The sequence below is a fragment of the Pelobates fuscus genome, chromosome 3 (assembly GCF_036172605.1).
Source record: "Pelobates fuscus isolate aPelFus1 chromosome 3, aPelFus1.pri, whole genome shotgun sequence".
Taxonomy (NCBI): domain Eukaryota; kingdom Metazoa; phylum Chordata; class Amphibia; order Anura; family Pelobatidae; genus Pelobates; species Pelobates fuscus.
In genome coordinates, this window is record NC_086319.1 from 389,965,345 (window position 1) to 390,109,523 (window position 144,179).

General features: G+C 43.1%; 5 protein-coding genes across 6 annotated transcripts; 1 reads left to right on the forward strand and 4 right to left on the reverse strand.

Moving 5' to 3' along the window:
- Window positions 1–4,008: 4,008 nt before the first annotated feature.
- On the forward strand, window positions 4,009–20,245 carry TRAPPC14 (trafficking protein particle complex subunit 14). Its single transcript, XM_063449666.1, has 11 exons — window positions 4,009–4,459; window positions 6,002–6,097; window positions 6,585–6,714; window positions 10,034–10,120; window positions 10,204–10,324; window positions 11,060–11,207; window positions 11,624–11,706; window positions 13,772–13,941; window positions 14,106–14,260; window positions 15,437–15,633; window positions 18,179–20,245. Exons 1-11 carry the CDS (start codon window positions 4,049–4,051, stop codon window positions 18,330–18,332), a joined length of 1,752 nt encoding a protein of 583 aa, XP_063305736.1. The 5' UTR covers window positions 4,009–4,048; the 3' UTR covers window positions 18,333–20,245.
- Window positions 20,246–30,107: 9,862 nt separating this feature from the next.
- On the reverse strand, window positions 30,108–34,911 carry LAMTOR4 (late endosomal/lysosomal adaptor, MAPK and MTOR activator 4). 2 transcript variants are annotated; one of them, XM_063445993.1, is made up of 4 exons: window positions 34,850–34,911; window positions 33,823–33,903; window positions 32,622–32,733; window positions 30,108–31,197 (listed from the first exon to the last, which is right to left on the reverse strand). In XM_063445993.1, the coding sequence occupies exons 1-4, from the start codon at window positions 34,850–34,852 to the stop codon at window positions 31,100–31,102; spliced, it is 294 nt and encodes a 97-aa protein (XP_063302063.1). In that variant the 5' UTR covers window positions 34,853–34,911; the 3' UTR covers window positions 30,108–31,099. The 2 variants fall into 2 exon arrangements, with proteins under 2 accessions (XP_063302063.1, XP_063302062.1); XM_063445992.1 differs by having other exon boundaries at window positions 34,844–34,876.
- Window positions 34,912–44,655: 9,744 nt separating this feature from the next.
- On the reverse strand, window positions 44,656–52,250 carry LOC134601494 (transmembrane protein 272-like). The gene is made up of 5 exons (XM_063445994.1): window positions 52,192–52,250; window positions 49,693–49,802; window positions 48,764–48,814; window positions 45,902–46,099; window positions 44,656–44,993 (listed from the first exon to the last, which is right to left on the reverse strand). Exons 2-5 carry the CDS (start codon window positions 49,766–49,768, stop codon window positions 44,791–44,793), a joined length of 528 nt encoding a protein of 175 aa, XP_063302064.1. The 5' UTR covers window positions 49,769–49,802; window positions 52,192–52,250; the 3' UTR covers window positions 44,656–44,790.
- An 18,709-nt stretch (window positions 52,251–70,959) lies between these two features.
- LOC134601495 (transmembrane 4 L6 family member 5-like) lies at window positions 70,960–85,381 on the reverse strand. The gene is made up of 4 exons (XM_063445996.1): window positions 84,841–85,381; window positions 78,120–78,185; window positions 72,548–72,711; window positions 70,960–71,154 (listed from the first exon to the last, which is right to left on the reverse strand). Exons 1-4 carry the CDS (start codon window positions 85,021–85,023, stop codon window positions 70,962–70,964), a joined length of 606 nt encoding a protein of 201 aa, XP_063302066.1. The 5' UTR covers window positions 85,024–85,381; the 3' UTR covers window positions 70,960–70,961.
- A 23,999-nt stretch (window positions 85,382–109,380) lies between these two features.
- Window positions 109,381–119,091, reverse strand: LOC134601496 (transmembrane 4 L6 family member 5-like). Its single transcript, XM_063445997.1, has 5 exons — window positions 118,871–119,091; window positions 118,399–118,464; window positions 117,287–117,483; window positions 110,283–110,492; window positions 109,381–109,418 (listed from the first exon to the last, which is right to left on the reverse strand). The coding sequence occupies exons 1-5, from the start codon at window positions 119,051–119,053 to the stop codon at window positions 109,406–109,408; spliced, it is 669 nt and encodes a 222-aa protein (XP_063302067.1). The 5' UTR covers window positions 119,054–119,091; the 3' UTR covers window positions 109,381–109,405.
- Between the last annotated feature and the right edge of the window lie 25,088 nt (window positions 119,092–144,179).

The following is a 144,179-nucleotide window of genomic DNA, read 5'->3' on the forward strand; positions in this document are numbered from 1 at the left end:
TGGATCTGTATGTATGTCAGTGAGTCTGTGTATCTGTATGTGTGTGTGTGTGTGTATGTCAGTGTGTCTGTATGTGTGTATATCTGTATGTCTGTCAGTGTGTGTGTGTGTGTATCTGTATGTCTGCCAGTGTGTGTCTGTATCTGTATGTCAGTGTGTGTGTGTCTGTATGTCTGTCAGTGTGTGTGTGTGTGTGTGTATCTGTATGTATGTCAGTGTGTCTGTGTGTATCTGTATGTCAGTGTGTGTGTGTGTGTGTATCTGTATGTATGTCAGTGTGTCTGTGTGTATCTGTATGTCAGTGTGTGTGTGTGTGTATCTGTATGTCTGTCAGTGTGTGTGTGTCTCTATGTCTGCCTGTCAGTGTGTGTATATGTAGGTATGTTTGTCAGTGTGTCTGTCTGTGTGTGTATCTGTATGTCTGTCAGTGTGTATCTGTTAGGTCAGTGTGTGTATGTCTGTGTGTGTGTGTGTGTATCTGTATGTCTGTCAGTTTGTGTATTGTCTGTATGTATGTCTGTCAGTGTGTGAATCTGTATGTATGTCAATGTGTATGTGTGTATCTGTATGCCTGTCTGGCAGTGTGTCTGTGTATCTGTATGTCTGTCAGTGTGTGTGTGTGTGTGTATCTGTCTGTCTGTGTGTGTCTGTATGTCTGTCTGTCAGTGTGTGTGTCTGTATGTCTGTCAGTGTGTGTGTGTATCTGTATGTATGTCAGTGTGTCTGTGTGCGTGTGTGTGTATCAGTATGTCTGTCAGTGTGTGTGTCTGTATGTCTGTCAGTGTGTGTGTATCTGTAGGTCTGTTTGTCAGTCTGTCTGTCAGTGTGTGTCTGTATGTCTGTGTGTCAGTGTGTGTGTGTGTATATGTATGTATGTCAGTGTGTATGTGTGTGTGTGTGTGTGTATCTGTATGTCTGTCAGTGTGTGTGTATATGTAGGTCTGTTTGTCAGTGTGTCTGTCTGTGTGTGTATCTGTATGTCTGTCAGTGTGTCTGTGTGTGTATCTGTTAGGTTAGTGTGTGTATGTCTGTGTGTGTATCTGTATGTCTTTCAGTGTGTGTATCTGTCTGTATGTATGTCTGTCAGTGTGTGTGTGTGTGTATCTGTATGTATGTCAGTGTGTCTGTGTGTGTGTGTGTGTATCTGTATGTGTGTGTGTGTGTATATGTCAGTGTGTCTGTGTGTGTGTGTGTGTGTATCTGTAAGCATGTCAGTGTGTGTGTGTGTGTGTGTGTGTGTGTATCTGTATGTCTGTCAGGGCGTGTGTGTATCTGTATGTCTGTCAGTGTGTGTCTGTATCTGTATGTCTGTCAGTGTGTGTGTGTGTGTCTGTATGTCTGTCAGTGTGTGTGTGTATCTGTATGTATGTCAGTGTGTCTGTGTGTGTGTGTGTGTGTATCTGTATGTGTGTGTGTGTATGTCAGTGTGTTTGTGTATCTGTAAGTATGTCAGTGTGTGTGTGTGTGTATCTGTATGTCTGTCAGGGTGTGTGTGTATCTGTATGTCTGTCTGTGTGTGTCTGTATCTGTATGTCTGTCAGTGTGTGTGTGTGTGTGTGTCTGTATGTCTGTCAGTGTGTGCGTGTGTGTATCTGTATGTATGTCAGTGTGTCTGTATCTGTCTGTCAGTGTGTGTGTATCTGTATGTCTGTCAGTGTGTGTGTGTCTGTATGTCTGTCAGTGTGTGTGTGTGTGTATGTAGGTCTGTTTGTCAGTGTGTCTGTCTGTGTGTGTATCTGTATGTCTGTCAGTGTGTGTATTTGTTAGGTCAGTGTGTGTATGTCTGTGTGTGTGTGTATCTGTATGTCTGTCAGTGTCTGTATGTCTGTGTGTGTGTGTGTGTATCTGTATGTCTGTCAGTGTGTGTATTTGTCTGTATGTATGTCTGTCAGTGTGTGAATCTGTATGTATGTCAATATGTCTGTGTGTATCTGTATGTCTGTCAGTGTGTGTGTATCTGTATGTCTGTCAGTGTGTGTGTGTGTGTGTGTGTGTATCTGTATGTCTGTCAGTGTGTGTGTGTGTGTGTGTCTGTATGTATGTCAGTGTGTCTGTGTGTGTGTACCTGTATGTCTGTCAGTGTGTCTGTGTGTGTGTGTATCTGTATGTCTGTCAGTGTGTGTGTGTGTGTGTCTGTATGTATGTCAGTGTGTGTGTGTATCTGTCTGTCTGTCAGTGTGTGTGTCTGTATGTCTGTCAGTGTGTCTGTGTGTGTGTATCTGTATGTATGTCAGTGTGTCTCTGTGTGTGTCTGTATCTGTATGTCTGTCTGTGTATCTATATGTCAGTGTGTCTGTGTGTGTATCTGGCTGTCTGTCAGTGTGTGTGTGTGTGTGTGTATCAGTATGTCCCCCCTGTCCCACCCGAGCCAGCTATTCTGTCCCACAGCAGCCTATGACTGCCCTCGCTCAGGATGCAGACAGCACGCTGTGTTCTCCGGTGGCTAGGTTACAAGCTCAGTGCTGCTGTCCGCGTTCTCCAGTTGTAGGTCTGTTTGTCAGTGTGTCTGTCTGTGTGTGTATCTGTATGTCTGTCAGTGTGTCTGTGTGTGTATCTGTTAGGTCAGTATGTCTGTGTGTGTGTGTATCTGTATGTCTGTCAGTGTGTGTGTGTATCTGTATGTCTGTCTGTCAGTGTGTGTGTGTTTGTGTATCTGTATGTCTGTCAGTGTGTGTGTATCTGTATGTCTGTCTGTCAGTGTGTGCGTATCTGTATGTCTGTCAGTGTGTGTGTATGTGAATCTGTATGTCTGTCAGTGTGTGTGTCTGTATGTCTGTCAGTGTGTGTGTATCTGTATGTCTGTCTGTCAGAGTGTGTGTGTATCTGTATGTATGTCTGTCAGTGTGTGTATCTGTATGTCTGTCTGTGTGTGTATCTGTATGTCTGTCGGTGTGTCTGTGTGTGTATCTGTTAGGTCAGTGTGTGTGTGTGTGTATCTGTATGTATATCTGCCAGTGTGTGTATCTGTATGTCTGTCAGTGTGTGCATCTGTCTGTATGTATGTCTGTCAGTGTGTGTATATGTGTATCTGTATGTCTGTCAGCGTGTGTGTGTGTGTGTGTCTGTCGGTGTGTGTGTGTATCTGTATGTATGTCAGTGAGTCTGTGTATCTGTGTGTGTGTATGTCAGTGTGTCTGTGTGTATCTGTATGTCTGTCAGTGTGTGTGTGTATCTGTATGTCTGTCAGTGTGTGTGTGTGTGTGTATCTGTATGTCTGTCAGTGTGTGTCTGTATCTGTATGTCAGTGTGTGTGTGTGTATATGTATGTATGTCACTGTGTCTGTGTGTGTGTGTCTGTATGTCAGTGTGTGTGTGTGTGTGTGTGTATCTGTATGTCTGTCAGTGTGTGTCTGTATCTGTATGTCAGTGTGTGTGTGTGTATATGTATGTATGTCACTGTGTCTGTGTGTGTGTGTCTGTATGTCAGTGTGTGTGTGTGTGTGTGTGTGTGTGTGTGTGTGTGTGTGTGTGTATCTGTATGTCTGTCAGTGTGTGTGTGTATCTGTATGTCTGTCAGTGTGTGTGTATCTGTATGTCTGTCAGTGTGTGTGTGTGTGTGTGTATCTGTATGTCTGTCAGTGTGTTTGTGTATCTGTATGTATGTCAGTGTGTGTGTGTATCTGTCTGTCTGTCAGTGTGTGTGTCTGTATGTCTGTCAGTGTGTCTGTGTGTGTGTATCTGTATGTATGTCAGTGTGTCTCTGTGTGTGTCTGTATCTGTATGTCTGTCTGTGTATCTATATGTCAGTGTGTCTGTGTGTGTATCTGTATGTCTGTCAGTCAGTGTGTGTGTATCTGGCTGGCTGTCAGTGTGTGTGTGTATCAGTATGTCCCCCCTGTCCCACCCGAGCCAGCTATTCTGTCCCACAGCAGCCTATGACTGCCCTCGCTCAGGATGCAGACAGCACGCTGTGTTCTCCCGTTGCTAGGTTACAAGCTCAGTGCTGCTGTCCGCGTTCTCCCGTTGCTAGGTGACGTTTGATCGCTCGGCGCTCCCCTGTCCGATCGTGTTCTCGCGCTCGGCTGCTCATGCCTGCCGCTCTCCCATCATGGAGTCGCAGTGCGATTACTCCATGATCTTCCCGGCCTGCCCGCTCCTGCCGTCAGACCTGCCCGCCCGGTACCGCTCCCTGCCCCGCCGCAACCACCTCTACCTGGGCGAGACCCTGCGCTTCCTGCTGGTCCTGCGGCTGCGGGGCTCCGGGGAGGCCGCGCAGGACAGGGCGGGGTCTGAGGCCTGCACTCCGGGGGAGAAATCTCAGGAAAGCCCGCGGTCTGAGGCCTGCTCCTGGGCCCCGCTGGCCGCCTCGCTCTCCGCCCTGGCCAGTGTGTGTCCGGGGGAGGAGGGGCTGGAGGAGGAGGAGGAGGAGGAGGAGGGGGAGAGCGGCGGGGGGTACCGGGGGTGCAGGGCCATCCTCAGCCAACAGCAACCGGGGGCCCCGGGAGCAGCAGGATCCGGGGTGAGTATAGCAATAGCAATATAATAACCCTGATTATACCGTGACCCCCCCCCCCCTCTAATAGTGTGCCCAGCCCCTCCTATAGTGTGCCCTGCCCCCCCCATAGTGTGCCCCCCTTAGCTGTCAGTGTGCTTTGCCCCCCTCCTCTAGCTGTCAGTGTGCTTTGCCCCCCTCCTCTAGCTGTCAGTGTGCCCTGCCCCCCCTCCTCTAGCTGTCAGTGTGCCCTGCCCCCCCTCCTCTAGCTGTCAGTGTGCCCTGCCCCCCCTCCTCTAGCTGTCAGTGTGCCCTGCCCCCCCTCCTCTAGCTGTCAGTGTGCCCTGCCCCCCTCCCCTAGCTGTCAGTGTGCCCTGCCCCCCCTCCCCTAGCTGTCAGTGTGCCCTGCCCCCCCTCCCCTAGCTGTCAGTGTGCCCTGCCCCCCCTCCCCTAGCTGTCAGTGTGCCCTGCCCCCCCTCCCTAGCTGTCAGTGTGCCCTGCCCCCCCTCCCTAGCTGTCAGTGTGCCCTGCCCCCCCTCCCCTAGCTGTCAGTGTGCCCTGCCCCCCCTCCTCTAGCTGTCAGTGTGCCCTGCCCCCCCTCCCCTAGCTGTCAGTGGGCCCTGCCCCCCCTCCCCTAGCTGTCAGTGTGCCCTGCCCCCCCCTCCCCTAGCTGTCAGTGTGCCCTGCCCCCCCTCCCCTAGCTGTCAGTGTGCCCTGCCCCCTCCCCTAGCTGTCAGTGTGCCCTGCCCCCTCCCCTAGCTGTCAGTGTGCCCTGCCCCCTCCCCTAGCTGTCAGTGTGCCCTGCCCCCTCCCCTAGCTGTCAGTGTGCCCTGCCCCCTCCCCTAGCTGTCAGAGTGCCCTGCCCCCTCCCCTAGCTGTCAGTGTGCCCTGCCCCCTCCCCTAGCTGTCAGTGTGCCCTGTCCTCCTCCCCCCAGCTGTCAGTGTGCCCTGCCCCCCTCCCCCCAGCTGTCAGTGTGCCCTGCCCCCTCCCCCCAGCTGTCAGTGTGCCCTGCCCCCCTCCCCCCTGCTGTCAGTGTGCCCTGCCCCCCTCCCCCAGCTGTCAGTGTGCCCTGCCCCCTCCCCCAAGCTGTCAGTGTGCCCTTCCCTCCACATTTGTCTGTATGCCCTTCCCCCCTTCCCCCACAGCTATCAGTGTGCCCTGCCCCCTCCCCCCAGCTGTCAGTGTGCCCTGCCCCCCTCCCCCAGCTGTCTGTGTGCCCTCCCCCCAGCTGTCAGTGTGCCCTGCCCCCTCCCCCCCAGCTGTCAGTGTGCCCTCCCCCCCAGCTGTCAGTGTGCCCTGCCCCCCTCCCCCCCAGCTGTCAGTGTGCCCTGCCCCCTCCCCCCAAGCTGTCATTGTGCCCTGCCCCCTCCCCCCCAACCTGTCAGTGTGCCCTCCCCCTCCCCCCTAGTTTCAGTGTGTCCCTCTCCTCCCCTCACTGTCAGTGCACCCTGTCCCCTTACTCCAAGATGTCACTACCATTCTAAATCAAAATGTATTCAGTTTTGGTGATAATTAAGGGAAATTATATTTTCTACTGAATTGTGCCCCTTGATCTTTCTCCCCAACAGACTCCTGTAACAGACCCTGTAGTCTCTTGCGATGAGGTCATATTTCCATTGTCTGTCTCTTTGGATCGCCTCCCACCTGGGACAGTCAAAGCCAAGGTCAGCCCAGCAATACACTAACTTGAAAATGAACTTTCACATCAACAGAAATGACAGCTCCTTGTCTGTTCACCCGGTAAACACAATTTCAGTGTTTTACTAGGGTGAATAACTCAAAAAGGGTTAAAAAAATAAAAATTACCCCCGCTGTGCTTCTCTGTTCAGCGACTTTGCTACCCCTTAATACATTAGGTGCGCATGTGTGTGCTTGGCCATCTAATACATAAATGCCATACGCGCATGCTCGCCATTTGCATGCAAGCGCTAACTAACACGGCAAAGCTTGTAATCGTCAAGGTCTACTTTTGGACACCCCAGCTCTTGGATGTATGAACTATGCAGTGTGTTGAAAGTAATAGTGTTGCAAAATATAGGCCATTATAGAGGAGTTGCATTCTCCAAATCTGCTATTTTGGTCGTCTTGCTACTTAGTTGCCAATGTACTTTTTAATATAAACAACCCATTGTATCTCCTTCTGCCTCTCAGATAATTGTAACCGTTTGGAAGAGGGACACAGAGCTGTCCCGCGTGAAAGCACTTGGTTATCGATCTCTCTTACTGAATTGCACTCCAGGCCAGATTTTCAGAGAGGAGCAAGGAACCTTCAAAGCTCAAGGTGACCAACCCATACCTTGTTGTTTGTTCATTTTTCTCTTGAACTTTTTACACTCTTCTCTCCCTCCTATAGCCATGTAAGGAGCAGCTCTCACATTTGATATAAGAGTATGCCTATATGAATCCAGCCCAGTAAAATGGTGCTTATTTGTTGTTCACATTCTTATGTATAGTTTGACAAATGCACCTAGTTTTGATGTCACAGCTGTCTTCAAATTAACTTAGTTTCTCTGTGAGTGTCCAGTAAAATTTATTAAATTGTTAGTGAACTTGTTTTGAGTATGGGTTACCAAGTTGCCACATTGAGTGCCATTGAATTTTACATTTTTCCAGCAGTCTTCAAGTGTGACCCACAAATGAAGAACCACTAAAGGCACCCAGACAACTTAATTTCTGTATGGTGGTGTTGGTGCAGTTGTCCTGTAGTTTGAACCCATTAATGTAAAACATTGCTGTTTTGTAGAAACATCAATGTTTATATTGAAGGGTTTAAAAGGACACTATAGTCACCAGAACAACTACAGCTTATTGTATTTGTTCTGGTGAGTCTAATCATTCCCTTTAGGCATTTTGCTGTAAACACTGTCTATTCAGAAAAAATGCAGTGTTTACATTACAGCCTAGTGATAACTCCACTGGCCACTCCTTAGATGGGTACTAGAGGTACTTCCTTTTAGTGTCTCCACCCTCTGCATGCAGACACTGAACTTTCCTCATAGAGATGCATTGCTTAAATGCATCTCTATGAGGAGATGCTGATTGGCCAGGGCTGTGTTTGAATCATGCTGGCTCTGCCCCTGATCTGCCTCCTTAACAGTCTCTGCATATCCCATGGGAAAGCATTGTTATTGGCTCACGTAATCACTTCTGATGATGTCAGCCAAGCTGGCAGATCAGGGGCAGAGGCAGCAGCTGCAGACTTGAATATTTAGGGAGGTGAGGGAACTATGTGGTGGTTTTAACACTATAGGGTCAGGAATAGATATTTGTGTTCCTGATCCTATAGTGATCCTTTAATACACTTCTAATGGCTATCTTCCAGTTGGCCACTAGAGGTGCTTCCACGTCGAGAACTGTTTCAAAGTTGGTCCACACATGCATTTTGCCTCACATGCATGTCTTGTCCCCAGTGCTTCTCCTTGAGACGCATTGATTGGATGAGAACGTGGAAGAGTAGGGCTCAAAATTTCAAATCCTAAATCACTAGAAAGGACTAAAGGTTTCTTGCTGCTGCGGTGCTCCTATTTCTACTTGATCTCTAGGAATGATCAGATTAGCAGTTCCAGCAGCTGCCGTCCTGTAACATGACCCTTGATCTAAACGTTAATCACAGTGAAGTTAGGTGGGAAATTAATTTTAAATAATCACTTACCTCTTATCCTTTTCTGGGTGTTCTTGCACATCTACGTATATATTTGTCAGCCTGTTTGGGGGTATACGGGAGCTTGCCGTATTTTAGGTACTCCTTGTATACTGCATAAGTTGGTAGCTGATGACCAGATTTCTACCATCTCATGACTACCTGTGCTCTGCTCTGTTGTTTACTGCTATGCCTGCTGACTGCAAACTTCAGCAATGCTGGCACTGCTAATAAGCTGTTAATAAGCTACAGCATTCAAACATTTATCACAGGCAAGGCTGAAATTGCACTCACCGTAGGCTAGTATGTGAGTAGACATTTCAAACTCTGCCTTTTGTATTGGACTAACAAACCAACATGCTTTCTTTATCAGGTCGAAATAACCGTACTGCAGAGCTTGATAAAAGGAAGATCTCAGAAACACTCAATGTTCTAACGTTATTAGTCTAATAAAAATGTCTTGCAAAGTACAGCGATACTACAATATATATATATGTATATATACACACAAAAGTAATAGCTGAGTTTAAGTTCTGGATTTACAAAACACTCTTATCGCACATGTGACAGCTCTGTTTCATTTTCCTTTGTGGTTTCTAATCGCACATCCTCTCACAACCATTTTTTGCTATCTTCCTCTCTTGCCATTATTAACACACGCCCTCATGTTGCATTAATGATCAGCAAAGTGCAGTAATGCTTTCTTGGCTAGTAGAATGTGAATTGTATATCTCTCTATCTGTGATCCTAGAGTAATGGCATAGGTTCAATGCCTAATCTGCCTCAATCACATTTTACCATTTCTATCATTATTTTCTCTCTCGTTCTAACCATCCGTTCCTCACTGTTTGGTAACTAGTTAGAGGGCAATGTGAAGAAGTACTGTTCCGATGAACACAGTAAAGGAACTGAAGACTGCATAGGAATGTATGTTGTGTTTATATAGTGCTAGTCTAGTGGACAAATGAAGGAAATCAGAGGTTTTATACTGCACATACTAGAAAGGACAATCGCTTGTTTTTGCCATCGCAATCTATATTTCTTAGTAGAACCCATGTATTTCTGTTCTTGGTGAACCGAAATGGTAAGTAGATTGTCAGCCTGTTAGTAATGTGAGCTGCACGTCTAGACATAAAGAATCATATATCAAATATTCTATCTTTAAAGGAACACTCCACTGCCCAAATACAAAATAAACAAAATTCACTGTTTAGTAGGTATACCCCAAATGAAAACATGCATGCATTTAGTTATGTATATTTTTTTTATTGGGGATATATCTAAAAACTGCTGTTCTATTGAAATTGCACTTTTTGCAAAATGAAAAAAAGAGGACGCACTCTTCACACGTAAAGCTTTTCAGCAAGCTAAATTTGTGTAGGGGTCTGGAGTGACCCTTTAAGTCAATCAGCATCAATAAGTTACAAATTAAAATTAAGCACATGCAAAATAATATTAAAAAGACATACCAGTACTTGCTGGATTGACTGGAACCTTGATGTGCCTGTTGGTGCACTTGGACCCCTGACCATTTGCATGAAATGTTCGCACACCTCCATTCAAACACAATAGCTGCCTAGATGTAGCTTTAAGGGTGTACAGACAGATCCACATCCATCCATTATGTGCTTCAAAGTTTTGCTGCTCATACGATGTAAAAGTTATTCCCTCCAGGCAAATTCTGTCTCTGATATTGCTCTTCTTTTTTCCCTGTAATGTTTCCTTTTTGAATTCCCTCTCTGCTCTTATAATTTCACCCATTGCATACACTCTTTATGCCAGTTTTTTTTCTATCCACAATATCACTTTATGTGCCTCATACTTTTTCTCCAACTTTCTCTCTTTGAAGACATGTCATCACCTACTCCCACCCTTGTAATGCTCTGTAATGTATCTCTATTTCTGTGTCTTCTCGTTTCTCTCTCCTCCATAACACATCTTATCTGATATTTTCTCTTAGTGAGCACCCTGCTGACCGTGCTCCCACCTCCCACCCTCAGGTGCCGTCAGATAAATGTGTCTGGGAAACACCTCACTGCCCTAAAAGGTGAGATAGCAGAGAGGCAAGCAACCTCCCCCTCATTTGTAACACTGATAGGGGCCATCCTCACCTTGTGTCTCTCCCCTCAGTGCTGAATACTTCCTCCCAGGATGACCTCTGTATCAGAGATGTGCGGATCCTGCCCAACTTCAACGCCAGTTACCTCCCGGTCATGCCAGATGGTTCAGTACTGCTGGTGGACAATGTCTGGTGAGGAAAGGGTATTGTCTGTAGCTAATGTCTTGTATGAAAGAAATAGAGATGATGATGATGATAAAGCACTCTGACTTGTACAATCAGTAAGAATGTACCTTCTACCCAAGCTACATGTTGTAGTAAACTAATCTCTTAACACATGGTTAGTTTTAGGAATATAATTTCCATTCTCTTTATGGAAAATACATGGCACATCATGAGTTAAATTAATTCACTTTGTTTATTCATAATGTGGCAGGACAGCCTGACATATGATAACCATAAAAACATGAAAAACATTCATAAAGCAAAACATTTTTTTTTTTTTTTTTACTGTTCCAATATACTAGTATCCAGAGGAGACAGAGCTCCCTCTTTGATGTATCTTATTTTGTGAACTTATTTTCCATTGTTCCATACACCGTTGTTTATTTAGAAAGTAGCAAACAACCTTTTTTTTTTCTTTACAGAGGTGTACCAATACAGATTGGTTAAGATATCTCTCTGAAAAGTCCTAGCATCCATTTATAACAAATCGATTGAGTGAGCACTCAGTTCAGAAAACATTAGAATCTGTTGTTATCCGGCTAGCATACAAAGTTACATTGAGTGTGTGGATAGAAAGTATACTGAAATTACAAGAGGCCCAATAAAACGTGTTATTACAGTGAAATACCCAACATAAGGCATAGTGTAGTGCGTACCGATAAGTGGAAACTGAGATGTTGTGTCTTTCTTCTAAATCCCTAGTCATCAGTCGGGAGATGTAAGCATGGCTTCCTTTCTGCGCCTTCACAGTGGCTCCTCTCACCTTCCCAGCATGCTCTGCTCCCTGGAGGAGCATAACTTTCTATTCCAACTGCAGGCCGGAGAGCGCCCCCCTGAGGATGCAAAGGAGGTGCATGGGACAAGTTTAACCTATTCTTTCCTTGTCCATTCTCTCTCCATTCCTAGTGCTGCTTTCCCAAACCCTAACGCCTCCTGTCTCAACTTTAACCCACTATTCCTATCTGTCATTTCTCCTACAGAGTTATTCACTGAAATGGGAATTTCAAATGTCAGGACAAGATAACCAAACTGAAACCATAGCTGACGATTTTGTCGTAATATTTGAAATTTCCTGACACTTCATTCAATAACTCTATTAATGTCTCATTTTGTAACCTGTTCTTCTTATACTAACTTTTCTTTCAATCCCTTCTGTTCTCTCTATTTCTCTATCTCCCTACTCTCGCCTTGGTATCCTACTCCCCCAGCTTCCCTTTATTTTTATTATTCTTCTTAACATTATTCTTATATCTCTTCTCCCCTCAGGGTTTGGAGGTCCCCCTTGTTGCCATTATTCACTGGTCTACCCCCAAACTTCCTTTCACAGCCGGTATTTACACCCATTACAAGTAAGTCAATAGAGGTTTGGGAAATGTATGTGTGCACTTGGTTTTCAGCTGTCCGTGCTACCTGTGTGTCTGGATCCAGTCTGATTATATGGTTCAACACGATGTGCCTTGATTTCAGTGTGTGCTTACTTATTAAGACGTTATCAGTCTAGCTTCTGCTTCTATAAAGAGCGCCTGCCCTCTGTATGTGGTTTAATAAAGAGAACTAGGAGATTAACTAATACATGGTTGGGGTTTATTTAAAGGGACACTCCAGGCACCCAGACCGCTTCTGTCGATTGGATTGGTATGGGTGCCAACTCCCACGACCCTTAACCCTGAGAGTGTAATTATTGCAGTTCTTATAAACTGCAATAATTACCTTGCAGGGTTAAGTCCTCCTCTAGAGGGACTTCCGTGTTCTTAGAACATGAAAAGTGTTTTAAACGACGCTGGAAGTCCTCACACTATGCATGATGACCTCCAGCGTCACCAACCCCCATAGGAAAGCATTGAATAAGGCTTTCTTATGGGGAGGACTAATGCCGCATTAGGTCTCCCCCGTCGACGTAGTGTGGGCGGAGTCTGACCCAGCACTGAGGGACATCGGCACTGGATCCAGGTAAGTCACTGAAGGGGTTTTAACCCCTTCAGCAACATGGGATGGGGGTGGGAGGGAGAAGGGGGCACTGCAGGGTCCTGCAGTGCCAGGAAAACGGATATATTTTCCTGGCACTGGAAAGTCCCTTTAATTATTTGTATGCTTTCAAAAAAGAGAAAATTAAATTTTTATATTTATTTTTAGGTCTGCAAGTTTAGATAAATCAATGGAATGTAGATCTGGAGTAATCATCGTTTATATTGAAACTATTATCAGTGCATATTACCCAGCTATTATCCTAAATGCAGAGTGTAATCTGTGACTGCTTGAACATTACTTTAGTTGTAGTTTGTAGAACAGCTTGAGAGCTACATGCTGCATACCAACAATCATTAGACATTTAATCAGTCTAAAAATGCAGTCATTATTTTACACTGAAATAACAATGCCTTCAGTACCATTCGATGTCAAAATGTGAATCTTTGGGGGAAAGAAAGGGAGTTGGAGAGAATGTTTGAATTTATTTAAGATTTTGTTGAGAATCATTTGCAATAGTTTAGTTATAGGACTTAAATTATATTTATATATCAACAGTAATTTGTTTGCTTATGGGCTGTTGAATATTATTTTTTCAAGCATTTGCACCACGCCGTGCAGATTGCATTGGACCTGAAAGGCATTCTCTGACCCTTTTGATGTAGGATAGGATGCAGAGCAGAATTCGACGTTAAAAGTAATGGAATGGGGACATATTGTATTAGGTGTCTGAGTCTCATACTTGTCTGTACATGCCCTGTATGATTGCCATGGGGCCTTAGCTGAATGCTTGAAATTTTTGTAACACGGTTAGATTTTAGTTCATGTAACCTGCATGGGGGAGGTGTTCCTTTAAACTCTAAATTAGTCACGGCCTTGCTTTTATGGAATCTAACATTGAATATATATACTATGCTAGGTATATTGCTAGAAAATGTATGGGAAACATTTTATATTTATTATAGAATGTTAGACTGTATACTGTATAGAGGTACACATTTCATTACCACCAAATGCTGAATGATGTGTGAGGGGTGGAAGTTCACGCCGGCCCTGGTTATCAAACAAAGTTCAAGGTGATGTATTTAATCTAGATGTTTGCAGGCGATTTCACTAGCTGCATTCAGATTAACTTTAACAAACTTGACCTCCACAAATTGCCACAAATAAAAGAGCATTTACAAAGGCATAAATCACGGATTCAGACTACATTACACCATGTTACGGTTGTAGTCTGTACAGTAGTAATTTTCATTAAGATCAAGATTTAACGAAATGTGTTGGTTATGCAAGGTCTCGCCCCGTTCTTGTCCGTAGAATGGAGTATGTATTGTTCTGCAGACATTGGCCCAACATGTTCTTTTAAAAACTTATGAAGGTAATTATGTTTTGGTGACTGGCCATTAAATTAGTGTTACAGGTTTGAAGACATTTCAATGTTGATTTCAGACTCCCAAGTATTCGCCTGGAGAGGCCGCGTTTTGTGATGACTGCTCGCTGTGATTCCCCTGTACAAACGCACACACCGTTCCGTGTTACCTACACTCTACTCAATGACCTTCAGGACTTCTTGGCAGTTCGACTCGTGTGGACACCTGAAACCAATACAGCTGTCAGCGGTGAGTGCAGGTGGAAATCAAGGGTGATAACATGGGAGAGGGGAGAAATTAACTGAAAGTGAAGGCCGCAATGGGCAAAACCTATTGCTTTCTAGAGAATGGGCAAAAGCCGCAATGGGCAAAACTTATTGCTTTCTAGTTATTGTCCCTATGTGTGTTTTCAGGTAGATGCTTGTCGGAGGAGGATCGGCGCGTGACACAAGCAGCGCAGGAAGCTGTGGTGTGTTACACTCCTATTAACAGCCTGGGATTCTGCCGCAAGGGAAGCTCAGTGACTATTGGTGTCACTTTCATGGCTCTGCGAGCCGGACTTTTTGAGGTGAGGACTAGGAAGGTGTGTAACGATAAGTGTGTGAGCTAAGGGATTAAGGAAGGGAAGGGGGGCATATGAATTGTATATTATAGCATATATTTCAAAATTAAGCAGGTTGAAGTCCCCTACCTAGATATCATAGCTGTATGTTTTGTTTGATGTTGTTAAATGTAAAAGTATGTTAACCTGTTCTGTGCGAATGCCATAATGTGCTTCAAAGCTTTAAAGGGACCTGTCACTCAGTAAACAAACAGGATTCTGTTTACTTATCACCCATGTTTATAGGCACCAAACCTGCAGTTTTGGTGTATAGATCATGCACTGCAGTCTCACTGCTCAATTCTCTGCCATTTAGGAGTTCCTTAATTTTGTTTAACCCCTTAAGGACACATGACATGTCATGATTCCCTTTTATTCCAGAAGTTTGGTCCTTAAGGGGTTAAACAGTTCTAGTCACGCCTCCCTTCATGTTACTTGCACAGCCTTCCTAAACACTTCCCGTAAAGTAAGATCTGTCGGATTAATTTAGAAGGTCTTACCTCCTGCTCTGTTAATAGCTTGCTAGACCCTGCAGGAGCCTCCCATGTATGATTACAATTCAATTTGCAGAGCATGAGATGATAACTTTTAAAGTAAGGTTACATCTAATCAATAATGAAAACATTGTTTTATGCAGGCTGTGTCAGTCACAGTCAGTTGAGGTGTGGCTAGGGCTGCATGGTCAGAAACAAAAGTGATTTAACTCCCAAATGGCAGAGAATTGAGCAGTGAGACTGCAGGGGCATGATCTATACACCAAAACTGCTTCATTAAGCTAAAGTTGTATTGATGCTTATACTATCCCTTTAACAAATATGTATTTTCGAGGTGTGAAAATGAAATTAACTGTGGAAATCCACACCCCTTAATCCTGCAACTGGGTACCTCCATTAGCTCCCTGTCAGTCATTGCTATAAGCATTTTCCTTTGTACCTGATAGTCAGCATAGGGAAATGATTAACGTCACCACTGGATTGTGGTGTAATAAGCTAAATCATCGATCATTATCTGATATCTCTACTAAAAAGTTTGATCACCAAATGAAAAAGATTAGCACAAGTTATAAATGATTTTCTATGAAGAAGTGATGTCCCCCCTTTTAGAAATCGCAAAAGTCACTCATTTTTGTCTCTAATCCTCCAGCTAAGTCAGCATATGAAATTAAAGCTCCAGTTTACAGCCAGTGTGTCCCAGGCTCCTCCAGACGCACGCCCTGTATCCCGGCGGAGCAGCCCAAGCAGCCCAGCACTCAGGGACCTGGAAAGGCAGCAACAAGGGGGCGCGCTGGGAAGGTCGCAGTCCTTCTCCCACCAACAGCCGCCACGTGGCCAGCTCATAAGGTGAGAAAATGACCTAATCTGATGTTCCTAACCACCTGTAGATATAGACCTGTACTTCACAGTATTAAGAGCACATCAGCTATATTTGGCTTGAGTTGATTTATATACAGAAAAAAAAAAAAATGTGCCTCTCAAAACATAAAAACACCTATTGAAATAAAACATCAACAAGGTAACACACAGGATCATAGGGTGGCTCAATGTCACTCTCCAGATGTTTAGATATCCAGTAATATTCAGCCTGCTTGTAGGGATGCCGGAGTTAACGATTACGCTCATATGAAGATATGGCATCATATTAGTAGATGACAAATGTAGTTGATACCTGGACTAGCCTTTTAGCGGAAGTTGCACTGACTGTTCTAAAGAGTATAGTAATATTTAAAATAGAAAGAGTAGTAGGTACTTAGAATAGCCTTCCAGTGGATGTCAAAAAGGCCGGCACAGTTGTGTGTGACGGAAATCTCGTACTACGACTGAGTACATCTGCCAGGTCCTCTTCCTAGCTGCTTTCAGGGACCCTGGCATGCGCCAGCCCCAGTCACCAAGGCTTGAGTGGGGTCACTGAGAGCTCCTTCAATCATGGACTAAGCTGCAGCTCTCTCCTTCCAGGCAGGTATTGTGCCATCTGCCCTTGCCTCTTCAGCACATCTCCCAAGCAGATATCAATACCGCTGACTACACCGTGACCAGCTACTGCTTTTTCAAAGGTACTTGTGGCTTTCAGGCCTAGCTCTTATTAACACCAGCTAAGTTTAACCCCTTAAGGACCAAACTTCTGGAATAAAAGGGAATCATGACATGTCACGTGTCCTTAAGGGGTTAAAGACCACATTGCTGGGATCCCTGAATAAACTAACTAGGACACACATATATCCAAATTGATGTTACGAACTATACTTTAATTTGAAAAGGATTAGCCTTTGCCACTTGTCCTCAAGCATGTGATGGAAACCATAAAATTATAAACAAACAAACAAACATAACTTGAAAAATAAATAACATCACACTACATTAAATATATAATACATTCACAACTTTCCAAACTACGGGGAAAAAAAGATTACACAGATGCAACTAGTCCGTTTTTTTCCCACTTATCTAATTTGCATATTGTGACAATACAAAAAAATGCACTTTCCAGTTTCACCAACAGAGGATAATGTAGCGTCATCGCAAGTCTGAAAAAAAATCCTCTTTTAAAACAAGGGTCTTGCAACAGTGGCAAACCCAAATCCGGGAGGAAAGCAGTCTGAATGGCCCCTGTGTACCTGCCTCCCCAAAACAGTACCCCATTCCAGGCAAATGCCAATAGTTGGGGGGAAGGAGGCTGACCTGCAGTCCTCTCCAAGTACCAAGGTAACAGAGGATTCCAACCTTAGATATGCCGGATGAAATCTACATAGCCTAACTGTAGGAGACCTAAGTGCAGAGGGTTTGTGCTAAAGTGTTTATGATGCTAGAAAGGTTTAAAATACTTTTAGCTCTGGGAACAAAACATAATGTACCAAAAAAAAAAACGTCACTGCCAGTGCAGAGTGACAACTGTGGAAAATGGACAATGTTTATCTAAGAACGTTGTCTCTCATGAATGTTCCATTCAGAATGATGTGCTGACAATGAAAATAGCGTGTGGTCACCATGGGGGAGGTGTTTGCTTGGGGCAGTGTTCTCAAGCAGGGCCAGTCAGGCAGGGATGGGGCATTATATTACTGTAATGCCCACAGATGCAGCAAGATGGAAACAAGGTAAGTAGTTATTGAATTTTTAGAATTAGTTGTAAAATATATTATCGGTGTCTTAGATAAATGATATATTCATTTTTGGAGGTGCAGTTAAAGTGAGTACCGTAGCCAGTACAGCCGGCTGTAGTGATTATGGTGCCAGGAGACGCGTGAGGCTGTACCCTTTTGCTAATGGTTTGACACATACCGGAGTCCGCTTTGCAGGTTTTCAGATCATTCCTTGGCTGAGAGCTGTCAGCTGAAAACCGCACACCATTAACAAAGCTAAAGTGGAATGCAAACTTCTTAATTTGCTATATAGAAGAGAGTGAAAGCAGTGTGGGAACTAGCTAAGTGTCATATTCACAGATCATTTGACCTCAATATTGATACAAATATTGCACCAGACGGTCACCATAGTACATATCAGCAAGATGCTAGGGAGTGGGCTTGCTCTGTTGATGTGTTGTATAAATATATAGGTGTCTATTAGAAGTTAATAGTAGCTGGGGTGCATGCAGTGTTACATTAACTTACATTGCTCCCTGAAGATTTTGTGATGCTGGCATTCTGATATGTGGTTTGAAATTGTGTGTTGTATGATGTCCATTGCATGGATGTGTTCTATACTCCAAAAAGGTTACTGAAGTTCAAGGTGATGGCCAAACAAGAAGTAATGTATTTTTGGTATAGGTCCAACAATGGTAAGCCTCAATCAGAGCAGATGGTTGGGAACTGGTGGGAGTCATACGACAATCAGTCTGGTTAGATAACCATTTAACTTTGTTTCCCCTGATGCCTTCTCTGTCTCCTAAATTCAGGACTGGCAGTGTGATGGAGCGTCGTGCTATCACTCCACCTGTGGGATCACCACTTGGTCGTCCACTGTACCTGCCGCCAGAACGTGCTGCCCTTTCCCTGGATAAAATCGCAAAGCGCCAGTGCAAAGTGCTGGTGGTGAATCTGGTTCAGTGATGAAGTGGACCTTACACAAACTGCCATTGAAGGTGCAGAGAGAAGAGGGCTCACTAAGAACATGGAACAGAAGGCACAGCTCCGAGCGTGGGCTGACTGGGAGAGGGACCAGACAGACTGTGACTACACTCCTCCGACAAAGACATGTAGTCCAGTTAAAGCGGTACTTATTCAGATTGGCCACTCTAGAATTAAAGGAATTTAGGGAAAAAAAGTTTGTCAATGTGGTGAGATCACCAATCCAGGGTGGCCAAACGGTAGATGTCTAGCTGTTCTGATGCCTTATAATGCAAAGCATAATGGGTGATGTGGTTTTACAACAGCTAGAACTCTACATATTGGCTATTCCTTTGTTAAGCTAACCCATGATAAAGGGAGGAGGACAGGACGTATGCATTTGATACCTCATCTCTCTCCTACTTTCAGGATTTTATTATGTTTACATATTTTATTTACTTTGGTTTTTTTTAATGAAACATTTCAAATAGACCAGTACTGCAAGCCAAAAAAGGCCAACCCAAACACCTCTCTTTTCTGTACAGAATTCTAGTATTACCCAAAATGAGTTCCACAAAATATGTTTGGGAAGAAGAGAGGAGGTGTGAAACTCATACTACTGACCAGAATTTATTAACTAGGCTATAGAAGATGTTCATAGGGATAATTAACCTAAGAACTCTAAACTTAAAATCTACTGGAACACACGGTACAATTTGTACTATGATATACACTGGAGACCAAAGCAATATAATTAAAAGACAAAGATTGTCCAGAATGGCAGCCACATGACTGACTGCGACCAAAAGGAATATCCACCTGCACAGCGTTAAATCACAATGTATTGTCCCTAGACTCGATTTTTGCTGATGTCCTCTCGCTAGGGGAGGAAAGCTATGCATGTGTACGAACAAGTGGTCAAAGCACAAATTTACAGCCACGTGGGCTGACAGGACGGGATACGCTCCAAGGTTTTTTCTTTTTTCTGCATTAATGCAGATTGACACAATGTGGTCAAATAGCCAAATATTTTCCAAAATAGTGCCACATGGGCACAGATTAACTGTAACTGCTGAATGGGTTTATCAGTGGTGGGTAAACTTTTACAATATACAGATCTAGTTTTCCAATAATATTGAGCCAGGATTGTGAGACAAGTAGTCCACAAGAGTTCTAGACCTAAACGGTAACCCTTACTGTGTTTGAGTCCCTCGTAGACAATTTTACCTAATAACAGTGGTATTATATGGGAGTTTGATGGATATGCCCCTTAGGCCCTGCAATCAGCTGCCTTTGCCCTGATGTTTAGGAGGAATGGGTGGCAATTCGCTTAATCTGCTCCCACTCTATTTGTAGGGATGCTAAATGAAAGAGGGGGACAAGTTTAGGCCACCAAACAAACCAATATGTTTAAATAAAGAAAGTGAGTGACATGTTTATTGTGTTTTATAGCAAGTCCCATGAATGGATTATATCGGCCGTCTGTACGTTTGGATGAGCTAAATGCTTGTCAGACAACTGCAGCAAAATTCACTGGGGCTACATCAGGGTCTGCCTCGTCTTGTGTAAACTGACTGCACAACAGGACGCTTGCTTGTAGTTTAAATGCTTTGTTTCTGGCTGTCACTGGAAGATCCTGAGCTGAGACTTGAAAAACTGCACGTATTGTATTATTTGCCAATATATGGGGAGATCCCAGACCTGCACTTATCAGCCCAATATACCTGCCAATACTTGAGTGCTTTCTGTGTCCCTACAAACCACAGATACTGGATTTTAAGATTTCGTTTTGTTTATGTCATTGAATGTTTTTTTTTGTTTTTATTTTTGTTGTCCATCGCACTTTATGTTTTATTAAATGCGTCTAATTTATTTTGAACAAAAAACTGGAAAATATAAAATGCATTTTGAAGGGAGCAGTCGTCTGGTTTCATTTCATTACAAACTTGCACATACTGAATTCTGTTGAATCTTGTATTTTGTTATTGGTTGTTTGAAAAATGACTGATTAACCAAAATCGTTTTTGTACAGCCCAGGATCACAATGTAACATTGTGTGCTACTGGCAACCACAAATGAGTAAATGCACAGCCTGCACTGCATACAGGACTTTATTAAATGGCACTTTGAAATATACAAGCAGATCTTGTTGTAGTAGGACACTTTTTAAAAGGTGTTGTGCTACCTGAAAGTACATTTATAACTTCTAAAAGATACACCTTTAGTATAAGCCCTGCGCTGTACTTCCTCAGAGAATTAACTTTGAACATCATTACACACTTAGAACCATCAGTAAACGGTTGTGCTGCCATAGCAACAAAAATGTGTAATGTAAACAGGTTAATGTATAACTATGTCCTGAATTATGGATCTGTTGTGAAGATGCTCAGAGTGGGAGATACGGTAGAAGGAAGTCAAACAGAAATGATAAAATAACTGCAAAGTATAGCCCAACACTACCAAGCTGGAAAAACTGTTGAGTTTAAGAATTTTCATTTTAAGCTAATTGTGGGTTAACGTTTTAAAGGGACACTCCAGACCCATTAAAGAACTTAAGCTTACTGAAAAGCCTTATGGGTGAAGAGTGTTTCCTATATTTTCCGCTGTGGAAAAAGTGCAGATTTCAATAGAAATTGACACTTTCATAAATTATACGTTACATCCCTCTGGCTTTTCAAGCAAACAACAGGTCCTCTTTGGTTTGCTTATTTGTACTGAACTCAGAGGCAGTAATTGCCCACAGAACCTGCCTTGCCAAGACCTCTTATTGAGCTGCATTGGGAAGTCTGTGATTGGATAGCCACTGACATTTTGGGCGGGATTAGAAGAGGAGGGCTTGCAAAGGCAGCAGACAAGAGGACTGCAGCTTTTGCAAGTTGTTTGGATATATATATCCAATGGGGAAAAAATGCATAATTAAATGCATGTATGTTTTCATTTGGGTTATATCTACTAAACAGTGATTTTTATTTATTTTGTATTTGGGTAGTGGAGTGTCCCTTTAAATTGTTTTTAATTCATGGTTTACTTAAGAAGTCACCTGAACATCAACAGAGTTCTCAGACTCACATTTTTTGGCATATTGAAAGGCCCATCAGAGATTTGAGCCTATTACCATGTATTTTACTACTTAACAGATTACATCTAGAAAATGTACTAATTTCTGTGTCACTTGAACTTATAGTAGCACTAATAAAGTCCCTATATCTCAATCCACCTCAAGATACAGTGGGGCAATCTCAACGCTGCAAAGATCACAACAAAACATATTTCTGATGTGACATGCAAGTTATAACATTTAAACTTGCCTGAAATAAATAACTGCAAATGTGAATTCCTGTTTTATTAAATCAAACATAACTCTTGAACCCACTGGCCTACCATCTTCCAATTTGGTACCGTTTAAAGGGACACTCCAGAACCCTAAAGCACTTCAATTTGTTGACATGCTTCATGTCTGCTCTTTTTTTCATTTTACAAAAAGTCCACGTTTCAACAGAAATTGGCACTTTTATAAACAAATTTAGTTACATTCCCCTGGCTGTTAGAGAACTGGTCATGTTACTTCCTGGTTGTTTAGCTCAATGGAGATAAACTCTAGAAGCAGGTAGATGCTCAGAGCATGTCTTACAATGACTTCTCATTGAGCTGCACTGTGAAGTCTGTGATTGGACAGCCACAGAATGTCTGTGCTGAGGACGAAAGACAGAGCTTGCAAACGCAGCAGAAGAAAGATCTGCAATGGAACCTGCAAATGATAAACTTAACTTAAAGGTACGCTTTCGGCATCCAGACCACTTCGGGGTAGAGTGTCCCTGCCCCCCTTAGTCTGGCAATGTAAAACATTGCAGTTGTACAGAAACTGCAATGTTTACATTGCAGTATTAGTGACCGCCACTAGAGGAGCTTTCTGGAGCTTCACACGATTTGATTCCATGAAACAATGCTTGACGTCCTCATGCTCTGCATGAGAACTTCCAGCATCAGAGAAAACCCCATAGTAAAGCATTGCAGCAATTCCTTATAGGGGAGGGCCTCAAACAACCCCCCATCAAATAATGTCACAAGAGGTGGACCGTGATCCAGCGCAGAGGGACTTTGGCGCTGAAATCTGGTAAGTAAATAAATGGTGTTATTTAACCCTTCACTATGCTGAGGAACATGTTAATGTCTGGAATACATCTTTGTATTCCTAACACTAAGGAGTTAAATTAAGCTCTTCAAAGAGCGCAAAAAATGTCCATCTATACATTGTGCTAGCGAATGTATAGATTTAAAAAACAAACAAAAAAAAAAGGTTTATTTTTCCTCTTATCTGACTCAAAGTAAAGGAATTGAGAGCAGAAGAGACCTCCCATAGGAAGTCCCTCTGCTCTCAACCCATAGCCGGCACTGATATGATTGGCTAGGGAATATAGGAACAGATTGATGTGATGTCACTCCGTGCAGACAGAGGCAGCGCGTTGATGTCACCGAGGAAGATTGCCTTGCTTTGGAAAGTGTCCCTAAGCAGGATATATCAAGGAAGACTGCGGGAGGAGCACAGGTGACCTGGAAGTGGGTTTTACATTAGTGTAACACCCACCACTAATGAGATTGCGGCAGAGGACCAGGTTTGCTGTGAAAGTTCCCCTTTAAAATTGGCAAGTGCTATGTCATCTGCTAGCGCTCTTCAAGACATCTCCAAAGACACCTGCATCACTTGTATAGTGGGTTACTGAACTATTGAATGTTAAAGGAATGCTATAGGGTCAGGAACACAAACATGTATTCCTATGCCTAGTGTTAAAACCATCTAGCCCCCCTAAATATTGTAAAATCTTATCTTTATTCCAGTCTGCTGCTGGTCCTGCCCCTGATGATCTCACTTGGCTGACATCATCGTAAGTGGAGATCAGAGGCAATCACAATGCTTTCATATAGGAAAACATTGGATTTGCTGAGACGGTCAAGGAGGCAGATCAGGGCAGAACCAGCACAAGCCAACAGGACAGGAAAAAAATCAATTAATCTGGACCAGACTGGGGTATAAAAGGCCCCTCATCCTTCCATCCCACAGTCTTTTTTCCTGTCCTTTCAGGACAAACAGGATATTTTATTTTTGGGCCACCTTCCCATGTGTACCACGGGCCTCCAGATGAAGTTCAGCCTCTCTTCATCTGAAGAACTCAGTAAACAGCCTGCACAGGCAGGACTAACTGAGTTTAGTACAGATTAGCATCTGTACTATTATGGGAGAACTTATACATAAAGTTCTATATTATGATGTGGGGTCGGCTGTTGCCTTAAAAATTCCCCTTATGGCATCAAACCCCCCTGATCTGAGGGCAGAGATTTTGGAAAAGCTAGGGTGAGTCTGTGTCTTAAAATGTTACAGACGAATTGTGAAGTCAATATTTATTTATGTGGGTTATCTTTCTATTAATTTGCCTGCCAGCTCTTTGTTGTAGTCCTTACCTGTGTCAGTCTTCTTCTTCTGTGTCATTCTGGCGTGCAGAGGCAGAGTTTCTTCCGATCCTGGCTCTTCTGTGTTCGGAATTCCGGCGCATGCGCAGTAACGGCGGCGTCCGGCGGGCAATCTGCGCATGCGCGAACTAGTTCGCGCTTAAAAGGTATATCGCGCCAAAAATTAAAAATTCTAATTTTCATTCGGAATTGATTCTATCTTCTTACCTGGTCATCTGGTGATAAGGAAAGCTGCCTTTTACTTCCAGATTCTGTTTTAAAGGTAAATTTCCTATTCAATCTTGTAAAAAATGTTTTTTTTTGTTTAGTTTTTTTCTCTCTTCTTTCTTTTTCTTAAATCTTTCAGTATTAAGTAAATTTTATTATTCTAGATGGCTTCTCCCTCTGCCTCAAGATCTCGCTCTAGAAGACATAGGTGAGCCGCATATGTTCTTTTTAATTTATTATAAGGGGGGAAAAGAGTGCCATGACAGGCCTATAATATATTGTATATTGGCCTCTATTTCAGCCCAGAAAAATCTCAAGAGAATTCTCCCAGAAAATATAGAGAGAAATCGAATAGATGTGCAAACTGCAACCAAGTGGCTCCTCCTGGGAATAATTTGTGCAGAGTTTGCCTGGCGGAAGCAGCGAATGAATGGGATAAGAAAAGTTCCCCACAGGCTGACTTAAAGAAATGGATATCAGAAGCAATTGCAGAAGGCTTCAAATCCTCAAGTAAGATGACTATTTCTAAGTGTCCCAGAGTGGAAAGTTATGTAGAATCGGAGGAAGAATCTGATATGATGGAAGAATATTCAGAGGAAGAAGATGATGAGAGTGACTCAAAATCCCTGGACTCCAGGTCTGTGGATAAATTGGTTTATGTTATCAGAGAAACCTTAAGAATTCCTGAAGAGAGCAGGGAAAGGAAGGAGTCTGACAGATATTTTGAAGATCTGAAGTCTAACAGACCCACTTTTCCAGTTCATTCGGCTATCAAGGAGGTCATACATGAAGAATGGAATAGACCTGAGAGAAAGGTTACTTTAAAAAGTAAAACTCCCAGATTATATCCGTATGCTCCTGAGGACTGCAAATCATGGATTTCTGTTCCTAAAATTGATGCAGCAGTCATTCATATGGCGAAAAGAACGACTCTTCCCATAGACTCCATGGCATATTTAAGAGAGCCAATGGAAAAGCGATTGGACGCTAACCTTATCAAGGCATACCTGGCCCTGGGATCAGCATTACATCCAGCTATTGCCCTAACCACCTTGTGCAGAGCTCTTAAAATATGGATTGATAATCTAGAAGAGGATATTACTAGAGGAGTCCGTAGAGAACACCTGATGGACGGCCTTAAAGATTTAAAACTAGCCACAGAATTCTGTTCTGAAGCTTCCCTGGATGTTACCAAGATGGCAGCAAAAAGTATGGCGCTGTCTGTAGCCTCTAGGAGAGCATTATGGCTTCACTCTTGGGGTGCAGATTACACCTCTAAAGCTTCTCTATGTGCGCTCCCTTTTCAAGGTGACCTGCTGTTTGGCAAAATCCTGGAAGATGCAATCCATAAAGCAGCCGATGGGAGAAAGGCTTTTCTTCCACAAGGGAAAAGAAGATTTAGTGCTTCTTACTGGGAGGATAAAAAATTCAGAGATCGATCCTTTCGAGATAGCAGAGCTTCTAGACCCGGAAGAGAATATTCCAGGAATTCTAACTGGAGAAGCTATCAGTCTACTACATTAAAACCGGTTAGAGGAAGAGGATCTAGACCAGCAAATAAAAACTTCTGAACTTTTGCTGGCCCAGCCAGATGTTATAGGAGGCAGACTTCGCTTCTTTTATCCGGTTTGGGACAAAAGTATTCAAGATACTTGGGTTCTTTCTATCCTTATGTAAGGATACAAGATAGAATTCAAATAATTATCTGCTCAAAACACCTTTATCCGTTCAAGAGTTGCAAAAGGAAGAAAAGAAGTTGCTCTGAACGACATTATTTCTCAACTTCTGCAGAACCAGGTCATAGAGAAAGTACCTTACGGAGAACGTTACAGAGGCCACTATTCTACGATATTTTTGGCCCCAAAACCTCAGGGGAAATGGCGTCTAATTCTGGACCTAAAAGGTCTGAATACATATTTGATTCCAAGAACGTTCAAGATGGAGTCTATTACCACGATCCTGCCCAATATAAAGACAGGGAACTGGATGACTTCTATCGATCTCAAAGACGCCTACTATCAGATTCCTATTCACATCAGTCATCGCCGGTTTCTGAGGTTTTGGATTTCGGGGAATCACTACCAGTTCAAGGGACTTCCCTTCGGCTTAAGTTTGGCCCCCCAGAACGTTCTCAAAGATTCAAATTTCACTTGTGGCCTTTATAAGGACAAAGAACATCGAGCTTTATCATTATCTGGACGATTTTCTGATCATAGGTCCATCCAGTCAGATAGTGAATCTCCACACGTCTATAACCATCAAATACCTTCAAGAACATGGTTGGCTGATAAATCCCAAAAAGAGTTCATTGGTGCCTTCTCAGAGGATGATATTCCTGGGAGAAAATATCGACTCAGTGAATGGCCTGGTATCGCTGTCTACAGAAAGGAAAGAACGAATTGTGAAGAAAATCAGAAGCCTGCGTCAGAAATCCTACATCTCAGCAAAAGACTTTATGAGCCTATTAGGGTCTCTTACTTCCTCGATAGGCCTAGTGAAATGGGCCCAGTGGAGGATGCGACCTATTCAGAGGCAGTTTCTCTTACAGTTCAAGGCAAAAACCGGCAATTTGGATCATAAGATTTGTTTACTCCCGCGGTTTTCGAAAGATCTATATTGGTGGACAAAAGAAGAAAACCTCTTTCGTGGCTTTCCCCTGGAAGAACCGGCTTGGATGACTATAACAACAGATGCCAGCCTCCTGGGATGGGGAGCACACTTGATCAACTCATGGATTCAAGGAACATGGTCATGGAAGGAGTCAAAACTTCATTCAAATTTGAGAGAAATGAGAGCGGTTCTCAGGGCATTAAATGGGTTCCGTCCTCTCTTGAGGGATGCCTGGGTGAAAATACATACAGACAACAGAGCAGTGGAATCTTACACAAATCATCAGGGAGGCACTTGAAGCTATTCTCTTCTGATGGAATTGTCTCCAATAATGAGGTTTGCGCAACTCCATTTACAAGGCTTGAAAGCGGTTTATCTTCCAGGGCCAGAAAATGTATTGGCAGACTATCTCAGCAGAACAAGGATTCTCCAAGGAGAATGGAAACTGCACCCAGATTTATTTCACTTGATCACCCTACGGTGGGGAGTACCTCAGATCGATCTGATGGCATCATACAACAATACTCAGGTAAAAAAGTTTTACTCTCTACATGCGGATCATCGAGCAGAAGGACAGGATGCCCTGTCTCTTCCATGGAAATTCGATCTGGGGTACGCATTCCTCCCATACCAATGATTTACCGACTGCTGAGAAAGATATGGAAGGAAGGTCTCAAGGTCATTGCCATCCTCCCAAATTGGCCTCGCAGACCTTGGTTTCCCCTCCTGAACAAAATGAGCCTGGAACCTCCTTGGCCTCTTCCTCACAGACCAGACATCTTGACTCAGGGACCGGCTGTTCATCCCAACCCCAGCCAGCTGAAATTGGGGGCATGGCTCTTGAAAAGGAGAGACTACTAGCTCAAGGGATCTCAGAAGCTGTTGTGAATACTCTCCTTAAATCCAGAAAAGTATCAACTTCATCTTGCTACCATAAAATATGGGAAGTTTTTCGTTCCTGGTCTCAAGATAATAATGTAGATTTTCTTCAACCATCTAACGTCAACATTCTAAATTTTCTTCATACAGGTCTGGAGAAGGGGCTGAGTCTTAGTACTCTGAAAGTCCAATCATCGGCTTTATCTGCTCTCTGCAACAAATCATGGGCATCAGATCCTCTAATTGCTAGATTATTTAAAGCAACCATCCGTATAAGACCTCCAAATAGGAATTACTCTCCTCTGTGGAATTTACCGATGGTACTGGAGGTATTGTCTGAAAACCCATTTGCTCCATTAGATGAGCTGGGTATTGTCTTACTAACATATAAGACCTTGTTTCTGGTGGCTATAACTACTGCAAAACGCATGTCTGAAGTTCATGCATTTTCCTGCGATGAAAATCACTTTCAGGTGTTCCACGATAGGGTGATCTTGAGACCTAGACAAGAGTTTCTGCCGAAAGTAGTCTCGAATTTCCACATCTTACAGGAAATTGTTATTCCTTCGTTGTATCCATCTCCTTCTACTCCAGAGGAAGTGAAACTTCATCAATTGGATGTCAGACAGTGCCTACTCAAGTACATAGAGGTTTCTCATCAATTTCGGAAGTCTCAACAGCTGTTTGTTCTTCCGATAGGTCCCAGAAGAGGGGAGGCAGCCTCTACTTCCACTTTGAGACGTTGGATCTCCAATACTATAATCAAGGCTTATCAGTTAAAAGACCTTGCTCCTCCTACTAAGATCAAATCACACTCTACAAGGGCTTTAGTAACATCATGGGCAAATTGGGCAGAAGTTCCATCTGACGACATCTGTAAGGCAGCTACGTGGTCTTCTCCTCTAACTTTCATCAAACACTACAAACTGGATTTGGCATCTTCCTCTACGGCTTTTGGTAGAGGCGTTCTGTCCTCTGTTGAATCTAACTAAATTAAACTTTTTCAGCATTATCTGGTTTGGAGTATTTGTTATTTATGATTTTCCCACCCTATGGTGAAGCTTGGGTATTACCCATAAGTGATGCTGCCATGATTAGCCAGGAATACAGAAAATGTTATCATACTTACCGTAATTTTCTTTTCCTGGCTATTATTAATGGCAGCATCAGCAACCCCCCTTAAGATTATTTTAAGCTTTGGAACTCGACTGTGGGATGGTAGGAGGAGGGACTTTTTATACCCCAGTCTGGTCCAGATTAATTGATTTTTTCCTATCCTGTTCCTGATTGGGGCGGAGCTACCCATAAGTGATGCTGCCATGAATAATAGCCAGGAAAAGAACATTACGGTAAGTATGATAACATTTTCTGTATTAGTTGTTCTGGTGACTATAGTGTCCCTTTCGGATGGTGGGGAAGAAAAAAATGGAAGTTAAATTTTGCACCCCTATAAATTTTACATAAAATTATAGATCTGCAATGTTGCATAGACTCCTACCTTAGGTGGCCCTTTCAGTATGTAAAATTAGAAATATATATATATATATAAAATAAAGAATGTTACCATTTCTTATTTCTTCAAACTACAAGGGTTTTGAGCTACTTTGTGTGGCTTTAGGTGCCAATCTGTTGGGTACCAACAGCTGGTGATATGCTTAGAGAGTTCAAAAGAAAAAAAAAAAAAGTAGAGAGTCCTTAAAACAGTGAACTTGTGTTAATGGGTTTTACTTTCTAAAATGAGAATTTTCCTGGAAGTTTTGATCAATGATTTGCAAACATTTTGTCAGTTTCCTGTTGGTGAAATTTTGAGGAGTCTTATGTTAAAGCCCACCTGTGTGTTTGCCCACGTTTTAAACTTTATCACCACCAATTTAGCTAGCATAGTCAATAACTGGACACACAAGCCTTGGCATAGATCTATCAAAAGATCTATGATTGAACTGAATGTACAGTGCTTCCTCTTACAAGGATTAAATGGACACTATAATCACCAGAATAACTGCAGCTTATTGAATTTGTTCTGGTGAGTAGAATCATTACCTTCAGGCTTTTTGCTGTAAACACTGTCTTTTCAGAGAAAATGCAGTGTTTACATCACAGCCTAGTGATAACTTCTCTGGCCACTCCTCGTATGACTGTTAGAGATCCTTCCTGGGTCATGGCTGCCTAAAATGCATCCAAACATTCAGTGTCTCCATCCTCTGCATGCAGACACTGAACTTTCCTCATAGAGATTCATTGATTCAATTCATCTCTATGGGGAGATGCTGATTGGCCAGGGCTGTGTTTGAATTGTGCTGGCTGTGCCCCTGATCTGCCTCCTTCACAGTCTCAGCCAATCCCATGGGGAAGCAAAGTGATTGGCTCAGAACAACACTTCTGATGTCAGCAGGCAGCTTGCTGTTCTGAGGCAAACAGGGACAAATCCAGCAGCTTCAGGCTTGAATACAAGTAAGATTATACTATATTTAGGGAGGCAAGAGGGGGCCAGTGAGACCAGATGGTGGTTTTAACACTATAGGGTCAGAAATAGAGGTTTGTGTTCCTGACCCTATAGTGCGCTTTTAAATATAAATTTTGCTACTATGTAGGCACTAATGAAGCAGAATAGTTACATCCAGTGTTCCAAATATTTTTAATGTCCTTGTTATATACACTGCAATATTCACAAATTAAATCAGAGGAGGAACAGGCTACAGATTACAACCCCTACAATGCTCAGTCAATTAGAACTATCACGGGTCATCTGCGGCAGTACAATATACAGTAATCTCCATTACATACAGAAGTGGATTGTCCAATTAGCATGGGTCACTGGCAGGTACATTTAGTCAGTCATGTATTCTGTACACAGTCAAAATATAAAAAAAAAAAAAAAAAAACACACACATACAAGTATGCAAGTTAAAACACAGTCATGTCAATGAGTGATTTAACGATACTGCCCTATTTTTTTTTTTATAGGTTATAGTATTTTATAGACAGCAAAGACTTGTCTGTGTTTATTATTCAAGTAAAGCTTAAAAGGTGAATACACGCAGTTTTACTGGTTACCTATTTGAAGTTTTTTTTTTTGTGTTTTTTTTTTTTAATTTATAAAACCGGGATCGTGTTGTGCCCACTTTATTATGAAATTTAACCATTATTAAATTTTATAATGGATACTTCACATCATTACGATTTATGAGACGTTCGGCAACGCTCTTTTGTGCTTATAACTCTCCCCCATCTCATATGTCCCAGCTTGGGAGTTTTGGATTGTGGTTGGATGTTGACATTGTGCATATACGTAAAGAACTCCAACTTGTACAAGAGTCAGTGGACCGTACCAGAAGACGACTGGAAACACACCGAGATGGGCCACAGAGGTGCCAACAAGGAGTATCCGCGGCTGTTACATTAATAAAAACCATCTGTAAAGTGTCCTAAATTTATCACGTTGATGTGACATTCAAAGGCATCAGCTAGGGGCCAAGGTTAGATATAACTTCGTCTGTGGGATCATGTACAGTTGTTTTAAGTAACAGTCACATTTAAAACAGACTTCATTTGATTCACAATGTGGTTGTAAAAATAGCAAATAATAGGTGCAGGCAGAAGAACGGGGGCTAAACGCTGATCGGCTCTCGAACAACATTATGACGCTTCACCACATAAATCTTTTGTCCTGAAACAGTGACCAGGAATGAATGCTCCCCGAAAACAACTAGAAAGGAGAAAAGGAGACACCATGTAAGAAAATGACCCTAACAATTTGCATGTTAAAAAAAAAAAAAAAAACACAACATTCTCCCTACCTGATCGGGCACTCAGAATTAAGAAGGCATGCTATCTGGAAAGAAACGCCTCACAATAATGCTGCTATTTCAGTAGCATTTGCAACACATGTGTAGTCAGCATTTCCTTTAACCCCCACAGTATGTACCTGACCACTTCCTGACTGGCTACTCATTGAAGAGCATTTAGGTGTAGCAATAAGGAAACGGGACATGAGCTACAGGGCTGCGCCCAGAGCCCTTACAGAGGGCTGCGCCCAGAGCCCTTACAGAGGGCTGCGCCCAGAGCCCTTACAGAGGGCTGCGCCCAGAGCCCTTACAGAGGGCTGCGCCCAGAGCCCTTACAGAGGGCTGCGCCCAGAGCCCTTACAGAGGGCTGCGCCCAGAGCCCTTACAGAGGGCTGCGCCCAGAGCCCTTACAGAGGGCTGCGCCCAGAGCCCTTACAGAGGGCTGCGCCCAGAGCCCTTACAGAGGGCTGCGCCCAGAGCCCTTACAGAGGGCTGCGCAAAACATTCACAAGGACTCAAGAAGCTGCCTAGCTCGGTTAATTGCCTACAGCCTGTATCCAAGTGTTGGACTTTAGAGAAAATATATTGTTTTACCCTTTACTCCATTAATATGACAGACAGCAGGGGGGATGTAAGACCTAAACGTGTTCTGTTCTTTAAGTGGGCTAAAGTACTAAAAAAAAAAATAAAACTGGAGCAATCACTATGGGAACCAACACAATCCTATTTTTTTTGAGTGGGACTCTTTGATAAACCTCCCCCAATGTGTATAAAGGCAGGTATACTAAAATACCAATTAAATAAATGTAAAAAAAAAGTGAGAAATTCCAAGTTTGAGCTTGATAAAGACCCAGTAGGGTTGAAACATTGCTGCTTTTGCCCCAATAAAGCTGCTATTTTTGTTATCCTGGAGTGCCTGATCTGTTATTTATTTTGCATATCTTGGAAGGGAGGACTGGCCAGCCCTGGCTTATTTGGTGAGTGCGGTATCCAGTACATCTCTAGAAATTACAAGTTGGCATAGGATCACCTCACCTTAAAGAGATTCTATAGTTCCCGATGGTCCCCTTGCCGCCCCACAGTCTGACAGCTTAAAAGGTCAAAGGCTGCATTTCTCAGATGTATACGAGGCTCCATGGAGTAATGAAGTTTGCTTTTTTGTCACGCCGATTTAACCAGACAAGTAAAACCACCAAACTGGCTAAAAACATCCTGGGGTATGAGTGCAAAGATTGCACAATAACCAACTGCTTCTTTTGGGGCCATTTAAATCGTACCTGGATGGTTAGGTTAATGTATTGGCCTACTCTGGTCAGACACTATATGCTCCCCCACCATCACTTACTACTCATGCGTTTGAATGGTGGTTGTTCTCCCAAACGAAAGCTGCAGGCTGTAGTCACCATCTCTCTGATAATGCCTGCCACGCGCTCATCATTCTCCAGATCACCAGCACTCTGCAGAGATGGACATAAAAGATTATTAGGAAAGAATTACTGCAATAGTTTGACCTCTTATCTCCTCTTTCGATTTGAAGCTTTCCTTTAGGTCTCTTGAGCAAATTGGTGGCTCTGACAAACAACCTCGTCACAGGTTCCTGGAGGGGCCTGCTGGCCAGCCTCTTACCTCAGGACTGTGTTAGACTTTAGTTCAGGACTATGGAAAGGCTTTGTTCGTGCCTGTTTCCTTATATGGTTCGGTATATGGGGCTTACCGAACGGATTATACTTATGCTGTTCATATGCCGAACCAACTACCGAACTGTTGGACCACCTGGAAGTGGAGTGTGTCGCTTGTTAACCTTATTGACCTCGTTAAATGCAACATTCTAAATGGTCAGCTGGATGGCTGCCGCTCGTACGGACGAACACTGGGTGGCAGACATCTTGTTCCCGCGCATAGTGGGGTTTGGTCGTCATGTGTATGGAACCCAAACCGGACACTAAACACTAGTCACCAAAACAATTTCAGCTTAAAAATTGCTCGTTTCTATACATGCAGCCCTAGCCACACCTCCCCTGGCTGTGAGTAACACAGCCTGCATGAAAAAAAATATAATGGTTTCATTTTCAAATCAGATGTTACTTACTTTAGATGTTTTTATATAATGCTCTGCAAATTAAACTTTAATTACATACAGGAGGCAGGCTCTAGAATTCTATTACCAGAACAGGAGGCAATACATCCTATATTAAACAGAATGTGCAATAAAGGAAACATTAGCTCTCACTTTACAGGAAATATGTAGGAAGGCTGTGTAAATTACTTGCAGGGAGGTGTGCCTAGGGCTGTATAAACAAACAATGTGATTTACCTCCTAAATGGCAGAGAATTGCACAGTGATCTATACACCAAAACTACTTCATTAAACTAAAATTGTTATGATGACTATAGTGTCCCTTTAATAACTTAAAATCCTGGGAAGTGACCGTTCCCCTTTAATCAAAGCAGACAGAGGGATGCGAGAATTGCAAGAGCTGCAGAGACTGAAATGGAGGAAGTAAGAGAATGATACAGGAAACGGCTCAAGCAAATGGTCTACTTACTGCTAGAACCCCATCTTCGCTCATCACCAGATAACCCATTTGATCTGGGATCCGCTCCAACCCCTGTGTCAATGTAGATGTCTAGAAAATAAAGGGGGGGTTGGGGGAGGAGAGGCAGAGAGAGAAGATATACAAGATAGCCTATGAACAGTTTAAAAACCAGAGTTTGCTCTATACAAATTTGCCAGACGGCAACGTATTACCATGTCATTTCCTTTCAATCCATATTGTCCCTTAAGGACACATGACATGTCATGATTCCCTTTTATTCCAGAAGTTTGGTCCTTAAGGGGTTTTTAAAGTGCATCTAAATTGATGTACACTGTTCTACAGAGAATACAACTTTATCTAAACACTGTGCTATCAAAATTGCCAGAAGACGTAACTCTCTATACATTCTTTGTCACCCCTAAATCTTTATAGCTTGGCAGAAGCAAGTTTTAACATGAAGGTCACACACCGCTCCCCCATCCATTCTTTCCAACATGTTGGTGGCACTGTACAGAAGGCACTGTGAACAAACATTTGCACAGTATTTAGCATTGTTCCCTTGAATAAACCCTGGGCAGCACTAGTGCATCCTAACCCTTTGCACCATTTTTTTGTTCTCAGCATGCCAACTTAGTTGAGGAGAAAGCCAGGTTCAGGGAAATTTATTTAAAAGAAAAATTATATATATATATATATATATATATATATATATATATTTCATTTTTTTTTTTTTTTAAAGCTATAGAATTGCTGGAAATTTCAATGACTACAGTCAAACAAACCCAGAGCAATCCCAGTTACAGACAGTTAGACACACTGTGTTACACACTCAGCCATTAGCATTAATGTGATTTCTAAATCCCCCCCCCCCCATGGAACTACAACTCCCAGCATGCTTTGCCAGCTGTAGATGTTTATACACAGCTATATAGAGGCAGTAAATGAGATTTTTGTTGTAATATAGCATTTCTCTAGGTCTAGCCCCAGCAGCTGCACCCCAGCAAGCCCACAGCCATAAATGTTCACTCACTCTCACCATGGTGGCTGCCTCTCTGATCAGCTGCTTCCTTCACCTCCTATTTCAGCTTCCTATTTTTCTGCTCTCTCGCCATTGGCTGATACCTCTGTCAGTCGTAGCGTATCGTCTTGTGAATGGCTAAAGAAACTGTCAATCAAGTACATCAGCTCTGCCTCCTTTCGGTCAGCTGAGAATCACATGATCGTTCTTCTGATTGGCTGCAAGGCACGCCAGTCTTTTTTTTTGCCGACTGGTTGGCGTTTCTGATTGGCTGGTTTAGCAGGCGAGGGAGGTCCTTCTGAATAGAATCTCCAGGGTTTGCTGTAAAGGCGACAGATACAATGTGTAACGTAGCATTCCATTGGTTTGATACATTCAGAGGAAGATGGCGCTCTCCTGGAGCTGATTGCAGTACTTTCCCAGGGGAGATGTGTAGCTGCAGGAAATCCAAAATACACTAACCTGTGCAGTGTTGGTTTGGGTGCAGCAGTATGACATACCTCCCAACACTAACTGGACAAAGAGCCACACTTTCATTTGGATCCTTTAACCCCTTAAGGACAGAGCTTCAGAAGCTTGACTTACGCTTAATGACACAAGCAATTTTTGCATTTTCTTGCTGTTTGCGTTCAACTGCAATTTGCATCTCTCTCATTTATTGCACCGACACATATTATATACTGTTTTTTAAAGGACAGAAAGGGCTTTAATTTGATATAACATATAAATATATAAATGCTTACTTATTATAAAAAAATACAGAAAAATGCAAAAAAAATGAAAAATATTGTTTTTTTTTACAGTTTTTGCAATCATAATGTGTGCATAATTAGTGCAGGTTAAGGAAAGTAATTAAAAATAAATTCATTTATTTGTTCTGATTTACAGAATATATAATGTGTCTGGGATTTTCAGTTTTTTTTGGTAGTTACAGGTCACAAAGCACAAGGAGTAAAATAAACTTTTTATGTGGAGCGATTTTAGAATTTGGTATGTTTGTCTTGTAAGCCTAATAGCCATAAAATAAAACAAAATTGCCACACAAAAGTATATATTTATATAAAGTAGACATCACAGGCTATTTACCTAAGGTTGTTTTGACACTTTCTACGTAGCCATTTTACCGCCAACCTCTGCTAAATATTGGAGTAAAATTGTGTTTTTGGGGGGTTTTCGCACACAAACGTATAACAAAGAACTTCTCATGTGTATTTTGTAAAGTTGTTGTGTGCTATTCCTGTACAAAGTTTTATTATGTGTTCAGTTACTTCTGCTGAGTACAACGGTACCCCCATTGTATGTCTTTGGCACTATTTTGTGAAGCTACAGTGCCATATAGGAGACCTGTCCTTTTCAGTATTCACAGTAGAATTTTGAGAGACGGATATAATGAGCCTATGCTTCCATTTGGGGTATTATAACAGTTTGACTGTTCAAAAACCCCCACAAAGGCCTACCATTTGTAAAAGTAGACACTCCAGGGTATCTCATAAGGTGCATATTGTGCTTTAACATGCCCCCATTTTTTTACCATTACATGCCAAAGTATGTGGTAAAAAATAATTGTGTGCATTTTTTACATACGGATTGCATTTTTGCTGGGCATTTTGTATATTTCATATGTGCCACTAAGTTCAAACCCCCCAAATTATGCTCAGCTAAGTCTTCTGAGTAAAAGGACACCCCCATTGTATGTCTATGGCACTATTTCGTGAAGCTACAGTGCCATACAGGAGACCTGTCCTTTTCAGTATTCACAGTAGAATTTTGAGAGACGGATTTAATGAGCCTATGCTTCCATTTGGGGTATTATAACAGTTTGACTGTTCAAAAACCCCCACAAAGGCCTACCATTTGTAAAAGTAGACACTCCAGGGTATCTCATAAGGTGCATATTGTGCCTTAACATGCCCCCATTTTTTTACCATTACATGCCAAAGTATGTGGTAAAAAATAATTGTGTGCATTTTTTACATACGGATTGCATTTTTGCTGGGCATTTTGTATATTTCATATGTGCCACTAAGTTCAAACCCCCCAAATTATGCTCAGCTAAGTCTTCTGAGTAAAAGGACACCCCCATTGTATGTCTATGGCACTATTTCGTGAAGCTACAGTGCCATACAGGAGACCTGTCCTTTTCAGTATTCACAGTAGAATTTTGAGAGACGGATTTAATGAGCCTATGCTTCCATTTGGGGTATTATAACAGTTTGACTGTTCAAAAAAAAAAAAACACAAAGGCCTACCATTTGTAAAAGTAGACACTCCAGGGTATATCATAAGGTGCATATTGTGCCTTAGCATGCCCCCATTTATTCACCAATATATGCCAAAGTATGTGGTAAAAAATAATTTTGTGCATTTTTTGACATACGGATTGCATTTTTGCTGGGCATTTTGTATATTTCATATGTGCCACTAAGTTCAAAACCTTCAAATTATGCTCAGCTAAGTCTTCTGAGTAAAAAGACATCCCCAATGAATGTCTTTGGCACTATTTTGTGAAGCTACAGTGGCATATTGGAGACCAAGCCATATCAGTTTTTACAGAACTTTGAATTTTGACGCTGGACCTATGTGCAATTTCCAAGCATCTTCGTAAGTTTTAAATTCAAACTACCCCACAAAGGCCTACCATTTCTTAAAGTAGACACCCCAGGGTATTTCAAAAGGCATATTTTGAACCTTAGCGTGGGATAATTTTTCCGCTAGCTTGTACCAGGTGTAGTGGTAATAAGCGTTTTTTCTGCCTTTTTGACACACAAAGTGAGTTTGCACAGTATATTTTGCAAACCTTATGTGTACCACCACTCTATAATACTTTATATGTTGCTCAGCTATGTCGGCTGAGTACAAAAATACCCCCGTATGTACCTTTGCCAGGTATATGTGGACATCGGAGGGGCACATTTGGGACACAGCCATTCCATTTTTTTTCAAACTTTACATTTTTACGCTGTGCCCATGTCCCATTTTAGAGTATTTTACCAGGCTATATAATCCAAATACTCCATAAAGCCATACCATTTCTTAAAGAAGACATCCCAGGGTATTTCAAAAGGCATATTTTGAAAATTAGTGTGGGATAATTTTTCCGCTAGCTTGTACCAGGTGTAGTGGTAATAAGCGTTTTTTCTGCCTTTTTGACACACAAAGTGAGTTTGCACAGTATATTTTGCAAACATTTTGTGTACCACCACTCTATAATACTTTATATGTTGCTCAGCTATGTCGGCTGAGTACAAAAATACCCCCGTATGTACCTTTGCCAGGTATATGTGGACATCGGAGGGGCACATTTGGGACACAGCCATTCCATTTTTTTCAAACTTTAAATTTTTACGCTGTGCCCATGTCCCATTTTAGAGTATTTTACCAGGCTATATAATCCAAATACCCCATAAAGCCATACCATTTCTTAAAGAAGACATCCCAGGGTATTTCAAAAGGCATATTTTGAACCTTAGCGTGGGATCATTTTTCCGCTAGCTTGTACCAGGTGTAGTGGTAATGAGCGTTATTAAATGTATTTTTTTACTTTTTAAAACTTTTTTTACTTTTTAAAACTATTTTTTAAACTTTTGTTTTGCTTATTCATTTTTTTAAAGTTTCCTAAACTTTCGTAAAACTTTTTTTTACAGATTTAACATTTTTCTAAGCTTTTTCTTTTACCGTTAACCCCTAACTAGCAGTAAGCAGCACTAACAGTAAATTCCCAATTTTCCCATAACTCCCACCCACCCCAGCTAGCAAAATATTTAATTATACAATATTTAAATTAGTTAATTAAATTAATTTAACCCCTGAGGGTTAAAAAATAAATAAAAGTTAATCGTCAGGGGTTAAAAAAAAATTAGATCACAGTATAATACTGTGATCTGTATTTTGATCACTGTAGGCAGTGATAGACTGGCAGGCAAGGGGTTAATTTTTATTTGGACTGGGTAAAGGGTTTATTTTTTTTTATTTTTTACTTAAACGTTATTAAAACTTTTTTTTTACTTAATTTTTTAACTTTTTAAAGCTTATTTTAAAACTTTTTTTAACGTTAACCCCTAGTTAGCCTAACACTAAATCCCCCAATTCCCCACTAACTTCCACCCTCCCCAGCTAGCTAAATTTATAATTTTAAAATATTTAAATTAATAAAATAAATTTAACCCCTGAGGGTTAAAAAAAAAAAAGAATTAACCCTCAGGGGTTAAAAAAAAATCAGATCATATTAAAATGTAATCCCTGCCAATTGATCACTGTAGTCAGTGATCAATTGGCAGGGAAGGGGTTAATTTTTTATTAATATGGGTAAAGGGGGGGTGGGATTTTAATTTAACTTTTTTTTTAACACCAGGGGGCAGGATCACTGAAGATCCGTCTCCCTGCACTTCACACTGAACCCGGAAGTGCAGGGAGGCGGAGGTGAGTATACAGAGCACATGTGCCCGCTCTGGCATGCTGTCAGAGCAGGCACATGTACTGGGACAGCCCGATCCGGTGCTCCCGGTCTGCCTCTAATGCAGAGGCAGACCGGAGCACCATTAACCCCACGATCGCCGCGATTGCGGCGATCTGGGGTTAATTTTACCGCGTGACGGACGAGGTCCGTCACCCGTCGTTAAGGGCATCCCCAGGATGACGGACCTCGTCCATCACCCGTCCTGAAGGGGTTAAGGACAGAGGCAATTGTAATATTGTGACCAGACCAAACCTGGAAGTTGACTATATGTCTGTTCAACCATAATTCACCCACACGTATATATCATTTTATTCAGAAAAAAACAGGGCTTTCATTTCACATCAAATATTTATATATAGAACATAATTTAATATGAGAAAAAAAAAAATATATATATATATATACACGTCTTCATGACAGTATAGTGGTTAAATCACGGTTTAGGTCCCCAGACCCCCGTGCCCCCCTTTGAAGAAAGGTATTTTACTTACTTTTTTCCTGCGCTGCACCGGTCTCCCCGCAGCTGGTCCCCCCCCTCTCTGCCTCCATGGCTGAGATAATCAAATGTGATGATCTGATTCAAGCTAAGGCTTTCCCATAACAAAGCATTGGGAGGCTATTGTACGGCAAAACGCTGTGCTGCTCCAATCAGCATCTCCTCATAGAGATGTATTCAATGAATGCATCTCCATGGGGAACGTTCAACGCCCCCATGCACAGTGCTGAGATGCTGAACGCCAGTGCTGACACTCTGCAGCCCTTAAACAGGCATTTTTGCAGGGTTTTATTTGTGAGCAGTGTTTGTGTGTTTGAATTTAAAGCGGCACTGTCATGCCGAACCTACCTTTCCCCAATCGATTCCTCTTCTCTCCCTCTGTCAGGATCTGTTCTTCATTTCTTCCTGTTTGCTCTAATTTTCTTTAAAACATAAGGCAAAGTAGGGACTATTTTGTCTTATGGAGGCTTCTTACTCCTGACCATCTCTGACCAGTGGAGGAGCAAAGTTTGCTCCATTTCCTGTGGTCAGAGAAATTTACCCACAATTCTCACCTTTCCTCCGTGTACTCACGAAGCCTCCTTTCACTTTTCCCAAATGTCCTGTCATTTAGACAGAACGCCGGCAAATCGACCGGAGTTGCGTCCTAACGGAATGAGAACCGTTTCTCCATTCGTTTTAGGACGCAATTCGGGACTTTGTTTGGATCGGAATTTCATTTTAATGAAATTCCAATCCGATCCACAGCTGCATCTTGCAGCCGCTTAGTAGATAACTCCCTAATTCCCACGGTATTTGGGAAATATCTACCTAAAGGCTGAAAGACCTACATTGGTCTTTCAGCCAAATTTACTAATACTAAGCAAAGATTGTTATATCGCGAGTAGGGGCATGTCTACTAAACGGTGATCAACCCTAGTGTCCCCCCTCCCGAGCCCCCACCCTTGCCGCACGAGTGGGAGCTACTAAACTGAAGGGGGGACCTAGCATCCCCGACCCCCACGCCAACCCAAAGTTTCCCCTTCCTTATTGTAATTTAGGGCCCCCACCTGCCGCTCATGGGTGTGGGCTGGGGGGGAGGATTTATTTTTTTACAGTGAGCAGCCTGTTTAATAGACATGCCCCTACTCGCGACATAGCGAGTAGGAGCATTTGGGAGATTTTGGTCTCCCTTATGCTATTACGGGGGCTTAGGAAGTGGCGGGGAGCACTGCATCCTGCCGCCTCTATTTTTACATATAACAAGAAGGGAGGTGCGCTCAGATAGCTCCTGCCTTGTAATAAACCGAACGAACAAAGAGGTCTTCGTTCATTTGTTTGAAATTTCTATTAATTTATGGGTCTTTCTGACGAATGAATAGACAAAATTCCTGTTCAAATGCCCAAGTGTTTAACTGGGCATGCGCGGGAATTTCACAGCACTATATAGTGTGGGTAGATGACATGTCCCACAGGGACTTCATCTACCCACACAAAGATGGCGGCGCCCAGGAACTAGGTCCGGAGCAGAACATAAAGATAAAAAAAAAAATAGGCAAGATGCGGGGCTTAGGGGCATTTGGGCGTAACTAGGGGGACAATTTGATGTAGTGAAGTCGGCAGGGGTGTTAAAAAAAACAAACTGGATTCGGCCATGACAGTGCCGATTAAAGCATGATTTTGTATAGAATACATTTACTGGGTTATTTACTAAAATGAGATTCAAAGTGAATGTCAAATTTATGGTCAGAGTAGCTGAACTGATGACTTAGAGAGTTTTCCAGTTTGGCTACTTTAACCTCTGGGCACCATAACCAGGGCCGCCATCAGGGGGTGACAACCATAACGGTTGCACCAGCGCCCGCACGCTGATGGTGCCCATCGGGTGGCCCATGCACTTAGGGCCACCCGATGGGCCCCATATCTTCAGGGGCCCGGTCAGCGCTGTGGCCGTGTAATAGCGCGACCGGGCCCCTTTAAAAAAAAAAAAAGCAGCCGCAGCAAGTGCTGCTGGGAGGAAGTAGTCACTTCCTCCCAGCTCACTCCGCGCGGGAGGAGCGCGCGCCCGGCAATCAAGAGGGAGAGCCAGTCGACTGCCAGTCCCATCAGCCCCAGCCAGCCACCCTCCTGCAAAGACAAGGTAAGAAACAGGAGGGTGGCTGGAAAATTAGCTGTGTGAATGTATGTCTGTCTGTGTGTGTGTATGTCTGTGTGTGTATGTCTGTGTGTGTCTGTATGTCTGTATGCATGTCTGTATGTATGGCTGTGTGTCTGTGTATGTCTGTCTGTCTGTATAAATGTATGTCTGTATGCATGTATGTCTATCTTTATGCCTGTCATTATGTGTGTATGAATGTCAGTGTCTGCATGTCATTATAAATGTGTGTATGTATGTCTGTCTATCTGTCTGTATGTCTGTATGTCATTATGAATGTGTGTATGTATGGATGTCAGTGTCTGTATGAATGTATGGATGCCAGTATGAAGGTATGTATGTATGCATGTCTGTATGTATGTCTATCTGTATGCATGTCATTATGTATGAATGTCAGTGTATGTATGTCTGCATGTCATTATGAATGTGTGTATGTCAGTATGAATGTCTGTTTGTATGTCATTATGAATGTGTCTGTGTCTGTATGTCCTTATGCATGTGTGTCTGTATGTATGTTAGTATGTGTCTGTCACTATGTACGCCTGTGTGTCTGTATATGTGTGTATGTCTCAGTATGTGTGTGTCAGTATGTATGCCTATATGCGTATAAGTATGTGTGTCTGTTAGTATGTATCAGTGTGTATGTGTCCTTTTGTATCAGTAAATGTGTTTGTGTCTGTGTGTGTATTCCTGTGGGTGGGATTTGGAGGCGGTCTCTGTGGGCGGTTTTGGAGGCAGGCCCCCAGGCGCCCAGACCCTGAGCTCAGTTAGGGGCCCCAAAATTTCTGGTGGCGGCCCTGACCATAACAATTTAATTGGAATGGAGTTATGTTCCAGGAAGTACCTGGCCTGGCTTGATTTAGGGGTTACGCTGTTTGTGAATGGTTTAACCCCAAAGTCTTCTCTCCCCCGCTGTTTGGCTCTGCACTGTTCTTCCACTTCTCTCGGATTCTTCAAAACAAGACGCCTCTGACTGCCTCGGAGAGGGATGCTAGGTGACAATTGGTAATTACCCATTCATAAAAATTACTTGAAAAAAAAGGTGTTTCTCAAATGGTCTTGTGAATGGGGAGCCAGGTGCGTTTGTTCCTTTAAAATTCACTTTGAATTGACCTAAAATTCTTTAGAGAACAACCCCGTGGCTGTGTGTGACTATCCCCTAGCCATTAATCATCTTTTTTCCCCCCATCAACCATCTCTTTTGACAACACGCATGGAACTCAGAATCAAGAACCAAAATTACCATGTTCGACATAGCTTTTGCGGTTTGTTTGTGATTTGGGTATAGTTTGTAATTTTGATCAATCACCCAAAATCCTGCTGAATTGCAGTCCGGCCCAAAACAAATCTTATATTCTAATACTCACGTCTGTCGGGTAGTCTAAGTCCCCATTAACCATGCCTGTAGGCTCCTCCTGTGTAACACTATCATTTATTTCCCTTTTGGCTTTTCCAACACAAAATGAAAATTGCATAAACTCTCTTTATTTCATAATTTATTGTAAAAAAACAGAACTTATATAATTTTTTTTTCTTACAAAATGTATTTAGTATGCATTCCAGTGTAGAAATAGATGTTTCATTATTTTGTAGAATGGCGAGGCCATGGTGGTTTATTCAATAAACAGAATTTTGGTGAACTAAATACCAAAATTGTACCGTTCCCTAAAAAGGTTTCATACAATAGCACCTACATATGTTAAACTGTGAGCAAGCTTATCAGACCTGGGCTCATCGGAATAGAGCAGTTACATTCTCTGACAAAGGTAACTTAGGAACTTTTAAATCACATTCGGTATAAAAAGGCACTTTGCTTTACCACAGAGTATAAATTATATGGAAAATGTTATCATCATAGGTTAGATAGCCATGTGCCTCTATAATAGGGTAGGTATTCGAATCACCCTTTCAGAAGTCCTATAATAGGGTAGGTATCTGAATCACCCTTTCAGAAGTCCTATAATAGGGTAGGTATCCGAATCACCCTTTCAGAAGTCCTATAATAGGCTAGGTATCCATATCACCCTTTCAGAAGTCCTATAATAGGTAGGTATCCATATCACCCTTTCAGAAGTCCTATAATAGGTAGGTATCCATATCACCCTTTCAGAAGTCCTATAATAGGGTAGGTATCCATATCACCCTTTCAGAAGTCCTATAATAGGGTAGGTATCCGTATCACCCTTTCAGAAGTCCTATAATAGGGTAGGTATCTGTATCACCCTTTCAGAAGTCCTATAATAGGGTAGGTATCCATATCACCCTTTCAGAAGTCCAATCTGAAGGGGTCAATAATATGGTAGGTATTCATTTTACCCAATGAGACGTTTTATCATAGAGTAGGTAGAGCCAGGAAGAGGAGTGGACAGGGTGGAGGTTAAACAAAACAAACAACAAGAAAGAAAATGGCTGATTAAGAGTTTAGAGAGGCAGGGACAGCGAGGAGTCATTAGATGAAAGAGCGAGAGAGGTAGGGAGGGGAGATGCATTGCTTCTCCTTGCAGGTGCTACCTACAAATGTAGAAGCCCTGTATGTCTGCTGCCAGCACGCTGTGTGCGTGACAACAGACATACATTGTACACAAAATAAGTCACATGTGCCACGGTCGCAATTAGCCCCTGACACACAAGTGCAAATGTCTCTGGATGGGCAACGTTTCAAGCTGAGCACTTCTAAAAGCAGAAAGGTTAGAGCGACCTTTGAGTAGGCTAGCCATGTCACCCTAACAGGTCCTTAATAGGGATTGGAGTCACTCTAGTGGAAGTTCCTATAATAGTTTAAGGAGTCGCATCACTCTCACAGGGTATCTGTGCCACTCCAGGAGTATTTTTGCACCGGATAGTGGGGGAAAGGGTGGTGTCAAAGTTCAGTCTCACCCTGATCTCAAGTTTAGTGAAGCCTTTAGTACACATAAACAGATAAAGACACACAGTAATCCCAGAACAAGAAGCATGAGGCAGATGTGACATATTGTGGTTATCCAGAAGGCGTACAAGTAGAGGACACGGTTACATTGTTTTGGGCTCTCAGGAGAGTCCCAGGACTCTGGGTACAGAGAATAGATCCACACATTACCTGTAGGAGACAAAGATAAGGCTACTTTAAATAGTATAAAAATGTCCCCACTGTGTGTGGCTTACTGAAGTCTTTCAGCTGTGAGTCCATATCCTCCTCTTTACCCCCATGGCCTTCTGCTCTTTGAATCCGCATCTGCCAGTGTATCTCTGTTCTATGACTCCACACCTGCCCAATCTGTGGCTATGACTCCATGTCTCCCCACCCCAGTGTGCTCTAGGACCAGTGGTGTATTTTGGATTTGTGCTGCCCTAGGCACGACTAAATTCGGGGATCCCCAAAATCTAAATTTGACCCCCCAATTCATGCCACTTTTTTGACTGACAGACACATGCCCTTGTTGATACATGCACTGATATACACTCACTGATAGATACACAGTCATTGGCACACACATACAGTCATAAGCACACACTGTTTAACCAACACACACTTACAGACACATACTGACACACCCACTCACTGACAGGCACACACTCTCAGATACACATAAATTGACATATACACACTGACACACACTCACAGGCACACCCATTCTCACTGAAAGACACACACTTTCACTCACTCACAGTCACACACTGACAGCTACACTCACTCGCAGTAAGGTGGACACAAGGCAAGCAAGGCATTTGTCTGGGAGCTTGGGGTGGCATTTTTTGGCGCCCCCCTGGCAAATGCCTTGTTTGCCTTGTGGTAAATACATTCGTGTCTAGGACTTTACATCCCTCCTGTGCCTCTCTACTCTGCAACTTCATGTCTTCCCTCCACTATGGCTCTCCTCTCTGTGACACCATGTCCTCCCTCTACTGTGGCTCTTGGCTCTGTGAATCCATGCCTGTCCTGTGGCTCAAATTTGGCTCTTTGCTATATTCCCACAGTTAGGACTCCTCCGACCTGTAGACACTTACCTGCAATGAAAAATGAGAAGAGGAATAGGAACAACACTCCCTGGGCACAGAGCGTGGCAAGGCTGATTCGTGGAGGCTCTCTCCCATCCCCACAGGGAAGACAGGTGAGGCACAGCAGCAGTATGGACCCTGATCCCCAAACTATTAAGTAATAGGGAATTAAAGGCTGACCAGGGCAATCCTTTATAAAGAGTGCACCTGCCAAAGAGATAAGAGAATAGGAATAAAAAAATAAAAGAAAATATCAGTAATAGCAGTTGTTACATAGATAAACACACACCTTAAATAAGATTTACTCTCCCAAAGAAGCAGATAATCCCAGTTTTTTTCATCCTGGAAAGAGGTGGGAGGGAGGGAAAGAGCGGGAAGCAATCTTCAAGGGAGAAGACTTGTACGTCTGTTGTCATCATGCAGTGTGCGCTGACGACAGACGTAAAATATGCACAGAATTGACAATAGGCTGTCTGGAACAGCGTTCAGGGCTGGCAACTGGGGGTGCACACAATTAGCAATAACTCAGTATTCAAGCAGATAGACTGCACATACATACTTGTACCACCATTACCACTTCAAATCACTGAAGAGGCCATTGTGGTTATAAATAAACCTGCTAAGTCCACCTCTAGTGGCTATCTGTATGACAGCCACTAGAAGAGCTTCTGCTGCACCGATCGAGTAGAACTCTGTCATATGACACAGCTTCAATAGGATAACATTGATTCCTATGAGGAGCATTGGATTGGTCCGTTGTGGAGCAGGTCATGCTCGTCTGTGATGTTGTGGGAGTTGGAGAGGTAAACAACACCGAGCGAGCCTATGCACTGGAAAAAGGTAAGTAAATCATTTCATTCTAAAATTTGCTCTGCAAATAGGGAACTATAGCTTTAGGGATACAGGTATAAATTCCTAATGCTATAGTTTTCCTTTAAAGCGGACGCACTAAACCTATCAGAGGTTCCCATTCCGAGGCTTCCTGATTCAAGCTTTGGACTTTAACGGAGGTAGTGAAGATAAAGTTGTTATGGTGCCCAGAGTGTTCCTTTAAAAGGACCACTATAGTATTAATAGGTCCCCCCTACCCTCATGGCCCCCCTCCCGCCAGGCTGCAGTGGGAGGAAGGGGTTAAAATCTTACCTTTCTCCAGCACCGGGCTCCCTCGCCGCTGGGGACTCTCCTCCTCCTTTGGACGTCATCGGCTGAATGCGCATGCACGGCAAGAGCCGCGCGCGCAGTCAGTCCATACGAAAGCATGCTCAATGCTTTTTCTATGGACGCTGGAATCTTCTCACTGTGTAAATGAGCACGGAAACGCCTCTAGCGGCTGTCAATGAGACAGCCACTAGAGGCTGGATTAACCCATTTGTAAACATAGCAGTTTCTCTGAAAGGGTTAAACCTAGATGGACCTGGCACCCAGACCACTTCATTAAGCTGAAGTGGTCTAGGTGCCTATAGTGGTCCTTTAATGTAGACATTCACTTCCTCAAAGCAGAGGTATCTGGTTGTAGTTACCAGAAGAGCTTTTATTTATTTATTTTTGCTTGAAAATTGTTACACACAAGACTTTCCATCATAATCTAAACAATCGGGAGGGGATATAGTGGTTAGAGTGCTATTTAAAGGAACACTCCATTTAAAAAAAATGCATTTATTTGTTGCCTATTTCTCTGGAGGGATGAAAAAGCTACCATGCATTATCTGCAGAACAAATTCCTTCAGCTTTTGTGAGCAGTCCCTTTTTGTCAGTAGGTGTCTCTAGTTCTCCTTTAACGTTAGGAGAGAATCACAAGCGGTTTCTTTGATGTTAGTGTCAGGATTTTATGATGTCAGTTAGATTTAATCCTCAATGTCACTATCATAAAATAAAGACAGCAGTGGCACATATAATATATACACAACATTTAAAGTATAAGTATATGGTAGACACTTCCTTAGTGAATATGACAATTCATTTGAACAAATAATGGTACAATACTGTGACAATAAAACAAAATATTTAATTATATAAAGTACATATCCACAATTCAAGAAGCTAAAAAGAGCTCCAAAATGATCACTTGGACACTGTAATCCCTGGCCTTGGATATAGAGAAATAATGTGAGGCTTATGTAGCGGTCTTCAGATTTATATGGAAGATATAAAAAAAAAAAAAAAGTCAGAATACAGCAAACAGAGTTGATAGAAGTTGTGAGTTCTATCCTGAATTCACATTTTATGTTCTATAGTCTTTATACAACTTCAGATATTCTCCTTATAGTTACTGTATCACACCTTGACTTATCTTCTTTGCTGCATTTAAATTATAGATTTGTATCTTCATATGGATTGCTGAATGTACATTATTTGCTTTAGAATTCTAGTTTAATGGATATATTTATATTTGACATTACTACCTTCTTTTCTCTTGTGATGTTGTTTTATACATTTTTGGAGTAGGGGGATACCAGTTTGTGAAATAGCTTTGTCACCAGCTTTTGACACCTGGGTGGCAATTGATTCTATTTCTACCTACTCCCATTCATTGCAATCTGGCATCCTGACCCAGCACAAAGAAAGCCAGGGTTATTCACTAGACTTTTCTTTGCCCACTGGTAGTTTTATCAACCTGCAAAGAATTCAAAATAAAAAAAAAACCTCAGCCATGTGTGGCGATTGGCCAGCTCTGTTAGCCAGCTTCTACAAAAACAAGTGAAACAAACAAACAAATAAGTAGTCTAACGGGGTGGGTATCCCAATATTTTGTTAACTGACTCCTATTGCTATTAGCCAAGGACGTAGGTAGGACCCCTCTAATTCTACAATCCCAACCCTTATTATAATGTCTTAATTTTAAAGAGAGTGATTACCACATATTGCACTCACCAAGAACGATACTGGTAATATGAATCACAGCAACTACACACTTCATCGTTACTGGAAGGAGAAAAGACAGAGGGTTAGACAGAGTAAAGACAGACAGAGAGAGAAATTTCAAAATTAACTAAATGAAGCATGCCGGAGCCCCAATGCCCCATATTATCACTTCGATGCATACCATGCAAAGTGTCAGAGCGTTATGATTTCGATGCATACCATGCAAAGTGTCAGTGCCTTGATGCACACAATGTGGAGTGCGAGCGCCTCAAGGCATACAATTTGGAGTACGAGAAGCGCTCAGTGAAAAGTGGCATCACCGAAGCACAATGCATAGCGAGGACTCCTCAAGGCACACAATGCAGATGGCGGCTCTTTGGAGAACACAATACAGATTGCTGGTGCCTCAGTGCACGTTATCGCGTGTCGGAGCCTCAATGCATACAATGCTACATGTTAAACCAGTTCTCGAAGCACACCAATAGTCAAGGTTTTGTCACTGGAATAAAATATGTTAATGCTTAATTCTGGAGTGTTGGTGTGCTGTGAGGCTTAGATTAACGTACAGGCAAGTCCTGGTCAGTGGTAGATGAAGAAAGATTTAGAAATGTCCACCTTAAATGTTTTCATATTTCTAAGAAATCTCCTCATTTTGATTGTGAAAACTTGAAAAAAAAAATAAGTCACATTTGTAGACTCGGATGTGCCCTGATCATCCAAAAAAGCTAAATTAAAAAGCTAATTTAAAAAAGAAAAAAAATCAAAACAACAAAAACATACATTTGTAGATGGGCATCCAAGTAGTTGCGAAGTGGTTGCGAAGTGGTACCAGCAGATCTGATGCTGAATACTCAGGATAAAAGTTAAAATCACTGTGAAGTAGTACTGGGAGATTTGGACCATCTTCATGATGTTTAATGTTGTGACCAAGCACTTACCTGATATCGGCTTTGGCATTAAAGGGCCCTGCATTGCTTGTAGGAGGGGAGTGTAAGGGCTTTCACTTTCAGCCATGATTGCTTTTGGAGACTCACTGAAATAAAGCGGGCTGCCAATAGAAATGAAATCATCAGAAACAGACTTGCAAGGCGTTTGTAGGAAGTATCAATAAATGGTATAATAGTATCATTTATTCAGGAAAAGTACAGAAATCAAACTGGGTTAACAACTAAAAACGCTAAATTGAATGAATTCTATCTAAATGGTAAAACGTAAGTCAGAATAGCCAAGATGTAACTATTGTGGAGTTTATTTAATTACTGCTGGGATACAGAGCGGCCCCTGGGGATAGAATGCTGAGATACAGAGCGGCCCCTGGGGATAGAATGCTGAGATACAGAGCGGCCCCTGGGGATAGAATGCTGAGATACAGAGCGGCCCCTGGGGATAGAATGCTGAGATACAGAGCGGCCCCTGGGGATAGAATGCTAAGATACAGAGCAGCCCCTGGGGATAGAATGCTGAGATACAGAGCAGCCCCTGGGGATAGAATGCTGGGATACAATCACGCCCTCTGGGGATAGAATGCTGGGATACAGAGCGGCCCCTGGGGATAGAATGCTGGGATACAATCAGGCCCTTAGGGGATAGAATGATGTGATACAGAGCAGCCCCTGGGGATAGAATGCTGGGATACAGAGCGGCCCCTAGGGATAGAATGCTGGGATACAGAGCGGCCCCTGGGGATAGAATGCTGGGATACAGAGCGGCACCTGGGGATAGAATGCTGGGATACAGAGCGGCCCCTGGGGATAGAATGCTGGGATCCAGAGCGGCCCCTGGGGATAGAATGCCGGGATACAGAGCGGCCCCTGGGGATAGAATGCTGGGATACAGAACGGCCCTCTGGGGATAGAATGCTGGGATACAGAGCGGCCCTCTGGGGATAGAATGCTGGGATCCAGAGCGGCCCCTGGGGATAGAATGCTGGGATCCAGAGCAGCCCCTGGGGATAGAATGCTGGGATACAGAGCGGCCCCTGGGGATAGAATGCTGGGATACAGAGCGGCCCCTGGGGATAGAATGCTGGGATACAGAGCGGCCCCTGGGGATAGAATGCTGGGATACAGAGCGGCCCCTGGGGATAGAATGCTGGGATCCAGAGCGGCCCCTGGGGATAGAATGCTGGGATCCAGAGCAGCCCCTGGGGATAGAATGCTGGGATCCAGAGCGGCCCCTGGGGATAGAATGCTGGGATACAGAGCGGCCCCTGGGGATAGAATGCTGGGATACAGAACGGCCCTCTGGGGATAGAATGCTGGGATACAGAGCGGCCCTCTGGGGATAGAATGCTGGGATCCAGAGCGGCCCCTGGGGATAGAATGCTGGGATACAGAGCGGCCCCTGGGGATAGAATGCTGGGATACAGAGCGGCCCCTGGGGATAGAATGCTGGGATACAGAACGGCCCTCTGGGGATAGAATGCTGGGATACAGAACGGCCCTCTGGGGATAGAATGCTGGGATACAGAGCGCCCCCTGGGGATAGAATGCTGGGATACAGAGCGGCCCCTGGGGATAGAATGCTGGGATACAGAGCGGCCCCTGGGAATAGAATGCTGGGATACAGAGCGGCCCCTGGAGATAGAATGCTGGGATACAGAACGGCCCCTGGGGATAGAATGCTGGGATACAGAGCGGCCTCTGGGGATAGAATGCTGGGATACAAAACGGCCCCTGGGGATAGAATGCTGGGATACAGAGCGGCCCCTGGGGATGGAATGCTGGGATACAGAGCGCCCCCTAAGGATAGAATGCTGGGATACAGAGCGCCCCCTGGGGATAGAATGCTGAGATACAGAGCGCCCCCTGTGGATAGAATGGAGAGATACAATCAGGCCCCTGAGGATAGAATGCTGAGATACAGAGCGCCCCCTGGGGATAGAATGGAGAGATACAATCAGGCCCCTGGGGATAGAATGCTGAGATACAGAGCGCCCCCTGGGGATAGAATGGAGAGATACAATCAGGCCCCCTGGGGATAGAATGGAGAGATACAATCAGGCCCCCTGGGGATAGAATGGAGAGATACAATCAGGCCCCTGGGGATAGAATGCTGAGATACAGAGCGCCCCCTGGGGATAGAATGGAGAGATACAATCAGGCCCCTGGGGATAGAATGCTGAGATACAGAGCGCCTCCTGGGGATAGAATGGAGAGATACAATCAGGCCCCCTGGGGATAGAATGGAGAGATACAGAGTGGCCCCTGGGGATAGAATGCTGGGATACAGAGCGCCCCCTGGGGATAGAATGGAGAGATACAATCAGGCCCCCTGGTGATAGAATGGAGAGATACAATGGAGAGATTCGAGCATTCTTGGACTAGAATACTTGCTTTGTACAGTTCCATTAGTGGAATGACCTCTCACTTTAGGGCAGGATTACTGTGCATGGAATAATAGAACATGAAGCTTGCAATCCATGGCAATAAACTTACCAAACGCTCGGCTCAGTGTGTGTTGCTTTCTTTGCTGCACTGAGCGAGAAACTGACAGATCACAGGCTCATAATCATCTGATCTGTCACTTCCCCTTGAGTCATGATAGCGATCACTCAGGAAGAGCAAGCTGCACTTTATTCTCTGCAGTCTGCGCATGGAGCCAGCTCAGGGCAAGCAACAACTTCAGCAGTGGGGTCAAACATTGCGACCACTCCCATCAGTCCTATACATCCATAGAGTAGAGAGCTAGGACCCAGTGAGAGAGTACTCAAGCAATGCATTAAATAACAGGGTCTCTAGAACACAGTGTGATGTACATACAGTGTGTCCTTATAAACCAGGGACTTCACCTTATAAAAGACTAACAGAGCAAAGGGTGTATAGTAGACAAAGTGTAAGTGTGTGTGTATATATAGTAGACAAAGTGTAAGTGTGTGTGTATATATAGTAGACAAAGTGTAAGTGTGTGTGTATATATAGTAGACAAAGTGTGTGTGTGTGTGTGTGTGTGTATGTATAGTAGACAAAGTGTGTGTGTGTGTGTATGTATAGTAGACAAAGTGTGTGTGTGTGTGTGTGTGTATGTATAGTAGACAAAGTGTGTGTGTGTGTGTGTGTGTATGTATAGTAGACAAAGTGTGTGTGTGTGTGTATATACAGTAGACAAAGTGTGTGTGTGTGTGTGTATATATAGTAGACAAAGTGTGTGTGTGTGTGTGTGTGTATAGTAGACAAAGTGTGTGTGTGTGTGTGTATATAGTAGACAAAGTGTGTGTGTGTGTATATATAGTAGACAAAGTGTGTGTGTGTGTGTGTATATATAGTAGACAAAGTGTGTGTGTGTGTATATATAGTAGACAAAGTGTGTGTGTGTGTGTGTGTGTATATATAGTAGACAAAGTGTGTGTGTGTGTGTATATATAGTAGACAAAGTGTGTGTGTGTGTATATATAGTAGACAAAGTGTGTGTGTGTGTGTGTGTGTATATAGTAGACAAAGTGTGTGTGTGTGTGTATATAGTAGACAAAGTGTGTGTGTGTGTGTGTGTGTGTGTGTGTGTGTGTGTGTGTGTGTGTGTGTGTGTGTGTGTGTGTGTGTGTGTGAAAATAGAGTCTATATTGTGAGGGGGATGGTGACACTTGATAGTGAATTAAGCCTTCCCCAATAGGAAAGCAATTAATCAATGCTTTCCTATGGGGGATCTGAAGACGCTAGACATGCTCATGCAGATAGGTGTACACTTAAAAACTCAGTGAAACAGCAGGTAGTGCCTCTAGTGACGGTTTGGTAGACATCCCCCGAGGCAGTCTTAGCACTGCAATGTAAACATGGCTGTTTCTCAGGAATTCCAATGTTTTACATTGCAGAGCAAAGGTGGACAGGGACACTGCTCACAGACTGCTACACTCAGATAATATGGTCTGGGTGCCTATAGTGTCCCTTTAATTTGCAGGAATTTACCAAGCAGCACTATTCAGACACTGTGAATGCACATTCCCAAAAATTCAGGTAACCAACTTCAGAGAGGCACGACCCATTGACTACTAGCCTAATTTGGGCCCTGTGAGCCCAGAACCTGAGTGTTTATTTATGCCCATTCACAGAGCAAGAGAAACTTCTTATTAAAACGGAGGTCCTGACGATCTACTCACACCAAGACACTTTAACCTGAAACCCCAGAATACCCCTCCTTTACCCCGAAACCCCAATATACAGACTCAGGTGAGGGCAATGGGAGATGCAAGACAGAAATTCGGAGACACACTCGGACTGGTAGAAAGACACAGATAAAATGATGGCAGCATAAATGTTTTATCTTTCTGCAGTAAGAAATATGTTTTAAAGGATATATGTAGGCGAAGGGCAGAGGGAAAATTGATGGAAATAGGGGAAGAAGTTAAGGATCAGCAAAGCTACCAGATACACCAGGTTTCCTGACTCCAATTTATTTCAGTATACAGATCTGGTGTTACATGAAAAGTGCTGCCCGGGGGGCGTGGTTTGCAGCCGGAGCAAGATGGACGTCTCCATGTGAAGCTCCGCTGGGACCACACAGCCAATAGCTTATTTTAGCATACAAACTCACTCAGAAACCTGGGGTGCTACCGGGGAAACAGACATGGAGAAGCGGGCCCTGAAGAAACAGCCCAAAAAGCAGACGGAACAGGGCATCACGGTCTCTGAAATGTTCGCGGCCTCCCGCGCCATGAGATCCACGCCTCAAGATGGCGGACGGGAGAGCCCGCGAGTGTCCCACTCACCTTCCAGCCCTGGAGTGGCGGCGACATCGGAGTTCTCGGATACTAGCGCCGCGCAGATCTTGGCGAATCTGGCGGAAGTTCGTAGCTACCTAGCCACCGAAATCGCCAGAAACACAAAGGAAATTAAAGCGGAAATATGCGCCCTGGGCGCGAGAACATCTGAGCTGGAAACGCGGGTTGAGTCCACCGTACTGCCTCACAACACTGCTACAGCTCACATTAACACCCTGACCTCGCGACTGTCTATGGCAGTAGCTGCCCTGGCAGATATGGGAAATAGATCCCGCAGGAACAATATTCGACTGCGGGGTCTGCCAGAAAAGGAGGGTGAAGGCCCCCTCATGGAGGTCGTAACAGAGATACTGAGGCCGCTTCTCCCCGGGATCCCTGACTCCCAATGGCATATCGAGCGGGCACATAGGGCACTTCGGCAACAACGTGCTGATGATAAACGTCCTAGAGACATCATCATTAAGTTCATGTTCTTTCAAACGAAAGAAGCCCTTATGCGACGCGGCCGTGATGGCCCTATCAGACATGGCGGTGTTGAACTCACCCTTTACCAGGATTTGACGCCGGAGACCCTGCAAAAACGGAGGCGGTGGCGGCCGGTGACAGAAATCCTCCAGAAAAATAAAGTGCGGTACGCTTGGGGCTTCCCTTTTCGGCTGCTTGCATTCCGGGACGGGCGCACTAGAACCCTGTACCCGGAAGGAGATCCGGTCGCCTTCTTGCGGAGCATGGGGATCCAGGAGGACCTCGAGGCAGCAGCGTTACCCCCGGCGGTAGAGGAGCTCCGACCCCTCCCGCGTGAATGGCAGGTGACCGAGGTCAGATGGGTTAGCGGTCGGCGGAGTGATCCCGACTGCATCATTGGCTGGGCCGGGTAGGTGAAGGTCCGTTGGGGGGGCTCTTGCGGGTGCCGGGTCTGTCCTGGGGGGCCCCAATGAGCAGGGAGCCGATTGCTGTCTTTCCCCCTTTTTTTGCTATTTTTAGGAGGCCTCTTTTGGCAGAGGAGGCCTCTTTTGGCAGAGCTCCTGGGGCCAACAGGTGGGGTGTACCAGGGCCACCGGAGCCCGTTTTTGGGTGGGTTAGGGGTGAGAGCTTAGGCTCCCTGCTGCCCGCACAGGGGGGCATCGTATGGGTCGGAGGGTCTCTGGCCGGAGCCGTGACCTCTTTCATCTCTTTGGGGGGGGGGGGAGGCCTCAGGGGGGGGCCCCTCCACCCGTTGGTATTATTCCCGCCGGGATGCCCCCACGTTTGGGGCCTGAGGGGTCTTTAGCGGGCCGAGACTTCAAAGTCCTTAATCCCTTGCGATGTATGTACCATGTTTATGCTTATGCTTGTTTATTATTTAAACGTATGTGGTTTTTTTTTGGTTCTTTTTTTCCCCTCTCATCGGGCGGGTGGGGGCGGATTAGCAACCGAGCGGAAGCTGGGGTCCCCACGCTCGATAGTCCGAAGTTTTTATGGTCATTTCGCAGGCCCAGACCTCATGGGATACGCTGGGGTTCTCCCACCGTTGTTTGGTTGAGGAGGGGATATGTGGGGTTCGAGTTGATGGGGTCGCGGGCCGGGGGTGGGGGAGCGGGGGCGGAGGCCTGACACCCCGGGCTAACTGTCTTAGAGCGGGTTTTCTACGAGGTTCGGGATGTTTGCTTTATTGTCACAGGGGAGATGGGGGCTTTTCGGGCCCGGATTGTTGTTATTATTACACAGCACAGATCGACACGTTGTCCCCGAATATTGCCGTGTCCCCCTGATCCGCCTAATTACATAACAGAACGGGCTGCTACCGCCGCTGTGGCGAGAGGTCTGGCACCCCGATTGGGGACATACGTACAATTACTAGCGGGAACGCATGATATGAGGTGTATTGCTGCTGGTGTCCGGACATGCTGGTCCCTGGGCGGCCGAGCCGGCGGCGGGCATCTCGTATGCTAATTAGCGTGGGGGATGGCTGTGGCCGGCTTGGCTGCGTTCCACGGGCTTACGCTCCTAAACGGCGGCTCCTCCGCCACGCTAGTGAATTACCGGCAGCACAACTACTGTAATGCGAATTCCCATCTGGTCCAGCCCCTTCAGGACTGGACACTGAATGTTCCCTCCCTATTTCGGTTATAGATTCTGTTTGCCTCCTGCATTGTAGGTCTGGCTAGAGTACTGCTGATAACACCGAATATTTAAATGTGCAACAGTTTTAGCGAACGCCATGTCTTATCGCTCCGTTGATATAAAAATGTATGCTGCTGAGGCGTTTAGAATGTGTTTGGTGCAATAATGTGGATGACCGATGCTTTATGATACCTCTCCTACACGCCCTAAAGTAACGCACATGGTTATAAGTCGTATGCCTCTACCCTATATGTTTTCCTACTTTATGAATAATTGCATTTTGTTTGGCTGAGGCCTCGGGCAGGGGCTCTTGCTATCCAGGTTGTGGAGTTTATCTCTTTAGATGTAAACTGGCACAGATCGGCCAAATTCGCACTTAAAGACCACACTTATAACACCACTTTTGAATCGAGAGCCCTCAATAAGAGGAATGGCGTAGCCATCCTAGTACATCGTAGATGCCCGATTAGCATTCATAGGGTAAGTACAGACTCAGCAGGGCGTAGCGTACACCTGTCAGGTTCCCTGTTTTCACACACGATTCACATCTCCAATGTTTACGCTCCCAACGACCCTTCCAAAGAGTTTTGGGTAGACCTCGCTAAAGTTGTTACTACACTCCCGAATGGAATGGTGATAGTGGGCGGAGACTTCAATGCTGCCCCATCCCCGGCGGTAGACAGAGGGCCATGCAGGGGACTCCCACGGTCCCATAGAAGAGGAGGCCAGGACAAGCTGTTTCATACGTTTATACAACAGTCGGGCCTTATCGACATCTGGAGAGCCCAGCACCCGGACACGAACGACTACACGTTTTATTCACAGCCCCATGACACATATTCCAGGATCGACTTGTTCCTAGTCAACCCCCAGACTGTTTCTAGGATCGTGGACTCCACGGTGGGATCCATATCCTGGTCGGACCACGCGGATGTCTCCATTACCCTGGACAAACTGAGCGCGGCAACGCCTTGGACGTGGAGACTGAATAATTCACTGTTGAGGGACCCGGAGATAGTCGAGACTGTCCGCAGGGAACTAGTCGACTATTTCCTCAGGGAAGCCGCATCGGGGGTATCTAAAGCTGTAATGTGGGCGGCACATAAGTCTGTCATTCGGGGAATACTCATCAGGGAAGCGACCTTAAAGAAACGCCAAAAAACCCAATTGCTGACATCGCAGTTGTAGCGGTACTTACCTTATCCGGGGGCCGGACGCGGTCCTCTCTTCAAGCCGCGCGCGGTCCTGCGGCTGCACGAGCCGCGCGCGGCTCGTCCGACTGTTCTGACAGGAAGGCGGGCAGTGACCGCGAGAAGCGGTCACGTGTCCCGCCTGCAGCTAAGGGCGCGCTCTTAAAGAGACAGTGGGAGCCTAAATTGCAAAAAGGCTCCCATTGGCTCCTGTCATGCCAATCACCCCATACACTTACCTGTTGGGGGAGTGGAAGTGACAGGAGCCAATCACATTAGTTTGAAGGCTACTTATACTTACCCTTTTCCCTTAGTTCCTTGCCCTATCGTGGTTTCTGCTACAGTTCCCTTTAGTGCTTGTTGTGTTCAGTTGTGTTTCTCCGTATTTGACCTTGGCTTTGTATTCTGACTTCGTTTTCGCTTTATCCTATTCTGTACTGTTTTCCGGCTTGCTGATTCCTGTGTACCAGTCCCCGGCTAGTTTTCGTTTACGCTGTCTCTTTGTGCCCTTGACCTCGGATCGTTCCTGACTCTGTCTTATCCTATTACGTCGAGTCCGGCCACTCTAAGGTCCGGTAGACGTATCTCTCCTCTGTACTGTCATCTGTTAGGGCTGGATCCTGCGTGTAGGGGTATATACTCGTTACATTACGATAGGGACATGGACCCCGCAGATTTAGCTCAACAGATGGCGACCCATGAGGCTAGATTTGTAGAGCAGGATCACCGTATGGATCAAATAGCTCAGGCTCTCCAGACGCTCTTAGCTAGAACCATTCCAGCAACCGCACCTAACCCTCCTGCACCCCTGCTTCCTGAAGTATCGACTATGCCTAACGCTACAGCACATTTAACGCCTCCTCCTAGGTATGGAGGGGATTCTAAGACATGCAGAGGGTTCATTAACCAAATAGAGTTTCATTTTGAAATGTATCCACGTTCATTTCCCACAGAGAGGTCTAAAGTTGGGTTCTTTATGCACCAACTTACCGACAAAGCACTTGAATGGGCAAACCCTATTTGGGAGGCTAATGGACCTATGGTGCATAACTTTCACAGTTTCCTAACAGCTTTTCGCAGAACTTTTGATACTATGAAAAGGTCTAAGAATGCCGCTAGAGCATTAATGAGGGTTAAACAGGGTTCTAGGTCTGTGGCTGATTACGCTATACAGTTTCGTACCCTTGCCTCACAGGTCGATTGGACCAATAATGGGTTAACTACGGCCTTCATGGAAGGTTTATCAGACTCTATATTGGATGAGGTAGCAGCTAAGGAGCTTCCTATTGCCTTAGAGGACCTTATTGACTACCTCATCGATATAGATAATAGGATTCGTGACAGGCTCTATACTAAGAACAGGAATAGACGTTTTGTTACACCTATTCAACCCAGAGTTAATATACCGGAGAGTGTTAAAGTACCTGAAGAGGAACCTATGCAATTAGGGGTTGCCAAACTCTCAGATACTGAGAAATTACTTAGGAGAAGGGAGGGACTCTGCCTATATTGTGGTAAGAGAGACCATATGGTAAAGGAGTGTCCTCTGCTCCCGGAAAACTCTCGCACCTAAGACCTTATAGGGGACTGGCCTTGGGTGTGATTTCTAAGTCTCCTATTTTGTCTCCTAACCGACTGCTTCTCCCTGTTTCTTTACATATGGGAGAGAGTTGTATAGTTGAAAACATAGACGCCCTGGTTGATTCTGGGGCAGCCGAGAACTTTATAGACTCTGGTTTTGTAAAGAGAAACAATATTCCTATCAGAGAGAAGGAGATACCCTTGGCCGTTGAGGCCATAGATGGTAGACCATTGATATCTCCTGTTGTTACTCACGAGACTGCACCGCTACACATGTACACAGGGGTTCTACACTATGAAACCATTCGGTTCCAGGTCATCACCTCTCCCTCTTCACAGTTGGTGTTAGGATATCCATGGTTACGTGCCCACAATCCCATTTTTGACTGGGAGACAGGGCAGATAAAATCATGGAGTGAAGCCTGCCATGAGTCATGTACTATTGAAGTCACGCCTGTGAATTCTATTAACGTTCCTACTGTTCCTCCTTTATCTACGACTATACCCTCTCAGTATTTAACTTTAAAGACTGTCTTTGATAAAAGAGAGGCTGACAAATTACCGCCTCACAGACCCTACGATTGTGCTATTGATTTGTTGCCTGGTACTATACCTCCTAAGGGCAGGGTGTACCCCCTATCGGTTCAAGAAAACCGTGTCATGGAGGAGTACATTAAAGAGTCATTAGACAAGGGATTTATTAGAAGATCCTCTTCTCCGGCTGGAGCGGGGTTCTTCTTTGTATCAAAGAAAGAAGGTGATTTAAGACCTTGCATTGATTATAGAGGTCTTAACAAGATCACCATCAAAAATGCTTACCCTATACCTCTAATAACAGAATTGTTTGACAGGCTCAAACATGCTACGGTATTCACCAAATTAGATCTTAGAGGAGCATACAATTTGATACGTATTAAAAAGGACCACGAGTGGAAGACAGCCTTTAACACTCGGTCAGGTCATTATGAGTATACCGTCATGCCATTTGGGCTTTGCAATGCCCCAGCAGTGTTCCAAGAATTTATTAATGATGTCTTAAGGGATTTTATTCACTCATTTGTTATTGTGTACTTGGATGACATTTTAATATATTCTACAGACATTCACGCTCATCACAGACATGTTACAACAGTTCTGAAGACCCTTCTTGCTAATGGTCTTTATTGCAAATTAGAAAAATGTCTATTCGACCAGTCCGAGGTCCAGTTTTTAGGGTATTTGATTTCCGCCGAGGGTTTTCGGATGGATCCCCAGAAGCTCGCTGCAGTCATAGAATGGCCTCTGCCGCAAGGTCTGAAAGCCATCCAGCGTTTTCTGGGGTTCTCTAATTATTATAGACGTTTTATCAAAGGTTTTTCGTCTATAGTAGCGCCTATAACTCGTATGACTAAAAAGGATGGCAATACACGTGTCTGGTCTACTGAGGCACTTCAGGCTTTTGACTTTCTTAAGACTACGTTCGCCTCTGCCCCTATTTTACAGCATCCTGTCCCCTCATTGCCATATATACTTGAGGTTGATGCTTCCGATATAGGGGTAGGTGCTGTCTTATCCCAAAGAGAGTCTCCTGACAAGCCATTGCATCCTTGTGGCTTCTTTTCTAAACAAATGTCCAAGGCAGAGAGGAATTATGATGTGGGTAATCGCGAACTCCTTGCTATCATTTTAGCACTCAAAGAATGGAGACATTTGCTAGAAGGAACTAAGGATCCTATTCTCATATTTACAGATCATAAGAACCTATCCTACCTTAGCGAAGCTAAAAGATTGTCTTCAAGGCAGGCTAGGTGGTCACTGTTCTTGTCTCATTTTAATTATATAATCACCTATAGGCCAGGTGACCGGAACACTAAAGCGGACGCTCTGTCCAGACAATTCGAGACTATTGACAAACAGGAGATTGATGTCACTCCTGTCATTCCCCCAGACAGGATAATAGCAACTACTATATTGTCTATTTCCTCGTCCCTCTTGCAGGCCATACAAGCGAAACAAGGCATGGCACCCAGCGAGAGGCCTAATGATAAATTGTTCGTTGACATTCCCGAGAGACGGGATATTCTGTCACTTTATCACGATACTAAGACTGCTGGACATCCTGGTATTTCCAAAACAGTGTCAGCCGTTTCTCGGTATTTCTGGTGGGATACCTTACGTAAGGATGTTACTGACTATATAAGTGCTTGTACTACTTGTGCATGTATGAAAACCTCTCGTAGAGTTCCTTGTGGGCTGTTGCATCCGTTGCCCGTTCCCGAGAGACCTTGGTCTAATCTATCAATGGATTTTATTGTTGAATTACCCCCTTCGAATGGTAACACAGTCATCCTAATGATAGTAGATTGGTTTTCCAAAATGGCTCACTTTGTGTCTCTTCGCAAGTTGCCCACTTCCAAGGAATTGGCTCTTATCTTCGCTAGAGAAGTGTTTCGATTACATGGTATTCCCTTATCTATTGTATCCGATAGGGGTAGCCAATTTATTTCCAGGTTCTGGAAAGCCTTTTGTTCGGAGATGGGTATTTCCCTCTCATTTTCTTCCGCTTACCATCCCCAGTCTAATGGAGCTGCTGAACGTGCCAACCAGTCTCTAGAGCAGTACCTCCGTTGTTTTGTGTCTCACCATCAGGACAATTGGTCTGACCTGCTTCCTTGGGCTGAATTTGCTCGGAATAATGCCACTCATGATTCTTCCGGCAAAAGCCCTTTTTACGTTGTCTATGGCCAGCATCCCGTTGTTCTTCCGGCTGCATTCTCCTCTCAGGGCATGCCAGTTCTGGATGAGCATTTGGCTGGTTTGCGTAATACTTGGGAGCAGGTTCAGCGTTCTTTGGTGGACTCTGCTGCCCGCCAGAAGGCTCAGGCTGACAAGCATCGCAGAGCGGCTCCTTCCTATGTTGTGGGGGACAGGGTTTTGCTTTCCACACGGAATATTCGCCTCCGGGTGCCTTCTATGAAATTGGCTCCCCGCTTCATTGGTCCTTATCGCATTATACATAAGGTTAATCCCGTTTCTTATGCCTTGGGTCTGCCTAAGAATCTGCGTATACCCAATGTATTTCACACCTCTTTGTTGAAGCCTTACGTACACAACCGCTATACCCGGCATACTCCCCCTCCCCCTCCTGTCTCTGTGGAGGGTCATGAGGAGTTCGAAGTATCTGCTGTTATTGACTCTCGTTTTCTTAGGGGTCGGCTTCAGTACTTGGTACATTGGAAGGGTTATGGGCCTGAGGAGCGCAGTTGGATTTCTGCGGATGCTGTTCATGCTCCCCGCCTTGTACGTTCTTTCCATTCGCGTTTTCCTGCCAGGCCTGGTCCTGCCCGCCCGGAGGGCGTGTCCTCAGGGGGGGGTACTGTAGCGGTACTTCCCTTATCCGGGGGCCGGACGCGGTCCTCTCTTCAAGCCGCGCGCGGTCCTGCGGCTGCACGAGCCGCGCGCGGCTCGTCCGACTGTTCTGACAGGAAGGCGGGCAGTGACCGCGAGAAGCGGTCACGTGTCCCGCCTGCAGCTAAGGGCGCGCTCTTAAAGAGACAGTGGGAGCCTAAATTGCAAAAAGGCTCCCATTGGCTCCTGTCATGCCAATCACCCCATACACTTACCTGTTGGGGGAGTGGAAGTGACAGGAGCCAATCACATTAGTTTGAAGGCTACTTATACTTACCCTTTTCCCTTAGTTCCTTGCCCTATCGTGGTTTCTGCTACAGTTCCCTTTAGTGCTTGTTGTGTTCAGTTGTGTTTCTCCGTATTTGACCTTGGCTTTGTATTCTGACTTCGTTTTCGCTTTATCCTATTCTGTACTGTTTTCCGGCTTGCTGATTCCTGTGTACCAGTCCCCGGCTAGTTTTCGTTTACGCTGTCTCTTTGTGCCCTTGACCTCGGATCGTTCCTGACTCTGTCTTATCCTATTACGTCGAGTCCGGCCACTCTAAGGTCCGGTAGACGTATCTCTCCTCTGTACTGTCATCTGTTAGGGCTGGATCCTGCGTGTAGGGGTATATACTCGTTACAGCAGTTGAGCGCTCTGAGATCGGCGGAACAGAGACACAAGTCGGACCCCTCACGGACCAACTTGGACATAGTACAAGAGCTGAGGCACAGCATACGCGACATACTTATGGATGACACCACGAGAGCTGTCTTGTGGTCTCGGAGGTCCTTTTATGAGAAGGCCAACAAAATGGACACCTTGTTGGCGAGATCCCTCAGGCCACGTCCGCGGAACGCGCATATTACAAAGATTAAAGATGCTACGGGAGTTTACCGGACGGATCCCGATGATATCGCCAAAATATTCTCTGAATTTTACTCTGACTTATACAACCACTCAAGGGGTGAAGACACGGAACCTCAAAAACGTATGGAAGAGATTCGTGGTTTCCTATCGGGGATCCATCTCCCGACACTGAGCGAAGCCGATGCGACCACCCTTAGTAGCCAGATATCAGCGTAGGAGATAGACGCGGCGATATCAACTCTGAAGAGCAATAAGGCACCTGGTCCAGACGGCTTCGACGGAAGCTACTATAAGACTTTCCGGGAAGAACTGGTACCCCACCTCGAGTCATGGTTTAATGATCTCCAAGACGGGGGGATCACGGATCGAGACATGTCCCTTGCGAATATTGTCTTACTGCCAAAACCAGGAAAGGATGACTCCCTCCTGGAGAATTTCCGCCCGATATCATTAATTAACCATGATTCCAAGATCCTAGCGAAGGTGTTAGCGATCAGACTGAACCCGATTCTCACTAGCCTGGTCCATCCGGTTTCGTGCCGGGGAGGCAGTTGTTCGAAAATACGAGACGAAACATCGATCTTATAGAGAGACAAGCTCGACTACAGATCCCGACGTTGATGCTATCACTGGATGCTGAAAAAGCGTTCGACAGAGTTAAATGGCCGTTCCTATTCGAAACACTGCGCCAATTCGGGATCCCGGATCGTTTTATTACGACAATACAAGCCTTATACACTAATGTCAGGGCACAGGTTAGGATAACGGGAGCGAGGTCGATCCCATTCCCGCTGAGCAACGGCAAGAGACAGGGCTGTCCCCTGTCGCCGCTGCTATTCGTCCTATCATTGGAACCTCTCATGCAAAAGATACGCACCACCCCAGAGATCGAGGGCATCGCGATACGGGGACAGGAATACGTAATCTCGGGCTTCGCCGATGACGTACTACTGTCATTGACAGCTCCGTTGAAGTCAATGACAGCCCTGCGGAGGATATTGGCAAATTACGGCATAGTGGCCGGTTACAAGGTTAACCTCCACAAGTCGTCCGCGCTCCCCATAGGGATGAGCGATGCCGAGATTACGCACATCGGGAGGGTATTTAACGTTCAAGTGGTGAAGGATCATATTAAATACTTAGGCATCTGGCTGACAGCCGACCCCTCCCTGCTACACCAACAGAACTACGTGCCCCTAACTAGACAATTAATGCGTGACTTGGAGGTGTGGGTAGATAAACCGATTTCGTGGATCGGGAGGATTCATTCGGTAAAAATGAATATCTTGCCTCGGATACTTTTTCTCTTTCAAGCCCTCCCGATACACTTGACCAAATCCAGCTTGGGGCCGCTCCAACAGGCAATCGGTAGGTTTATCTGGCACAACAGGAAACATAGGACGTCGCGAAATATACTTTACAGGGCGAAAGAGAGTGGGGGCCTGGGGCTGCCAAATCTTTATTATTACTATGAGGCGGCCCAATTAGCCCAGATAGCGTTGTGGCATACACCCCCTGACGAGAGGCGGTGGGTGGACTTAGAATCCTCTTTGTTGAACCCGGACCTCCCCCAATTCCTCATATGGACCCCAAAAGAATTTAGACCCCTAGACAGAGTCCCGTGCCAAGCGGTTCAGACCTCCTTGAAGGTCTGGAACACGATCGCCCTTAAACACGACACTGACTGCCGCTTCATTCCCGATGACTCCGTATTTGAGAAATAGAGATTTCCCTCCAGGTATGCGGGCCCGAGACTTTAAAGGCTTGGAAACCGCGGGACTGCAGAGACTGCATCATCTATATGATCTCCTTCGAGGAATTGAACGGCAGGACCCCGCTGAAGCCTTTTGACTACTTCCGTTATATTCAACTTCGGGATTATGCCCGAGCTGCCAGGATCAAACGAGCGGCACAGATGCCCTTTACGTTCTTCGAGAAGATATGCTCCAGGGAACAGTTTCCGAGAGGACTCATCTCCTGTATATACGCACACCTGAGTACGCACACCTCGGAATGGGGGACCATAAAATACACTGATCAATGGGAAGCGGACTTAAACGAAGTGTTGGAAGGAGCTGAGTGGCAATAAATTTGGGAAGGAGCCGCGACCTCTTCAGTGTGCGTAACCCTGCAGGAACAATCGTATAAGACCCTTTTCCGATGGTATACCACCCCGGCGACACTTTTCCGCATGGGAAAGGTTCCGACGGACGTATGCTGGAGAGGCTGCGGCCAGAAGGGTACGTATATTCATATGTGGTGGGAATGCCCGATAGCGCAGACATACTGGAAGAAAATAGCGACATTATTAGGAGATGTATTTGACAGGGTAGTAGAGCCAGACCCGTGGGTGTTCCTGTTATCGAGATCCCTAGAGAATTGGTCACGAACAGAACAGACCCTCCTCCACAGAATAACCCTTGCCGCAAGGTGAGCCTTAGCGCAAACGTGGCTACAGAGCGACACCCCTACCTTGGCATTCACAAAACATAAAATAAAGGACACTTATCTGATGGATAAACTGACGGCTCAGGTTAGGGGGACTATCAGGAAATTTGAAAAGATTTGGGATCCGTGGGTTAATAGCATAGCTAACGACTGAGATGTAACCAGACAAGATTGTACTTGATTTAAACCCCGCCACACTAACGAAGTCGGGGGGTTTGGACTCCCACCGTCCCACTTGTATCTTATGTCGCAGAGCGACTGCTAACAGTGATGCCTAGGACAGGTAGCTGGTGGAGGGGGATCACTCCCCCTTCCCTACTATCGCTACTGGAACAGAGGTGCTGCTCGGACCGACCTCCTTCCCATAATCCGCCTCATTCCCACTCGCCTTCCCTCCCTTTTTTCCTTCCCTTTCTCCTCCCTTTTTTCTCCCCTCTTTATTTCTGCATATCTCCTTTTCCTCGAATCTTCGAGGAAACTTACCTTCTTTCCTACTCTTGAAATTCCGATATTTTGAACTATCTTACGGGACCAGCATAAGGGTTTGCTTGCAGCCGCCGGGGTTATGGGGAGATGCAAATGCGATTATTCATAACTCCCTTAGTTGCATAGTATTGTGACTACGTTACGATAGTTCCTTGTTATATTTTGTTGTTTTAAGATTTTAAAAAAACTAAAAACACTTTGCGAGATGTACAGCGATACTTAAGATCGCTTTATCAGGACTGGAAATTATGGGCAACATCATTTTGGACGAGCATGGGCATTGGAATGTGACACACTCGCACAGTGCGTCGTCACGGAAGCGGTTTTCACGGAATACCATTACCATTACATAGTTGCAAATCAACATGCCGTATTTCCGTTCTGTATTGTTGCTTTTATGTATGATATGTATCTGCTGTCTTGCAAAGCAAAAAAAAAAAAGAATATAAAAAAAAAAAAAAAAAAAAGAAAAGTGCTGCCCTGTGGGTCTCTTTCAGTGAATACATTTAATCCTACACTATATGGCTTATAGATATATTTTCATATAGGACACAACAGAAAGAGTACCATGAGTCTGGGGGGGGGGGAGGATTGATCAGGCCAAATAATAAATATTTAGTTTTTACGGTCAGCCCTGTTTCTTGTCTTCTTGTATAATTTTGAGTGAATGACACTTACCTCTGATTTTACTGGAGAATGAGCAGTTGACTGTGTGGCTGGATTAATTTATTCAAAACAGGCTTTGCAGGTTGTAGTAACCACAGCAATATCCTGTTTAGAATTGGCAGAGGAGTCTCTCAAGGTGGAGAAGTGAATCCATCATTCCATTAGTTGGCATTAAAGGTGGACTGCCACTTAGCAGGATTTCTAATATTATGTTTATCTTTATTTATCCCCATGTTTAAGGAATATGTATTTGTGAGTTATAAACATTTAAATTAGCAGGGCAAATCGCTAAATTGAGAAATCACAGTGAATTTCAATGTTAAGGCCAGAGTAGTTGGATGGAGAGCATTGCTTACTTAGATCATTTTTTTTCAGTTCCGCTGCTTTGACCTTACGTTCAAAATTCAGTTTGGTCTCATTTTGAATTGTCACTTTGGTGAATATTCCAGTATATATATAAAAACGCACAACTCTTTATTCTGGAGCTGGGAACCACGATTTTATGAAACATATATATGTTAAAACCACCCAAAAAAACCAACGCGTGAAGAAAGGCGCCATAACATTAGCCCTCTAACCAAAATTACTAAAAGAAAAAAACAGCATCTAAAATGTGCAATAGTTCCCAAAATACACCAAAAAACATATAAAGGTGTGCAGTGCCTTTAAGACATTTTTTATTTTTTTTATAACTGTAAAGTGCTGAAGTGTATTTAAAACAATAAACGCATAAACCGTAATCTTGCAAACTAAGTGCAAAACACGGATTAAGTGCAGCAGTGCTTGTACAAATATACGCACTATGGCAAAGTAACTTGGTCATTGATTTGGAGCTAGCACAGTGAGAACCGGCTTCTCTGCCCTTCGTTTGTGAGTTTTTATACTTCACCAATTTATTTTGCAACACATCTTGCAGTATTACACTATCTGTACTTCTCTTTTTTTTATCTTTTCTGTTATTATAATAAATGGATTAATTTGGAAGTGCTAGCTAAAATGATTCATTCCATATTCAGAATGGATTCATTTATATTGTGTTTATTTGTTGTTTGCACTAACATAGAGTGTATAATTGTACAAGCACTATTGCATTTAATCTTTTTTTTGTGTGCAAGATTACGGTTTATGAACTTTCTTGTTTTAAATACGCTTTAGCAAAAATATTTGTCTTAAAGGCACAGCACACCTTTATATGTTTTTGGTACATATACATGTTATTTGTACAATCACACAATAAAATGTTTCCAATTAAAGGGATCCTATAGTGCCAGGAAATCAAACCTGTTTTCCTGGCACTATAGGTTCTTGGAGTGCCCCCTCCCTTGGGACCCCCTCCCTCTGCACAGGTGACCTCTCCTCGCCCCCCGACGTCAGCTCTTGAGTGGAGCCAGAGGTGCGCGCGCATTCAAACCTGCCCAGTGCTTTCCAATGGGGATCTTATTAAACGCTGGACTCCGTGATGTCCAGTGTCAAATAAGTGTGATTTACTCCATGTAAATCGCAGAAGCAGCCTCTAGTGGCTGTCAGGGAGCCACTAGAGGCTGGAACTGCTATGTCTTCAGCTGCAGAGTTAAAGCTAGGGGGACCTGGCACCCAGACCACTTCATTGAGCTGAAGTGGTCTCGGTGCCTATAGTGGTCCTTTAAGCTATTTCTTGGACATAATAATATGTGATGCAAAACAGTACAAGTATGTAACAAAGGCAGAATGAATGAACAGAATATAAAAAGCAGAGTGATATTGTACCCCAGAAAATAGTTGTGAATTAATGCGGCTAGACTGTTCCCCAAATAAAAATGCAAAAATGTGTAGATTCTCTCTTTATTCACACTAGTAATATAATACCACTTTATATACATATTCACTTCCTCTGAATCAAATAAATAACTGTAAATACTATTAATTGCACGTTTTTTTGTTTTTTTTACTTGCAGACAAGCAATTTAATGATCACACAACATGGAAAGGGGGAGCAGATCCCAAAAATGACACAACGTGGAAACCGGTCAGAGGTTCAGAGGTCATGTGTTGCTTGTCGTTTCGCAGTACTGCATAAAAAGAAAAGAAATACATTATAATAATGTAATTATACAATACACTCACTTTCTACACCTACATATGATTCACTGCCGTACCCTTAAAGGGTTACTTCAAGCATTATAAATACTACAGCCTGCTGCAGTGGTTATGGTGCTAGTAGTATCCTTGCCCGTTTCACAATTATAGGGAAAAGTATTTTGCAACATGTTGTTATTGTTATCTGGTCCTACCGGGTCCTGGGTCTCCACTATGGCTGTCTGTGACATGCATATGTCTTCTGCAGAACCAGAAGGTCATACTGCTGGTTATTCATTGGTTGGGAGCATCAGCGGAACACTCTCAGCCAATGGTTGGAATTCTGTGCATGGAAATATGCACCAATGACGCTGCTTTGGTGGAGTTGCACCTCCGACAGCAGAGGGGTTAAACTGTGTACATACAGACTCCATACACCATGACCACTGAAATCATTTAAGTGGTCATGGTGCTATTATAATAACTTTTTAATTGTTAAAATGTAATGTGGCTCCCATCCTATTCTGCAATATGCTGTTTACAGTTATTATTATTATTATATGTCAATTATCGTTAGCTATTAGTGATCAATCCTATACATTAGCTGAGGCCTCTGAATGAGAACCCAAAATAGAAACAACAAGAATGATATCTTTATAATCATCTTCTCAAAATGTCCACTTCCTGGGAAACTGGTGTGCAGAGCTTGTATTCACTAAATGAGAACTCTCGAAAAGGTATGATTCTTCCATAGTACAGATTATATTAAACGTTGCTTTAAAAGTGGTTGGCAGGAAGATGCTGAGATCTTATCTGGTTTAATTCCAGCAGATAAGGTTTAGCAGAAATTTCCTCCAGTTAATGAAAACACTGCATAAAGATAACAATTGATTGTGGGCTTTTCTTCAGCGTTTATTCTCTGTCTTCCTAATGTCTTTTTACATTGCAGAACAGAATCAATAGCACATCTCGGGTGCTTCTAGCCCCAGAGCTCCCCACAAAAAAAAAAAGAATCCATGATTATACTCTATGATTTTGAGGGCAGACAAGACACTGAGGAAATACATCTCTCACTTTTTCTCTCCACAAATAAAAATAACCAATGTGCTTGTCAGAAATTAGATATACACCAAAAACCTGTAAAGGCCACCAGTAGGCTGACACCTGTAGGGAGCTGCCTACTCTGCTCAATGGTCAATCTGGCCCTATCTCAATGAAAACAGTTATATGAGAAGAACGTATTGCTCGAACCCGTTGGTTCCCAACCCAGTCCACAAGTACCCCCTAACAGTCCGGGTTTTAAAGATTGTTCAGTTGTGTGTAAGGTGTTTGTAGAAAAAAAGAAAACACTTTAGACACGACAGGGTAATCCCTAAATCCTGGACTGGTAGGGGGTACTTGAGGGCTGGGTTCGGGACCCCTGCTCTAGCCCATAAGGAATCTCGGAACGTATATAGCAGTTCTCAATTAGCTGTCTAGGTAAGTAAGTGCTGTTCATTTCAAATATTCTTTAATCGACAGCTTATCCTGTGTTTCTCTGGAAATTCCATTGACAGCAGGCCTTTAGCTATCAAAATGGGTTATTAAGAGAAGGAGTGGGTTATGGTCCCTTTAATTTTCTGCTACCTGTGTATCGTACATGCACCAGGAGTAGTATTTAAACACCAGCATCCAACCATCATAGAACTGTCTTCACATCCACACACAACTAGAAACTCACCTTCATGGCTACATCTTGCCTCTGCAAGTCCCGCAAAGACAACCAAATAGGCCATTGATCATCTGAATGAGGCAGAGGACCATTTGGATGGCACTGGCAGCCAAAATGGTAGAAAATAAAATGACATTAAACTCAACTACTCCGATTGGTTCAGAACAACGAGACCAGGCAGGTCTATGGAACAGGTAACTGGATTCTACGCTGGAAAATAAGTAGAGAGAGAAAGGTTTATAGGTTTCACATCTGGATATCGTATTTTAAGAAACACCATCTTGCAAAAGCTCCAGATCTCCTGTCTGCTGCCTTTGCAAGCCCTCCCCTTCTAACTGCGCCTAGACTTTCTGTGACTGTCCAATCACAAACTTCCCAATGCATCTCAGTGAAAAGTCTTTGCAAGGCAGTTGCTCTGGGCAATTGTCTGCATCTTGAGTTTAGCTCCACTCAGCTAACCAAACCAGGAAGTAACAGGACATGTTGTCTAATTAAGAACCAGGAGGTGTAACAACATTAATTTATAAAAGTACCCATTTCTATTTAAATCTGCACTTTTTGTAAAATGAAAAAGAGAGGGCACACTCTTCATACAAAAAGGACCTCAGCAAGCTAAAATGTTTTATGTGGTTGTAGTGTTTTTTAAGCATGCTGTATCTGCCAATTATACTGTGAGCAGTGCTGGGCAGCCGGCAAATCGCAGCACTGATCAGAATCAGCGAGTGGCATGCAGGGAGACGCTGTCAGGATCTGTTATGACCCTGTAGATTCAACTTTGAGCAGTCCGCTGAGCCACAGCATTCTTAATGCATATATAGGAGTACCATTAAATTGGGTAATAGTAACAACCCCTGGATGTTAGGCTAAGGTAACATCCCCAGGGCCAGAGTAATCTAAATGTACCTTTCCTGGTTAAATACTTTATTATTATTATTATATAGCTGTATTCAGTGCTCACTTTGACAATTAGATTGGGCAATTTAATGATGCTCACACCAGACTTTCAAAAAGGGCATTTAAATCCACATTGAAAGGACTAGACACAGTTCTCACTTTGAGCAACGCGTGCAGCTCACTTTTGTCAGTCTGGGACCACTAAAAATGTCCCCAGCTAGCAAAGAGGACCACCAGGCATCAACTGATACACGGGACTTCCTGGTGTAAGCAGTGATTTAACCCTGCTCACACAAAAACATTAGGACGTGTCAATATGTCATAAAGGCATTAAAGACCAGTATTAGTTATGTAAGGACACTTCCTAACATTGTGAAGCACGTCTCATGAAAAGTGTAAATATAAGCTATAGGTGATTTTCAATGTTATATCCAAAAGAGTAACTTACAGAGAAGTCTCGGTTCTCCTTTGATATAAAACACACATTTGTTTACTAACTTTATATTTAGGGAGTAATTATGCATTTTATACCCAACTATAGGTAATATTCAAGTGCAGTCTTATAATACCCAGAGTTTTGGGCAGATTAATAGGCATTGATATTTTTATATTGTAGCATTATGATGGCATAAAAAAGCCAGTTGAAATAAATTCCAATATCTCATCTTTTTTTACACATCACTTTGTTTATCATGATTCTTGTACTTACTCCACAAATTCCCATTCCATTTTGAAAGGAAGTACCCACTCCACTCTCCCATTAATGAACTCGTAGAGACATCGAGGACCATTTACTAGGCCCAGCACAGAGACGACAAACCCATACAGAGACCCAGCTACACCCACCGCTGCCATTATGATAGAGATGAACATCTGGAGAGAAATAACGACAATTTCAATTATTTGATTACTAATATTCTTTCCATGGTGGTTTCCATTGTAATGGCTTCAGGACTGGAGCTGTGCAGAATATGTTGGGGTGAGACACAAAAAGCATCCAGCTATTGAGGTATGTGGTCTGTCCTGCAGGTCCTTTTTTATGTAGATGTATGTAATGTGCTGGTACATTGCCATCCTATATTTATTAATTAATGTAATTATTCTGCAATATGCTAATAAAGAAGATTAATGTATACTGCTAGGTTCTCTTTCTTGTTGTACTGCTACATGAACCATTTGGCACATACATCAGTCCTTCAGTGGGGTCCCCAAAGCCCACCTCAATGGGGTGCCAGAGGATCAAACAATTTTGTAATACATCCATCCAATGACATCCGTCATTGTCACTACATACGAGAGGAGATCTGTTCTTGCATCGTCCCCTTACCTCAGTCACTGCCCCTTCAATAACCGTTCCCATTAATAATGAACATAAATGGAATAGGAGGTTTAACATAGCAAATGACACACTAAAGATTTAATTTACCGGTAAGTCCAATATAGAAAAGGGAATATATTCCAATCTTTCAGGATTGAGATAATATGAGTTTTAATGCTGTGAGTTATTACATAATCTACAAAGATGGGCCTATGCACAAATACTGTATTTAAAAAAAAAAAAAAGACGTATTTTGTATTTATATTGCAACTTGTCCTTCCTTCTCCTGTTCTCAGCGCTTGGCTGTTGCCTCAATGAAATCTTCAAATACCCGAGGTATAAGATTTTATAGTAACTAACATTTTGTTGGGCATTTTATACATTTAAAGGAGGTATCGGACATGATTGCTAACTACTACATCTCCATGCCTGTGTTTTAGGCTCTGGGTCATTGGAGAGCGGTTGAATTCTACCCACTGCCCAGCTGGTCTACCCTGTCCCTTTAGGCATTCCTGTCCAACAGTGTGTGCTATCTCGAGTCCTCAGGCCTGTTTCACAGATGCTGCTAGTCTCTTTCTACTATAAATTGATAAAGGGACTTTTGCAAAGACATCTCTAAAACAAAAGGTTTTGCTGTTTAGTGACATGCCACTCAGCAAAAGAGGATACACTGATCAGCCACAACATTAAAACCACCTGCCTAATATTGTGTATCTCCGCCTTGTGCTGCCAAAACAGCTCTGATGTGTTGAGGTATGGACTCCACAAGACCTCTGAATGTATCCTGTGGTATCTGGCACCAAGACATTAGCAGCAGATCCTTTAGGTTCTGTAAATTACAAAGTGTGGCCTCCATGGACCAGATTTGTTGTTCCAGCACATCCCACAGATGCTCAATCAGATTGAGATTTGGAGGCCAGGGCAACAACTTGAAATCCTTGTCACGTTCCTCAAACCATTCCTAGATAGTTGGTACATGTCTAAGTAATATCCACATGAGTGCCAGAACCTAAGGTTTCCAAGTACAACAATGCCCAGAGCATAACACTACCTCCACTGGCCTGCCTTCTTCCCACAATGCATCCTGCTGCCATCTCTTCCCCAGGTAAACAACATACACGCACCCAGCCATCCACCTGATATAAAAGAAAACGTGATTCATCAGATCAGGCAACCATCTTCAACTGCTCCATAGTCCAGTTCTGACACTCATGTCCCCATTGAAGATGATTTCAGTGGTGTACATGGATCATCATGGGCACTGACTGGTCTGCGGCTACACAGCCCCATATACAACAAACTGCAATGCTCTGTGTGTTCTCACAGCTTACTATCATGGCCAGCATCATGGTCTTCAGCAATTTGAGCTACAGTAGCTTTTCTGTGTGATTAGACCAGGTAGGCTTGCCTTCACTTCACACGTGCATCAATGAGCCTTGGGCACCCATGACAATGATGACAGTTCACTGGTTGTCCTTTCTTGCATCACTTTCAGTAGGCATATCAGGAACACCCCCACAGGACTTGCTCTTTTGGAGATGCTCTTACCCAGTCAGAGCCACTCGGATCTTTTCGTTTGTTTATTTTCCCTGCTTCCAGCACTGGAAATTCAAGAACTGACTGTTCACTTGCTGCCTATATCCTATGTATCCCACCTGTGATGGAGCTCCCATACTCTGACTGAATACATCTGCCAGGTCAGCTTCCTAGCTGCTATTGGAGCTTTTCAGGAGCTTTTCAGGAGCTGGAGCTTTTCAGGAGCAGCTTGACAGGGGTCGCTGAGGACTTCTTCCACCATGGACCAGGCTGCAGCTTTCTCTTTGTAGGCAGGTATCATCCCCGCTATCTCCCTTATCCGGCCTAGCTTTTTGTAATATGTTTTGGGGAAATCAGGGACCAATCCAGCCAGTCAACAGGTCTGAAGATTTTAGTACTGGCATCCCTGAATAAACCAACCAGGTCACACAATGGAGCATTACTTTTAACTTATGTCAACACACTTAATCTAATACATACCCCCAAATCATATGAGAAAACATACAGGAACTCATAAGAACACAATAACGTATTTTTAAAGGGCTGAGGAAGACAATAACTGACAAGAAGTGTCTCCCCTGCCTGCAGAAACCATAGTATGCAAATCTGCCTGATTAAACAAATTAACCAGCCTTGATTCAGCTAGTAAATATGTTTCAACAGCTTTACAATCAACAGGTGGCGCTGTACAGTCTCCACAGCCAAATACACCTAGTTGGTCAAAAGCATCAGCAGAACAGGAGGGCACACAAAACATTTAACAAGAAGCGACAGTACACACCCTACACCTATAACGGGCACAGGGAGACTAAAGCACAACAATAATCCGGGTACCTACATAAAGTATCCATCTTATGCTACTGGTGATGGTGACTACCGTCACACCACCCCTTGATGGGTGCCATTCAATGTTATTCACTTCCCCTGTCAGTGGTTTTAATGTGGTGACTGATCAGTGTGCAATGTTGGTACTATAGATGTCCTGGGATACATGGACACCAGGGCAACAGGCAGCCTTAAATGAGAGCTACTCAGGACTGCACATATGTTTTAAGCTGCCGAAGTACTCCTATGGGTAGAAATAATCAGCACCTGGTTAAAGGGATACTATAGTGCCAGGAAAACAAAGCTAAAACTCCTGCCTCCCCCTTCTCTCCCAGGTAAATAAAGGGTTAATTTATTTTCCAGTATCTGATGTCAAGCGCCAGATACCGGACCAAAGGTCCGTTTCAAACCAAGAAGCTCCTCTAGTGGCTGTCTGGTAGATAGCTACTAGAGGCTGACTTAGCACTGCAATGTTAACATCGCAGTTTCTCTGGAATGGCAATGTTTTACATTGCAGCACTAAGTGATAAAGGGACACTGCACCCAGACCTCTTCAATGAGCTGAAGTGGTCTGGGTGCCTACGGTGTCACTCTAAGCATGGCAAAGCCATGTGTGTGTTTATAAATATGGGAGATTTTTTCTATTTTCTCTGGTGGCTTTTATGTGAACGTTTCTCTGCTGTGCAAGGTTTCAAACGTGTGTCTGCTATGCTGGATCAGGGAGGTATGCATGCTGTTAATGTTCATGAATGTCTAAAAAAAACCTCCAAAGCAATAAACCTAACCATAATCTATGAAGGTGTCAAAGAACTGCACAGCAATAAAAGTGAGTCACCTAAAAGTTCTCATAAGAGCCCCGCCCCCACCCCCACTCACACCTCTAAATTTCAGGTGTTCCTCAAAGTCTAGATATACTGATGAGCTTTTTCTTTCTATATTTTTACATTCAGTTTCCAATTTTCTACACTTCACTGTTTAGTGAATAAAATGCCACAGTGTTTCAGTTTTAAACTCTAGTAATGCTATTTATTATCGTGTGTTTGGAGTTTCCTCTTGCAAGCTGAATTCTATGAAGAGAAGTTATAGAAAGGTTAAACGGACACTATAGGCACCCAAACCACTTCAGCTCATTGAAGTGATCTGGGTGCAGTGTCCCTTTTGTTAAACATTGCAATTTTAGCGGTTTAGAAAAGCTGCAATGTTTACATTGCAACACTAAGACTAAGGCGCTTCCAGAATGTTACTCGAAGTTTGGTCCACTAACTGATGCTGGTGAGGACACCCAGCGTCAGCTATTTCCTTATACGAAAGCACTGATTCAATCAGTGTTAAATTTGGCGGCAAATTTCAATTTAGTTTTAGTCATAGTCTTTTGATAAAAAAAAAAAAAGTTTAGTTCTAGTTGTATTTTAGTCATCTGAATTTTATTTAAGTCTAGTTTAATTTAATAACTTTAATTGAGGCCTCTATCTGTCTCTTTTGCCCCGTCCCCAGCCCATCTGTGTCTCTTTGTGTCCTCCCTAGACCCCCATGTGTCTCATTTCTTCTTCTCCTTCCTCCATATTTCTTACCCGCCAAGGTTAATTTGGGCTGCAATTTTCTATTTAGTTTTAGTCATAGTCTTTTGACTAAAAATCCATATTAGTTTTAGTTGTATTTTAGTAATCTGAATTAATTTAGTTTAGCTTAATTTTAGTTGACTAAATCTCAAAAATGGTTAGTTGACTAAAATCTGACTAAAATTGTTAGTCGACAAAATGAACACTGGATTCAATGCTTTCCTATGGGGAAGCCTAATGTGCGTGATGGCGTAGGAGTTAGGGCCACAACCCAGCATCGAGAGATATTGGCGCTAGTATCAGGTAAGTAAATAATGGGGTTTTATTCACCGCGGCGGTGGGTGAGGGAACTATAGTGCCAGGAATACAGCTTTGCACTATAGTATCGCTTTAAATAAGGCAGGGCTAACTTTAAAAAGAAGTTGGGTGAGTTTCATGACCTTTTGTAACGTTATGAGGTGTATATACTTGCAGCAATTTTATTAACTCCTTAACATTGTGCATTACTGAGCGGCGTGTAAATTATTACCCAGTGCTTCCGTCACTGCAGCAAGGCCTGAATTACAGCCAACCTCTTCCGGCAAGTCCCCACGCTGTAAACTCATTATCAACCTAGAAACTTACTAAACTAAGGTTCGCAAACGGAGATATGGAATCGATGGATCCTTGCCAACATAAAGGCAATTTAGTTCTCACTTTCCATCAATATATATATATATATATATATATTCAAACATATAATCTCCTATTATATCAAAATACAGAAAAACATTGTATACAGACTCGGGGGTTATTTACCTACATGGAAATTTAAAGACAAAATAGCTTACCGGTAATCATAAAAACTCATAAAAGTCAGCTATGATTCGAGTTCGTCTATTAATACTACTAAAGTGAATAGCTTTGTGTTTTAGGTCAGATTGATCTATCTGTCTGTCTGTCTGTCTATCAATCTCTGTCTGTCTGTCTGTCTGTCTCTATCTGTCTGTCTGGTTTCACAGATATTGTGCAGGTATCAGCTTACACAACTTTGAACCACTCACCCCACAGCGATTGTCACATTTTCCACGCCGTCCTGCGCACTGGATATAGATGGCAGGAACCAGAACCTAGTAGTAAGTAGAGAAGTTTAATGAGATGTTTGTACTGTCTTGGGATGTAATATGTAACATTTCCTTAAAATGTTACTAAACACACCATAACCACTTCACTTATTATTTCTTTACAATCACTTTCATGGTTATTTTCTCAAAATAAGTACAGAGTACATTTAAAATGTAAAGCTAAGATAGCCACAATGAAATCATAGGTAACTCGAAGAATTTTTCCTGACCAGCTACTTTGGACTTTAGTACTTTAGTTTGCTTGACACAAAACAGGGAGTTCTCTGGCAAGTTAAGCCCCTTTTTTTGCTGCTCTCCAACATTATAATGAGACATTTCAGTTTCTTGTCATCCATTCAGATATTAGGATGGCATGATCACACAATGGCTTGCAATGACAGGCTGTGAGTTCTGGGTTATTTCACGTTTCAGCCTTGCTGTATAATTACTAAATCACTTTTGATGAAAATTAGGAAAGGATATTTGACAATGTAGAAGTGGCTCTAATGCGGCTCAGTCCTTAATCCCTGCTCACGGATAATTATTGAATGATGTGAGCGCACACTATTTGTATGGAGCTGTGGTGGTGATGGTTCTTAGTGTTTTTTTAATGGAGAGAATGCATAGCTAGTCGGTGCAAAAAAACGTGCTTAAAGGGACACTACAGTCACCAGAACAACTACAGCTTGTTATATTTGTTCTGGTGAGTATAATCATTCCCTTCAGGCTTTGTGCAGTAAACGCTGTCTTTTCACAGAAAAAAAAGTGTTCCATATTAAGGGTTAATAAGTATGTAGGGGTGTATATAATAAATACCCCTCTCTGTCTCATTGGAGATATCTTTGCCAGAGGCTCAAGGAAGCAAAGTGAATGGTTAGTGTAGGACCCACCTAAGAGGTTTTCCTTGACGTAGCAGGTAGGCATTTCCCTCTAATGGCCATTGGAGAAACTAAATAACCTCCATTTGTTTAAATATACATAGGGATTTGGGAAAGAGCGCGGGTAACTTTTTTTCTCTGGTTTTTACTGAGTGTTTACATTACAGTCTAGGGATACCTCCACTGGCCACTCCACAGATGGCTACTAGAAGAGTTTCCTGGGGTAGTGCTGCCTAGTGGGCAGCACTGCCATTCAGTGTCTCCACCTCTGCATGGAGGCACTGAACTTTCCTCATACAGATGCATTGATTCAATGCATCTCTATGAGGAGATGCTGATTGGCCAGGGATGTGTTTGGCTTGTAATGTCAGAGCCATCATCTGCTTCCTTGGCAGTCTCAGCCAATCCTATGGGAAAGCATTGTGATTGGCTCAGATAATCACTTCTGATGATTTCAGCCAAGCAGGTTGATCAGGGGCTGAACCAGCAGCAGCAGACTTGACTAAAAGTAAAATTTTACTATATTTAGGGGAGGAGGGGCTAGATGGTGGTTTTAACACATACTTAATACATATATGTGTTCCTGACCATATAGTGTTCCTTTAAATTGTGCAGTCTTCTAAAAATAAACTCAAATATACAAAAAATATAACGTGCAAAAAACGCTTATTCAATCTAACAGGCAATAGAAATTCATAAATAAATATTTTAACTGATACTTAACTTAATTAGCAGCTACCACACTGTTATGTACAACTACCCAAAATCACACAGAATGCAATATACTACAAAAATAAACTACATTTAAAATATACACAGTGGAACACTGTATTTAAAATATACACACTGCATATATTTTTTGAGCAAATATACACATTAAAAATAAAATAAATAAAAAATTGAAAAAAACCCCAATTAGGAGGGCTATATATATGTCTGGGTTATATTTAGTTCCTTGTCTAGCACTGAATCTGGTTTAAATATAGGCAGAATAACTAGTACCAAAGGACAGATAAAACTTTAATGACATACAGTAGACATGATAGTTTGAAAGTCTTTTTCAGTGTTTGTAAATGCAGATTCCCTAAATATCATGCCAGTATGTAAAGAAAGAGTACACTGGCCTATAATGACTAAATTATCATAAATTGGTTATCTGAAAGCACTTACTACCAGTTACATGTGGTTACACTTTGTGGTGTGCATTTATACATTGTATTTTATTATTCTGACCTAGCAAACACATACTTGTTACATATATATGTGTACAATATGTAAACACTATATTAACCCCTTAAGGACTGAGCCAAATGTACACGTTGTGAACAAAATAAAACGTAAACAAAACCTGGCATTTGCGCTACATGTCTGTCCAAGCGTAATTCACCTCTTTCATATTAAATGCACCCCCCCTTATTATATAGCATTTTATTCAGGGGAAACAGGGCTTTCGTTTAACATCAAATATTTAGCTATGAAACATAATTTAATATGAAAAAAATGGGAGAAAATAAGAAATTGTGTTATTTTTTTAGTTCTACGTGACATTTTAACTGTCAATGTCATAATACTGTTTGCTTCTACTGCAATAAAATACACATATTTGTATTCAGCAAAGTCTCACATGTAGAACAGTACCCCCTATGTACAGATTTTATGGTGTTTTGGGAAGTTACAGGGTCAAATATAGCACGTTACATTTGAAATTGAAATTCGCCAGATTGGTTACGTTGCCTTTGAGACTGTATAGTAGCCCAGGAATGAAATTTACACCCATAATGGCATACCATTTGCAATAGTAGACAACCCAAGGTATTGCAAATGGGGTATGTCCAGTCTTTTTTAGTAGCCATTTGGTCAGAAAAACAGGAGGGCGTTTAGAGCCGCTTAGAATATGTCGTAATAGTACGCCCTCCGGTTTTAAGGGGTTTAAAAGACTTACCCATTGCCTCTGTTACTGGTGTTAGTTCTTTAGCCTTCTTTGGAGCAACAAATGGTAGTTTGAAAAGTTAAGAGAATATCTAAATTATTGTTAGTTTTAAAATCATGTTCAGTGCTCATAATGTAGGATATTCTGTGGTTCTGGGACAATAAGGGTCCCATGTTGTGAATACGTAGACCACTCGTTTAATATTGCATTAACACACCCGTGTGAGATACCACATTTAACATACTCAATACTTACCATCTACTAAATAGGCAAATAGCCAATAACAACCCAGACCCTCCCTCTTCAGAATGCATGAAGCCATCATGCTGCCCTTATCCTTTGATAGTACGATAGGTAGGGTAGATTACTGCAGCTATAGATGTCATTTTGCATTATTAATATACAAATGCACCAGCTATAGCATCTATTTTTCTATGGATTTGAGTGATTGTATTGTTGGTTTTATCAGGAACATTAAAGGGATACTCCAGACACCCAGACTACTTTTGCCCATTGAATTGGTCTGGATGCCAACTCCCACTACTCTTGAGTTTGTATAAACTGCAATAATTACCTTGCAGGGTTAAGTCCTCCTCTAGTGGCTGTCTCTCAGACAGCCACTAGAGGGACTTCCGTATTCTTGGAACATGAAAAGTGTGTTATACGACGCTGGACGTCCTCACGCTATGTGAGGACCTCCAGCGTCGCCAAAATCCCCATAGGAAAGCATTGAATAATGCTTTCCTATGGGGAGGTCTAATTTGTGTGCAATGCGCATTAGGTATCCCCCACTGGCTGACGTCAGCGGGGGAGGACAGTAGGTGGAGCCTGACCAAGTGCCAGGGACATCGGCGCTGGACTCTGGTAAGTCACTGAAGGGGTTTTAACCCCTTAAGGACCAAACCTCTGGAATAAAAGGGAATCATGACATGTCACACATGTCATGTGTCCTTAACCCCTTAAGGACACATGACATGTGTGACATGTCATGATTCCCTTTTATTCCAGAAGTTTGGTCCTTAAGGGGTTAAGGGGTTAACCCCTTCAGCAACTTGGGGTGGGGGTTGGGAGGGAGAGGGGCACTAGAGGGTCCTGCAATGCCAGGAAAACTAAAATGTTTTTCTGGCACTGGAGAATCCCTTTACTGAAAAAAATGCATTAATATCTGAGAAGTGGTTGATCGCAGCCATTAAACATGCATCTTAAAAGCATTCCTGAAGTACTTCCGCAAAAGGTGGCTCAGGTAACTTATTGGAGTTAGAACCCTATAAGCGACCTGAGTCACCTTCTTTGACAGACTGTGGAGGAAGTGACTGACTGAGATAAGCTCATCTCTAACCATCTAACATGCAGAGATTATGAGTGACAGTGACCAGGGTTTTGGGACTCTACCAGGTGTTTCTAAGCCCCCCTGCCTCTTTTCTCCTTTTCTTGCAGGTTGTCTTTTTCTGGTCTCCCCATTTATATTTCTTTGGGCTCTTCGTACCCACTGCTACAAAATTCCTTCTCTAAGCTCTTTATCAAGTTTGACATCTTTAATTTCCTCCTCAATGGACTGCTTACATCAAATCTTTTCACAAACATCTAAAAAATGCAGATTTACAAATCCATAATGCAGTCTCTTCAAATCAATCTTAAGTCATCTCATGTGATCTACGAGCCAATATAGCTTAAAATGAAACTGGAACTGACTGGGATTTTCCATCAGTCTTCTGACTCAAGTGGTCAAAACAACTAATCATCTGTTTTTATCCCTAAACTCCACGAGAGCTTGTAATGACTTTGTGCTCTAACTTCAAAAGATTGTCTTGTATTTTAGTTACATTGATAAACCCTAAACACTAGCTCTCTGTGTTAATGCATAATTAAAATCTTTAGTTTTTGAGGACATAAAGTGGAGCTAGTATGTTAGGTAAAATGTAGAGAGTTGTAAGAGAAATATTAATTGAGCGAGTAGAAATTCGATCCCTGCAGTACCACAACTACAAACCTCTTACATTTCCTGTGGCCCTTTAAATATTGTGCAATGATACTTAGCTCTTCCCGTACAGACCATGGTTTTACCGCCATCAGGTTTCTTTCACTATAGGGAGTAATCATAAGAACATCTCAAGCCTCACTAGATCTTATAGACCACATGCTCACTGATGATGGTCGGAATGTCCACAAGACGGTAAAATGCTGTAAAGATGCCATCTCAATGCACTCCATGGACAATGCTAGTTAAAGCAAGTAAAATGTTTATGCTCTGTGACTGTTCCAGGTAGCCATCAAAGAAACTAACCAGTGTTTTTCCCATTTGTCTGAGTGACTTTTACAGACTGAGTAATTTATTCACAAAACTATGAATTACGCTATTACATTGGAATAATGATTTGTTAAATGTAGTATCACAGTTTATGGGCTGACTTCCAATAGTAATGCACCACTGTCTTTGAAAGTGCAGAGTTTGCATGACGCCAGGAGGAGACATGGTGTAAGTGGCATGTTACATCTCTAAACTTGAAAACGTCTGTGGTCTATGACTATGAGACCTCAACATGTAACAAGAGAGAGAATGGTTTCCTTCACCATGAGTAGATCAGCTCTCTCCCCCTATGCCCTACTGTTCAGGAACTGGATCGAATGGATAGTCAGAGAGAAGCACAGCGAATGGCCCAACCAATGAGAAAGAGGAGTGTAAAATATAACCGAATAGGTTGGTGTGTTAGCAGGTAATATGTAACCAGGCAGGATCCTGTAAAATGGCCTCTACCCTTTCCTTCACCCCATGGATGGTGGGGTGAAGCACAATGAAGTTAAGTGGGTTTGATGTCTTTTGTTTCTAAATTTATATTTGAAGTTATTGTTACAGTTGTTCAAATCTATCCATCATTATCTAGAAGGAGTTTTAACGTTTTAGTGAAGCGTATCTTTTGGTAGATGAAAACTTCCTCCAACACACCAGCATCAAAATAGAGTGTCACCCATGCTAGGGTAAATGCATTGCGATGGAGGGAAGGAGCTTTTTCACTCTCCCCAACCACAATTATTGTTGTAGAGGTCTATGATGAGAATTAAAAGGTTGGGGAACTTTTAATTAAAATCTATACTTTTCATAGCATTTCTAGTAGCACAATATATAGATCAATGACCCCTCTTTTATTTGAACGCAACTTCTGTGGACCATAAGGGGTAGACTGGAATGCGGTCAAATGTCAAGATGAACCCATTGCCCTACCCCAATACCGTGTCTATTGGTAATGAGCTTGCGTGGGGCATGGGGATAAGCATGCTCTGTTCTCGGTTCCATGTTTAGTGTTAAATTAGTTATTGCTTTGAATCATATTTGTTTTAATCTGTGCAAGTTTCACAGAGCTCGATAGAAGGTCATCAAATCTGTAAAATTAATTGACATTCTGTAAAGTGAACTTATAGCTACAATATGATATCTCTAATAAAAGCACATTTTATAGCATTCAAAACTGTGCACATTTCTCCTCTTACATTTGAACGTAACATCTGTGTACCATGACACTTTGAGTTGGTACCCCAATAACGTATTTATCAATTTACAGGAGGTAATAAGTCTGTGTGTGGTATGGTGAGAAACAGTCAGGAATCTTTTACTCTAAATGTGTTATGTTGTCAGTTTCCGTATTATAACATTAAACTAGTTATTGCTTTGAATCATATTAGTTTTAATCTGTGCAAGTTTCACAGAACTCTATGGAAAGTCATCAAATCTGAAAAATTAATTGACTTTCTGTCAAACTTCTAGGCAAAATATAATGTCGTTAAGAAAGCCAATTTTACTAATGAGCACATACACATTTTTCTTTATCAAGGGATCTATACTTTTCTCTGTACTCACCATCACGCCATTTCCTATAATGCCCCCAAGATACAGCACCTCTGGAGTGAGTTTCTGGTTTGGGTTTTGTATGGCATCCAAGTTCCATCCCGGGAAAAACAGCAGAATGTTACAGATTATGCACAAGGCACAGAAGGGGTACAGGGACACCCCAATAATCTTTGCACATTGCCTCGTGCACATGTTGAGAGAAAGTGATCGTAGCGAGAGATACTGTTATAAAAATGAGTGAGTGATACGCTGGAAGGAACAGAGGGTAAGGGAATACGGCAAGGATAAAGAGACAACAGCTGTGTTATGCAAGCAGGAACAGATACATTTGGGGAAAGAGAGAGAAGTCACAACAATCTTACAGTCAGCCTTAGAGAAAGTGGCTATGTGAACACAAAGTATCACCGAATTTTAGACAGCATAGAATATTAGAGTTAGTCTATATCGACAGGCTGTAAGAGAGAGCACAGTAATAGCAATGCCAGACTCAAGAATGCTGGGGCATAATAGACAGAGAGAATTCATCTTAGTGACCGCTCCCTGAATGATATGCGAGTCAGACGTAAGAAGAAATGTGAAGTTTGGACTCGGGATTCCGAGAGTGTAGATAACCTGTGTGTGTAATAAATACTAACACAAAAACACTCAACATCTTTAACGTCTTTCACTTGGCTTTATTGTACTTGTTTTACCTTAAGGGTTGACTGGAAAATACTAAGAAGGGCGTATCGTTTCAGAAATATTGGGACTCTAAAACCAATATGCCACAAACTAATCAGCACAATGTGACTATTGAAAAATATTTTTTTCAAGCAGATTATGAAGGGAGGATTATATTTTATTTATTTGGGACGTGTCCTCTGCAGCAAAGAAAAGGCACATTGCACAAGGACTGAATTAGACATTTATAACGACGGCTGGAGTTGGATTAGGGGTGACACGTGGAATGTCTATGCTAATTGGTGGAATGAGAAAAGTGCTGCTTTGCAGTACTATAACTAGCAACATTGGCATCCGGTGAATTTGGACGGTGGTAGGTGGGTTAATAGGAGAAAGGCCAGGTACATGAATTGCAATATACCAATAGGAACCACACTCAATCCACACAAGTCAGGGGTGCTAATAGTAGACTATGGGCCAGCACAAGTCCAAAATAAATACCGGTAACAGAGAAGAGGTCCAGGCACTCCTATAGCTTCAGGCACATTTATTGGAACATTAGGAATACTGCAACGTTTCGACCCAAGAATGGGTCTTAGTCAAGTTTGACAAAAAAACATTCTTAAAGTCGAAACATGGCAGTGTTCCTCATGGCCCAATAAATGTGTCTGAAACTTTAGTAGTGCCTGGACCTCTTCTCTGTGACAATTACATGAATTGCGTCACTGGCACCGCCCAAAGGTGGTGGACCTGTCCCGAATTTAGGAAAGTGCACCCTAAGAACTGGCAGGTCAGCCTTATCTTGCCAGGCTGCCTGTCAATAATCCAAGACAGTCCACTGAGGGCAGACGACGCAAGACAGTCCACTGAGGGCAGACCACGCAAGACAGTCCACTGAGGGCAGACCACGCAGGGAGCACTGCTTCAGCATGTGTAATGATGAGCTTGTGTTATGCTGTTTGGGGACGATTCCCTGGTGTTCCTAAAACAAAGACACCAGGGAACAAACCTGGGTCAGCGAGACAGGACCCAAAAATTATAATTGTCCTGCCAAAACTGGGATATTAGAGAGGCCTGCAGTATATAAAATGTATATCCTGCAGAAAGGTAACTGATATATTTATAATGAAAATTTGAGACGTTTCCAGGAAAATATGGTGGAACTGGAAACCGTAGATGTCTGCCCCACCTAGTGTTAAACAAAATTGAATCAAGTCAGATAGATTCAGAGTTTTGTAAGGGTCTAAAAACCATACGTTTCAGAAAATGTTTTTAAAATTTTTAATATTGCATGCATAGTGCAAAAAAAGCAAATCAGCTTTGAGACTTTTTATAAATGTTTGCCCAAGGATAATAAAATATAATTGCTGCATCTTAACATCTCAAGTAAAGAGATCGTAAAAATGACTGAGTGGAAGAGACAAAGTTCTAAAAATATTTATGCAACACCCAAATGTGGAGGCGAAGATTGGCAGTGAACTCTTTAGAGGTTTCCCTTTGTTCCATATATATGTACTGCCAAATAACCATATCTGTTACCAAATCCTGTAGATTCCACCTCAAAAACATTGCCCACTTCCACCCCTTTCTCACGCAAGATGGTACTAAGGAGCTTGCCAATCCTGTAGTAATGTGATCCTCTCACATGAATTATTGTAACCCTCTCCTGATTGGTCTCCCCAAAAGCCATATTGCCCCGCTACAGTCCATAATGAACGCTGCCACCAGACTGATTTTCCTCTCTAGTCGGTCCTCTCACACCCAGGGGCGTATTAGCCGCGAGGCAAACAAGGCATTTGCCTTGGGCGGCATTTTCCAGGGGGCGGCAAAAAACGCCGCCCCCAAATGCCCAAGGCAAATGTCTTGTTAGCCTTGCGGCTAACAGACATGCTGGGCTGGTTGCTGGGCGGCCGGCGAGGGAGCTCTTCCCCTGAGCTCTCTGCTCAGCTCCCTCGCGCGCCGCCCGCAGAGTGAGACTGGGAGCCGGAATATGACGTCATATTCCGGCTCCGCCTCCCAGCCTCACTCTGCGGGCGGCGCGCGAGGGAGCTGAGCAGAGAGCTCAGGGGAAGAGCTCCGTCGCCGGCTGCCCAGCCTGCCCGCCAGTGCCGCCCTGCAGCCACTGGACCACCAGGGAATGGGAGAACCCCCCCACCCCCAGCATTCCCAAAGGTAAGGAGGCGGGGGGGGGGGGGAGTGAATAAATAAAAAAAAATGTGTTAATGTGAGTGTGTGTGTGTGTGTCTCTGACTGTGTGCGTCTGATAGTGTGTGTGTGTGTGTCTGTTAGTGTGTCTGTGTGTGTATGTTAGTGTGTGTGTGTGTGTCTGTTAGCGTGTGTGTGTGTGTCTGTTAGTGTGTGTGTGTGTGTCTGTGACTGTGTGTGTTAGTGTGTGTGTGTGTGTGTCTGTTAGTGTGTGTGTCTGACTGTGTGTCCGACAGTGTGTGTCTGTTAGTGTGTGTGTCTCACTGTGTGTGTCTGTTAGTGTGTGTGTCCGACTGTGTGTGTTTGTTAGTGTGTGTGTCTCACTGTGTGTGTCTGTTAGTGTGTGTCCGTCCGACTGTGTGTGTTTGTTAGTGTGTGTGTCCGACTGTGTGTGTTTGTTAGTGTGTGTGTCTCACTGTGTGTGTCTGTTTGTGTGTGTGTGTCCGACTGTGTGTGTTTGTTAGTGTGTGTGTGTCGACTGTGTGTGTTTGTTAGTGTGTGTGTGTCCGACTGTGTGTGTTTGTTAGTGTGTGTGTCCGACTGTGTGTGTTTGTTAGTGTGTGTGTGTCCGACTGTGTGTGTTTGTTAGTGTGTGTCCGACTGTGTGTGTTTGTTAGTGTGTGTGTCTCACTGTGTGTGTCTGTTAGTGTCTGTGTGTCCGACTGTGTGTGTTTGTTAGTGTGTGTGTGTCCGACTGTGTGTGTCTGACTGTGTGTGTCTGTTAGCTAGTGTATGCGTATCTGTCAGTGAATGTGTGTGTATTTAGAAGGCGGGGCAGGGGGGAAGGGTTGGGTGGGGGTGGCGCGCGGGGGGGGGGGGGGGTGTCTGAGTTTTGTCCTGCCTAGGGCAGCACAAAACCAAGATACACCACTGCTCACACCTCACCCCTCTGTCAGTCCTTACATTGACTTCCTGTATCCTATAGGAGTCAATCCAAAGTACTAACCCATACCTATAAAGCACTGAACAATTCTAGCCCCTCTTATATCTCTTCATTGATCTATAAGTATGCCCGCTCTCGGTCTCTCCGCTCTTCCCATGACCCTCTCCTGTCCGCTGCTCGCACACATGCGTATGACCAACTCACACTTTCAGAACTTCTCGCGGGCGGCTCCCTTCCTATGGAATAGCCTGCCTTCCACTATCAGACTCACCCCTAGTCTTCAATTGTTTAAGAAATGCCTTAAAACCCATCTCTTAAGGAAAATGTATGGACCCAGACTAACCTCTACCTTACATACCTGTCACTAGCTGTCTCCTAAAGGGCAGTACTCTTCTCTCTCCTCTAGCTCTGCTTGACTCCCACCTTATGTGATTTCTTTCTCCTGTCCTAATGTGTTTTATACCCCCACCTCCTACAGACTGGAAGCTTGTTTGAGCAGGGTCCTCTTCAACCTATTGTTCCTTTGAGTTTCTTGTAATTGTCTTATTTATTGTTAAATCTCCCCTTTTTTAAGATTGCAAAGCGCTATGGAATCTGTTGGCGCTATATAAATGCCAATAATAATAATAATAATATTGCAATGGAAATACATTTTAAAAACTATTATCTGCAAATAGAAAGCTCTATGGGAATTGCAGATATAGTAGAAGTTTGATTTTTGACTATTGGGAATTTTTTCAAGCATAAACCTAGTTATTTGTTTTTAATAGCTTTTGATTCCCATACATTCCCACACATAGTTATTTTTTTTATTAAGAAAGGTATGAAGTCTGTTTGATCGTTTAATGTTTATAATGTGGTCACATGGTGATGATGTCATTTTGACACAAAATTCAGTATTGGTATGTTTGTATTTCCTATAAAGTTCTTTGTTTTCCAGGTTTGACTCTTTGTTTCCACTTGATAAAGCCCTGTGCAGCGAAATGCGTTGTTGATTATTTTTATTGCTATTTTAATAAATGGACATTAGCTATTTTTGTACTGTGAGTGCACCACATTCCTTTTTATTGTTTTTTTCATTTTAATCTCATTTTTATATTGCCTGGCATCCTGTTCATTGTTCAAGTGAGGGCCTCACCAAAGAATCCCAGATGAGGATTATACCACCTATGCCTTATTCATTGAGTGGTCTGCTTGCTTAATTAAATGTTAGTAAAATACCTACATATTAATCCTGGTTTATTTTATACAGAGAGCACTATTTTTGTTTTTCTCTATTTTTCTGGGTTTTATGGTCACCACGTTGCTGTGATATCTGCTGATTATATCTTCATACATATCCTACAAGTGGGGATCAACACCCTTGTAGGCCAATTACACTAGAGCTGGTATTTGCTCTAAAAAATGTGAGTAAGACTACATAAGATCGATCGAAGAATTAGGGTCTAATATTGTTGTGATACACTACACTTGGAGTGTCTCTGTTTTCTTGTATGTCTATAAGGATCTCAAGCAATTTCTGACTTGGTATTTCACACGGGTTTTTTCCTTGCAAGTTGCACATTATTTTGGCCATTTTACTGTTTCCCGTATTTTAGTTTTGTATTGCTTCTTTCAAAGTTTTAGTATTCGTTTTTATTTGGAGCATATTATTATTAGTATTTTTAAGTGTGGCACATAAATATCATTAGCACAACCTTCCTTTCTTTTCTTTTCTATTGTATTATCTTATTCTCTTTGGGGTTTGTGACGTAGCCCCGTCCCCTTAGTTGTGCTGTCTTTATTTTTTACATTTCTATTTTTGTTTTTGATCTTTTGCTTTTATTTTTATAAACCTAGTTCTGCAAGTTTACTAACCATTCTTTAATGTAAGTTAAAAAAAAAAAAACAAGTGTATTAAACAGACAAATCAAGTTATGTAAATGTGAAAACATGCACTCAGGGTTAATCACTAAAGTGTGAATTCAAATTGGATTCAAAGTGAATTTCAAATGTAAATTTACAAGTTGGCTGGAGACATTCAGATAAACTATGAATAAGTAGTGATATCCTTACTATATGTCTCCATGGGTGTTACTTTGTAGCTCAGAACACTGCGTACTGTCAGTGGCTGAGCTGTGTGCATACATTTAATAAGGAAGTCTTTTACTGGAGTGAGGGGGTGTGGCTAAAGAGGCAGGCCTATGGTGTAGCATTTTTTTTTTTACGTAAACACTCTAAAGATTTGAGCATGCAAAAAGAAAAACCTCAGCATGTTAATGAGGTCAAATGCACTAAAGTTTAATTGGTGCCCAGAGTGGACCATTACGTTCAAAATAGCCAAACTATAAAAATTCTCTAAGTTAGCTATGCTTTCACTTTGGCCACTCCGACTTTAAATATGAAAATCACTTTGAATTCTCTATTTAGTAAATACCCTGAGAGAATATAACTAAAATGTATATATGTAAAGTAAAATGTATCATCACATGCGATTATTTTGTTGAGCTCCATAAATCCATGTATCCATTTGCAACAGGGGTGCCTAAAAGGTAGATCCCCAGATGTATTAAAACTACAACGTCCATGATGCTTTGTCATTCTAAAAGCATTTTAAAGGCATGCAAAACATCATGGGAGTTGTAGTTCTACACCATCTGGGGATCTACCTATTGGGCATCCCTGATCTACCACATAATAATAAATAAGTCAAACCTTTGTTATAAATGTTCCTATTGCAAAAATATTTCTTGACAGTCCATGGAAGTGTGCCCTCAAATATTAACACTTGGTAATCCATGCTTCTGTTGTGGAACATTTCCTACCTCTGCTGTGTGAAAACATTATTATTATTATTATTATTATTATTATTATAGAAAATTCTATTTGTAAAACCGAAAGAAAGAATTGAATTCTTTTATCACTGGGTTAATAATATCTTCTGTTCAGGTAAGAAATAATTCCATTGGCAGGAAGGTGATCAAATGGTTAGCTGAATTTAATTCTTCCATGTGTATGCTGTAGAAATCACAGTGCTTATAGTGTTCATTCCTTTCATGTAATGGTTAGAAAAGCAATAAAAAGGCCGAGGCATTCCCAGTGTTATATGTGAATAGCTTGTTACATCACAGTATTTTTAATCATAAGCACCATATAAATTGCTAAAGTGAATAATGGAGGAAGATAAGATAAGAAATACAACCCTCCACCCACACTGAACGGGTAACTCCTACAATAAAACATAAAGAACTCTGTAAATTGCCATTAAATAATCAAACTCAATGCCATGGCAAAACACAAACATATCATGGCACTCACTGCAATGGTAAAACACTCACTAACCATGCCACTCACCTCCATGGCAAAACACAAACATATCATGCCACTCACCGTCATGATAAAACACATACTAACCATGCCCCAAAACACGCACTAACCATGCCACTCACCCCAATGGTAAAACACACACTAACAATGCCACTAACCACCATGGTAAAACACACACTAACAATGCCACTAACCACCATGGTAAAACACACACTAACAATGCCACTCACCACCATGGTAAAACATGCACTAACCATGCCACTCACCACCATGGTAAGACACACACTAAGCATGCCACTCACCACCACTGTAAAACACTCACTAACCATGCCACTCACCACCATGGTAAAACACACACTAACCACACCACTCACTGCCATGTTATAACACACACTAACCATGCCACTCACCACCATGGTAAAACATACACTAGCCATGCCACAAAACACACACTAACCATGCCACTCACCACCATGGTAAAAAACTCACTAGCCATGCCACTCACTGCCATGGTAAAACACACACTAACCACACCACTCACTGTCATGTTATAACACACACTAACCATGCCACTCACCACCATGGTAAAACATACACTGGCCATGCCACTCACCTCCATGGTAAAACACGCACTAACCATGCCACAAAACACACACTAACCATGTCACTCACCACCATGGTAAAACACACACTAACCCTGCCACTCACCACCATGGTAAAACACACACTAACCATGCCACTCACCACCATGGTAAAACACTCACTAGCCATGCCACTCACCGCCATGTTATAACACTCACTAATGATAATATGGTGGCATTGGAAGCCAATAACATTTAGGAAAGTTTAATCAAATTATTGAATTAGTTATTTTTTTTTGTAACTGTGGCCTGAATTTAAATTAAAGGCCCAATGGTAGCAAATTGAAAACCAATGGCAGAATTTAGGCTGAAATAGCTTAGCTGTGCCTATAGAGCAGTTGATAACATTTTCCAAATCTATTTTGACCCGAGTTTTGCTAAATTTCACTAAACAGCAAATTGTAATGAATTAAAAATTGAAGAACAAAGTCTCTGTAGAATTCTCGTATATCACCATGGCAAAGTCGTATCTCCCCCTGGGCATCAATACTAGCTTTGTGCTGGGGGTCAGAGGTCACCTTTTTTTTATGGGTAACTAAGATGTAAATTGGATTGTTTTAGCTCAACAAATATTAATGCAACTAATTTCTTCTAATGTTTCATAAACCTTAAATAAAATAATTAGAAATGTCAATAGATCTGGACTTCAGTCACTAATAGCCAATCTTTTTCTATATATTGATGATATTTTATAACACTGAGTGATTTGTATGCTGTCCTTACATATAATAAATGGAGAATAATTCTAAGGACCGGACTGGATTGAAGATAAGGAATGGAATTCTTATAGTAGCATTTATTTTAATTTGGATTCACTAAGAATGGAATTATAATCGTATTATTTTTACTATATTGGATATATGTGGGTATCTGATACTATGCAGGCAAAATACAATCTGAAATTCTTTAAGAAGATTGGTGTCTTCATTTATCGGTTTCTGATCATTTTAAGTCAATATGTCTGCGGCTTATTCCTTCAGTATCCGTATCATATGCTTAATAGATATACAAGTTTGCATATAGCCGCAGTTATTTCAAATTCATTGTACAGGGTTTTCCAGTGCTACTGTGAGCGCTAATACAGCCTTTAACAGTCTGTTACCTTTTGAATACGGACAGCTGAATTCTATAGTTACTATACATTTCTTATATTAAAAAACATGCTAAAACTTTAAGCGTGCATGGTAATAATTGGCATTTATTTCAGATAGGCTTTAAAGGGACACTATAGTCACCTGAACAACTTTAGCTTAATGAAGCAGTTTTGGTGTATAGATCATGCCCCTGCAGCCTCACTGCTCAATCCTCTGCCATTTAGTAGTTAAATCCCTTTGTTTAGGAACCCTAGTCACACCTCCCTGCATGTGACTTGCACAGCCTTCCATAAACACTTCCTGTAAAGAGAGCCCTATTTAGGCTTTCTTTATTGCAAGTTCTGTTTAATTAAGATTTTCTTATCCCCTGCTATGTTAATAGCTTGCTAGACCCTGCAAGAGCCTCCTGTATGTGATTAAAGTTCAATTTAGAGATTGAGATACAATTATTTAAGGTAAATTACATCTCTTTGAAAGTGAAACCAGTTTTTTGTCATGCAGGCTCTGTCAATCATAGCCAGGGAAGGTGTGGCTAGGGTTGCATAAACAGAAACAAATTGATTTAACTCCTAAATGACAGTGAATTGAGCAGTGAAATTGCAGGGGAATGGTCTATACACTAAAACTACTTTATTTAGCTAAAGTAATTTAGGTGACTATAGTGTTCCTTTTTAAGAAGCATGCCTGTAAACAGTCTGGTTCCTTGAAGAATTCCTTCAATCAACAAAATGCATGGAGCTTTCCTGAGAGTCTGCAGAACAACTTCAACACAGTTGGGATACATGGGAAAATTGCATTAAAGAAACCTATTGTTTATAATTGACATTCACTGTTACGATTATGTGATGTACAACAAAATGTTAATGTAATAATATGTTCATTGTTATTATCGGTGGATACCCTTCCTTTCTCACAAGCTCCCCTTAACTTCCCTTCCCCGAATAGTTTGTTTTGCTATTCATTATTTTTGCTGTAAAAACTTTTAAAAACTTTAATAAAAATAATTTGAAAAGAAAGCCTGCAGAACAGATTTCAAAAAAATCCCAAATCATTCATAAATACCTTATACCCGCATCATCAACAGTTACATAGTAATCTAGGTTAAAAAAAAAGATTTGAGTCAATCAAGGTCAACCTTTAAAATATCTTTTTTTTTTAATTCTTCATTTTTGCTGTGCTTAAAGAACCACTATAGGCACCCAGACCACTTCAGCTCAATGAAGTGGTCTGGGTGCCAGGTCCCTCTAGTGTTATCCCTGCAGCTGTAAACAGCAGTTTCAGAGAAACTGCTATGTTTACACTGAGGATTAATCCAGCCTCTAGTGGCTCAGGTCTCCCATCACCCCACCACATGTCCTCAGGTGTAAGGATCAGGTGGGTGGGTGATGCCATCTGAATTCTTGCTAGTGCAGGCTGTAGTAAGCTTTCAATATCAGGCTTGTGTGGGAGCTTGTGCAGAACACGTCTCGCCACATGATGTTCAGGCCCTACCACCCCTTAAAACATCTTTTTATGTTGGTGATTAGTGATGTACCGAACTGTCCGCCGGCGAACAGTTCCCGGCGAAATTAGCGTGTTCGCGTTCGCCACGGCGGGCGGACACATGCGCAGTTCGATCCGCCCCCTATTCGTCATCATTGGGCAAACTTTGACCCTGTGCCTCTCGGTCAGCAGACACATTCCAGCCAATCAGCAGCACTCCCTCCCTTTCACACCCTCCAACCTCCCTCCCAGCATCCATTTTCGATTCATTCGGAAGATGCATGCTTAGTGAGAGGAGGGAAAGTTTAGCTGCTGCTGATTAGATAGGGAAATTGATAGCTAGGCTAGGGTATTCAGTGTCCACTACAATCCTGAAGGACTCATCTGATCTCTGCTGTAAGGACAGCACCCCAAAAAGCCCTTTTTAGGGCTATAACATCAGGCTGCTTTTTTTTTTTTCCTGTGTAATGTAATTGCAGGTGCCTGCCTGCCAGCTTCTGTGTGAGGTTCACATTGGATACTGTGCCTACTTGCCCAGTGCCACCACTCATATCTGTTTTAACAATAGGTTAAGCTTTACATTTAAAATAAATATTTTTTTTTCACTGTAATAGAAGAGCAGTTGCCTGCCTGCCAGCTTCTGTGTGAGGTTCACATTGGATACTGTGCCCACTTGCCCAGTGCCACCACTCATATCTGTTTTAACAATTGGTTAAGCTTTAGATTTTAAATAAATAATTTTTTTCACTGTAATAGAAGAGCAGTTGCCTGCCTGCCAGCTTCTGTGTGAGGTTCACATTGGATACTGTGCCCACTTGCCCAGTGCCACCACTCATATCTGTTTTAACAATTGGTTAAGCTTTAGATTTAAAATAAATAATTTTTTTTCACTGTAATAGAAGAGCAGTTGCCTGCCTGCCAGCTTCTGTGTCAGGTTGGATGCCTTGCCCATTTGCACAGTCAGTGCCACCACTCATATCTGTTTTAACAATAGCTTAAGCTTTAGATTTTAAAGAAATCATTTTTTTTCACTGTAATAGAAGATCAGTTAGATGTCTGCAAGCGTCTGGGTGTCAGGCCTACTTCAGCGTGTGCTCTGCAGACCTGTGCCAGCGTGCTTTGACAGTTGCCAATCATATCTGGTGTCTCTTTAGCGTGCTTTTACAAAGAAAAAAGGTTTCCAGTGTAAGCTAATAGCAGACAGTCAGTGTCCTTCAAGCGGCTCTGTCAGGCCTTCCTTCAGCGTGTGCCCTGCACAACCCTGCCAGCGTACTTTGACAGTTGGCACTCATATCTGGTGTCTCTATAGCGTGCTTTTACAACCAAAATTTTGTTTCCACTGTAATAGAAGAGCAGTTGCCTGCCTGCCAGCTTCTTTGTGAGGTTCACATTGGATACTGTGCCTACTTGCCCAGTGCCACCACTCATATCTGTTTTAACAATTGGTTAAGCTTTACATTTAAAATAATTTTTTTTTCACTGTAATAGAAGAGCAGTTGCCTGCCTGCCAGCTTCTGTGTGAGGTTCACATTGGATACTGTGCCCACTTGCCCAGTGCCACCACTCATATCTGTTTTAACAATTGGTTAAGCTTTAGATTTAAAATAAATAATTTGTTTTCACTGTAATAGAAGAGCAGTTGCCTGCCTGCCAGCTTCTGTGTCAGGTTGGATGCCTTGCCCATTTGCACAGTCAGTGCCACCACTCATATCTGTTTTAACAATAGCTTAAGCTTTAGATTTTGAAGAAATCATTTTTTTTCACTGTAATAGAAGATCAGTTAGTTGTCTGCAAGCGTCTGGGTGTCAGGCCTACTTCAGCGTGTGCTCTGTAGACCTGTTCCAGCGTGCTTTGACAGTTGCCAATCATATTTGGTGTCTCTATAGCGTGCTTTTAAAACCAAAATTTGTTTTTCACTGTTATAGATTGAATAGCAGTTACTTGTCTTCAAGCGGCTCTGTCAGTCCTTCCTTCAGCGTGTGCTCTGCAGAACTGTTCCAGTGCACATTGCCAATCATATCTGGTGTCTCTATAGCGTGCTTTTAAAACCAAAATTTGTTTTTCACTGTTATAGATTGAATAGCAGTTACTTGTCTTCAAGCGGGTGTCTCAGGCCTACAGTGTGTGCTCTGCAGAACTGTTCCAGTGCACATTGCCAATCATATCTGGTGTCTCTATAGTGTGCTTTTAAAACCAAAATTTGTTTTTCACTGTTATAGATTGAATAGCAGTTACTTGTCTTCAAGCGGGTGTCTCAGGCCTACAGTGTGTGCTCTGCAGAACTGTTCCAGTGCACATTGCCAATCATATCTGGTGTCTCTATAGCGTGCTTTTAAAACCAAAATTTATTTTTCACTGTTATAGATTGAATAGCAGTTACTTGTCTTCAAGCGGGTGTCTCAGGCCTGCAGTGTGTGCTCTGCAGAACTGTTACAGTTCACATTGCCAAACATATCTGGTCTCACAGTAGCTTGCACGCATAGTACCACTAATCCCCAAAAAAATGACAGGCAGAGGCAGGCCACCCCGCAGGGGCCGTCGTGGTCGTGGTGCTGTGATTCCCTTTTGCCCTAGAATAATGCCCAGTTTTCAGAAGCCACGTACCCTGAACTTGAAAAGTTCTGAGGACATAGTTGACTGGCTAACACAGGACACCCAATCTTGTACAGCCTCCGCTCGGAACCTTGACGCACCATCCTCCTCCAGCTTAGCTTCAGGCACCTCTCAAGATAGCACTCACCCGCCTGCCGCCACCACCAAAACTAGCACCACAGCCGCTTTACTTGGTATGTCAGAGGAGTTATTCACACACCCGTTTGAAGAAATGAGTGATGCGCAACCATTATTGCTAGAGGATGTAGATAACAGGGATATCTCTCAGGCAGGCAGCATTAAACACATGGAGGTACGGTGTGATGATGATGATGTTGTACCCGCTGCTGCTTCCTTTTCTGAGTTGTCAGATACAAGCGAAGCGGTTGATGATGACGATGCGTCCATGGATGTCACGTGGGTGCCCGCTCGGCAAGAAGAAGAACAGGGCGAAAGTTTAGATGGGGAGACAGAGAGGAGGAGGAGACGAGTTGGAAGCAGGGGGGGGGTCGTCGCAAGGAGCTAGTGGCACAGTCAGACAGCATGCATCGGCACCCGGGGTCAGCCCGACAGCACGCCAATCAACGCATGCTGTGTCCACCACCAGAATGCCGTCATTGCAGAGCTCAGCAGCAGTGTGGCATTTTTTTTGTGTGTCTGCCTCTGACAACAGTGATGCCATTTGCAACCTGTGCCAAAGGAAACTGAGTCGTGGGAGGTCCAACACCCACCTAGGTACAACTGCTTTGCGTAGGCACATGATCTCACATCACAAACGCCTATGGGATCAACACATGAGTACAAGCAGCACGCCTACTCTAAGCCGCCATCCTCCTCCTGGTCCAGCATCTTCAGCCACGTCAACCACTGCTGTCTTTCTTGCCCCCTCTCAACCATCCGCCACTCCGTCTCCCGCCTTGAGCAGTTCCCGCTCATCTGCCCACAGTCATGTGTCTGTCAAGGACATGTTTGAGCGTAAGAAGCCAATGTCACCAAGTCACCCCCTTGCCCAGCGTCTGACAGCTGGCTTGTCCGAACTATTAGCCCACCAGCTTTTACCATACAATCTGGTTCAGTCTGAGGCGTTCAAAAAATTTGTAGCTATTGGGACACCGCAGTGGAAGGTACCCGGCCGGAATTTCTTTTCACAAAAGGCAATCCCCAACTTGTACTCGATTGTGCAAAAGGAAGTCATGGCATGTCTGGCACACAGTGTTGGGGCAGGGGTCCATCTGACCACTGATACCTGGTCTGCAAAGCATGGTCAGGGCAGGTATATCACCTACACTGCGCATTGGGTAAACCTGCTGACGGCTGACAAGCAAGGAATGCGTGGCATTGCAGAGGAGTTGGTGACACCGCCACGAATTGCAGGCAGTCCTGCTGCCACCTCCTCTACTCCTCCTACTCCATCCTCTTCCATAACCTCCTCGGCTGAGTCCTCTTGTGCCGCTGCTTCTTGCTCCACATCAACAGCATCCCCCCAGCTCCCCAGGTACTATTCCACATCCCGGATACGGCAGTGTCACGCCGTCTTGGGTTTGACTTGCTTGAAAGCAGAGAGTCACACCGGACAAGCACTCCTGTCCGCCCTGAACGCACAGGTGGAAAAGTGGCTGACTCCGCAGCAACTGGATATCGGCAAAGTGGTGTGTGACAACGGAAAAAATTTGATAGCGGCATTGAAGTTGGGCAAGTTGACACATGTGCCGTGCATGGCACATGTGTGTAATCTGATCGTACAACGCTTTGTGCATAAGTACACAGGCTTACAGGACGTCCTGAAGCAGGCCAGGAAGGTGTGTGGCCATTTCAGGTGTTCCTACACGGCCATGGCTCACTTCGCCGATATCCATCGGCGAAACAACATGCCAGTGAGGCGCTTGATTTGCGACAGCCCTACACGTTGGAATTCAACACTCCTAATGTTCGACCGCCTGCTCCAACAAGAAAAAGCTGTTAATGAATATTTGTATGACCGGGGTGCTAGGACAGCCTCTGGGGAGCTGGGAATTTTTTTCCACGTTACTGGACGCTCATGCGCAATGCCTGTAGGCTCATGCGTCCTTTTTTTTTTTTTTTTTCAACGTATATTAAAATTTTTAGTATACAAATGTAAAAACATATCCCATGCTTTACCCATTTTACAGTACAACTGTACACATGCAACATAATTCAACAACACAAAGCTTACATGGGCTTTGAGGTGTTTGCCAAAATGCATGTATTTGTAGCCCAGATATAACAGTGGCTATAATTAACCTATGTAAACTTGTCACATCTGGCACACTTATACATTACTAAACACAGAATAGTAGTGAACTAAAAAACAAATAAAAAAATTCTGGTATTTGAAGAATATATTCAAATCATTCGTTTTCTGCCTACATTTTGTCATTCAGTTTTCAATTCAGTACAAATAGATGTTCAGTGAATAAACAGCTTAATATGGGGTTGTTGCTTGCTAAAAACAGACAGTTATGCTTTCTTCAGAAAACAATTATTGAACATTTGAAACTCCCATAGAAAGTATGGCTTTCAACTTACTGAGACAAATTAAAATTTCAGCTTTGATGTTCAGCACATTACATGTATTTTTTTCAATATTTCGCTAAAACATAACAGTTAAAAAAAAACAAAAAACGTAAATATAACAAAACTACAACATTTATGCAAAAGGTTGAGGTCCTGCAGTAAAATGTTGATCAGATAAGAAGTTAGGTGGTATTATTTGTGAAAGCGGGTAAGAGAAGAGATTGGCTGGGTCAATGGACAATGGATTTACTGCATGAGTAGGGGGCAACATACCATGCCAGCCAGGGTAGGCTGCTTCTGGATACAATGGAAAAGATGGATATGGGAGACCTGCTGGAACAGTATTTGGCACATGGAGAGGTGGCATAATATTAGCACCCTGACTCTCTCCTATAATTACAGAGAATTCTCCTGGGAACTGAAGGCCATTGCTCAAATTTTGGAGCATATTCATGATCTCAGGCATGCCAACTTCCTCTCCTGTATCCTCAGAATTCTGATTCCACTGCTCGAAATTTGGGAAACCTGGAGGAGGGAGCCCTTGCTCGGCCATTTGTCTCTCCTCTCGTTCAACATCTGCTAATATGTCAGAGAAAATATCATCTGGGATATCCAAACCTTCTTTATGTTTCTTGGAAGATTTTTTGGGATAAGCTGTCCAGGAAGGATGGCTTGGAAGAAGCAAGATCAGAAGCAGAATAGGATGGTTGTCTTCCAAACCTGGACCTCCCAAAGGACGCAATCTTTGAGGGATGGGTTGGCCGGCAGGTAGAGGCACTAGGAACGCCTCCATGCCATGACTTCTGATGATTGCATATCTCAGCTTCCGATTAAGATAAGAATACAGCCGAGCATATGAAACTGCATCACTTGACGTTCTTTGATTCAGTCGGATCACACACATGTCCTTGGTGCACTCTGGCCAGATACGATCCACATATTCCCAAACAGACTCTTGCAAAATGCATCCTTCGGATGTTAACACTTTTGGTAAATCCTGGCAAAGATGACTGCTATAACCAGACTCTGGCGTGGCTGTAACTTTAAACTGCTTTATAGAGAACATGTGAAGGAATCCCTTCCACACACTTGAGTCTGCTGGATCTGTGAGTCTAGTATCTGGATCATACAATTTCTTGTTCTTCTTTTCAGTGCATGAAGAATGTTGATTGCCATTAGTTATATGGTGTTTCCATATTTTCTCTGGTTTCTTGGTAATTACCCATTGGCTTAAGTCAGCATCACCTGGGGGGTTTATCAGCCCTTTGCATATAAGGCAGTCCTGATCTAAAAGGTGGCTCTTGTGTTGGGATGTTGTGTCCCTTTTCTCTGAGATGCAATCCTGCTGAGAATCCTGAGGCTGCCACAAAGAATCAGACAGATCCTCTAGGGTCAAGTTCTGATCCGGCACGGTATCAATTTCAATTAACCCCTTGTGTGTCAGCTTTGTCATCTGAATCTGGTATGGCTGTCTTTCCTCTTTCTCGATTAGTTCCAGTGCATGTTTTCTCTTTTGAATTCTCCAGTTGGCCAGCTCCTGTGCAGCCATTTATGTTGCACTCATTAGAACCAAACACTGTGGGGTGATTTATGGCCCCCACCCACAGCGCAGGGGTGGGGGCCGAGGGGGGGAGGACAGTAGGTCCCCCCATTGTGATTTATGGCCCCCACCCACCGCGCAGGGGTTGGGGAGGACAGTAGCTCCCCCCAGTGTGTATCATGGGCTTTGAGGACAGGTGTCAATCCATACCTGCCAAGTGACCCTATGTAGGGGTAACAGTCCCTATTCTGCTCTGTGTCAGTGTGTATCATGGTCTCTGTGGACGGGGAACAGTCTCTATTCTGCTCTGTGTCAGTGTGTATCATGGACTCTGTGGACAGGGAACAGTCCCTATTCTGCTCTGTGTCAGTGTGTATCAGGGGTTTTGAGGACAGGTGTCAATCCATATCTGCCAAGTGACCCTATGTAGGAGGAACAGTCCCTATTCTGCTCTGTGTCAGTGTGTATCAGGGGCTTTGAGGACAGGTGTCAATCCATACCTGCCAAGTGACCCTATGTAGGAGGAACAGTCCCTATTCTGCTCTGTGTCAGTGTGTATCAGGGGCTTTGAGGACAGGTGTCAATCCATACCTGCCAAGTGACCCTATGTAGGGGGGACAGTCTCTATTCTGCTCTGTGTCAGTGTGTATCATGGTCTCTGTGGACGGTGAACAGTCTCTATTCTGCTCTGTGTCAGTGTGTATCATGGTCTCTGTGGACAGGGAACAGTCTCTATTCTGCTCTGTGTCAGTGTGTATCAGGGGTTTTGAGGACAGGTGTCAATCCATATCTGCCAAGTGACCCTATGTAGGGGGAACAGTCCCTATTCTGCTCTGTGTCAGTGTGTATCAGGGGTTTTGAGGACAGGTGTCAATCCATATCTGCCAAGTGACCCTATGTAGGGGGAACAGTCCCTATTCTGCTCTGTGTCAGTGTGTATCATGGTCTCTGTGGACGGGGAACAGTCTCTATTCTGCTCTGTGTCAGTGTGTATCATGGACTCTGTGGACAGGGAACAGTCACTATTCTGCTCTGTGTCAGTGTGTATCAGGGGCTTTGAGGACAGGTGTCAATCCATACCTGCCAAGTGACCCTATGTAGGGGGGACAGTCTCTATTCTGCTCTGTGTAAGTGTGTATCATGGTCTCTGTGGACGGTGAACAGTTTCTATTCTGCTCTGTGTCAGTGTGTATCATGGTCTCTGTGGACAGGGAACAGTCTCTATTCTGCTCTGTGTCAGTGTGTATCAGGGGTTTTGAGGACAGGTGTCAATCCATATCTGCCAAGTGACCCTATGTAGGGGGAACAGTCCCTATTCTGCTCTGTGTCAGTGTGTATCAGGGGTTTTGAGGACAGGTGTCAATCCATATCTGCCAAGTGACCCTATGTAGGGGGAACAGTCCTTATTCTGCTCTGTGTCAGTGTGTATCATGGTCTCTGTGGACGGTGAACAGTCTCTATTCTGCTCTGTGTCAGTGTGTATCATGGTCTCTGTGGACAGGGAACAGTCTCTATTCTGCTCTGTGTCAGTGTGTATCAGGGGTTTTGAGGACAGGTGTCAATCCATATCTGCCAAGTGACCCTATGTAGGGGGAACAGTCCCTATTCTGCTCTGTGTCAGTGTGTATCATGGTCTCTGTGGACGGTGAACAGTCTCTATTCTGCTCTGTGTCAGTGTGTATCATGGTCTCTGTGGACAGGGAACAGTCACTATTCTGCTCTGTGTCAGTGTGTATCAGGGGCTTTGAGGACAGGTGTCAATCCATACCTGCCAAGTGACCCTATGTAGGGGGGACAGTCTCTATTCTGCTCTGTGTAAGTGTGTATCATGGTCTCTGTGGACGGTGAACAGTTTCTATTCTGCTCTGTGTCAGTGTGTATCATGGTCTCTGTGGACAGGGAACAGTCTCTATTCTGCTCTGTGTCAGTGTGTATCAGGGGTTTTGAGGACAGGTGTCAATCCATATCTGCCAAGTGACCCTATGTAGGGGGAACAGTCCCTATTCTGCTCTGTGTCAGTGTGTATCAGGGGTTTTGAGGACAGGTGTCAATCCATATCTGCCAAGTGACCCTATGTAGGGGGAACAGTCCCTATTCTGCTCTGTGTCAGTGTGTATCATGGTCTCTGTGGACGGTGAACAGTCTCTATTCTGCTCTGTGTCAGTGTGTATCATGGTCTCTGTGGACAGGGAACAGTCTCTATTCTGCTCTGTGTCAGTGTGTATCAGGGGTTTTGAGGACAGGTGTCAATCCATACCTGCCAAGTGACCCTATGTAGGGGGGACAGTCTCTATTCTGCTCTGTGTCAGTGTGTATCATGGTCTCTGTGGACGGTGAACAGTCTCTATTCTGCTCTGTGTCAGTGTGTATCATGGTCTCTGTGGACAGGGAACAGTCTCTATTCTGCTCTGTGTCAGTGTGTATCATGGTCTCTGTGGACAGGGAACAGTCTCTATTCTGCTCTGTGTCAGTGTGTATCAGGGGTTTTGAGGACAGGTGTCAATCCATATCTGCCAAGTGACCCTATGTAGGGGGAACAGTCCCTATTCTGCTCTGTGTCAGTGTGTATCATGGTCTCTGTGGATGGTGAACAGTCTCTATTCTGCTCTGTGTCAGTGTGTATCATGGTCTCTGTGGACAGGGAACAGTCTCTATTCTGCTCTGTGTCAGTGTGTATCAGGGGTTTTGAGGACAGGTGTCAATCCATATCTGCCAAGTGACCCTATGTAGGGGGAACAGTCCCTATTCTGCTCTGTGTCAGTGTGTATCAGGGGTTTTGAGGACAGGTGTCAATCCATATCTGCCAAGTGACCCTATGTAGGGGGAACAGTCCCTATTCTGCTCTGTGTCAGTGTGTATCAGGGGTTTTGAGGACAGGTGTCAATCCATATCTGCCAAGTGACCCTATGTAGGGGGAACAGTCTCTATTCTGCTCTGTGTCAGTGTGTATCAGGGCTGGGCTTTGAGGACAGGTGTCAATGTTAGGTGATTTATGCCCTTTATGGATTAAAAGCAGACACTGCATCAACTGTGCAATTTTCCATGGGAGTTTTGCCATGGATCCCCCTCTGGCATGCCACAGTCCAGGTGTTAGTCCCCTTGAAACAACTTTTCCATCACTATTGTGGCCAGAAAGAGTCCCTGTTGTTTTTAAAATTCGCCTGCCCATTGAAGTCAATGGCGGTTCGCGCGGTTCGCCGGTTCGCGAACATTTGCGGAAGTTCGCGTTCGCCGTTCGCGAACCGAAAATTTCGGGTTTGCAACAACACTATTGGTGATCAAAAAGAAGGCAAAACCCCAATTTGAAGCAATGGTCAATTATGCCACAAAAAGAGAATATAAATCCTTCTTGACTCATAATGAAAATCAGATTTATCCTAGGATCAATTACCTGTTTACATACTTATTAATTATATCCATGAATATTCTGCTCTTCCAAAAAAAACATAAGTTTTTTTTAAATATCTGAAGAATCATATAAGACAAATTCTTTGGGCAGAGAATTCCACAGCTTTAGTATTCTTACTTTAAAGAACTCTTTCCTCTGCTCTAAACAAAATCTCATTTATTCTAGTCTCAATGAGTGACTTCTAGTCTGTTCTATTAATAAGGCTTACAAATACTTGTGTATATCATCACATACCATTCCCTTAACACTTTGCTTCAACCCAGGTTAGATATATAAACATATCCCCCAGCCCTTCACATTTTCTATTTTTTCTTTCCCCTAATAATCCATATCCATTTAAATGAACAGCCCAATCAAGGGTTTCACGTTACTAATGATCTAATAGTGTTCCCCCCATTTGGTTACACTATTTTCTTGCATTAGCAATTACTCATTGAAAGTTACCATATCTCTGTACTTTATTTAAATTTTTTGGGTGGGATTTAATACCATCTTGCAATGTCTTCTGATTGTACCACTCCTCCTGTCTCTTGTTCACTTTTCTATCGTTAATAAACGCTACACTGGTTTTTTTTGTTTTTTTTTTTAATATCAGTTCCTTCACTTGCATTTATATCTGCACCCAAATTAGGCATTGGAACAGCTTAGTAATTTATGCAGAATAAAAAGTATAAAAAGTAGATAAAACGCTCATGAGATATTTAGGAGGTGAATAAATGAATACATTCAGTCACCACTGAGTGGCGCTGTTTGAGCAGATATACATTTTCAAACTGTTCTTATATGGCAATATATTGAGAGTTTCACTAGTTTTCAAATATTTGTCCTTTCTGATATATCACCTGCAAATGCCAAGACAGACTTGAGAAGTCTACCGTGGGCACAAAAATGCTGAAAAATCATGTTCACATTTCTGCAGGTGCCTACAACAATGGAGAGATTTAGCTTCTTTTTTACCTTTTAGTTGTTTGTTTTTAAACCAGAGGTATGCGTACCCCAGGTCACACGCGCACCAACTGTAGCGTTACTCACCTTTTCCAGGGGTCGGCCGTGGTCCTCTCCAAGCCGTGCGCGGTCCTGTGGCTGCACGAGCCGCGCGCGGCTCATCCGACTCTTCAAACAGGAAGGCGGGCAGTGACCGCAAGATGCGGTCACGTGTCCCGCCTGAATCTAAGAGCGCGCCGCGAGTCTCGGGCGCGCTCTTAAAGAGACAGTGGGAGCCTAAATTGCCAAAAGGCTCCCATTGGCCCCTGTCATGCCACACACCCCATACACTTACCTTTTGGGGGTGTGGAAGTGACAGGAGCCAATCACATTAGTTTGGTGCTACTTATACTTACCCTTTTCCCTTAGTTCCTTGCCCTATCGTGGTTTCTGTTTCAGTTCCCTTTAGCGCTTGTTGTGTTCCGTTGTGTTCCTCCGTATTTGACCTTGGCTTTGTATTCTGACTTCGTTTTTGCTTTATCCTTGTCTGTTCTGTTTGCCGGCTTGCTGTTTCCTGTGTACCAGACCGCGGCTGGTCCTCGTTTACGCTGTCTCTTTGTGCCCTTGACCTCGGATCGTTCCTGACTCTGTACTTCTCCTATATACGTCGAGTCCGACCATTCTAAGGTCCGGTAGACGTATCTCACCTCTGTGCTGTCTTCTGTTTAGCTGGATCCTGCGTGTAGGGGTATATTCTCGTTACACCAACTGGCCGCAGGGGAACTGGCCGTCTGGTGCCTACTGTGCCCAGATACAGTGCCTGGGGGGAGATTGGAGGCAGAGGTGGCGAGGGAGCTTTAATCTTCATGAGCACTGCTCCCTCATACATCTTGCAGTGATGCCGGGGGCCGGGTCATGACATCACTCCGACCTTGGTATCACTAAACAGCCAGCGAGGGAGCAGTACTGGAAGACCATGAAGATTACACAAACATGACACTAGACCGCAGGGAAAGCATCCCCACTGGACCCCAGGGTAATCATCCCTACTGGACCCCAGGGAAAGCATCCCCACTAGACCCCAGGGTAATCATCCCTACTGGACCCCAGGGAAAGGACCCCAGGGTAATGATCCCTACAGGACTCCAATTAAAGGATCCCCACTCTACCCCAGGGAAAGGATCCCCACTGGACCTCAGGGTAATCCTCCTTACTGGACCCCAGGGAAAAGATCCCAACTGGACCCCAGGGAAAGGACCCCAGGGTAATGATCCCTACAGGACTCCAATTAAAGGATCCCCACTCTACCCCATGGAAAGGATCTTCAATGGACCCCAGGGTAATGATCTCCCCACTGGACTTCAATGTAAGGATTCCCACAGGACCCCAAGATAATGATCTCTGCTGGACCCCAGGGAAAAGACCCCAACGAAAGGATCCCCACAGGACCCCAGTGTGATGATCCCTGCTGGACCCCAGGGAATAGATCCCCACTGGATCTCAATGAAAGGATTCCCCACTGTACCCCAGGGAAAGGATCCCTACTGTACCCCAGGGAAAGGATCCCTACTGTACCCCAGGGAAAGGATCCCTACTGTACCCCAGGGAAAGGATTCCCACTGTACCCCAGGGAAAAGATCCCCACTGGACCTCAATGAAAGAACCCCCACTGTACCCCAGGGAAAAGATCCCCAATCGACCCCAGGGAAATGATCCCCACTGGCCACCAGGGAAATGATCCTCACTGTACTCCAGGGAAAGGATCCACAGTGTACTCCAGAGAAAAGATCTCCAGGGAACAGATCCAAACCAGCTCTACCCTCCCAAAATAATAAAAAAATAATATTTTGTGTGTGTGAGAGAGTGAGAAAGAGAGAGTCTGTCAGTATCCTCTATGTGTAATTATAAAGTGTGTATTATATTTTCATTTTGTGACTTTTATACTTCAGATTAATAGTTTGTACACTAATCCTTACATACACAATATTCACATAATGTCATATTTATGTCAAAAATATTCTTTTGGGCTATTGCCGTGGTGCCAATACTGGTCCAGAAGTTGAAGTCTCCGTAGGAACACATGAAACTTAATTTCTTCATGAAAGAACTACGAAGCAAATAGTGACTTTTACGGGCCTTATTTTCAATATAAAGTCTTTAATGTATCAATAATTTAATCTACTAGCTATGGGTAGTATATTATTTTTCTTTTAGAAGTTTATAAACTAAACTCTGAATAGAAAACTAAATTGCACAATTTAGGGTAAATTCGATCAAGTTGAGTCGGACAATTCTTCTAGATCAGTTATTTCCGCCAAACTTTTGCTATTGCTATTGCCATTTCAATTTCCTACAATTTGTAAGCAGTCGTGCGTATTTCTTGAACACAATATGTCTTCAGGAGAAAGTGATGGCTCGAGTGGCTTTGCTGCTTCTAGGCATGAAAGCTTTGCCATCAGCAAAGTAACTATGGTTATCAGAAAATTCTATAATGAGAATGTCCGGCCCATGAGCTGATGCAGCCATAAAAATGATCAAGTATCATATGATGATTTCACAGAGACAATACGTGCAAAAATATGTTTTGTATCTCTGAATAAACAAGTTAAGATTTAGAATTTTAATTCCATCACAATGCTCTGTTAAGACGTAAAGGTTCCATGCAAGGAAGGTTTAAAAATCACCAATCTAGGAATGGACCAAAATTAGTCAATATTAATATAGATGATGGACATTTAAAATCAGCTGTGTATAAATAAACACTGACAAAGCATATGTTTGTTTGCCTCTTTTTAATGCGATTATTGAGTTTATTATGGTTATCTTGATCTTTATCATCTGATTACACTGTAGGTGTGAGATGTGTGACAATTCTAAGGAGTTCAGAAACCTTTTCCTGCTATCGAGGCTACTAAACCCATGATGCTGAGCTATACTCACCAGTTCTAATAGAGCTACAATTGTGTATTAAACTGCTCTCTGCGCTGGAATGAAAAATGAAGCCGATAATATGTTCATAATATGTTCATAGTAAATAAAAAGTCTAAGCAAGAATCGAAGCACACATAAAAAAAACACCTACAGTTCTGTTTATTTACATAAACAGTATTAATACAAATGATAAATTAAAATCAGTGTAAACAATTGTGTTATATCTCGTAGAAGAGGAAAATGGTTTATTGTTGATATCATGCTCTCTTAGAAACATCCAACTGCTCAACAATTTCTCCCATCTTCTCATCAAGGAACTGGTCTTCGAGTTAAGGGAGAGGATTTAAGGTGCAGAGTTTCAAATAATCGAGGCTATTCTATTAACCTGAAAAAAGAAAGAAATACAATTAGTGAATCCTATAAATACATGGGATTTATGTTTATTAAAAACAGAACAGTTTATAAAAAGTTGTCATATTAACTTATTAACTCATGAGAGACCCTTCCACTGTTGACCCATTCACTGTTAACCCATTCACTGTTAACCCATTCACTGAGAACCCATTAACTGTAAAGCACTTTTTGTTTTTAACCCCTTAAGGACACATGACATGTGTGACATGTCATGATTCCCTTTTATTCCAGAAGTTTGGTCCTTAACCCCTTAAGGACACATGACATGTCTGACACATCATAATTCCCTTTTATTCCAGAAGTTTGGTCCTTAAGGGGTTAAGGGGTTAAAAACATGATGACATAATAACACATTATACGTGTGATTTTTACAAAATAAGATAACATAAGTTCTAATGGTCAGAGGAACATTAAACTTGAGATATGCCTACCAGACAGAAAGAGGCGTGCAGAGGTAAGTGACACCCCTACCACCCAGACATTGCTACACAGCCCTAATAATCATATTGTGAGAATGTGATGCTTAGAGAGGCACACCTAATCCACACATTGCACTATATGCTTGTGGGAACAGTGTCTCTTTAAAAATAGAAACCCACCCAGAATGTTACTAACTGTAACATAGCCTACAAACTACACCTAACATGTATGGGAGCCAAGAGTGTCCTTTAAATAATATAAACCCATCTAGTCTGCCTGTCTATCTACCGACTGACCAACCTAAAAATCGATCAGTCAACCTATTTATCTAGTATGTCTGTCATTCTCTAGAAAAAGTGAGTATAAGGCCTATATAGCCAGATGTATTTATTTAGCATTGTAGAAGTATACTTACTCTCCCTTGTCCCCCTTTTCATTTTTTTCCTTCCGACATGTCCCACAGATGCAGCCAAACAGACCATTTAACACCTGAACGGCGCACAGAATAATTTCAATTCCAGTTGCCACCAAGGTAGTAGAGAAGAGAATGACATTGAACATCACCACATTTGGGGGTGCCACACAGGTGTTCCAGGTCTCGGGATGAAACAAGTAATTATCATCGCTGGGAGATAAAGGAAAAATAATGGTAACGGTAAAGGGATCACAAAAACTAGCATATGTATATATTTATTTATTTACATTATTTTAAATCAGCCTATTACGTGTGTATTATATGTAAATGAGGTTGTGGTCTATCCATCTAGTGTTGTGTGTAAATAGAGTTGCCTTGGGATACTCAGATCTCTAATTTAGAAAAAAAGAACCAGGCTTATGATCAACTATAAAAGAATATAATAGCAACATCTTTCAAAATTATTGGTTTTGTTCACATGCTGGTCATTAACAAAGTCTATACAGACAAAGCATATGAGACATATAGCATGTGACATTATGTCCGTACGGGACTTCCGAAGACCAACAGTGCAGTTGTGTAGAAGTCTATTATCATGCTACTTATATCGGTCACTGCACAGCATTGCTTCTCTCACCATTACTGCACACCAGCCCTCTCCATCTATTTGAGGAGACCCTAGCTTTCTTGATACCACATTGGATTGCCTCTGGTCACTTTGTTTCCATCTACTATGGAATTAGGGCAATTGTTCCCTAGCTATTGTCAACTGAACTTTTTTGATTGAGTGATTAAAGGACTGGTTTGTGGATCCACAGCCATACACTGGTGGCTGTGTCATTGGACTAAGAATTTCTATCAATACATGTGCTTTATTTATACAGAATTTGTATTAATAAATAGCTATATTATAAAAATAAATAAATAGCTATATTATAAAAACATAAAAACATAGAATGTGATGGCAGATAAGCACCATTCGGCCCATCTAGTCTGCCCAGTATTCTAAATACTTTCATTAGTCCCTGGCCTTATCTTATAGTTAGGATAGCCTTATGCCTACCCCAAGCATGCTTAAACTCCTTTACTGTGTTAACCTCTACCACTTCAGCTGGAAGGCTATTCCAGGCATGCACTACCCTCTCAGTAAAGTAATACTTCCTGATATTATTTTTAAACCGTTGCCCCTTTAATTTAAGATTATGCCCATTTGTTGTGGTAGTTTTTCTTCTTGTAAATATAGTCTCTTACATTACTGTGTTGATTCCCATTATGTATTTAAATGTTTCTATCATATCCCCCCGTCTCGTCTTTTCTCCAAGCTAGACATGTTAAAATTATTTAACCTACCATGCAACACACACATCGAAAGCCAGAGGAGTGACAATCTTAGTGCACAAGTCACAAACGTTTGAACTACTCAAATTAGCGACAGACAGCCAGGGAAGATATGTTATACTGGTATGCAACATAAACAGCACCAGATACACTATAGCAAACATATACAGCCCCAACACAAACCAGCGGAATTCCCTGCACAGAGTGCTTACGAAACTGGAACCCCTCCGCTCCCCACAACTCATTGTCTGTGGAGACTTCAACCATATTTTTGATCAAGATATTGACACATCGGCAACCCCGCAAATACCCAGAAGCAGAACATTACACACTCAATGCACATCCATAACTAAACTGCTATCAGAATTTAATATATATGACTCATGGCGAACACTACACCCAGGAGAGAGGACCTATTCCCACTACTCTCAAGTTCATAAGACCCACTCTAGAATAGACCATATACTGATATCGGCCATGACACTATCCGACACAATAAAATGTCAAATAGGTGATATAGTGTGGTCAGACCACACCCCACTGACTCTACAACTGACTGACACATTCCCCTCCAGAGGCAGGGCCCCATGGAAACTCAATGTGGCATTACTAGTGGACGGAAAATTCAAAGAGGATGTAGATAGGGACCTGCAGGCGTACTTTGCTGACAATGATACACCACACAGCTCAGCACTGACTCAATTGCTTGCCCATAAATCAGTAATAAGGGGTATCGTCACAAGCCGCGCAGCGCATGTAAAGAAAATGTCCCAAACCCAGCTTCTGACACTGCTTAGACGACTGAGAGACGCTACCACACAGAACTTTATCTCCCCGACCCCGGCCCTGAAAACCATCATAGACCAAACACAACGACTGATTAATGAGTGGCACTTAAGCAAAGCTATGTACATGCAACAGAAAGGATAAGAGAATACGCCCAAGGCAACAAAGCTGGGAAACTACTGCCATCAACAGGGCCAAAAAATCCCTTATCTCCTACAGGCAGATGGCACGAAAATATACAACCCACAACATGTAGCTGACGAACTAGCAACATACTACTCTACACTATATAATCTTAAACATGACGCGACAGTACACCAATCGACAGCAGTAGATGTTAGCGACTTTCTATCACAGATGCAACTCCCAACTCTCTCACAGAGTTAACAACAAACACTTCAGACCCCCATTACAGTAGATTAAATTATTTCAACAATTGAGGCACTACCACCTGGCCAGGGCCGTCTTTAATATGGATTGGACCCTGGGCAAACATTTGCTTGGGCCCCCTGGACCCTGTCATCCTCTCCCTGGCATGCAATCATGCCTCCCACCCCAACGCAGAGGCGGACGTGAAGTAGAGAGGGCTCTAGTGCATTAATTATATTGGGCAAGAGGGGGCAAAAGGTAGATCCCCATCTGTCATGCAACTCCAACAATGCTTTGACAGCTGGGGCGCTACCATTTTCCCATGCATGCAGGATTGTATTTAGCACTGAGCAGTATTTGTGTGTTTGAGTGTAAGCATGTTTTTGCATGGATTATGTTTGTCTGAATGTAGGGGTGTGTTTGTATGTGGAGATAGCATTTGAATGCAAGTATGCATTTATGTGTAGTGTTGGTTTATGAATGCACTGGTGTGTTTATATATAATTGTTGTTTTTAAAAAGAGGTGTGTTTATATGTAGTGTTTAAGTTTGAATGCAGGTGTGTATTTGCATGTAGTGTTGAATGCTGAGATGTATGCACAAATACACATGTACTGCCACAAACACACACACACACACACACACAGATACATACACACACAGAAATACAGATATACACAATCATACAGATTCAGCTATACAGACACATTTACACACACTGACACACACACATACATACACACAACCTGACACACATGCAGACACACAGATGCACACACTGACACACATGCAGATACACTGACAACATACAATGACAACATACAGACACACAGATACATAACCTGACAAATGCAGATACAAACACTGACACACATGCAGATACACACATTGGCTACATACAGATACATGCACAGATATACACACTGGCACACACACAGATACATACATACTGACAACATACAGATACACACACTGACACACACACAAACAGACATACTGACACAGACAGACACTGTGACAGACATACTAACACTGTGACAGACATATTGACACACACAGACATACATAATGACACATACACAGACATACTGACTGGCACACAGACATACATACAGACACATAGTGACAAACACAGACATATAAACTGACACACACACAGACATGCTGACACACACACACAGACAAACTGAGACACACACAGACAAACTGAGACACAAACAGACATACTGACATACTGACACACACAAATACATACATACTGACAAACACACAGACATACAAACTGACACACACAGACATACATACATACATACTGACACACAGACATACTGACACACACACATACATACTGACACACACACACAGACATACTGACACACACACACAGACATACTGAGACACACACACAGACATACTGACACACACACACCGACATACTGACACACACACACACAGACATACTGAGACACACACACAGACATACTGACACACACACAGACATACTGACACACACACAGACATACTGACACACACACAGACATACTGACAGACACACAGACATACTGAGACACACACACACAGACATACTGAGACACACACACAGACATACTGACACAAACACAGACATACTGACACACACACAGACATACTGACACACACACACACAGACATACTGAGACACACACAGACACACTGACACACACACAGACATACTGACAGACACACAGACATACTGAGACACACACACACAGACATACTGAGACACACACAGACATACTGACACACACACACACACACACAGACACACACACACAGACATACTGAGACACACACACAGACATACTGACACACAGACAGACATACTGAGACACACACACAGACATACTGAGACACACACAGACATACTTACACACACACAGACATACTGAGACACACACACACACACAAATCATACTGACACACACACACAGCATACTGACACACACACAGACATACTGACACACACACAGACATACTGAGACACACACACACAGAAAAATATACTGGCACACACACACAGACAGACACTCTTCAGTTTCCTACCTTTGCAAGAGGCTTCCTTCCCTGGGGTCCAGTGTGCTGGCTGGGGTAGTTGGAAGTTGGGGGTCTGGTGCTACAAATCCCTTCAGTGGATAAAAAGTTAGTCGGAATTCCCTTATGACCGACCGCAAGCACATTTTCCTGCCCAAAACAGTTCCATAGATTTGGGCTGTGCGGTCGGTCAATTTCACACTGAAAAATTACTAAGTCCCATTCGAAGGCACGAATGGGGCCATTCGTGAATTTGGCTTAGTATAGCAGTGAGTTCAAACTGCCGAACGGGACTTAGTCTCTGAAGCTGAAAACGGAGTGTAGGAGGTAAGGTCAGCGGTGTTCGGTGAAATGTGTAGCCGATTTCAGTTCCATGAATTTGGCTACACATATCGCTGACCTCGTTCGAATGAGCAAAGATGGCCGCCGCCACGTGTTGGTTTGCACGAACTGCGGACACCCAGCGGTCGGCAATTTACCTACAGCAGGCTCCCAGCCTGGGAGGTAAATTGCCTGCACACTTCCACTTCTGGGTGGTCCGCCTGTGTGGTATTTGGTTCAGTAAGCCCCATTTACTGAACCAAGTGGGAGAAAGCCAGGAACAAGTTATTTTACAGGTCTGGGGACATAGTCTTAAAGGGGCATTGTTCAACAAAGTCACAATATGTCCCCAGACGGTTCTTAAAGGACCATACACACCCAGTAAAAGTCCATTAGTTTTCAGGGGCACAATCTTCCAGGGGCCATAGTCATGAGGAAGGAGGCTGGTAAATAGGCTTCTCCACAACCCAGGGAAGCAGGGCAATTTGTCATTTAAAGGGCCAGTTACAAATGGCAGTTTGTAACAGGCTGTCAATGAGACAGCCACTAGAGGCTGGATTAACCCATAGGTAAACATAGCAGTTTCTCTGAAACTGCTATGCTTACAGCAGAAAGGGTTAATCCTAGGTGGACCTGGCACCCAGACCACTTCATTAAGCTGAAGTGGTCTGGGTGCCTATAGTGGTCCTTTAACTCGTATATGGGAGAGGCACCATATATTACACATTGCACAAATAATGCAGGGAAAAAATATCATATCCTTCCCAAACCTACAGCAACAGTGTAACCTACCACACATGGCTGAGTACGCATACCTCCAACTAAGGGCATGGCTTCTCAAACACTATATACCAGCACTGAAAAATGTAAATGGGCAACTGCCCACAGGGTTTTGCAGAACAACCAGTCAATACGTACAATACACTCAGACACTCCCACACAAAATCCTCCCCTCTGACTGTGTTATAATTACTGAACACAATAGTCTAACTTAATTATCACAGGCAGGAAAATACACAGTTTTGCACAATATTCATAACTCTAAAAGTATACATCACATTTTCAGAATCAGCATACTCCAAATTCAAACATACGTCAAAATCATACAAATTGGTCCAGTGGGTCAAAATTTAGTTGAAAGTCCCTTTGTGACCATCTGCAAGCATGGCTTGGGTGTGGTAAGCCAATTACCTCCAGCATACAGAAAATGCCTCTATTCACAACAACAGTAAAAACACATAAAAATACATAATTCCTATTATACTTAACAGAACCCCCAAATTCAACCTATCCCCAGATAGCTTGGATCTGAGCGCTCACTATATTCGAACAGCGCTCAGATACCACAACCACAGTCAAATTGCCATGGGGTTAAAACACAGCAAGAGCTGATGAGAGACCGAGGAGGGGCAAAACAGCAATACACACCAGGGCCATAGTCATGAGGGAGGAGGCTGGCAATCAGGCTGCTCCAACAGCCAGGGGCAAAGGACGGTTGGTCATATAAAAATCCAGTGACAAAAGGCATTTTGTCACAACATGTTACATGGAATACCTGTTGTGTTGCTTGGCCAACAAGCCAGTATATCTCTTGGGCAATTTGACCCTGACTTTTTTTCCCCCTTCAAACCACAACATATTAAACTGTGGAAATAAAATGCTAAATTCTATATTCTATGCATAACTAATGATGTTCATGTTCTTTATGTTCGTTATTGTCCTGTGCCCCCATTTAGGTCCCCACCTGTGTGTAGATGTCAGATTGTAATAGTTCATTATCTAGTTTGATATGAAGATGTCCTTTTATCTTGGAATGATGTCTGTCATTAGAACATTTTTGATGTTTAAATTATGTGTTCAATTAGTTAAAAATATACTTAAGCAAAGTTTTAGCTTGTTTAATCAATTGAAATGGACCTCATAGCGGTGGACTTTTCAATAAATATTCTACTTCTATTGAAAAAAAAAATCCCTTGTCTTTGACTCCTTTTTTTTGACTCCCAATATTGAAAGTTAGAAATAATCTATTACATAATCATAAAACAAGTTGTAATCTAATATACATATTTTTAAGACTGCAAGCCACTTCGTTGCAAAGGGTATTCTGTCTGTTGTGTGTACCTCAGTTCTTCCAGCTCCCCATCAAAGGGACGACCCCAGACAAGTGACCCATTAGTCGGTTTGATTACATTGTCGTCATTAGAAAAAGTTGGATTAAACTGACAGACCGGTCCTCGCAGCAGCCCAATGAGGGACATAAGAAAGCCAAATACTGCTCCACCAAGTCCAATAATCGAAAATGCAATGGACAGGAACATCTAAAGGTAAAATAAATAATGATCTTATTTAATTAGCAGGTAACATCATGTTAGATTTTTGTTTTAATTTAAGTGTACCTCCCAGGATATAGGTGTTACTTGTACTCAGTGGTACTCATTTTATTTACTGTGGAACGGTAAATAAAGAATGAGTTGAGCTTGCTTGGAGCTCAACCTGTAACCTTGAGTTTTGACAAGTTACTTGGGATTCTGCACATCTGGTAACTTTGGCAGGTCTGACATTGATTGGGTGGGACGTGGTCAGTGAATAGATGTGTTCATGATGGAATCAACATCATGGGAAAAGCACACGCTCTCCAGAATGACAGCTTGTCCATACACTGAGTGTTAAAGCTTTAACACTTGTGTAAGGGCTTAAAACATAGCTCACTAAGTGCTCTGTGAACGTGACTAAACAGGTGCGTGTGATACACTTTCTATCAGTTCTCCCAACAAAGGGTGACAGTTCAAGCCTGTCTGGTGATTGGATGTACTGAGGGAAAAATTTGGTGTCACCAGCTTCTGAAAAACAAGAAATATTCAGAGTACCATCTTTTAATTTAAGAAGTCGATCCTGTGCCTGGAAGGTCTGGACCTTGTAACAGATCGACAAGTATCATAGATCTGATCCATGGACTTTATAAACAGACTATATTGCTACGTATTATGGAGACTATGGACCCTGTAATTTGTAGACATCACCCAATAAATACGGATGTTCTAATGTAAATCTTTAATCTAAGACATTGCTAGTTCCGTGTGACCATATAACTGATCTCATGAACAGAGACAAATCCCAATAACAGTTATTAATGATAGGATGTAGACCCCCCCTTTCCCGTGGTTGCATGCTTTATCGTTGGGTCATACTGTGATAACTCTGTTGGACACACTGTTTGTGGAGTGGCTTCTTACCCCACAGCGGTTGTTACAACAGCCCTTTCGTCCTGTCGCCTGAATATGAACTGCGGAAATTAGGACCTGTCATAGAAACAGATTGAATTTTTAATGCATGAAGACAAATAATATTAGCAGATACGAACTGAATCCTGCATTCCGACATGTATGTCTAAAGACAATTTATATTAAGGATTTATATTTCCAGACTGAAATATTTGATTATACAGTACAATGCTGGTTCCAGAGATGGGACAAATGGACGAACGGATGGATGGATGGATCATTTTAAAATGACTGGTTCCACCTTAGGTAGAAAATATGATATTGTGTGCCGGAAATAATGTGACTGAAATATATACATTGTGTTGGTCTCTTATAGTAAATAAAATCTTGCCCTATGGTAAGTTCTTTTGAGCTTTGTGACTCTAAAAATATATGGTAAATCATTGCTGACCACTGTCTTCATTACAAAAAGCTGTGCTCTTACCAATAGACCGCCACCGACAATCCCACCGACACTCCTCACTTCTTGGGTGATCTGCTCCCCCGCATTTACAATGTATTCTGTACTCCAGTCGGGGAAAAACATCATAAGATTGGCAGTGATGCAGATGAGGATCAAGGGGTACAAGGACACCCCAATAAACTTAGAACATTTTCCAGTACACATGATGGTGAGTGAGTGAGATGATTAAAGAGAGACTTTTAGGAAAGGTTCTAGCCTTAGGAGCAAGGCAAGTCTTTTATAAGAGGAACCTATCCAGCTAGCAGATAAGGGATCCCAAGTCACGAGGCTCTGGAGTTTGAACTTAGCATCAAGTCAAGAGATAACATGAAATCATATGACAAACAACACTGTCATATTAGGATATTTATTATGAGGGGTGTGGGATATACAGTGAAAATGTGTACATTCATTAAGCATGCTAGCTGGAGAAGGAGATATTTAATCACTTAGATTAATAATGACCTGTAGCAAATGTTTAATAGAGACCTTTGGCAGTTTTCCATATGGCGTTGATGAGGTAATAATGATCTATTTAAATAACCTCTGATAAGTATTTAAAGTGGAATTTTCAGCTCTGAAGTTATGTAACAACCCAACAGTTAACAATAATATAACTCGTCAGGATTTATTTTCGCATTTGGCCATATAGTGTTCACGTACTACATCATGGGAGGAGGATCGATAGTGTGGAATGATTCCTGCTGTTTTATACTGCCTTAATCACCCCAGTAGTCACGTCAGCAGGATTTGCTGGAAAGTCTCAAGCAATAACTGCTACCAACTGTTTCCACCTTGAGAATGAGAATTCCATTTTAATCTCGCCACCAGTGATGCAGAAAATGTCTTGTAGTTTGCATTGCCAGTATGCTTCTAGAAAATTCACTTGGTCACTGGTGCGGTGGTGTAGATTTGTAAAGGGGTACAGAAGAGGTTGGAAGAAAATCTACATTTGCATGCTTCCTGAACGCCACCGGATATCTGAAATGCTTTAATTCCAGGCATGAATTTAAAAAAAAAAATCTAAATCATTTTCCAGCTGGTGGGAGGGGGGTTAGGTATTTTTTTTTTTTTAATGCAGGTGGTTAGAGGATTAAACACTCAGAGCCGCTCAGTGGGACATGCATCTTTTGGGGTGCAGGTGGTAGGAGGGTTGTTTACTTATTTAGAGTACCACGGGTTGGGACTGGAACAATAGGACCCCCTGAATATTATGATTAGGGCCCCCACCTGCTGCCAATGGCTGGAGGCCTGGGGGGAGAACAATATATTTCCCCTCCTTTAATATTATAAAAAATATTTATGTAAACAATGTCCACGTTTTTCAGTCCAATACCTCTTGATGAATCTGGATCTCCCCCCCCCCCCCCCCCCCCCCCCTAATGGTTCTATATCCAAAGCTAAATTGAACTTTTGGAAAATTATAAAAGTGGTAGAATTTTTAGGGCATACTTACCAAAGTGTTCTGAAAAGTGTATCTTTTGGGAGGTTCAAAATGTGTTCCCGTGTATTAGTGCTTTCACAGTAATCAGAAAGGTGTCACATTTCTTCTTTGTTTGTCCCAATAGATTTTTGTACTTCCACGATTATTCCAACAGTAAATTGTTACATAGTTACATCGGCTAACGGGACTTGCGTCCATCATGTTTTGCCTTTCTTACATTGCTGCTGGTCCATAAGAATAATAAAAAAAAAAACAGTTTGAAGCGCTGTCCAATTTTACAAGAAACTAGGAAAAAAATCCTTCTTGACCCCAGAATGGCAGTCAGATCTCTCAGTGGATCAAGAAACGGTTGTCCACATATTAAAAATTATATCCCTGAATATTCTGTTTTTGCAATTATTCATCCAGGTGCTGTTTAAACATCTGCACAGACTCTGATAAATCCACTTTTTTAGGCAGAGAATTCCACATCCTTATTGTTCTCACTATAAAAAAAAAAAAACTTTCCTTTGCCTTAGACCAAATCTGCTTTCTTCGAGACTAAATGGGTGACCTTGTATATATGCATATTTCCAGACTAATAAAATGAAGTGGTGTCGGTGCCTATGGTCTCCCTGTAACATTTTTTTTCATGCAGGCTGTGCCAGTCACATGCAGGGAGGTGTGGCTAAGGCTGCATAGACAGAAACAAAAGTGAGGAACACTATAGTCACCTAAATTACTTTAGCTAAATAAAGCAGTTTTAGTGTATAGATCATCCCCCTGCAATTTCACTGCTCAATTCACTGTCATTTAGGAGTTAAATCACTTTATTTCTTTTTATGCAGCCCTAGCCACACCTCCCCTGGCTATGATTGACAGAGCCTGCATGACAAAAAAAAACTGGTTTGACTTTCAATCAGATGTAATTTACCTTACATAATTGTATTTCAATCTCTAAATTGGACTTTAATCACATACAGAAGGTTCTTGTGGAGTCTAGCAAGCTATTAACATAGCAGGGGATAGGAAAATCTTAATTAAACAGAACTTGCAATAAAGGAAGGATAAACATTAGATGACTCTTTACAGGAAGTGTTTAGGAAGGCTGTGCAAGTTACATGCAGGTAGGTGTGACTAGGGTTCATAAACAAAGTGATTTAACCCCTTAACACCGCAGGGCGTTCTATGCCGTCCCTATTTTGATGGCTCTAAACGCCGCAGGGCGGCATAGAACACCCTGCGATCTTATGTACTTACCTGGTCGCCGGCGATCCCACGCCAGCGATCGCAGTATGGGGACTTACCTGGGGGCCCAGGGAGTCCCCCTCCGTCCTCTTCGGCCCTCTGGGCCATGTGAACGCGAGGTCCTTGCGAGGACCTCACGATCACATGGACAGCATAGCCGTCAAAGGCATTGCCAGCAGGGGGAGTGCCTGTAATGACAGGTATTCCCCCTGCTGTCTGAAATAAAATACATTTAAACAGTGTATAAATAAATAATATATACTTAGATCATATATATATTTGTTATATATATGATCTAAGTATATATACACACATATACACACATACACATACACTGTCTAAGTGTATTTTAATATTAATATATACATAATTATATATATATATATATATATATATATATTAATATCAAAATACACGTACAATGATATTGATTAAATATATATATTTCTATATAATAAAAAAATAACTAAATATGTAAATACGGTAAAAAATAAAATGTAAAAAATAATAATAAATAAAATATATATATATACATGTGTAATTTCGTTCTAACTGTATTTTAAAATTTATATATATATATATATATATATTGATATCAAAATACATGAAGAACGAAATAATATATATATCTATATACATAAGTATATATGTATATATCACTATATATATACCTATATATAAATAAAAATAATTTTAAAAAATTATATACATATAAGAATAAGCGAACACTGCAGAAACATTAAAAATGAATATCTGAATCACTCAGTGTCCAAACATTTTCTGAAACATAATAAAGACCCTAGGATGTTGAAATGTATGGGTATCAAGAAATGTTCTGTCCCCTGGAGAGGAGGAGACATAAAGAACATCTTGGGGCGAACATAAATGAAATGGGAATATGAGCTTAAGACCCTGATACCCAAGGTTTAAACTCAGACTTTGATTTGTTTAATTTTATTTGATACTCTATGCCTTTTAATTTTTAGTTTTTTCTATGTTGTATCAGTTTTTATGTTCTCCCATTTTCTTATATCTTATTTATATGTTTTATATCAGCTTATCTGCCATATATGTTTTAATATATACATAATTGTATTTTTATCTATTTATGTTACACATTTTTATTCTTATTCTTATTTGTATCTCTTCCCGTTTTTCTTCTTATATTATTAAGCCCCTTCTTATTTCTCAACTCCCAGTATCTACTTGTCCCTTTTCTTATTGTATTTATCCTGCTAGGTTTTACCGGCCGCTACTATTTACATATTCCCAGCCCACTTCCCCTCCTATTGGCCGCACTGATAAGCGTATTCGGTCTCTAAGGAGCCGTCCGCTTACCTGTGCGCATGCGCGGTCTCTAAGGAGCCGGCCGCCTACCTGTGTGCATGCACGTGCGCATGCGCCTATATTTACTACAATTCCCAGGTATCATTGCGGTACGCGGATCACGTGACCTCACAAATAAGCAAATATTTATTAATATAATGCTTGTATTAATGTTCCACTAATATTTAATAGTATATACTAGTATTGTATATGTATTTTATTTGTATTTACTAACGTCTAATTTTATTTCATTTCTTTGCAATTTGATTGGCTGACATTCATTCATTTTCATTTTCAATTTGATTGGCTGACATTCATTCATTTTAGGCGCCATTTTCAAACATCTGTACCTCTATTTAAAGTCACCCTGCCAGGTTATTGTTTTATTCCATATTGATAAAGCCATTATAGGCGAAACGTGTTTATGGACATTTAATATTGTGTATTTTATTTATTAAAGATTTTTTTTTGGTCACTTTTCTGGTTGTGCCAATAATTTTCATATACACTCTACCTCTACCTGGCAATTCTTAATCCTGGACTCCAAGTAATCCTTGGTGGGGATTATTCCACCTACGCTGTCACCAAGGAGCAGTCAGCCTGCTCCACTCTTGTGAATACCATTTTATTAATTTTATTTCTACAGTATTTTATACAGAGAACACTATTGTTGTATCTTTTTATTCTCTTTGAGTGACATCTACCCCTGAAGAAAAGGGAGCTGCATTATATCCTATAAGCGGGGATCTAAACCGCTGTACGCTTTCCACACAAGAGCTAGTTATAGCTCTACTAAATGTGAGTGCAATATTTACCTTTCCATATCACCTGTCATTCTTTAGTGAACATATTACACTATTTTTTTATCATCTGTTTTATCTTTTTATATACCATTGGATCCATCTGAGTAAGGACAACAAGGATACTGTTCCTGACTTGTGGTGGAATTTCGGTAAAAATAAATTTAGTAGGCCGAGATTACCACGTGGCATGCGTACGTGCATATGCTGACGTATCGGTCGGTTGGTTGCACGTGGCAAAGATACGATCAGTAGTGTACGGAGCATGTGCAAGAATACCGGATGTAGTATTCCCCTCCTCCATTGTGCTGGACAAGCCATGCGGTCAAGCAGGAAGTTAATTCTTATTTGTTTTGATTGGTTAAGAGAATGTGCGGGTGGAGCATAATATGGGAGGAGTTATGTGCCTATATAAGGAGCCTGCACTATTGTCCGGGGCTCAGAACTTGTTGTATTTTGGTGACATTAGTCCCTCTGAGTCCCGATCGGTGAACCGAATAAAGAATCTCTTCCTTCCTGAAGAAACCTGTGTCCATCTCTCTGTGTTTGGCTTCCGTCAGTTTCTCCGGTATCATTTGGTGCATTGGCCGGGAAGCTCATCGTTCAACGGTAGCTGAGAAGCAGAGGCGTGAGACGGTCTATCTTTGCCCACGTTCTCTACGGCTGCACCCCTGAACTTCTGCGTGGACCTCCCTTCGTCTCGGCGCCACTGGTCTGTTGTCCAGGAGATCATCGGCATCTACGTAGTAAGTGCTGGGGTGTCCCCGTCGATGAGTGTGAACTCAGGTTCAGAAACGAGGAGGTAAGAGGACCGCTGTTTTAGACGGCGGACCCACTAGGGGTATACCGATTGTGCGGTAGGCCCATAAGGGGTTATTTGTGTACAGAATCTGCCCCCTCTGTCGGAGGGAAGGAGCGAAGGCGCACCGCTCAATTGAACGCTCTTTAGTAAGACCGTTTAATTTGTTTTGGAGTCAGGCGGGGTTCTGTGTAAATAGCCCTAGCCGGACACCGGTGTCTTGTCTAGACTAGCGTTCTAGGGTGTACAATTTGTTCGCTAGGTCGGAGGGACCGGGAGACTAAGCGGCGTCTGTGTAAATTCGGTCCGCTAGCTTTCAACCTATCTTGGCTAAGTGGGAAGGCGTGTAAATTTGGAACCCACTAGACTTTTGATAGAGTAGATAGACTAAAAGGGTTCTGTTGTAAATTCCGCCCTCTAGTTCGCTATATGTGGTGCTTGGGCAGTGTGGCTAACCAAAACGGATGTAGATAGTTTTAGGTAGTCCATCAAGGTACTGGCCAATAGATTAGTTGGGATTGTATATGTGTTAAAGATTGTTTAGTAGCGTGTATATCTTGCTGGATAGCGTGAGCTCTGCCGTCTAGCGAGAGTGTTAATAGTGTGTAGCTGTATTATAGTGCACGGTACCATAACCCTGTATATTTACTGACACTGTATATGAATACTAATAATTGTCGTTTATTGCATGTCTAACACCATAACCACTATTAATTGTACTGTGACCTTAAATTGTACTTGACCTATGCTAATCGTACTGTAACTACTGTTTGTAAAGACGATGTTACTGGGGTATGTTATAGACAGGTAATTCATATATAGGAATTATAGCGTGGGTGACGGTATAGTTTCGCCAAAGGGCACAGTATTAGTTACTTAGTGACTGGTGTAACAGCTGTGTGTGTACGGGAATTCCCTGAGTGTTTTTATTGTGTACGTTTCACTTAGTAACTGTACCACGTGGTGCTGTTGCCGAGGGAACGGGTGTGACCGTTGAATAGAGTGCGTGTGTAGTATTTGTTGGAAACGACGCTCCATTGATAAGTATGGGCGCGTCGGAGTCGACGATTTTAGATCCCTTAGGTTGTATGATAAAGAATTTTAAAAAGGGATTTACAGTATGTGATTTTGGGTTTAAAATGTCTCCTGCACGTTTGATCACTTTGTGTACTAGGGAATGGCCTACTTTGGTTGCCGCATGGCCACCACGTGGCAGTTTGGATCCTAATCTGGTACAGCGTGTACACGTGGCTGTATCGGGTAGGCCTGAACTTTACGGACAGTTTCCATACATTGATTGTTGGAGGCAGGCCGTAAACGACTCGCCAAGATGGATCCGAATATGCCACGAGGAGCAATGTCGCCTCATGGTGGCCAGGACTCGTTTGTCCACTAGGGCCATGGTTACGCCCATTCTGGACACGCCCCCTGAGTCCGAGATCCCTATGCCGCCCCCTTATTTCTCCTCAAGGGGAAGTGATACAGGAAGTTCTACATCCCTTCCCCCGTTGTCCCCATCCGCTTCCTCCTCTAGCTCAGAGTCCACACCCCCCATTACTAAACCTCCCCTTCCGGTACCAACCCCCGTTAAACCCATATATCCTGATTTGGCGCCAATTCAAGCTTCCGGTCAGGATTCCTCTAGCCCGGCTCGGAATATTCTATTCACCGACCTTCCCCACGATAAAGCCTTACTACCCCTCGACCGGAACCCCTAACCGACGCCCCTCAACGAAGCCCTGTACTAACCCGACAACTGACCGGTACCCAAAAACCTAAAAATTATCAGATGCCACTTCGTTTGACTCCCGGGTCAGCATACCTTAATGATTTAGGTCAAATGGTATATGCTGACTCAATCTTCGTATATGTCCCATTCACAACTACCGATCTCTTGAATTGGAAAACCCATAATTCCTCGTATACTGACAAACCACAAGCCATGACCGACCTGTTCACCTCGATAGTCCAGATGCACAATCCTACTTGGGCTGATTGCCAGCAATTACTAATGACATTGTTTAACAATGAGGAGAGGACTAGGATAAACCAAGCTGCCATTAAAGCGCTGGAAGAAGAAGCTCGTACTTTAAACCAAGCTAATCCAGCAGCATGGGCCGCAACTCATTATCCTAATGCTGATCCTGAATGGGATGTTAATGGCGCAGACATGGTTCATTTAAGAGCCTATAGAGACGCTATAATTGCTGGCATGAAAGCCGGAGGGAAGAAAGCCATAAATATGTCTAAGATGGCTGAGGTGATACAGAAAAGTGATGAAGCGCCTAGTGTCTTTTATGACCGATTATTGGAGGCATACCGCTTGTATACCCCCTTTAATCTGGAAGCCCCTGAGAATTCCCGAATGATAAACTCTGCCTTTGTCAGCCAAGCCTACGGAGACATTAAGCGCAAGCTACAAAAGTTAGAAGGGTTCGTAGGAATGTCCATCACCCAACTAATGGAGGTAGCTAATAAGGTATATATGAATAGGGAATCAGAGAGTAAGAAAGAGGAAGAGCGCAAGATGCGTAAAAAGGCGGATATGCTAGCGGTAGCGATCGCAGGCGTAGATAGACGGGGCCCGGATAGAGGCGATAGTAAGTGGAATAGGGAACCCCTGAGTAAGAATCAGTGCGCATACTGCAGAGAAGAAGGGCATTGGAGAAGCGAGTGTCCAAAAAGAGAGCAGTACGAGAGAGACCCACCCAGGGCAGGATATGGAAATTTTAGAGGTAGAGCGAGAGGTAGAGGAGGTCATAGAGGGAGTAACGGTAATGACAGAGGAAATGTTAGGGAAGACAGATATTATCCCGCAGCGCAAAGGTCCCGCGATAGAGAAGATAGGGATTTTGTAGGATTGGCTGACACGGTCATGGATGACTATTGATACCGACCGGGCTCCATTCCCCTTGGCCGAGCGGAGCCTATGGTCGAAGTATCAATAGGGGGAAAAAGGAGTGCATTCATGATTGATACTGGTGCTGAACATTCGGTGGTGACTGATCTGGTTGCTCCTCCATCTGGAAGAACTATCACTGTAATAGGAGCAACTGGAAGAAGTGCTGCAAAACCGGTTCTTAAAAGTCGACAATGTGCATTGGGAGGCCACGTAGTGAAACATCAATTCCTTTATATGCCTGAATGTCCAGTCCAATTGTTGGGACGTGATTTGCTATCAAAATTACAAGCGCAGATAACGTTCCTACCAAATGGAACAACATCCCTAAAGTTTAATGGACCTTCAGGTACTATGACATTATCTGTACCAAAGGAAGAAGAGTGGTGACTTTATACAGCGTTGACTAGCCAAAACCCTAAGAGTGATGAATCCTTATTCAACATACCAGGAGTTTGGGCAGAGAACAACCCACCAGGACTGGCCCGCAATATTCCACCCATTCGAATTGAACTAAAACTTGGGGTTTATCCAGTGAGCCTACGGCAATATCATATCCCGCAGAAGGCTGAGAAGAATATTCAATCTTATCTGGATAAGTTCATACGGTATGGTATCCTAAAATTCTGTACTTCCCCCTGGAACACCCCATTGCTGCCTGTTCAAAAGCCCGGTACAGATGAGTATCGCCCTGTACAGGACTTGAGAGCAGTCAATGATGCGGTTGTAAGTATACACCCAGTTGTGCCCAATCCGTATAACCTGGTTGCTTTAATTCCGGGCGGGGCTACCTATTTTACAGTCTTAGACCTCAAAGATGCCTTCTTTTGCCTCCGAATTGCTGCAGAAAGCCAATGTATCTTCGCTTTCCAATGGGAAAATGCTGTAACGGGCTCGAAACGCCAGATGACTTTGACAAGACTGCCCCAAGGGTTTAAAAATTCATCTACCCTATTTGGTTCAGCTTTAAGTCAAGACTTACTGGATTTCAAGTCCATCCCAGGAGAGTGTGTATTATTACAATATGTAGATGACTTGTTGATAGCCGCAGTCACAAGAGAAATATGTCAGCAAGCAACACACGATCTACTACACATTCTCTGGAATGCAGGATACAAGGTGTCTAGGAAGAAGGCTCAGTTGTGTCTGCCAACTGTCAAATATCTGGGATTCCATATCTCTGAAGGTCAAAGAATAATGGGGCCAGAGAGAAAAGAAGCTGTGTGCCAAATACCAATACCCAAGAATAGAAGACAAGTGCGAGAATTCTTGGGGGCAGCAGGCTTCTGTAGGATATGGATTCCCAGTTATGCGATATTGGCGAAACCACTGTATGCAGCTATCAAGGGTACAGAACACGACCCCTTCCTATGGACCCCAGAACAACAAAAGGCATTTGAAGATGTGAAGAAGGCTTTGATGAGTGCCCCAGCATTAGGTCTACCTGATCACACACGACCATTCTACTTATATGTACACGAGCAAAGAAGAATGGCTGTGGGAGTATTGACACAGTACTTGGGATCATGGCAAAGACCTGTTGCCTATATGTCTAAGCAATTGGATGCAGTGGCCAGTGGTCTTCCACCTTGTCTAAGAGCCGTAGCTGCAGCCGCCCTGCTGGTAGCTGAAGCCGATAAACTCACTCTGGGTCAAGAACTTTATGTACGAGTCCCACACACAGAACAGACGTTGTTGGATTACAAAGGAAATCATTGGTTCAGTAACAGCCGTATGACCAAGTATCAAGCAATGTTGTGTGAAAACCCAAGAGTGCATTTAGAGACTGTCAATACCTTAAATCCAGCTACCCTTTTGCCGCAACCTACTGAAAGTCAACACGATTGTTTGGAGGTGATGGATGAAGTATTTTCAAGTAGACCAGATCTTCGTGACTTTCCCATCCAGAACCCTGATGTCCAATATTATACAGACGGCAGTAGTTATGTGAAAGAAGGGATTCGCTATGCAGGATATGCAGTAACAACAATAGACAAGGTGATAGAAGCTTGGCCACTGTCAAAAGGAACATCAGCACAAAAGGCAGAATTGATAGCACTAACACGAGCATTACAATTGGCTGAAGGTTTAAGAGTGAACATCTACACGGACTCCAAGTATGCGTTTTTAACCACTCATGCCCACGGAGCTTTGTATAAAGAAAGGACTATTGAATTCAGAGGGCAAAGAAATCAAGTACGCAGCTGAAATACTACAACTATTGGAAGCAGTATGGGAACCGAAAGAAGTTGGTATTATACATTGTCGAGCGCATCTGAGAGGCGATGGTGGTGTAACCAAAGGAAACCGGATGGCAGATAATGCAGCTAAGCGTGCCGCTGAATCAGGAAGACAGGAATATGTGGAACATATAGATGCTCTTATACCGACTCCACTGTCTCAATGGACTCCAGTTTATACGGCTCAAGAAGAGGAGTGGTTAAAGACTGAACCTGGAAAGTACCTGGAGAACAAATGGTATCAGCTAGAAGATGGAAGAATAGTCATACCAGCATCACTAGCGGTAGAAATTGTCCAAAACTATCACAACGGGACACATTCTGGAAGAGATAGTACAGAAGAATCTCTCAGAAAACATTTCTACATACCAAGATTGTCCAACTTAACTCAAGCCATTGTACGAAGATGTGTAACATGTGCTAAAAGTAATGCAAGGCAAGGACCAGTAAAGCCACCAGGAGTTCAGTATATGGGGGGACTCCCTATGTCCCATCTACAAATTGACTATACAGTTATGCCTAAATCTGGTGGACATCGCTACCTACTAGTAGTTGTGTGCACCTATTCAGGCTGGGTAGAAGCATGTCCTACTCGTACAGAGAAAGCAGGAGAAGTTGTGAGATTCCTGCTATGAGAAATAATACCCCGATATGGACTACCCTGCTCCATAGGATCGGACAATGGTCCAGCCTTTGTTCATCAGTGCCTACAACAACTGACTCATATGCTTGGTATTAAGTGGAGACTTAATACAGCATATAGACCTCAGAGTTCTGGTAAAGTAGAAAGAATGAATAGAACTATTAAGAATCAGCTGGCAAAGATGTGTCAGGAAACCCAACTTAAGTGGAATGTTCTTTTGCCTATAGCTCTGTTGCGTATTCGAAGTACACCTACCAGAAGGATGGGTCTCTCTCCTTTTGAAATCATGTATGGGCGTCCACCTCCCGTACTTGGTAACTTAAGGGGGGATTTGAGTCAGTTGGGAGAAGGAATTACCCGGCAGCAGGTTGTAGAGTTGGGTAGGACTATGGAGGAGGTACAGAAATGGGTACAAGATAGATTACCTGTGAATATTTATCCCCCTGTTCATAGTTACCATCCAGGAGACCAAGTGTGGATTAAAGAGTGGAATAATATACCGTTAGGGCCTAAGTGGAGGGGTCCTTATGTTGTTCTTTTGTCTACCCCTACAGCGATAAAAGTGGCTGAAGTGACTCCGTGGATTCATCACTCCAGGGTTAAACCAGCAGCAGTAGATTCTTGGCAAGTTACACCAGATCCAGAGAATCCCTGCAAGATCCGGTTAAAGCGCACGACTCAGTCGGAGTGACGAGGAAACCTTGTGGATTACAAATTTTATTGTTTCAGAGATTGGTAAGTGAGTGTTTAGACGGCCATAATAAAGCCTGTCCGCTCACCAACGTGTTGTTAAAAGCCAGGAAAGTCTCAAAGGGACCCCTGTGAAGACGAGCAGAACTCCATTCCCTGCAGCCCTTAAATCCTGGAAGCTGAGGTGCCATCGCACGGACGAAGATTGAGGATGCAGCCAACGAAAGATGTGCTTATGATAATGTTTATTTATATGTCTTTTTATATTCAGGAAGGTAGAGGTACCGACACTCCTAGCTGTGAGGTTTGCATTAAGACTACAAGAACAGGTAATCATATTTCCCAGACCCTAATTTGGCATTCGCAATATGAGTGTAAAGGTGATGTGTCTAGGTGTAGATATTTAAATATAGAGTATAGTGTATGCCATTTATTAGTAGGAGAACCTAAGTGCTTCAATCCAGAGTATCAACCCCGTACAATTTGGTTGACCCTCAGGAATGGAGATCCTCAGGGGACCCTAATAAAGAAAACAGTGTTAGAATCCGTACATTCTTCGGGTGTTCTGCTATTTGATGCATGCAAAGCGATATCAAGTGGTAGAAAGCCGTGGAATGTATGTGGGGATCTTAGATGGGAGAGAACGTATGGGTCTAATGATAAATATATTTGTCCCAGTAGTAAAAATAAGTATGTGAGTCCAAAATGCCCAAATAGAGAATATCATTTTTGCCCATATTGGTCTTGTGTGGGGTGGGCAACTTGGGGACAGACAGCAGACAGGGATATGATTGTTACTAAGTTGCCTACCAATCCATACTGCAAGTCTATGGAATGCAATCCAGTCCATATTCTTATAAATAATCCTGACCAATTCTTAGATAGATATGGTAACTTATTTGGGTTTCAAATATATGGGACGGGTTTAGACCCTGGGACAATATTGTTTATAGGGATAGAGACCGATACTGTAACCTCCCAAACTCATCAGGTATTCCATTCCTTTTATGAAGAGATGAGTATAGAAAATAAGATCCCCCATAACGCTAAAAACCTGTTCATAGATTTAACTGAGAGTATTGCTGGTAGTCTTAATGTAACCAACTGCTATGTGTGTGGAGGTACTAACATGGGAGACCAATGGCCTTGGGAAGCAAAGGAGGTAATGTCCGGTTCTGAGGCAGTTGAACAATTAATATCTTCACAAGCCGATTATCAGATGAGTGTTAGAGGTAAATCTGAGTGGAGATTGAAAACCTCCATCATAGGTTATGTTTGCATAGCAAGGAAAGGAATGATGTTTAATACTTCTGTAGGAGAATTAACTTGTCTAGGGCAAAAAGCTTGTGATGACGATACAAAGAATACAACTTGGTGGTCGGCTTCAAATGTCTCAGAACCATCTAACCCGTTTGCAAGATATGCCAATTTAAAGGACGTATGGTTTGACTTATCCATCACATCTAGTTGGAAAGCCCCAGCAAATTTGTACTGGATCTGTGGTAAGAAGGCATATTCGGAGTTGCCACAGGACTGGGAAGGGGCATGTGTGTTAGGTATGCTCAAACCATCCTTCTTCTTGTTACCTATTGAAACAGGTGAGACTTTGGGAGTTAAAGTGTATGATGTGAATCATAGGAAGAAAAGAGGACCCATAGAGATAGGCGCCTGGGAAGATGATGAATGGCCTCCCCAGCGTATTATAGACTATTATGGGCCAGCCACTTGGGCAGAGGATGGTACTTTCGGATATAGAACCCCAATTTATATGCTCAACTGCATTATAAGGTTACAGGCGGTGGTTGAGATAATTACTAATGAGACCTCACAAGCGCTCAATCTTCTAGCAAAGCATAATACCAGGATGAGGACAGCAGTGTACCAAAATAGATTAGCCTTGGATTACTTATTGGCAGTAGAGGGAGGTGTATGTGGGAAGTTTAACCTGAGCAATTGCTGTCTTCAAATAGATGACGAAGGGCAAGCAATAGCTGAGCTTACTAGCCATATGGTTAAACTAGCGCATGTGCCTACTCAGGTATGGAAAGGGTATAATCCAAGTAGTTGGTTTGGTAACTGGTATGAGCAGTTTGGAGGGCTTAAGGCATTGGTAGGCGGAGTCATACTGATTTTAATGTTGTGTCTACTCCTGCCATGTCTTATTCCTTTAGTAGTTAGGTCTGTGCAAAGCCTGATAGAAAATATAGCAGAGAGGAAGGCTGCAGCACAGATAATGGCCATATATAAATATGAGGCTCTAAATCAGGGAGAACCAATGCAGGAAGAGGAGTGTTGAGGGATTCACATCATAGAAAAGTCTGGTCTGATTCATGGTAACCTGAGGTGTATGCAAACCAAGGTTAAGTGATGCCTCAAGTAATTGTGAAATATCAGAGGCATCAAAGAGGGGAATGTGGTGGAATCTCGGTAAAAATAAATTTAGTAGGCCGAGATTACCACGTGGCATGCGTACGTGCATATGCTGACGTATCGGTCGGTTGGTTGCACGTGGCAAAAATACGATCAGTAGTGTACGGAGCATGTGCAAGAATACCGGATGTAGTATTCCCCTCCTCCATTGTACTGGACAAGCCATGCGGTCAAGCAGGAAGTTAATTCTTATTTGTTTTGATTGGTTAAGAGAATGTGCGGGTGGAGCTTAATATGGGAGGAGTTATGTGCCTATATAAGGAGCCTGCACTATTGTCCGGGGCTCAGAACTTGTTGTATTTTGGTGACATTAGTCCCTCTGAGTCCCGATCGGTGAACCGAATAAAGAATCTCTTCCTTCCTGAAGAAACCTGTGTCCATCTCTCTGTGCTTGGCTTCCGTCAGTTTCTCCGGTATCAGACTCTATATTGCATAGACTACTCTACCTAAGGAAGACCTATTCAGCTAATATTTTACTTATTTTATTTGGACTTTCCTTTTATTTGGACTATTTTTATCTGTTGACTTTTTTTTTATTTGTTGGTTTTATTTGGCCCAGCTTTTACCATTTTCTTGTTACATATATATATATATATATATATATATATATATATATATATATATATATACACACATATATATCATTCTACGTATATATTTATGTAATTTTACATAATTAGGTCATTTTATTAATTACAATTTGCAGGACCTGCCTGACAACCCAGGCCGAAGTTCAGGGAATTTAATTTGCTAGCACTATATTTAACCCTGTAACTTTCCAATACACCATAAAACCTGTACATGGGGGGTACTGTTTTACTCGGAAGACTTCGCTGAACACAAATATTAGTGTTTCAAAACAGTAAAATGTATTACAACGATGATATTGTCAGTGACAGTGACATATTTTGCATTTTTCACACACTAATGGCATTAACACGGACGATATAATTGTTGTGATACGTTTTACTGTTTTGAAACACTAATATTTGTGTTCAGTGAAGTCTCCCGAGTACCCCTGATGTATAGGTTTTATGGTGTTTTCAAAAGTTACAAAGTCAAATATAACGCTTGTGTTTCAGTTTTTTCACATTAAAATTCGCCAGGTTGGTTATGTTGCCTTTGAGACCGTACGGTAGCCCATGATGGCATACCATTTGCAATAGTAGACAACCTAGGGTATTGCAAATGGGGTAGGTTCAGTCTTTTTTAGTAGCCACTTAGTCACAAACAACGGTCAAAATTGGCGTTCAAATTAGTTTTTTGCCTTTTCAAATATTAACACTAACTTTGGCCAGTGTTTGTGACCAAGTGGCTACTAAAAAAGACTGGACACACCCCATTTGCAATACCTTGGTAACTTTTGCAAATGGTATGCCATTATGGGGGTAATTCTTGTTCCTGGGCTACCATATGGTCTCATAGGCAACATAACCAATCTGATGAATTTCAATGTGAAAAAAACTGAAAAATGTAACACGCTATATTTGACCCTGTAACTTCCCAAAACACCATAAAACCTGTACATAGGGGGTACTGTTTTACACGAGAGATTGCAGAATATAAATATGTGTTTTATTGCAGTAAAAGCAAACAATATTTTGACATTCACAGTTAAAATGTCACATAGAACTAAGAATTTTTTTTAAAAATCAGATTTTCTCCCATTTTTTTTTATTTTATTTATATAAAATTATGTCCCATGCCTAAATATTTGATGTTAAATGAAAGCCCTGTTTCCCCTGAATAAAATGAAATATAATAAGTGTGGGTGCATTTAATATGAAAGAGGTGAATTACGGTTGGACAGACATATAGCGCAAATTCCAGGTTTTGTTTACGTTTTGTTTTGATCATAACTTGTACATTTGGCTGCGGTCTTAAGGGGTTAACTCCTAAATCACATAGAGTTGAGCAGTGAGACCACAGGGGAATGATCTATACACCAAAACTGCTTCATTATGCTAAGGTTGTTTTGATACCTATAGTGTCCTTTTAAATAACCCAAAAACCAGCAAACGTTTGTTGATAGTTACCCGAATGTCTCAATAATCTAAAACGCACATCAATAGTTTGCTACACACAAATGCCTTACAAAGTGTATCAAACATTTGTTACAAAATATCTTAAAAACCACATGTGGCAATTCCAAATACCCACACAGAGAATGAAGCAAACAAATGCCTAAAAAGGAAGAGGAGAATATGAAATCAATTAATAACAGAAAAAACATATAATAGAAAAAAGATAAGATGATTTTGTTTCCTATTCTAATTGTTTACATCATAATTGGATAGCAGCATGTGAATAGTTGCCCCTGCTATCATTATGGGCTGACCACGACAGCCTCTCATAGGGAACTTGTGTCATCCATTGGATATCCATTATTGCCTAAATAGAATTATTATCAAAAAAACTACTATAGAGGAAGGAACTAAACGTTTATACTATCTACTCCTACAAATACTAGACGGATTAATAGGAAATAGGAATTGTAATGACTTGATGGAAATACAGCTTTGGATGGCATTTCATTTTGTTTAATGGAAGTAAGTAAAGATACACTTAGAAATTTGAATGCTGAAATCGGAGCCATAGAGTTGTTCTCTTCCCTTTCTTCTGAATAAATGTCCTTTTCCTATCTGTCAGTCAATGGCTTCTTTGCACTTAAAGGGGCACTGTAATGCCGAACTTACTTAATCACTTCCTCTTGTCTCTCTCTCTCTCTCTCTCTCTCATGATCTATTCTCCATTTCTTCCTGACTAATCTAGTTTTCTTTAAAACATAATTCAAAGTAGGGACTACTTTGTCTTATGAATTTGTCCTACGTCTGACCAGCTATGACCAGCAGAGGAGCAAAGTGTGCTCCATTTTCTGTGGTCAGAGAAATTGTCCCACAATTCTCACCTTTCCTCCGTGATCTCGCGATGCCTCCTTTCACTTTTCCCGAACGTCCTGTCATTTAGAAAGAACGTCAGCGAAACTACCAAATGTCATCCTAACAGAATGAGAACAGTTTCATCATTGATGTTAAGACGGCATTCGGTACTTTTAGGTCGGTTCGAAATTCCATTTGAATGAATAAAATTCCGTTCCGATTCGTGCCGCGGTTGCATCTCCTAATGGTGTTAGGGAGTTATCTACCAGTCTATCTACCAAAGACTGAAAGACCTAAATTGGTCTTTTAGCCAACTTCACTAATACTAAGTAAAGGTTACTTTGTATTAGTAATTAATCTGCCCCTACTCGCTATTTCGAGAGTTGGATCATGTCTACTAAAAAGTGAGCAGCCAGTGGCTGCTCACTGTTGTTAATCCCCCCCACCCAATAAATGGCCCCATGGTGGGGCTCCTATTAACTACAGGGGGGCACATAGGGGGGACTACCTAGGTCAGGGCACAAAACAAAGATTAGATAATAGGTAATATGGGGGGCTTAGGAGAATTTGGGGGTGACTCGGTGTCACGATTCGGGGAACCCAACACGCTAACATACACACAGACACACACACAGAAAGTGTGCAGTACCGGTCCTTAGAGTGGCCGGGCTAAGCACACACAGAATAGTCAGGAGACAAGCCGAGTAAGGGGAACCAGAAAACAGAATAACGAGAAACAAGCCGAGGTCAAAGGGTAGGAGAAAGTCACAAAGTCAGTATAACAAGCCAGAGAGTACGTAACCAGAAATCACACGTTCAGAATCAATACTATAAAGCAAAGACCACAACAGGGCAGGGAGGAACAGGAAAGGTAAGTATATAAACCATCAGGTTAATTCTGATTGGATAATTTCCAATCAGAATTAACAATCACACGTGGGAGATATCTAAACCTCCCACTGTGATTGAGGCACTGTGCCTTTAATGCCGGGTCAGGTGACTGACCCCGGCGTGACATATCTTGGGCAGTCCTCCAGCGTGCAGCGTCATGCATGCTGCCGCTGGGGGGCGTGGAGGAAGATGCGGGCGGCATCCGAGGCTGGAGGGATGCCGCTCGCCGAGACCCCATGGAGAAGGGGACCGCGGACGGCTGGAGGGTGAGTGCCGCGAGCGGACTGCAGCCTCCCCTTGCAGCCGCCCGCGGGGTCCTGACATTACCCCCCCCTCGAAGACCGCCCAGAGGGCGGGAAGCAGAAGGCTTCAAAGGAAACCGGGCATGAAAGGAGCGGATCAAAGAGGGAGCGTGCAGATCAGAGCACGAAACCCAAGATCGGTCCTCAGGGCCGTACCCCTTCCAATCCACCAGATATTGCAGCCGACCCCTAGAAACACGAGAGTCGAGAAGGGCAGCCACTTCGTACACATCACTGGGGACAGCGCGAGGGGAAACAGGCCGCCCGAGGGGACGAGAGAACCGGTTGCAAAGCAAGGGCTTCAAAAGCGAAACGTGAAACGTGTTCGGAATGCGCATGGAAGAGGGCAAGTCCAGGGAGTAGGAAACGGGGTTAACCCTACGTAACACCTTGTAGGGACCAAGGAACCTGGGAGCGAACTTCATCGAGGGAACCTTGAGGCGGAGGTTCCTAGAGGACAACCATACCCTATCACCCGGAACATAGGAAGGGGCCGCACCCCTATGGCGATCAGCAAACTTCTTCTGAGCAGCCGCTGAACGGGACAGCGCAACAAGGACCTGATCCCACATCTTCCGTAAAGAGGCGAGGTGCTGGTCCAAAGCGGGCATTCCCTTGTCGGAGAACGCACCGGGAAGGACGGAAGGCCGAAATCCATAAGCAACCTCAAAAGGACTTAAGCCAGTAGACGAATGAGACACCGTATTCCTGGCAAATTCAGCCCACGGAAGGAGGCGAGACCAGTCATCCTGGTGCGCATTAGTGAAGCAGCGCAAATACAATTCCACAGACTGATTAGCACGTTCGGCTGCACCATTAGATTGCGGGTGATAGGAGGAAGTAAACGACAAGGAGACCCCCATCTCAGCACAAAAACCCCTCCAAAACCGAGAGACAAATTGAGGACCCCTGTCAGATACGATATCCTCAGGTACCCCATGCAAGCGGAACACTTCCTTGGCAAACACCTGAGCAAGCTGAATCGCAGAAGGCAGTTTCTTAAGCGGAATAAAGTGCGCCATTTTAGAGAACCTATCCGTCACAGTTAATATCACTGTCTGACCATCGGAAGGAGGAAGGTCTACAATAAAATCCATGGATAAGTGGGTCCATGGTTTCTTGGGTATCGATAGAGGCATCAGGAGACCCTGGGGTCTCACATTAGGGGACTTACACTGCGTACAGACCCGACAAGCCTGCACAAAATCCACTACGTCTCGCTTGAGTGAAGGCCACCAGAACTGTTGAAGGAGGCCCTTATAAGTCTTGGTAACCCCCGGATGACCAGCAGTTTTGGCGGTGTGAAATAAAGTTAACAATTTCTTTCTGTCATTCACTTTAACGTATAGTCTGCCAACAGGCGTCTCAGGGGGTGCTTGAGTTTGGTATGTCTTAATTTTATCAAGAACAAGAGACGAAACAACCAAACGGGTAGCAGCTATTATCTGAGACGCAGGTACAATAGGTTCAGGGGTCGGGTTAACAGATTCTAGAGGTTCATACTGTCGAGAGATAGCGTCAGCTTTGGCATTACGGCAACCAGGTCTATAGGTAATCACGTATTGGAAGCGTGAAAGAAATAGAGACCATCTAGCCTGCCGGGCGGACAACCTTCTAGCATCAGCTATATAGGAGAGGTTCTTATGATCTGTTATGACCATAACTTTGTGTCTAGAACCCTCTAATAAGTACCTCCATTCCTTAAAAGCTAGCACAATAGCTAGTAGTTCCCTGTTCCCAACATCGTAATTCTTTTCTGGATCAGATAACCTTTTTGAAAAGTAGCAACAGGGATGGAGGGGTTCGTCATACGATGATCTCTGTGACAGTACTGCTCCCACGCCTGATTCAGAAGCATCCACTTCCATAACAAAGGGAAGGGAAGGATCAGGGTGGCGTAGTACTGGAGCAGAGGCAAATGCCTTCTTGAGAGTGTCGAAGGCCTTAAGGGCTTCAGGAGTCCAAACCCTAGGGTGTAGACCTTTCTTAGTCAGCTTCGTTATAGGGGAGATAAGTGGTGAAAAGTTTCTTATAAATTTCCTGTAATAGTTGGCAAATCCTATAAAACGCTGGATAGCCTTAAGACCTTGGGGAAGCGGCCAGGATAGTATGGCTTCTAACTTAGCAGGATCCATACTGAAACCCTGTTCGGAAATTATATATCCTAGAAATTGCACCGAGGTCTGATCGAACAAACATTTTTCTAATTTGCAATAAAGTCCGTTCTGTAATAACCTTTTCAACACCATCCTAACAAGATTATGATGTGTCTGCAAATCAGGGGAATATACAAGGATGTCGTCAAGGTACACCACGGCACAGACATGCAATAGATCCCTGAGGACATCGTTTATGAGGTCCTGAAACACAGCGGGAGCATTACACAGTCCAAAAGGCATGACTAGATACTCGTAATGTCCGCTACGTGTATTGAATGCTGTTTTCCACTCATCATTCTCCTTTATACGAACAAGGTTATAAGCCCCCCTGAGGTCTAATTTAGTGAAGTATTTAGAACCTTTGACCCGGTCAAACAACTCCGTGATGAGGGGAATAGGGTAGGCGTTTTTAATCGTTATATTGTTCAGGCCCCTGTAGTCTATACAAGGCCGTAGGTCACCCTCCTTTTTGGCAACAAAAAAGAAACCAGCCCCAGCAGGAGAGGAGGACCTTCTGATAAAACCTTTACTTAAGGCTTCCTGTATGTACTCCTCCATTACCTGGTTCTCTTTTTCAGAAAGAGGGTATACCTTACCCCTAGGCGGCATAGTACCAGGTAAGAGGTTTATGGCACAATCATATTCACGGTGCGGGGGTAGTTTATCTGCCTCCCTTTTTTCAAACACCTTAGCTAGGTCCGCATACACAGGAGGAACATAAACAGAAAGTGGTTTGGCTGTGGGTACATTAAGCAAGCCAACAGGACAAACACGAGTCATACATTCCTTTTGACAAGATTTCCCCCAGGAGAGAATCTCCAAACAACCCCAATCAATCATCGGATTGTGTTTAACCAACCAGGGGAAGCCCAAAACGACAGAGGCTGTAGGGGAGTTGATTATTTGAAAGGACAATCTTTCCTTGTGCAAGGCACCCACAGACATAACCAGTTCTTGGGTCTCATGGGTCACCAGAGGTTTCTCCAATGGTCTACCGTCTATGGCCTCCACGGCCAAGGGAGTGACCCTTTGGATCAGAGTCAACGATGTGGTTTTAGCAAAACTCTCATCCATAAGATTGTCAGCAGCCCCTGAATCTATCAAGGCTTTGGTAATCACGGCAGAATTTCCAACAAAAAGGGTGACCGTAATAAACGGTCTAGTAATGGGGACGTGAGGGGTAAACGACATAACACCCGAGGCCGACCCCTCTATAGGCCTTGGGTGCTGCAGTTTTCCCCGCAATTCAGGGCAGGTTCTTAGAAGATGTCCCCTTTTTCCACAGTAAAGGCATAACCCTTCCCTTCTTCGGTATGATTTTTCTACCTCAGTTAACCCAGTAACACCCAATTGCAAGGTTTCAGGGGGAGGTTGGCTAGAAGGGGGTAATGCCAGTAACGCAGTACTGGGAAAAGCAGGTAACATCTGTGTATACATACGCCTCTGACTACGTCTCTCTCTAATACGATTATCAATACGGATGATATAATCTATAAGATCGTCCAAAAGGACAGGCAATTCCCTGGACGCTATTTCGTCCAGGATGTAAGCGGCCAAACCCTCCTGAAAGGCTGTAACGAGGGCATCATTATTCCATACCACCTCAGCTGCTAGAGTGCGGAATTCGATAGTGTAATCCGCTACAGATCTGTTAACCTGTCGGACCCTAAGCAGAGCTTTGCCAGCAGAAGCAACCCTACCGGGTTGATCAAACGTGCGTTTGAAAGCTGTCAGAAAATCTGCGAAGGACATAGGAGACGTATTCTCCCACATGGGGTTGGCCCATGCTAAAGCTCTCCCAGACAAGTGGTTTATCAAAAAGGCAATTTTAGTTCTGTCAGTGGGATAGGAACGTGGATTCATTACCAAATGGATGTCTATTTGATTGAGGAAACCACGACACAAAGCTGGGTCACCACTATAGCGCTGTGGCGGTGTCATATGGACTACATGAGCAGAAACGGGTACTGGAGTGGCAATGGGTTCGGGCACAGCAGCAGCCACCTCCTGGACGGCAGGCTGCAAGTGTGCAGTACGAGCCAGTATGGTCTGTAAGGCTTGAGCAAACTGAACCATACGGTGGTCCAAGCCATCCATTCTAGCCTCCTGATTAACTAAAAGCTGGGGTATGTCAGCAGGTTCCATTATGGCCCTGTTGTAATGTCACGATTCGGGGAACCCAACACGCTAACATACACACAGACACACACACAGAAAGTGTGCAGTACCGGTCCTTAGAGTGGCCGGGCTAAGCACACACAGAATAGTCAGGAGACAAGCCGAGTAAGGGGAACCAGAAAACAGAATAACGAGAAACAAGCCGAGGTCAAAGGGTAGGAGAAAGTCACAAAGTCAGTATAACAAGCCAGAGAGTACGTAACCAGAAATCACACGTTCAGAATCAATACTATAAAGCAAAGACCACAACAGGGCAGGGAGGAACAGGAAAGGTAAGTATATAAACCATCAGGTTAATTCTGATTGGATAATTTCCAATCAGAATTAACAATCACACGTGGGAGATATCTAAACCTCCCACTGTGATTGAGGCACTGTGCCTTTAATGCCGGGTCAGGTGACTGACCCCGGCGTGACATATCTTGGGCAGTCCTCCAGCGTGCAGCGTCATGCATGCTGCCGCTGGGGGGCGTGGAGGAAGATGCGGGCGGCATCCGAGGCTGGAGGGATGCCGCTCGCCGAGACCCCGTGGAGAAGGGGACCGCGGACGGCTGGAGGGTGAGTGCCGCGAGCGGACTGCAGCCTCCCCTTGCAGCCGCCCGCGGGGTCCTGACACTCGGGGGACAATTAGATGTAGAGGAGTCGGGAGGGGGGTTAAAAAAAACTGGATTCGGCCATGACAGTGCCGCTTTAAAGTGCTTGGTGTGCTCTGACATCAGTGTTATCTGCAACATGTTATTTAACCATTAGGACATGTTGTGTCTAGCTCCGTACTGGCCAACATATACTTGGGTCTCCGTGACTGAAGTCTGTCTTGTAGACAAGCCTCTCAGAGACTTTTGGTGACAGTGCTGACAGCTATTCAATCTGTGTTTACCATTGTGGCTCTAAGCATATAGCATAAAGTGATATATATTGCCATCTGGTGGTGAAAAATGCTTACAGAACACTGTAGACGCCCAGACCAGTTCATCTCAATGCCATGTCCCCAGGGGTGTATCCTGGTTTTGTGCTGCCCTAGGCAGGACAAAACTCAGGCGCCCCCTCACCCCCACCCCCCCCCCCCCCCCCCCGCCACCCCCACCCAACCCTTCCCCCGCCTTCTAAATACACACACACTGACAGATACGCATCCATTAGCTAACTGTTAGCTAATGGATGCGTATCTGTCAGTGTGTGTGTGTGTGTGAGTGTATGAGTGTGTCTGTGTGTGAGTGTGTCTGTTAGTGAGTGTGTCTGTTAGTGAGTGTGTCTGTTAGTGAGTGTGTCTGTTAGCTGCTAACAGACACACTCACACACTCACTAACAGACACACTCACACACACTGACATACACACACTAACAGACACACACAGTCAGACACACACACACTCTAACAGACAAACACACACTCACACTCACTAACAGACGCACACTAACAGACACACTCACACACACTAACAGACACACACAGTCAGACACACTAACAGACACTCTCAAACTCACTAACAGACACACTCACACACACTAACAGACACACTCACACACACTAACAGACACACTCACACACACTAACAGACACACTCACACACACTAACAGACACACACACACACACTAACAGACACACACACACACTAACAGACACACTCACACACACTAACAGACACACACACACTAACAGACACACTCACTCACATTAACTCATTTTTTTTTTATTTACCCCCCCAGCCTCCTTACCTTTGGGAATGCTGGGGGGGTTCTCCCTCTCCCTGGGGTCTAGTGGGGCTGCCGGTCGGGCTGCTGGGCTGGTTGCTGGGCGGGCGGCTGGCGAGGGAGCACTTTCTCTGAGCTGTCTGCTCAGCTCCCTCGCGCGCCGCAGAGTGAGGCTGGGAGGCGGAGCCGGAATATGACGTCATATTCCGGCTCCCAGCCTCACTCTGCGGCGCGCGAGGGAGCTGAGCAGACAGCTCAGAGAAAGTGCTCCCTCGCCAGCCGCCCGCCCAGCAACCAGCCCAGCAGCCACCAGCCCAGGATGTCTGTTAGCCGCAAGGCTAACAAGGCATTTGCCCTGGGCGTTTGGGGGCGGCTTTTTTTGCCGCCCCCTGGAAAATGCCGCCCAAGGCAAATGCCTTGTTTGCCTCGCGGCAAATACACCCCTGCATGTCCCCCTCATTTTGGCCCTGCACATGAAACAATTCTTGAAGAACGACAGTCTTTACATTGCAGGGATTAAACACCTCTAGTGCCTATCAAACTGAAATACTGAAAAACTAAACTTTTAATCAGATGGTTTCATGTAAACCAGCTGATTGGCACCGCGTGGCGTTCTGCCGTACATGTTGACTGGCCTCCCAATGCATTCCTATGGGATCGATCCTAATGATCTCAGTCAAGGAGACGTGCC

What these genes read in the sequence shown, in the direction of transcription:
- TRAPPC14 (XM_063449666.1), top strand. Translation starts at nt 4,049, where the DNA reads ATGGAGTCGCAGTGCGATTACTCCATGATCTTCCCGGCCTGCCCGCTC. An exon ending in TGCGAGCCGGACTTTTTGAG is followed by an intron (nt 14,261 to 15,436) that starts GTGAGGACTAGG and finishes CTAATCCTCCAG; the next exon opens with CTAAGTCAGCATATGAAATT. An exon ending in CCACGTGGCCAGCTCATAAG is followed by an intron (nt 15,634 to 18,178) that starts GTGAGAAAATGA and finishes TCCTAAATTCAG; the next exon opens with GACTGGCAGTGTGATGGAGC.
- LOC134601494 (XM_063445994.1), bottom strand. Translation starts at nt 49,768, where the DNA reads ATGGCTGAAAGTGAAAGCCCTTACACTCCCCTCCTACAAGCAATGCAG. An exon ending in TATTACCAGTATCGTTCTTG is followed by an intron (nt 46,100 to 48,763) that starts GTGAGTGCAATA and finishes TCTCTTTGGCAG; the next exon opens with GTGCACTCTTTATAAAGGAT. An exon ending in CTTCTCATTTTTCATTGCAG is followed by an intron (nt 44,994 to 45,901) that starts GTAAGTGTCTAC and finishes TGTCTCCTACAG; the next exon opens with GTAATGTGTGGATCTATTCT.
- LOC134601495 (XM_063445996.1), bottom strand. Translation starts at nt 85,023, where the DNA reads ATGTGCACGAGGCAATGTGCAAAGATTATTGGGGTGTCCCTGTACCCC. An exon ending in TTATAGGAAATGGCGTGATG is followed by an intron (nt 78,186 to 84,840) that starts GTGAGTACAGAG and finishes ACTTACTACTAG; the next exon opens with GTTCTGGTTCCTGCCATCTA. An exon ending in AATGTGACAATCGCTGTGGG is followed by an intron (nt 72,712 to 78,119) that starts GTGAGTGGTTCA and finishes ATTTCTCTCCAG; the next exon opens with ATGTTCATCTCTATCATAAT.
- LAMTOR4 (XM_063445992.1), bottom strand. An exon ending in GCGAAGATGGGGTTCTAGCA is followed by an intron (nt 32,734 to 33,822) that starts GTAAGTAGACCA and finishes CCATCTCTGCAG; the next exon opens with AGTGCTGGTGATCTGGAGAA. An exon ending in ACCATTCAAACGCATGAGTA is followed by an intron (nt 31,198 to 32,621) that starts GTAAGTGATGGT and finishes TCTCCTTTCTAG; the next exon opens with TTGTTTTCGGGGAGCATTCA.
- LOC134601496 (XM_063445997.1), bottom strand. Translation starts at nt 119,053, where the DNA reads ATGTGTACTGGAAAATGTTCTAAGTTTATTGGGGTGTCCTTGTACCCC. An exon ending in TTGTCGGTGGCGGTCTATTG is followed by an intron (nt 118,465 to 118,870) that starts GTAAGAGCACAG and finishes TTTCTATGACAG; the next exon opens with GTCCTAATTTCCGCAGTTCA. An exon ending in GGGGAGCTGGAAGAACTGAG is followed by an intron (nt 110,493 to 117,286) that starts GTACACACAACA and finishes TTTATCTCCCAG; the next exon opens with CGATGATAATTACTTGTTTC.